The sequence below is a fragment of the Phycodurus eques genome, chromosome 7 (assembly GCF_024500275.1).
Source record: "Phycodurus eques isolate BA_2022a chromosome 7, UOR_Pequ_1.1, whole genome shotgun sequence".
NCBI lineage: Eukaryota > Metazoa > Chordata > Actinopteri > Syngnathiformes > Syngnathidae > Phycodurus > Phycodurus eques.
The window spans coordinates 19,679,223-19,823,401 of NC_084531.1; the positions used below are offsets into that span (position 1 = coordinate 19,679,223).

Sequence of the window (144,179 nt, forward strand, 5' to 3'; positions counted from 1 at the left end):
CGCCACACGCCACTCGGGCAAACTTTAATTAGTTTCTCGGTTCCATGTTACAATCTTCAGTGTGTCTATATTTGGATGACTGAGACACTTCTCATATTTGTTCCGGAGTTTAACTCGGTCATTAGTGTGGCTCTGGTGACTGACCACATCTTAGCACAGGGAGAAATCTTATGGGAATCATCACTTTTAAAGCGGCCCTCATTGGTGCATGCGTCGAGATGACTTGACCCCTTTTCCATTTCAAAGTTTGACACGGACACTTTTCAATATTCTGCTACTTTTCTTGGCCTTTCCAATATCCAATTAACCACTTGAATTGACTGGATTAGGACATGGGCACTGAGGGTTTTGATTCCATCTATGCGCAGTAATATACTGTATACTTTAGAATAAAAAAAACAAACATATTTATTCCTTTATTTAAAAATCTGCAGCTGCAACACACTACAATAGTGCTCAGTAGCAACCTCTTTTTAGGCCAAACTATTATTAGGATTCGTTATGTCAAAAATGGCCTTGTAGCAAAAAAATAACAAAATAAATAAAAAGTCACACACATCTGTAGCTTTATCCATACCAACACAATTTGGCCCTTACTCCACAACAAGTTCGATTTTTGGGAACATTCAAACAATAAAAACCACCTTGCCAGATGTGCATTTTTAAACCAATACAGTTGCCTTCCACTCTTATCATGCAGTAATAACACATTTGTGTAATTAATGAGCAAGAAGGCAAGATTTGTCATTACAATCTGGTTTTACGCAATCAGCAGACCAGACTACATGTTTGTTTATTTATTTAACTTAACATTGGTGACCGCTCTGCATGATCCAACAATGACATAAGAGGCCGAATTGAGTCATGCTAAAATTATTCCTAGCCACGCTCGAAAGGCAAGTAAAAAGTGCTGACCACTTGTAAACACCCCATTACACTGTGCATCCAAATCACAGCTTGAGAATGTTTCATTTTGAAATGGTGAAGCCTTTCCCATTGACGAGACAAACAGGAAATTAGAACCCATGTTGCTGGCTGTATTTGTTTTTGCATCGTATTTCGTATCTCATCCGTTGTGCTTGTGCTCCGTTTGCAAGCAGCTTATCGAAGCCCATTTGTATGAGCACCTCCATTCTCTGCGCTGGTGGGACTTCTCATCTTTTTCTTTTTCTTCCTGTCACATTTTGAGTAATTTGTTTTCTGAATCGCACAAAAGCCACTCTGCCTTCAGGGGGCATCACTCAGGCTGGTCCTGGAGAACATTGGCCCTTCAAGCACAACTCTCATGTTTATCATGTTCAGACTTATTGGCTAGGAAAAATAAAAGCCAACACATTACGTATTTATCACAAACAGCAAGTGACAGAGGATATTCCGCCACAGCGGCCAGATATGTAAAATGGGTTTCCACATGCACAATGCCAGTGATTTGCAAGTGTAATGACTCTGGCAAGCAAACGGCTTATCCTAAGTAAGGGAACTATGTAATGAATTTAAAAGGTCTATGTGCTATTGGATCATTGTAGCTACAATCATCCATCATTTAGTGGACTTTTCCCTCCCTGTCACCTTGAACATGGCTTTGCCGCAATAGTGATAATTTCATTGCAAGTAATTAGAGTACAGTAGAACTAAAGTGGCATCTTGTTAGACCGGCGTTCTATTTTGCGCCTGTACAAAGACGTGGTCCGAGCAGGCGTAAATTTAGATCGAGTTTCTGCCACCAAATTGTTACTCTGCCGTGCGCTTGTCAAAGGACGCTCCCTCTGCTGCACCGGAACGCCCATCTTGGCGCAGACTGGTCTGCCGCGAGCCTTGCGTTTGAACAACAATCAGAATATGCTGGCATTTGCGCCCCGCTACAGATCCACCCTTTAACTCCTATGCGAGAACAAACAGAGATCAACTTGTATTCCATAAATGAATTGTGTTTACTTGAGCGGTTCCACTGTAGCTGTACAGCACACCAATTAGGAGACCTAATTGCCAGATGCTTTGCTTAATGCCCCCTTTGGTGTTCCTCCTTTGACTTGGATCCTTACGCTGTTGAACACTGACAGTCTTTCTATATTGTTTTCTGGAAATTATTGTTGTTTTGAGTGGCCAAGCGGGCAATCTATCACCATGTCATCTTTTGCCTTGTGCCTCCTCTCCCTGTACTCAATTCCTGTCTGTTGGAGCTCATTAAACAGGACTAAGGGACTGTGTGAAGCGAGCGGTATGTCCTGAGGAGGAAGCTTGTCTTCCGAAAGAATTACCATAACCCAAGCGCCTACTGTCCTCCAGGCATGTTACTCTACCGCTCTTTCTCCCCACCATGTTTGCAGTGGCCCTCAGCCATGTGTGTGTATATTTGCTATTATTAGGAAGTGCACTGCTGGAAGGTATTGAACATGCCAGGACGGGCAGCTATTTTTAACAGCTGGTGCTGGACCTTGATCCTTCATTTTGCCTTCCTCACTTATATATTGTTACCTCCACCAATGAGGTTGTTTTTCACATCACTCATCAATTCGTACCATTTTTGTTTGTGTGGCATGTTCTGTTAGCACTATTTGATATATCAACGCATATTATTTTTCTTATAATGTGTTGGTACCGGTATATTTTCAGTAAGAATCCCAATAAGTGAGGCTGAGGATAATCCGCACATTAAAACCCAAATACATTGACACATTTTATGTTGTTGATAATGGACATACCTTAGACATATTTTATATGTAATCATGAAAGTAGAATGTATATGTATATATAAAACAGTCCACCACTGTTAATAGCGGGGAGTACGAAATTGGTATCCTTGCTACTGGTAATGTATCATCAGTGTGAGCTGTTACTTTTCCTTTTCATTACTTTAAATGCCATGAATCATTGTATGACCAGGTAAATAAGGTGACAGTGTTAAAAGCCTTTTGAGTACCTTGCAGGTAGAAAAGCGCTTCACAAATAAAGGCCAATTACCTTGACTTTGATAACAAGTGACAGAGCATATGACATTTTGCGGTATGGCGTTTTACTGCTTTCAACATAATATGAAGACATCTTTTTTTGCGTTATCCAGGACAGTTTTTCCTGACTTCAGATGCATATCCCCTTAACCGTTCCCCAACCTCAGGGGGTCTTACTGTATCAATCAGAGCAGAATTAGTACAGTCAGGATGGTATCAGTTTTTCGGTTAAATTTCCACAAGAAGAGCGAGCATCACTACGCTTGACTCAGCCGGAAGCATAAAAAAAAAAAGAAAAAAAAAGAAATGCATTGCCAGGCTGTAAAATACATTCTTGAATGAACAGTGAAGAGCTACTTTTATAAAGTCAGTGATGTAGTCCTCACTGACATTGCGGCGCTAATGCAGATGAGAAAAGTGCACCTCTTGCTCTGAGTAAGCACCACCAGCAGTACAGGCAGCTGCCTCCTTCCTCTCACGTGTGCCGACTTCCTACAGTCAAACCTCCGTCTTCACACGTTTTACTTTGCAAAAGAGAGTCCATTCATTTTTGCTCTTTCACCCATGACTCTTCCTTTACATCCTGCTAAAGGAGGAGAAACAGAGTGGCGTGTTTCACTCTCAATCCCTTTAAAAATAGCCTGATTTGAAATCTTGATTTGCTTGATGGAATTGTTCTTAGAACACTTGACAAAAGAGACACCCAAACGAACAAGACCTCCATGATTGTAGCCCATTATCCAATAACCACTTTGGAAGCTGTCACACTGGTAATAATGGAGTGAAACTGTTAGAAAAAAGTCATAGAATTGGAAGGTTGGCTTTGTCTTTCCTATTTATATCCTGTTGTCATGGCTACCTTCACGCCTGGTTGTGTGACTGGTGCCGAATGTATCTCGCTTAACTCCCTTTATTTATGAAATCAACATCATAGCTAGCATACCGCATCCATCCATTTTCTGTACCGCTTTATCCTCACAAGGGTTGCGGACGTGGTGGAGCCTATCCCAGCCATCTTCAGGCGAGAGGCGGGGTACACCCTGAACTGGTTGCCAGCCAATCGCAGGGCACATATAAACAAACAACCATTCACGCACACATTCACACTTAAGGGCAATTTAGAGTCTTCAATCATAGCATACCACAAAACTTTTTTTTTTTCGGTCATGGCAACGTAAACAGAAAAAAATGGAATGGAGTCAGAATGGAATGGAATCAGAGATCCTCCGTTCGGATTCAGGCCTTCCAAATGTGGACAGATGTGAATCCTATAATGTATCAGTCAGTGTGGCTGCAGCTTAAATGGGCAGTTTAGATATAGGCCTACCCTATCAGTGCAAGCCTGACATCATCGTAATACACTAATGAATGGCGTCTACAAATGTCTACCCAAATAACACACCCACAGTGAATGTACTCTGTAGCGAAAACATAGACCATTAAATATAGTCTAAATATTGTAGAGTACAATACGATTATATAAAAATATTTACAATTGTAAATGATGATGGTCACTCCTGGCCTACAAAACCGCATGTAATGTTTAAATATTTTAATTATTTACTGATTATTGCATTACTTAGGTCTTGTCCCTGTCCAATGTATAAACTCATGCAATTGTTTACCTGCATTTTGGGGGTATTCGGATCCAGGGGCTTTTCGGTTCAAGTTTGGCAAATCAAAGAAATATAATAATTTGCAATTGTATACAGTAGATCAGGGGTTACCAACTTGGTGCCCAGTGCCAGTGGGCACCAGGTAACATCCAAGGACCACGTGAGTAACCTGTGGGCCTGTTCTAAAAATAGTTCAACAGTGATGACACTTTGTTGTAGAAGTGGTTATTTGAAAATGTAGAGCTTTATAGAAAGTTGCAGAGATTTATGGCAATAAAGTGCTACATATATTTATTTGTTTCCTACCATGTTAAATCATTTTTGATAATTATTTGGGAACTCATTAAAATGTTCAGTGTCTTTGCATAGATGGATATAATTAATTAATTACATAATTAGAGGTAATCTGAGCACATTTATTGTTTCAGAAGTGTGTATTAAGTTGCATTACTCAGTACTCAAGAAGTAGCTCTCAGTTTTAAAAAGGTTGGTGACACATGCTATATAAATATGCATTATATCGATATATGTCTAATCTTATATCTTTCATAAATGCAAATTTAAGTAAAATATGCTCATATGATGCAGAAACGTAAAATGGATTAATTGCAAGTATCCAATTACTATTTAGTGCATACGTCAGATTATTTTTGTGCTATTTCATACACTTTACATATACTATACTTTTTTGGCCTCAACTGACTTACCCCAATTGGTTTAAATTCTGGTAAACTCAGCATGACACCCGTGACTACAATCAGCAATCCTTTCTTCTTATTTAGTGGTTTATGTGTAGTGTAGGTGTGTGTGTGTGTGTGTGTGTGTGTGTGTGTGCGCGCGCACTACATTATTTGTATTATATGGTTAGATGTGTGTCTAGAACGGGTGTAGGGCATCAGGCTCCCATTGAAAAGGTAGATCCTATCTCTTTACGGTGCAGCCGCACCAGCAGATACAGTATCTGATTCATATGCAATTTCTGTCCACATCTGAAAGAGAGCTGGTTCCGATATCTCCATTTGATCCACGTCCAATTTTTATTCACATTTTAAAACGACCTGATTCTGATATCAGGATATCCGCTTTCACTTTATTTCTGTTTACCCTGCCATGACTGATTGTTTTTAATCGGGAGCAAAAAATCTCAATTGTGTCTGTTCAACCATGAATTGTACTCTCAGCCTTAGACCTGCAGTGTAAAATGTAAACAAAGCATTGCCTTCCTGAAATTGGCATGTCTATAAAAATAGATGCTTCTGACCTTTGGAGTCACCTTCAGCTTTTACTGTCTACTAGTGGATATATTCACGCACATACAGTATATGGGAGAGTGAGTGAGAGAGGGCAGATAATTATAACTGTAGATGGAGAGCTAGAAAATGCGACAGTGTGCGAAGAGCGAGCGGACGCGCAGCTGGAATCAACCCAACAAATTCATTTAGCGAGACTAAAAAATCAAGCAGTCCAGAACTTAAAACTTGTGTTTGCAATAAAAAGGCAGCAAAGCACTCACAGACTTGGAAAAGGATCAAAGTAGATTGCAGCACAACGTAGGTGCGGGGAACCTTTTCTCCTTTTAATTCACTTGTTTAGCTTCTTGTGTGAGAATCATTAAATGGAGCCCAGTTATCCACCTACAGCACAGAAGCTGACTATGTTGAGCGGACCGGTTCAGTCATGCATAAATGACAACCACCCCCACCAGGCATGTCATGTATTAAAAAAAAAAAAAAAAAAAAGCGACAAAAAGAAAAGAAAAACACGTTTAACCTTATCTTATCAGACTACGTTCAGAAAACGGAATTTCAATATTTAATAGAGGAGGACCATAAAATAGGGCATCTACAATAACATCATGTTATTGTGAATGTTTGGTGAATCTTATAGCAGCATCTCCATTAGTCACACTGCCACATCAAAACCTTTACACATCCTTCAACACAACATAAATATCCAATAGAGACCAGAATTATTTGCGGTTCATTAAATCTATTTTTTTCATGTTCAGCAGTTATGGCTCTCGATGTTGTAATGAGCTGCTTGATATTTAGTGGGTGGCCGTCCTGACTAAAACAAAGTGACAGCTGCATGCTAGCTTGTAATTTGTTTCCTACGAAACCCCACTTCGGTGTCCAAGCTCATTAAATGTGAGAATGTGTCACAAGCTGTATTTCATTGCTAAGTATACATTGGTGTTGAGCACACAACATCTCAAGTCTAATGCACAATGCTATCACGTCTGCGCAAAGCAACAGTATCTAGTATGGTGCCAGGTGTTTTACAATACAACCGTGGACGTTTAAATTAAAGCCGTTATAATGTCTGACTCACACCGTCTATAGCAGGGGTGCCCAAACTTTTTGGCTCAAGGGCCACATTGCCGTAAAAAAATTGTCATGCGGGCCAGCATTAATTTTACATGCTACCGACGAGGGGAATGCTTTTTTGTATTTTTATTTAACTTTGTTTTACTATGCTGTCTGCTGCTAGGTAGATCTTATAACTGCCTGACCTGGATAAATGAAGGTTAAAATAAAAATTAATGAAAGGCAAAATAAAGTATTTTTATGAAATTTGACTCAAACTCAAACTTTATTCATCAGAATCAACAAACAACATGTTTGCATTAATGGGAAGGGTGATACTGAGATCTCGACTGCAGTAAATGGGGCAGGTCTGGCTCAAAAGCGATGGTTTTAATGCGCAAGATGTCACGCAGGTGGGAGTCACTTAGTCTTGTCCTCACGCGGTTCTTATTCATGTTCATGACTGAGAATGTCTTCTCACACAAGTATGTCGAGCCAAACAAGCTCAACATTTTCTTAGCAAATGTACGAATTTCTTGGAACCTATCTTTATCCAGCTGCTGGTAAAAGTTGACAAGAGGGAGTTGTTGGTACCGGCTGCGACACTCTGTGTCACACTGCAGCTCAATGAGCTCCAACTGCAGGTGGGCTGGAACGTCACTGAGATCCACGGAAATGGTTTGGCACATAGAACTTTTTGGTGAATAATACAATGGAGTTTTATAGCTTTACCTCCTTCTTCGCTTACTTTGTTACACACTAGGGTTGATAATCCACTGTGCTCGCCAACCATGGCAGGTGCGCCATCCGTAATAATCCCTGTGATTTTATTCCACTTTAATTTTACATCATGTAGGGCGGAACAAACAGAAGCAAATAAATCTTTCCCTCTTGTTTGGTCCTTAAGGCTCTGGAGGTCAAGTAGCTCTTCACGCACGTTCATTTCACTGTCCACTCCTCTAAAAAAAATCAGTAACTGAGCGCTGTCGGATGCATCCGTGCTTTCGTCACAGGCTCACAAAAAAAATATTCAAACTCCACTCCTTTTGCGTCCAACTGTCTCTTAATATCAGAAGAAACTTCTTCGATCCTTCATGACACAGTGCTACGTGCCAGGCAAACATTGGCGAGATGTTGCTTTTTTCTCAGGACAAATGTTCTCCACCATTTTCATCACACAGTCTTTAATAAATTCACCCTCAGTAAAAGGTTTGCAGTGCTTGGCAATCAGCGTTGCCAGCTCATAGCTTGCCTTTGTTGTATTTTCATTCGACTCACTGGCTCTTGTGAAAAAGTGTTGCTGTGCCGTTAAACCAGCATCCAGTTGCTTCAATTTTTTACTGCGTTCATTCCCAGTTAGCTTGTCGTAATTAGCATGTTCCGTCTGGTAGTGCCTCTTTATATTGAACTCCTTGAACACAGCCACAATCTCTTGGCAAATTAGGCAGACGCAGTTGTTTCTAAACTCAGTGAAAAAATATTCAGACTTCCATTTGTCCTGGAAACGTCGGCCCTCGCTATCAACTTTCCTTTTCTTACTTCCAGTTGCCATTTTAGAAATGGGCAAAAAAACAGATCACGCGCAAAACGGCCCCACGAGAGTTCAGCCAAAAGTTTACTGCCATCCTGTGGTGAAATATAAAATTGCGCGTGTATTTTGTACTGCCGGGCCACATATTATTGGTTTTATGACAGAGGCTTCAGGCCAGTGGAAATATGAACACGGGCCGGACTTTGGGCATGTCTGGTCTATAGGGTTCTCAACTTTAAATGCTCCACATTAATTGCATTCCATTTATTTTCCTTAGGTCAGATTTCATTGACACGTAATAAAATATAGAGTCACCCTTGGCCTGATCCCAGAAACCTGAAGTTTTTAAGTTTTGTTGCCTTTATGACTAAATCAGTATAATCATTTGTATAATCATACTGGATGTTCCAAAGAATCTCTAAAATTGATACTATCCCTGTTTGTATATAGTTGTATCAGAGACAACATTCTTCTCAGAAATATGGTTGCATGGGAAGTCAATTCTGCTAGATTTCTGTGGGGCTAGAGCATTTGAATAAATTGTCAATTGCAAACTATTTTTGTTGCAAGAGGTTGGAGACAATCTTCATTTCGAGTAGCTGCAAGGCATCCCAGAGGAGGCAGGCACTGGTAGCTGCATCTGATTGTGTTCATCAGTCCACCTCTCTGGAGTGTTTGCATCGACTCAGTCAGCTTGCTAACTTTCATAGTGTACATGTCACATTACGTGACCTAGACATGATTGACACTTGAGACCTACGTACGTCTATTATCATATTAATTACCTGTGTTATTGGACACTGCAGATGCAAGTTGGTCCATTTACCACCCATGCAGGGATGCCTTCCCAAGGAGACCTGCAGTAACACGTTCTTCTCTGCTCAAGCTAGTTAGTTTTATACAGAATGTCTCTTATCGTGACTCACTTGGAACCAAGCTGTGCCTGGTTGTGTACAAGGCAGGAATCCAACAGGACAAATTAAGACCACCATAAATTATGTTTTCAATGAGGAAGGAGGCAGAGAATTTCGACAGATATGAGAAAAACACCTCCAAGGCTTTGAGCTGAAGTTATTCTAATTTCCCTCAAATGGCACATGTAGGCTGAAACCTGTTGGCACTTTCATCAGAAAGGAGTGAACCACACAGAATTATTTCCCTCTCCAGTGACAAATGAAACCTGTTCTTTGTCCGAAAGCTAAGGACAGAGGTGGAGATGTGCTGAGCAAGAAATGAGTCATGTTTTTACCTTGTGCCTTTGCTTGCCCTTTTTATTCTAGTGAGCATCATGGGAACGCTTTGTAGCCACACTTCATACTTTATCCTCACCAACTTGTCATATACAGCAATTTAGGTAGCACATGCTTTTGTTCCAGAAGCATATCCATCCATCCATTTTCTGTATGTTTATCCTCACTAGGGTCGCAGCCGTGCTGGAACCTATCCTAGCTATCTTTGGGCGCGAGGTGGGGTACACCCTGAACTGGTCGCCAGCCAATCGCAGGGCACATATAAACAACCATTTCCACACACATTCACACCTACGGGCAATTTAGAGTCTTCAATCAACCTACCACACGTGTTTGTTGGGATGTGGGAGAAAACCGGAGTACCCGGAGAAAACCTGCGCAAGCACGGGGAGAATATGCAAACTCCACACAGGTGGGGCCGGGATTTGAACGCTGGTCCTCAGAACTGTGAGGCATGTGTGCTAACCAGTCGTTCACCGTGCTTCCCCGAAGTATATCATCCAGCTAAACAGATTAAGTAAATCAATAAGTGTGTCAGAGCTGGTGGTTTATGTATGGTTAGGGTTTGGTACGCAAAAGACTGCTAGGGATAAAAAAACATTAAGGGGATCTGTTTGGGTTCTTGTTAGTTCAGTACATGTGGTTAGTGTCAGAAGTGGAGTGTGTTAATGACTTCTAAAGCAGTATTTCCCAACATTTATTCAGCAAAGGCACATATTTTACTTGAGACAACTCTCACACCACCAAACGAAAATGTCACAAATGGTATAGTGTACATCCTGAAATAATGATGATCTCATTTCAATTTACTTTTTAATCTACCAATTAAATGAAATTGGATTGTGATTGTCTGGCGATCAGTTCAGGGTGTACTCCACATCTCGCCCAAAGTCAGCTGGGATAGGCTCCAACACCACCATCAGCAACCTTAATGAAGATAAGTGGTATAGACAACAGGAAATGGATGGATGGATGAATTGAAATTGGATCATTTCGCACTGCATACCTGATGATCTTTCAGAACACACTAATGTTCCCCTGACACAGTGATCGGGAATCACTGCTCTACAGCATTCTGAGCATTGTGAAAACCTTCCACTAAGAAAACATACTTCCTACAGCTTATTTGAATGACACAACACAGCTCAATTGTATTTGTGAAAGCTGTTGGCAGTGGTTCATATGCAGAATAGTAGTTGACTTTCGAGATGTGCTCTCACAGTTGCAATGTGATTGACTGCCAACCAGTCCACGGTGTGAGCCAGCTTTCTCCCTATAACAGCAGAGATAAGCTCCACCCCCCGAAAATAACATGACATCTAGAAAAAGGAAGGATGATATGTTATTTTCAGTGTGTTCAGGTTTTAATCTAAGGCTCCTGGCAATCTTGAGTAATGCCATTTTCTTCATTAAGTAATGTGGTCACTGCACTGAGACACTGAGGCATTTATGCATCACTGACATTTCATCCGGGTAACTCTCTGAAATCTTTATTTAAAAATTTTTTAAAAATGAAAGACCCATACACAGTCATATGTGTGTCACATGGTCCATAATATCCAGTAGGGACCACCTTCCTTTGTGTTGAATATTTTATTTCTTGTCATTCTTTCTTGCTAGGACTTGTCAAAGAAATGATCATGCTTCACTGGCGGCTGCATCGGTCACGCCTCAGCACATAGTCGCTCTGGAAAATTGGCTGGGCTTTAGAATAGTCCCCAGCTTTGAGTGTAAAAAAAAAATAAAGCTGTGACCAAGACAGGTTTTTTTCTTCCTTTTTAAAAAGGATTTTCTCATGAAATTTTTTTTTTTGAAAACCCTAATATCACATTCCCGCCCTAAAATATCTGCAGTATGGAAGGCAAGACAACATAGAGTAGATAAACATGTGGTGATGATGTTTCATCATTAGCTTAGAGACTATTTTGATATGTCTACCTTTTTACTGTCACCAGTGTGTAATTGTCTTTGTAATATATTAGGCCTTCTCCATAATAGATCATTTCATGCCTATAAATTGAAATAAAGTGATATGCTCACTGCGAATAATACATGCAATGACATATTTGACCTTGCAAGCTCTGTTGCCTGAGAGATCCTTAGGGGACTGATACGCATCCTTCAGTCTTTTAGCAGATAAATGAAACCGCTTTGTTGAAGGACAAAAGCACACATTAACACACAGTATCACTTTGGAATAAAAACCTTTGCGATGTACTAATTTAATGTCTGCATGTAACATTTGTGTGCATACTCCACTGTCAGTTTATGTCATTGGTTTCGAGAAGTATTACTGCGGTATTCCCTCAAATAGCGACTGTCCTTAGTAATGGCAAAATGATTAAACAACCATGTAATGTTTTTTTTCACTCTTCTAACCAGACAATTATTAATGGAAGCCTTTTATACATTTGGCCTTTGAAGCTAATAAGGGGACCTCTCCCTCCCTTGGAAGGGTGTAGGCAGACTCTAAACCTGTCTTTGAATTGCAGAATTTCAACATATGTGATTAGTGGGCGGCACGGTGGGTGACTGGTTAGCACATCTGCCTCACAGTTCTGAGGACTGGGGTTCAACTCCCGACCCCGCCTGTGTGGAGTTTGCATGTTCTCCCCGTGCCTGCGTGGGTTTTCTCCAGGTACTCCGGTTTCCTCCCACATCCCAAAACATGCATGGTAGGTTAATTCGAAACTCTAAAATTGCCCTTCGGTGTGAACGTGAGTGTGAATGGTTGGTTGTTTATATGTGCCCTGCGATTGGCTGCCGACCAGTTCCGGGTGTACCCCGCCTCTCGCCCGAAAATAGCTGGGATAGGCTCCAGCGCGCCTGCGACCCTAGTGAGGATAAGTGGTACAGAAAATGGATGGATGTGCTTCGTGAATGCATTGGTTGTTAGGGGTATATGCTTTGTGTTCTTTTTGTATCGTAGGGAGGGAAACACCACCAGCCTTAGTCAAACTCTGACAATACTGTCAAGATATTGGGTCAGAGAAGCAAGGAAACAGAAGATCCCTTGCTCAACGCACACTGTTTTCTCACTTGCTCTTCTCTCTTAGTACTACATTTCATAAAGAAACGTGTCTGGGTCAGAGACTTAATTTCTCCTAAAAAACACCCTTGGCCCAGTTAATCGGGTATATCATCAACATATGACAAATAAACACCTCTCTCAAATAGACGCTGTAATTTTTACAGTTTACAGATGCTAATGTACATTGTTTGTAGCCCAGTGTTAACTGTGTTGCTAACAAAAAACGGCAGCACCAAAGCACGTAAATGACATGGTTTACAGTTCAATCTTACTATATGTTGTGAATAGGTTTCTTGTTCAGCATTAAAAGATATCTTACGATGGCGACTCAGCGTTCCAATAGACTTCATAAATTGGCAATCTTTTGTGCGTAATGGTCCGGGTAACTATGCAACTTATGGGTTCCTTCCAGGCCATTTTGTTGCATTTCTACATAATTACAATTTTTATTTTGTATTATACTCCAATTTCACCTGACATAATTGTAAAATACCGTTCACATTTTTTTGTTATTGCAAAACTTTGTTGAATGAAGTTCTCACCTCCACGCACTTCTGGTTGAGAAAATAAACTCTCCTGGCCACCATTTGTGAAAATACGGTCTGCAATCTGTTGCTATTGATTATTACAAAATATGTCTACAATCAAAGTCTGTATCAATAAATTGTCAATTTTCTTGAGTGATGAATAGAAAAATGTTTGAGAAATGTGCGTTGCTCCAGCAGCCTCCACATGACATACAGTATAATATGGTGCAGAGTGCTGGCTGATTGACACTATTGCTCTACCAATATGCAGTATGCCTCACATCATTCACTCCAGATGACGAGGATAGAAGACCAGTTCATCAAGTAAAGACCAGAACTAGAAATATTGGATTGAATGGACTCCAAAACCAAACACCCTGAGAAACTTACCATCTGTCTACCGTGTCTTCTTCTTTGCCAAGCGACTTGCCTTTGTCTGTTTTTCTAACAAGTGGGAGCACAATCTCTTGCTGATGAACCTGAAAAGGCAAAGCAATCAATAACAAAGGAGGCATTCAATTTATGTTTTAAATCAGAGACAGATCAGCTACTTTGCTTGGTTCTGTGTGGTAGTGTACAATCCCCTTACCCTACTAGGCAGCTGGAGCCATGAGAATAATCACGCAGATCCATCTTGACAAGCTTCTAACTTGTTTGGCATACCAATCGGCACCTTGTGCTGTGAAAAAGCAGCACCTAGCATTAACACTACTGGCGCCAATTCTTATATCATTCCCTTTTTTAATTGACCCATATCTAAAATAACAGCTTACAAGTGGATACACGACTCACAAAAAAAATGAACTTAATTTGACCTTCTCAAAATTTTTGAATGCACATTTCCAACTGTTCAATGTTTCTGTAGTTTTTGAACAATTTATTTTTCTCTAACAAAGAACTGAATGGCAAAATTCACAGTAATTGGGCCATAATGAATGTTACAGGTAGAAGATCCATCCAAGCTTCCAAGGCTCAAGTACTAGCCTTTTTGAGTTTGAGTCTTACCAAAATCATGTTTGATGTTAGATTAAGCAAGATTTTATCATTGCTGAGTGCCACATAAACTACATGTTTAGCACATCTGTCTCACACTCAAAAGATTCTGGGTTTTTATCTCAGATCAGAAGAATAATAATAATCACCTTTTATTGTCGTGAACATGCATGCATGCACACGAAATTTGTTCTCTGCATTTTACCCATCACAGTGTACACATACACGTTAGCGGAGCACACTGGAGCAGGGGGCAGCTGAAGCGCCCGGGAAGCATTTCAGGGTATCAGTGTCTTGCTCAAGGACACCACAGCCGTGGGTCCGGGGGATGTTGGCGGATGGTCCAGTCAGGGTCTTGAACCTAGGTCCCCCACGGTGGCAGGCGATGATCTTAACCATTGGGCGAGTAGTTCGCATGGGCACCTTGTCCTTGCATGGGATTTCTTTGGGTACTCAGGTTTCCTGGCTCCCACATTCCAAAACATGCATGGCAGGGTCATTGAAGAGTCAAAGCCGTGCACAGGTGTGAATGTGATTGTGGGTAGTTTGTCTGTACATTATGTGCCCTGTGACTGACTGGTCACTAGTCTGAAGTTCCAATTCAGGGTCTACCCTGTCTCTGAGGAAACATCAGCAGAAGATAGGCTCCAGCTCATCTGTGACCCTGAAAAGAATGCATACATTTATGGATGGATGGATGCTATCAGTGTTGCTAGATTTTAGTTATTAGATGTCCTCATTTTAACCTGGAAATCACATTTCATTACAAATCCATTTGACTCTTTTTTTCAAACTTTTTGTTTAACTTGCTGGGCTTTGCAGTACAGAGTCAGTATGATACAGCATTTTCTGGTATTGAGGCAATGCATTCTAATGCAGCATGCAAGGTGTTGGAAATTGCATTCCAACATGATTGATCTGTTTATCCTGGACCGGGCTAGGTTACAAATTAACATCATCACCTTTCCCAAAGACAGTCATGCAATTTAAGATAAACAATCATTGGAGCATCACGTGTGTTTGGTTTACTTAACCATTTACTCCCACTTGGGTTGATGAATTCATTCATTTGCTGAACTGCTCAATCATTTCCTCTCAGCTCATCATTTGTCAACTCACCGCAGACGCACACCAACGGATGTACAGGAGAACTATACGCTGCTGGGTTCCTGAATGCAATTCAGTCAGGCTTCATCTCTAATTAGGGCAAGATAACTTGTTTCGAAAGTCTTCCTCCCCTGCCTCGTGTTCCCCGAGAAACACTCATAAATAAATTGAGGGGGAACATCCACTTTTGAACTTGCTAGGCTTTGCAGTACAAGAAGACGAGTGCTGCGCTCACTGGATCATGTGGAACACGACATGACAGTAAGTTGTCTAAAATGGGCAAAAGCTCCTTTTCTTCTGCAGGAACAGCAAAAAAATGATCATAAAGAAATGTTTTTAAGCTGAAATGCAATGTTGTCAGCGGGTCATTTAAAAGGAATGCTGTATGGTAATATTACATGTTGATAAGGCCTTAAATTGTACACTAAAGATTACAATAACATTAACACGCTGACCCCATATCGCCTATTTTAATTGTCGATAATTATGATAGACCAGCGATTTCCTCAGCGATAGCTTCAGCACAAACATTGTTAGGTTAACATGTAGTTACATACATAGAGTACATACAACCCCAATTCCAAATGAAGTTAGGACGTTGTGTTAAACATAAATAAAAACAGAATACAATGATTTGCAAATCATGTTCAACCTATATTTAATATCTAACCCTAACCCTATATTTAATGTTCAAACTGATAAACTTTATTGTTTTTAGCAAATAATCATTAACTTAGAATTTTATGGCTGCAACACGTTCCAAAAACCTGGGACAGGTGGCAAAAAAAGACTGAGAAAGTTGAGGAATGCTCATCAAACACCTGTTTGGAACATCCCACAGGTGAACAGGCTAATTGGGAACAGGTGGGTGCCATGATTGCGTATAAAACGAGCTTCCCTGAATTGCTCAGTCATTCACAAGCAAAGCTGGGGCGAGGTTCACCTCTTTGTGAACAAGTGCGTGAGAAAATAGTCGAACAGTTTAAGGACAATGTTCCTCAACGTACAATTGCAAGGAATTTAGGGATTTCATCATCCACGGTCCATAATATCATCAAAACGTTCAGAGAATCTGGAGAAATCACTACATGTAAGCGACAAGGCCTAAAACCAACATTGAATGCCTGTGACCTTCGATCCCTCAGGTGGCACTGCGTCAAAAACCGACATTAATGTCTAAAGGATATCACCACATGGGCTCAGGAACACTTCAGAAAACCAATATCAGTAAATACAGTTTGGCGCTACATCTGTAGGTGCAACTTGAAACTCTACTTTGCTAAGCAAAAGCCATTTATCAACCACACCCAGAAACGCCGCCAGCTTTTCTTGGCCCGAGGTCATCTAAGATGTACTGATGCAAAGTGGAAAAGTGTTCTGTGGTCCGGTCCACATTTCAAATTGTTTTGGGAAATTGTGGACGTTGTGTCCTCCTGGCCAAAGAGGAAAATAACCATCCGGACTGTTATGGACGCAAAGTTCAAAATCCAGCATCTGTGATGGTATGGGGCTGTGTTAGTGCCAATGGCATGGGTAACTTACACATCTGTGATGGCACCATTAATGCTGAAAGTTACATACAGGTTTTGGAGAAACATATGCTGCCATCCAAGCAATGTATTTTTCATGGACGTACGTCCCTGCTTATTTTAGCAAGACAATGCCAAACCACATATATATTTAAATATTTTCATCAGACTCAGCTGCATGTTGCCTGCTGCCAATATTTTTTTTCGTGTTCAGAACACAGGTCACAGGTTTGATTGGCTCATGTTCAAACTGTGTATCTTTTTCTTAGATGAAGTTAATACATGAAAATTTTTTTAAGCGGATCTTATTATCATACATATACATAATGTATGCAGTATCAACAATTGTAGGACGTCTAGTGAGGTCATCTACAGGAATGAATTTCCAGTTCAATGTGACAGACCGTGCTTGCTTCTTAAATAAAAACATTCTACTGTATGTAATATATTCCTAGCAAGATCATTGTGGTGTAACAGTCTGTCATCTTTAAAAAAAAATAAAAAAAAATAAATAAAAAAAATTAACCCTGACTAAAAGTTAATTTCTTTATTTGGCTTGATCTGCAACTGTCACGTTCGTGGTTTGGGCGAAGACGAGGAACGCAAGGCAAGAACATGGAGGACCCAAGTGCAGGGAAGCAGGGAGGCAAGGCAGGAGTGCGGGAGTCTCAAAAAAAGAATATTTAATCTTCAAAAAGGGCAAACAAGGATATTGGATAAAGCAAAACTAAACGAAGTCCCACAACAGATAACAACCAAACCAAAGTAACAAAGAAACACTTGAATATCAAAAACTGGAAACAAACTATGACCTGTGAGTAAGACGTGGAACAGAGGGACAATGACACCTGACAATGACATACCACAATGACAACGACAACTGGCGACTACGACATGGCAAAGACATGTGACAACGACAATGAACCGACAAGAAGTGAAAGAAACCAGGGAACTAAATACAAACAGATTGACGAGACAACGAGGAACACCTGGACAAGACACGAGTGGCTCGAGAGAGCTGATTGGTCGACACAAGGTAAACAAAAACAGGTGGACACACCAACCTAATGAGCACACGACGAAGATGGAACACAGAAAAACATTGAACAAAACTAAACAGAACCCAAACCAAAACACAGACCATGACAGTAACTGAATGTTCTTTTGTTGGCTTGGTGATACGAGAGGGAGAAGCTGCTTTACTAGACCATAAACAAACATCTCATTGGAATCTGTAAGCCAAGTGGTCAATGCTGCCTCAAGATGCTCACCGTAAATCTCTTGTGGGGGCCGCCCTCTCCCTCATCAAATTATGAAGAATCTGTGAGCCATGAAACACTAACGGTGACGCATCACACTGGTGCCTAAAAATAGTGAAGGCCTAAACAAAACAATTTTCTTCTACATCCATATTTTTACTCAAGAATCCTTTTAACTATCCCTTTCTCATTCCCTGAGGCCTCTGCAGAGAGGTGGCTGAGGTCAGACATCATAATGTGCTTTGCCTGTGTTTGTAGGGCGGATCAGTAAAACGCTAACACATCCCCATGATGTCATCATGAGGCAGAAACTGCGGCTCTGCACCATGAAAACAGTGGATGAAGTGCTTATCCTCTTCTCAGCACACAGGTCTGAGGTGTGTCTTGTTGCTGTGATACCAATTGCAAATCCACTGAAACAAATGAAAAGCAGGAATGCTCCAACAGCTAAAATGCAAGGCACATTGCGTTTGGAAGTTGTTTGTTTAAATCATGGAATTTCCACTAAAGGGCATATTTTAATGCACTGCACTTTTTTGACAGCTCATCACCTGATGAACCAGTGGCAGTGCTGGCCTTAATGGCGCCCTGGCACCCCCAGGGCCCTAGATGACCCGCCTCCCCCCCCCCACCCCCCAGTCAATAATCTACGGGTTGTGTGGGGTGGCGACAGAGGTTTTCACCCTTCAGTGCCGCTCCAAATACAACATGATCCCCAGAGTGCGACCCTGTGCAGTCATTTCCTCGTAAAGCAGCTCAATGGCTCCTCATACACAGAATTAACTGTTTGAAAAAAAAAAAAATCACTATCTAATGACAAACATGTAGCTCTGATTTTTTTAAATGCGATTTTTTGCAAATCACAAAGTTTCGAGGTACATATCTTTCATCTGACAGATTTTTAAACATTTATTTTAAACCTATTGAGACATTATTGGAAGAGAAAGAAGTCAGGCTAAGGGAACCATATGCAAAAAACTATTCAACATCTTCTAACACTATCCATCCATCCATTTTCTGAGCCGCTTATCCTCACAAGGGTCGCGGGAGTGCTGGAGCATATCCCAGCTATCTTCGGGCAGGAGGCAGGGTACACCCTGAACTGGTTGTCAGCCAATTGCAGGGCACACATAAACAAACAATCATTCACACTCACATTCACACCTATGGGCAATTTTAGAGTCTTCAATTAAGTGACCATGCATGTTTTTGGGATGTGGGAGGAAACCGGAGTGCCCGGAGAAAACCCACACAGGCACGGGGAGAACATGCAAACTCCACACAATTTGAACCCCAGTCCTCAGAACTGTGAGGCAGACTCTCTAACCAGTCGTCCACCGTGCCGCCCTTCTAACACTAATCTAAATAAAATTATACACTTTTTTAATGTCATCTTATTTTTTATTAATATGCATTTTGTACATTTTAATTTTAATTGTAATCTTAGCACTGAGGCTAGCAAAAGATCAGGTGATCAGTCATGACTCAACATGTCAATGACTCTTGTCAGCTTTGTCAGTTCGTTGTTTTTTTTTGTTTTTTTTTTATATACCTGTCCTGCTTGGCCATGCAAAATGGAGGATCTCCTTACCTTTTTATGTTGGAACAGTTTTTCTGTGCAAAAGGGGAGTTTCATAGACTGCCTTTGTAGTTATTTTTATTATGATGGGTAGTTACTGAAAATTGCACTTGGACAGAACAAGGCTTAAGAAGGGCAAGACAGAATAGAGATGACAGTGAGAAAAATAAGTAAAGACAGGGAACTAGCTGTCAGAAAAAAAAACTCACGAACAAAACAAAAAACATGACTTCGAAAAACAAACACACAAACAAAACAAAACAAAAAACATGACTACTAAAATTACATTGGAGTCAGGATTTATACGGGACACTAGTGCTACACCTTGTGAGAGAGGGACAGGACAGGATTGGGTAGGACAGGACAGGAAAGAGACAGGATGGGAACAGAACAAGACAGGAGTAGTGCAATTGGAGGGTGGCAGTAGACTACCAACAATACCTGAACACCTGTAGAAACTAAGGGTGAAGGAATACCATGGATGCGTGTCTACGGTCACATGCAAGTGAATGGACTCAACGCACAATAAACATCAGAAGAGTCCTGGAGTTGCTGGGCAGACACGATGAGGACGGAGCAGGTCGCCCCACCTGTTGAAGAGAGAAGGGTGGGCCAGGGGGCCCACCCGGTGGTGGCCCAACCGCCAGGACGCAACCCACGCCAAGGGGTCCAGCACCATCCGCCAATCCCACTGAAGCGCACCAACTGGCCACCAGGAGGAGATGCTGCTGCACGGGGTGCCTTGAATCTGTGCTCTGCAAAATGAAATGTCAAGACTGTCAAGGTATTCTAGAGAGAAATGTGCTTCCCAGTGTCAAAACGCTTGGTCTCAGTCACAGGTCATGGGTCTTAACAGGTTAATGACCCCAAAACATGCAGCTAAAAACACTATTCCAAAGTGTGCGTGTATGTATGTGTGTGTGTGTGTGTGTGTGTAACATACTACATAACATACTACATAGCTACAAAAGTATGCTTTAATGTAATGTCATAAATGGACATATGTTCCCAGTGCATGGTGACATGAGTGGGGTGAGTGTGTTGTGGTGGGAGAAAGAGCAGTTTCCACACTGGTGACTTTTCAAAGCCCTTTGGTATAAATATCAGCCATCTGTGATGCCATCTGCATTGGGGTGCTGTATCATACACTAAGGCCAAGCCACCAAACACAGACAGGTTTCCTCTCATGGCACCAACTGGACCGCAAGTGAGATATGTAACTCAAATACAATGAGCTACAATCAACAATGAACTGGCATCATATTTCATGTCCACCTGCTATCCATTTGAACTAAAGTGAGGTCATCTTTTAAAAGCGCAGTCATGATCTAACGTGTGTGTGATTCCACTAGACACTAGTCAAACCTTTGACTTGTTAAACCACAGAAAACCTGAAATTTTATTAATTTGTTCCAAACTCTTTAGTCATGAAATCTTGATTAACTGTACATACAGTTTTTTAGGTCATCTCACTTTGAATGTGTGAAAAGAAGTTAACCACTGTATAATATGACTATATAAAAATGCAACCACTTACCCTTTATTGATGAATGTCAGAGGCTTAGGCTCAGGTGACAGGCAGGACCCTGGACTGGTCACTAGTCAGTCACAGGCCACTTACAACAACAACAACCACACACAATCACATTTACACCAATGGACAATTTTACAGTAGTCAATTAACCTAACCTACATGTTTTTAAATGTAGGAGGAACCAGAGTACCAGGAGAAAATCTACGCAAGCAAGGGTACAAAATGCACACAGAAACGCACAAGCTGAGAACAAAAACTGAAACTTTAGACTGCGAGAGGACATGCATCTCTGTGCTGCCCCTAAGAAGATTACTGTATTTTTCAAATATGTATTGTTGCCACTTTCTGCGTTTCGAATCAGGAGTCGTCACAGCGAGGCACTAGCATAATTTATTCGACAATATTTTTTTACGCCGGATGCCCTACCCGCAACCCACACATCGTTTTCATCCAGGCTTGGAACTAGCAGTTCTGAGTATTGGGGCACTGTCCAGGAGTCAAACCTGCAATGTCTGAAGTGGGACGTTTATTATATCATCATATCATTTAGTGTTTACTCCTTTCTTCTTATTTTATTAATCATGTTAACTTGTCACTTTAGCCATGTTGTACTGAGCACCCAACATGTGTTGCAATTGGTTTAATTTTCTATTCTATTGTCATCTTCGCATATTTGCTCTTTGCCAACACTGGTACCCTTTCTGGGGTTATCAGAACACAAATAGCCCCCCCACCCCCAAAAAAATTAATCAAAACAAAATTTCACACAATGTCACATGTAACGCATGATGACAATTCAACCTTCAATTGTTAGTATGACCTTTGAGGCATTTTTCTTCCATAAATTGTGGTTGGTTTCTAAATTGTATGACCTAAGATATTTGGCTGTTTACTGCACTTTGCCATGACCCTGCTGCTATTATGGAAACATTGGGAAATCCTGTTTTCTTTTTCTTTTCTTTTTTTAAATCAGACCTTCCATAACCATTGTAATTGCAGGGCAAAGGTATTTTAAAACGAGCCATCCATCATCTTTTGACGTCGGTTGTGAAGTATTTCTGTTGCTTTACGACACTTCGATACAGATTTTCTGCTGTGACCTTTTTATATCCAGGTGAAATACAAAGAAAAATCAACAAAGGAGAAGAAAAAAAAAACACAGCGGAGTATTGTCAGTGGTACACAGGACCGAAGACACCACTTTTCTGCATCTTATTTTCCTCTTGCTACGACACCCTGAATTATGTTGCGTATTTGTCGCTCCGTCTCCCATCAAGTGATGTCTGTCTGCATGTTACTTTGTGCGCTTTGCGAGTGCTTGCGATACGTTGTTTCAAGCTATCTAGTTATTGGAACGGAAAGGAATGGAGGAAGGCTGGTGCTGCGGCTGAAGAGCAGGCCACTTGAGGGGGGAGAGAAACAGAGATAAAGAGAGAGTGAAACAGAAGAGAGGTCACTGGGGAGTGAGAAGCCTTTTGTTATTTATGTCGATTGTTGGGAAACTGTAAAGGGGGATTAATTTCTTTCAAGTTCTGAGAGCAGAGAACAGTTCTTTACCCAGATGAGACCATTTTCACCTGTTGTGAAAATCCCTAACCAAGAGTTGATGGGAGGGGAACAGATGTGTCATTTTTTGTCAGGGGAAGCATTGATCATATAATGATCAGATGTGACCATTTCTTTTTAAATAAATTAAAAAATGCAACCTGAGCCCAAAGAGATGCATTAAAATGCCTTTGATCACAAACATGCGTCATCTCAGACTGAAAACTATAAATAGCCCTGGAGACTATATGGAGCCTTTTGAAATTAGAACATGCGGCATTTCTTGTTTCATCTTCTCTGACTTAAATGACTAAAAATGTAAATACACAAATAAATAAATGAGTAATTTATTTTGCATCTGTAATGGATTTGAAAAACAAGACAAATGGCCATGTGAATATGTTCACATGCTTACATATGATATATATTGCAAATTTCGCCATTGTGGGACTAATACAGTTTATCTTTTATCGTATCTTATGTCTCATGTACTACATATAGGTATATGGACTAAACAGTCACAACATTAGAGTAGATACACCTGCATAATTTAATCACATCCAACACATGTGCTGTAAGGGAAATTATTTCAGACAAACAAGAATGCTGTTTTATCTAATACAGTTACTGTTTAATAGAAATGGTACCTTCTATAGAAATAGTCCAAATGACAAAGATGATTGGCATCAGATTGGTCCCAACCTTCCAAGGTACAGAGTGCTTCAACCATTTTAAATAACAACAAACAGAAAGAAATGAATTGTTGTCTATGACATCATTAATACATAGAAGCATATCAAAGCAATTCTAAGTTATCTTCCAAATATGCCCACAAGGGGTGTATAAGGATGATATGAGAACACTCTTATTGGTACGTAAGTGCAATGATCTGCGGGCATTGGCATGGATCTTCTTCTCATCTCCCCATTGTCTTTCGGCTCGGTCTCATTCACAACAAAGAACAACAACTACGCTAGTCGAGGCAGATGTCTTCCCCACACTGAATCGTGATTATGTTCTTTCACAGAACCGCCTCTGTTACCAAATTGACTGCTCATGTGGGAGATCTGTTGGGTCTCTTTCATGTGGTTATCCACTACATTTGATCCATGTTGTAAGTACCTTGAGATTTCTCCTGTTGGGATTTAACAATTTAAAAATACCATTAAATAAAACTGAGGTCGAATCCCATGCTATTTAAGCACTTTTGAAACAAGTAGAAGAATAAGACGGAAAACATTTATACGTAATGGCAATTTACACTCACTCGTTTAACAAATTGCTGACTGTCAAGCAAAATGAAGACGTATGATCAGGAATGATAAGGAAGCAAATATGTATTTTTGATGCACAATAATACTACTAGGGTTCACACTCATTTTGAACGAGTCACTCATTTCATGTAATACTTCACTGACAGTATCAATCAATACTGAGGCTAATGATCTTGGTATGCTATGTAATGCATGGATCAGACTGCAGGATTTTTAGCCCCGTTATTGGCCCGAGGTAGTGCTAGCACTAACGTTTGTAACGTTTGAGTTTCCCTCGTACTTCTTTTTACAAAGCGAAATGAGGACGCAACCATATTAGATGTTGTACTATACTCCCTCCCCGCAAGGGTTAGGACACTGTCGATAAAAAAAAAAAAACTGAGCGTTATTATTTTTGTAAGTGCATTTTGCATTGCAAGTCACTAATAACTAACAATAGTTCGACCATAAAAACAAGAAATCCATTGTTGTGCAGTGTAAGAGAAGTTCAGACTCTAGAGGTCTCCATCCTTCAGCATCATCATCCACCTATTCCTCCTCCTCCTCCTCCTCCTCCTCCTCCTCGCTGGTATTTTGTGCAGCGGAGGAGAAGGGGAGCCTCGTGTGAGGAGGAGACCGAGTGGAGCCCGCGCGCGACACGAACCCACGCCACCACGCAGCTTCTTTGATTGAGGGAAAGGCAGGAACTTTGATCCGAGGCCAAGTGCGTTTTTGTGCGTGTGCGCGTGTGTGTGTGTGTCCCCGCCACGAGAATGATGACATCGAAGGCTCGCGGAGACACATGATGTCCCTGTGTCAACATTTTTGTCCTCTTTTGCTGACATTCTCTCTCGTCTAGTCCGCCATTCGCGTGTGAATGTGACGGCGTCCTCAGCGCATTGTTTCCACCTCCTTCTTTTTTTTTTTGCATGTGGGATTTCCTGCCGCGATGTCTGCAACATTTCGCTATTTGTTTCTGGGTAAGTCTCATCACCTTCTCTGTGTTCTTTTATTTGGACTAATTAATGAGACAAAGGCAAAGGGGAACATTTATGTTATTTTTTTGTAGTAATCTTATTTAATTTATTACTCTCTGTATAATAAGAGTCCTTGACAACACATGATCTGGCACCATGCAGCCTTGACTCCAAATGATGTCACTGTGAATATAAATGATTATTCTTCTTCTTCTGTCGTGTGCCTTCTATTTCTAAAGCAAGAGCACATATTTATTTGAGCAATGAAAATGCACAATTTGTGGAGCCCCTTAAAAAGTTGACCTCTTCCTTGTAAATATGCTTTTGTTGTGATGACAATCGATATTTACAGGCAAAACAAATTTTAAATGCTCATTTTGGTTGCACATTTTGCATATACTTGTGCCATTTTGTGTTGCTTGAACCCCATTTTCAAACAAAGGCACATCTTGAGTGATGGTCAGGTTTTATGCCACAGTTTAGTTACCTACTTAATTATAATGATCACAAAAGCATTCAAAGAAATCTAATCTCTTTGGTCGTTCTCATTAACACTGTGGCTGCATTTTATTTTATTTTTTACATACCAACTCTGCTCTTTCATTGTACATGAACTACTTATTGTAGTAATGCGCTAAGAAGAAGCGTATCCAGCAGGCTCCGAACTCAATTAAGGACTCTTTAATTCCGCTATGAATCCTCTGGCTGCGAGTTAATGTAGCCCAGTGAGACAGTGTGTAAAAACTGACTTCCAGTAAGTTGTCTCCTACCTCCTCCCACTTCTGTTCCATCACCTGCAGTCAAATTGGACGAAAGTGCCAATTTGGGAATTGCTGTGTTTTAAACGTAGAACTATGCAACAAGAGTGCATGAACAAGCCAGGGTTTCTTTGTTCGTGCAAAAGTTTGTAATCCCCTGTGTGTTTTCCGTTAGACCACCGAAGTTCTGCAGGCTTGTTTTGTCTGGTCGGAGTCCAACAGTCGTGTTGGAGTGTGGGACACTTGCAGTTTGGAAAGGAGTCAATAGACTGCAGGCTTTGCGTTTAAAATTTCATACCTTTAGTTTAGGTGTACAGTCAATGCTTTGTTTATGCTCCATGGGGATTTTTCTTGCACCTGTAAATGAGTTACGTATGTAACTGTGCTGAGTTACTCACGATGTACTCAATCTGGGTTTGGTCCCAATCAGTTGTGAGAGTCGATGAAATAAGAGTAGCTGTAATTGAAGGTAACAGATTACATATGGTGGCTTGCCGAGGCATTTGTATGCTCCCGAATGTGTCCTGTGCAGATGGTTGCTCGGACTGCACTTTACTGCAGCAGCTGACTCTGCTGTAGACTTTGCATACAAGCAATTTGTTTTGGTTTACCTCATCAGGCCTGTTGTGTTTGGCTATGAAGTGATTTTAGCTCAACTTAACGATGATCAAAGTGACATAGTGACGGTAACGGGGATGGCACACAATCCTTTAAATCGTTTTATATAAAAACATATATTATTAAACCCTAAAGGCATTTTAAACAAAATAATATAAGGGGCCACTTGATGGTATTGCAGTGACGTAGTGTTAAGCAGGCCTGCCTTACAGTTGAGAGGTTCTTGGTTCGAATCACCGCTCAGAGCTTCCTTTGTGGGATTTGCATGTTCTCCTTGCGCTCGCTTGGGTTTTCTTAGGGTACTCCTGATTCCTCCAACTTTCCAAAACATGCATTTTAGTGGTCCATAGGTGTCAATGTGGGTGTGAATGGTTGTTTTATCTCTATGTGCCCTTGTGATTGACTGGCGTCCAGTCCAGGTTGTAGCCCGCCTCTTGCTAAAAGTCAGCTAGGATAGGTTCCAGCTCACCCGTGACCCCAATGCAGAAAAGCGCGATAGAAATTGGATAGATGAAATGAATAGAAAATAATACTGCAACTGTGACGTAGTTATATGAGAGAATTAAGGTTTTAAAAGCTGTCATTCAAAAGTTATTTATTACTAGTATATATTCATAGACTATTATGGTAATATTATGAGTATAAAGAAATGAATATTTTGTTTAATAATAAAGTTAATATAAAAATGCATCATTTAGCAGTGTAGTAATGTTTAAAAAAGACAAACTATTACAAAAATGAAGTCTTAAGAACTTAATTTTATGAAAATAATTTATGAGCATTAAGTCACAATTTTTACTACGATAAAATATTTTATGAACATACTCACAAATCTGAGGACTGTTGAGGATAATTTAAAAAAAAAAAATAATTTTATCAACACACCGCTTTATTCTAATAACTTTTTTCCTCCAATTTGTTCTTTCTTTTTTTCTCGGTGAGGCCCTTCTCCTTCGGAATTTTATGAGCTCAAAAGTACTGCAAAGTTTCATCTTACTCTTATGTTCAAGCATGTCAGCAAAAACATTTTTTCCTGACTAAAGTGATCTATGGAACTATTTAGGTTCGCTACTTTTGCTGTGACTTAAATGATTTATTTCCCGCCTGTAATGGCGGAAACCATTTAAAAATCAACTAAGAGGCCACGCAAAGAGAGGAAGTTTGATTATAAAAGCATCAATATTCATTAATCGAGTCTCTTCCCTTTTCTATTTGGTTACAGCCTTTCAAGTTGCAGAATTTCCTTAATTTAATATCTGTTGCTGATGTAATTTCCACTGGTGCCATTATAGATAAGCATTGCAATTATGCCACAGTAGGCTCCATAACTTTCGCTTGTATTTTGTCTAATACAAAATGAGAAACAAGGTCAAATCAAGTAACTCCGCCCGCTGCAGGGCTTGATTCGCACAGGTAAATCGGACCGACAATGGAGTGGCCATCTGTCCTCCAGAGACTGATTAGGAATGAAGGAATGACTTTCCAAGACGTAATAACATACTGTAAGACACTTGACAGAAATGTAATTTGGAAGAATGAGATGTATGTGTCAATCTCGAAAAGGAGAGCCAATGCGTCCAATCATGGGGTTGCAGTCTGCTGGTAGAATTAGTGGCCTGTGAAGCGCTTGTCTGCATGCAGAACTCTTAAGAGGACATGGCGCTGTTGTCAAGGCACACAGCTTGTGTTGGATGTAGATGAGCAGAGCAGTGGCTACAAACATCAAATTCTGTCCCCATTCTATATTTAGCGTGTCTGTAGGGCTTGGCTGACGATATCAGAAATGTGAAGATGACAGGAGCCTCCTGAGCCAGAGGTTATGAAGTGACATCTTGATGTGTTTGCGCCTGAATCACACTCCCACACACACACACATACAGACATACGTACGCAGACACAGTCGCCGACGTCTGACATTTCCACAAAACCACAGCTTGTTGACATCTACTTACCAAGCATTAAGGTTCTGTTTTGATATTGTGTTGATCATTTTTCAAGTCGGACACTGCGGCACACCTTATGTGCTGATTTGAAAAATTGTCGCTAAGTGTGGAATTTGGCAGATATGCTTCGTGGGACTCGTACTGTAAGATATTTAAAGCACTTGCCAGTCAGGTGGCGAACTAAGTAGAAATGGAATTAACCTTCATATCACGTTGCAGTAGCGTAAACCCTCAAATGGCTTCCACTCTCACTTTAATTGGCAGGCACAATTAATTTGCACTTGATGATGCAGAGGCATATACACACACACACACACACGCACACACAATGAACGGACAATGCAAATCATCTCAGGAATCAATATCCTGTGGATTTTCATCCCAGAGTGTACATTGCAGATGCAGAAGGAGAAAAGGGCAATAGCTGTGATTACATTGCAGCAACTAGTTAAAAGACTTTCTATTTCCACCTGCAAGTTGGATGTTATTACATGCAGGGCACTGTGTACAGCACATATCATTATGGGAGAAATGTTTTACTCGGTGTAAAAGTGTCACATCCGAAGGGCTCGGCAAGGGCACGGAAATGTGGACTAGGAAACGTTCTTCATCAAGGGTGACTAAAGCGGCGTACAGATGAATACAGAAGGTCTTCACAACAGTTGACCCATGTTATTTACAAACACTGATCTGTCTTCCAAGCGCTTCCCCGTCGACATGCGTGGCTTTTCCAACCACGGGGTGCTTCCCTGAAAACCCTTCCCTGGTTCCCTGTCCTTTTTCTGTACCTTAGGGCTTCTTCATGTTTCATTGATTGTGGTGCTGTTAGTCCGATCCTTTTTACTCTGTCGCTACCGGCCGGCTACCATTATTAGAATGCTTGTAAGTAGAAATGCACCTTTTGTTCAGTTTGTGTTTTTACTAGAGCAAGCTAAAGGTCACACCGTGTTTTTTTTTTTTTTTTTTTGTTTTGTTAATAGCAGCCGGAGATTAGGAAGGTAAGAATAAAGGTCACAACGTTGGAGTGAGTGTAGTGAATTTTTCGTCTTTGTTTTCAATTTTGTTTTTGGCCTTTTCTTGCAATTTTTTTTGCTGGCGTGTTCAATACTTTTCCTTCCAAGTTATCCCAGCCCCTCATCTGTATTGGCCTTTTGTCACTTGGAACATGTAAAACACAAGGAACATGCATTAACAGAGCTGGGTTGCTGTTAGGTTTCTGACTGATAAACCTGCCAGGCTTTTTCATCCTTCACCAGGAAAATGACTGCCAGATTATTCTGAAACATAAGAACAGGAACTGCCTATTTCACTTTACTGCTAATCTTTGACAGATGTTCTGGAGAGACTTGCATTCACATTAAATGAGCCGCATGTGTGCAGGCCACACATGACATCACCTCACATGAATGCTGTTATGCTGAAAACAAACAATTCAGGATAGCCTGTTTAAAATAGATGTACACAGAGATGTAGAAACTACCTGTTTGTCTTTATATAACAGCCTGATCTCGTCTGTCCTGAGAGAAGTTTGTAAATACAGGAGTGATGATGACGCCAGGTAGATGCTGTGGCTGTTATAACCACAGCAAATGATATCCAATGATATCATGCAGAGTCAAAAGTCCCTTTTTAATCAGTAAAGCAATAGATTACAAACCCTAACCAAAACAAGATACAGTGCATTTGCAGTGGTTTCTCTTATGTTGCGCATGATCTGTCCTGAGACGATTTATTACAATTCATAATTTGAGTGTAATTGTTACCATAGAAAATAAATGGAATACAATAAATACAATGAAAAACAACATTAATTCAGAATGCAGAATGTTAAAGGTGTACAGTGAGGTGTTGCATCCGAGATGTACTTCACACGACTCCCTAGTTTGAAGTCTCAAGTGATTTCACATTTGACTGTGATGGAAATTTTGTTGAAATCCCAAAAAATTATCTTTAGCGGTTAGACTCAGCTTGATATTAACCTACATAATTAAAATATTGCCTTTCGTCTCACATACTGGGCCCATAAACATACAGTGGATGCATCATTGAACATCAAAATCCAACCCTGACCAAGAATTTCCCGTGATGACAACATCAGTCAATCGAGAAGTCCCGTCTGGTAAAGACAATTATGTTGCTTTTTTAATGGGATGTGATAGCAACATTTGTCATGTTCAAAGTTCCTTTCCATCACACAATGTCTTACTAATTAAAGTTTTGATAGAATCCAACAGACAAACACAACAACATACGCATTATTTTAATCTGATATAAATCTTCGAGTCATTGACCACTTGGGATAGTAACTGCCAATGCAGGTTCAGAGGTTAATAACTTAAAATGAGTGCATATGACCCGTTAACAGCCCTATAGAAATATAGGGCCCCAGTTTCTTATAAGCTTTATAGACCCGGACAATCCCTGCAAAGGGAGGGATTTTGATTTATTTGCAGTAGGGAATAACCATGAAAGTCAATGGAGCAAATGCAAATATGGCTTGCTATTTCCTTGAAAAAATGTGAGGCCAACTGCTCGATGGCATAAATGGAAAGAGCCGCTTGAGATTTTTTTATCGTAGAGATACTGTACATGCTACCACAACGTGGTAATGCTTGTCAAATAATTACTGCAACACTAATAATCATAATCCTCCTCCTCCTCCTACTACTACTACTATTACTACTAGTACAACTACTGGTTAATAGTTAGTAGTAATTGTTGCACCAGTAACTAAACTACTAAAACTACTACTACTGCTACTACTACCAATAGTACTAATACTACTAGTATTACTACAATTAAGTAGATGTAGTAGTAATTGCTGAACCAAGAACTAAATTTAAGCATGCAGGTCTATTTCTGACATAGACATCGGCATCATTTGTTACAGCTAAAATGTTGGTAAAATTTAGCTGTCCAGTTAAGCAAGGAATGGTGTGGTGTAAAATGTTTATTTTCACAAATGAATTCACACACATTCTCTCATGACGCCATACACTAACACATTGCAATGTCTGTGTTATTCACGAAGGGGCATATTCCCCCGTATGCTTAAGCAGCTCTGCGCTTTTCTAACCGCGCCCATTCTGCCGTCCACTTAATTATATCATTTGGGCACCTTTACGCACTCCGGGTAGAGTAAATCTGAAAGGGTGGGCATTCCCTCTCATATCTGGCCGAGCACGTATTTTGACAAAGTGTTTATTGTAAAGTATTCTCTTAATAGAGAATACAAAAACACATGCTCCTTCAAAGTAGCCTGTTAGATGAGTGGTGCTCATGTCTCACCAGTGACGCCGAACTTCTGGATCTGCTACGAGGGCTAATTTCACATTTAAAGATGTATTTTCCAAATGGATTTCTATAGCAATCACATGTCTCAGGGAAACTCCACTTGCCAGGTATCTAACCTCAATGAGTCCCACCTCATGGGCGGTTGTGCGCATATTCGCCCGGTACTCACAGGTGCATGTCAAAAGTCATATACGGGAGAATCGGTGCACCTTGACAGTGCGCAGACCAAGTGTGTAAAAAGCAGACTTACGAACGAACGGGAGAATATTGCCCTAAATTAGTGAGTGAGCTCATGTTTCAACCTTTATAGTAAACATCATTCCGTTTCCTGTGCTCAGTCAATGGTAGTACTATCTATATGCATTAAGCAAACATCAATGAAAATAAAATAAAAGTTTCTTTCATTGGGTAAAGCAAGGTTTTAGAGCATTCCTTCTCATTCCTATACAACCATGAGGTTACGCTGCACACTAAACATGTACTTTGATTTAAACTAAAAATGTGTTTTTTATTGCCACTTTAATCAAGGACTAGTGATTGTTTTATGTAAGCAATACTAAGACCAAATCATGAATAAACGCTGGTTGAATGCTCATGGAGTCTGTGAAGCGGAGCATGGAATTGTCTTGTGCTGATTCACCTCGCTGTGGAGTTGCCCACAGTTATTGACATTGCAGTAAACAAGATTTAGTCTTGGACCAACACAACTAAAGCACTCTTTGCCTGAAGCAGCTAAGGTGATACCAGTTCTAAATGTCTCGCAAATATGTATTTTACAGAAATTTCTTTATCAATGTAAAGTAAAGATGGTGCCATTGCGGAGCTCTTAAGATCTTTCTCAGTAATAACTGTTAGTGCAAACGTAGCATTTTCATCTAATATACGTATATTCTCTGTTGCTGAAACCAGATACAGTAAATCTGTCTGAATCTATTTTCTGTGCAGTTAATTGTGCAATCCAACTGTGCTGGAGAATAAACAGCTTAAAAGGATAAATCTTTATTGCTCAGAGGGAGATTGGAGTCGGAGACGTTTCGTATTGTGGGGACATCATGGAGACAATGAGCTAATGAGGAAAAAATCTGAATATCACATCTACTGTATATGTCAGAAAGTAGCTTGTGCCAAGATATGTGCTTCTTTCTCCAAAACATACAACAGCTTGTATGATATGTCAGCGTTATCAGTAAAAGCCCCCGCAGTGTAAGCAACAAAACATTTTATGCAGAAAATCATTGTGAATGATTAGATGTAAATGTAATCTTGTTCTTCTTTCAATTGCAAACTAGTTGAATTGAATTAACAACAGCGCCTGTGCTGGTTGCATCCAGGTAGTGCAGTCTATTTTGCCTCAATTGTTTCAAGACACAATTACGAATCAATCAATTCCATGTTTACATCACCATAAAAGTCTGAACTCCATGTTTACTGGGCACCATTTCCCAGGGGCACTATCAGGGGGAGAAAAGTGATTAAGATTCTAAAGGCCCCTGACAGGGGTACAAGAAAATTGCAGGCTATTTTCAGTTTGTTGCATGAAGTGGTGGGACCCAAAGTGATACTTTATTTCACCGGCTCCAAGTCCCTGTCAGCTTTCTCAATGAGTGGCAGGATGTCCTAACACCAGTAACCTGTCTGCCAACAGTTGCTAATTTCTTACCAGCAGCTCAGCACTTTTAATTGGTTATGAGGCCCCCTTGTCAGACTCCAGCAGGTGGGGAGACTGGTCTCACACTGTGATTATTGATTATCATGTCCAAATATCCATGTGGATATTAAAGCAAGCTACTGGGATACAAATCAGCAAGCGATCACAGGTGTACATCCAGGCAGAGACCACAGGGGGTCTCCTACCATTATTCTTGAAGGATGTTAATGTAGACAGAATAATACTAAGTAATAATAATAAGTTATGTACAAATGTATTACATTTATTCAATTTTAGCACATTGGCTTGTATGTCTTCAGTATGACATTCGGATGTTACTCAGTGGGCAGGATTGATTGCAGAACAATCAAAGCAACCAGTACTGCACCAAAACAATAAACACCCTGGCGTGTCTTTTAACTGTCCTGTTGCTTTTCCATTTGGTTTTGTGGCTGAATGAAGTGGAGGAAATGTTCCACGGCGCTCTGCTTAGGTGCCTGCTGTTCCTTTCAATTTGAAGCAGTCTATTAGCCCAGCAAGCAGAACACTCCATTAGTTGTTTGGAACCCTGTTTGCGCTATTGTCTCACTCCATTTCCTCCTTTGCTTGCCACCCTTGCCTAAAGCATTTATGGCTTTAATCAGGAGAAACCTTTCTGCCCTTCAGACATTTGTCTTCGGCCACAGCAATAGCAGGACCATAAGATTGATGGTGTCTGATAGGCGATGGAGGGGGTCCAGTAGTCATTGATCAGTGTGGTGGAAGATAAACCAGTTACGTGTACAAGACTTAAATACCAAGGCAAAACATAGTCACTCATATATGAGTGAAGGATGAGTTAAGATTGTGTTTTCTGTCTGAAGAATATTACTTGGAGGAAAAAGCAATTTATGATGTTTTGTATAACTTGAGCAGGAATATGTACAGTGGCTTTGTAAAATCACTCTGCATTATCCAATTCATAATTCCGCTCACATTTTCAACCAAAAGCTTCGGAGTTGCTGTCATCAGCATACTTGTGAGTTTTCACGAGTTCTTCCAAAAGAACGACCAACCTCAATCAGGAGGTAAGCAAACTCTCATTCAAAGTAACAAGACTACAGCATCATATACTTTGTCAAAGTAACTAAATACAGTGGAACCTCGACAGAAAAGACTGTCAGGACTGAAGAATGTGTCAAAAATAGTTTCCAATTGTCACTAAAATGGCGTTGACAAAGTCAGTTACTTTGCAGAATTGGCCACTGCTGTTTACTGGTAAAGTGGCACAAAGCAGGCAGAGAATGGGACTTGTATTTCTTGATCACAGATATACAATATTACTAGATCCAATTGCAAAACATGTACCTCCCGTGCCTACGTGGCGGCCATGTTGAATCTGGGGCATTGACGTGGCGGCCATGTGACGATGGTTATACTGTATCTATTATCTATTATACATAGAGCAGAAAAAGACTGCCATGGCTACAGTGTTACCTCTGACAAACACAAAACACAAATCTCTGGAGTGTGGAACATGGTATTTTTGGTACAGTAACAGTTTTATTGTCAAGCCGTTTGCATTTGGCAACAAATTTGGAACTAGGAAGCACACTAATTCCTCCCGGCTCATGAAAGTGACGCGTCTATGATGAGTACTGTTACGTCAACAATGTCACCATGACCAAGCACACCGGCATGGTAAGTTTGGATAAAATGTGAAACTTTCAAACATTTTCAAGCTTTTTTTTATATTTAGTTGCAATAAGTTTGTCCTGCACTGGGCATTTTAGGCCACGAAAAAACCCCATAAAACAATAATTTTGTTCTGTACAGTAATATGGGAGCGGCACGGTGGACGACTGGTTTACACATCTGCCTCACAGTTCTGAGGACTGGGGTTCAAATCCTGGCCCCGCCTGTGTGGAGTTTGCATGTTCTCCCGTGCCTGTGTGGGTTTTCTTCGGGTACTCCGGTTTCCTCCTACATCCCAAAAACATGCGTGGTAGGTAGATTGAAGACTCTAAATTGCCCCTAGGTGTGAATGTGAGTGTGAATGGTTTGTTTTTATGTGCTCTGCGATTGGCTGGCGACCAGTTTAGGGTGTACCCTAAACTGGTGTACTCTCGCCCGAAGATAGCTGGGATATGCTCCGGCATGCCCACGACCCTAGTGAGGATAAGCGGAACAGAATATGGATGGCTGGATGAATGGATGGACAGTAATATGGGTGCATATGGCCTCAAAAAAAGTGCATATGGCCTCAAAAAAAGTGCTTCAATGTAATGAACAATCCGCTGTATTGGACAACCCCCCGTCCCTATTAGTCCGTTCTATCGAGGTTCCACTGTACATTGTTTAATCATGCATGTTATACTTAACCTCCTGCACTTGTATGATGATGCAGAATGCCGTGTTACTTTAAAATGTCTGTACAGTTAATAAAGTTTTTATGATAGCCACAGTTTGTCCCTGGAACAGATTATTTCTTTTTCTAAGATAACATTTGAATGATGTCTGCTCCACACTAAATCATTCTGTCAATGTTTATTCCAAAATATTATACCATTGCTTCTAAATGTTCTTCCAACCACTCTTTGTCAATTAACAAAGGCTTGTTATGGATGTCCATAATATTTACCATTTGTTGTACAGTTGTTATACTGTATGTTATACTGTTAAACTGTATGCAGTTTTAAAAGTATATATATTTTATTAATCATTGATTTGAAAGGTGTACCTCACACATTTGACATTAGGGAAGTGTGAAGTAGTCAATTTGCTGGTACAGTCCCACTCTTTTGCAGAGCAAGGTATTTGATAGATGGATGGTTTAATCATCTAACCACAATGCCAGCAATTTGGCCTTTCATACCACAGCATAAACCTTGTTAACTGGCTGTCATTGATTAATTACAAGACTCAATTATCCATCCATCCATTTTCTTTTACCGTTTATCCTCAGTAGGGTCGCGAGCATGCCGGAGCCTATCCCAGCTGTCTTCGAGCGAGAAGCGGGGTACACCCTGAACTGGTCGCCAGCCAATCGCAGGGCACATATAAACAAACAACCAGTCGCACTCACATTCACACCTAAGGGCAATTTAGAGTCTTCAATCAACCTACTATGCATGTTTTTGGGATGTGGGGGGAAACCGGAGTACCCGGAGAAAACCCACGTAGGCACGGGAAGAACATTCGAACTCTACACAGGCGGGGCCGGGACGTGAACCCCGGTCCTCAGAACTGTGAGGCAGACGTGCTAACCAGTCGTCCACTGTGCCGCCAAGACTCAATTATTAAGTATGTAATGCCAATAATTGCAGTACTCCCCTTGGTTTTACATACTCAGGAGTTCGGTGCTCTTCTGTCGGCCAAGGGGTCGAGAATGAGGAGTTTGTTTGTGTAGGAGATAAAAGTAATTTATTCGGCAGCTCAGAGACTGGTCATATGCTGTATCCGTTTTCCCTCTTTCCTGCAAAGTGCTTCAGAACAGATGGTGCCAACACATTTGGATTTTCCAACTCGTTAGACATGACGGGTTGATGAAATGGAGTCTTAACGCTATACTGCCCATGCAGATGTGTAGCTGTGCATTTTTTAAAATGTAGTCACACAGTAATGGCTTTATAGCCCCCAGCCTTTAAGTATACACCCTAGCGATGTTGCATATGATATCTTACGTGACCTTTTTACTGAGAGAAGTCTAATTTTCTCAAGTATGTGGGATGCATCTGTGCGTAGTCATGAAATGTAAATCTTTTAGATTAATTTGATCTTTGATTAAATGCTCCATTAAGTGCCTTTTTATACAAAATGTTTCTAATGGAAAGTTGATCAAATGTGTGTGTCACTTTGGCTGTTTGTTTTTATGACAAACTCATTCTGGAACAGGAAATCATGTCTCAAAGGAAGTTTTGGAAAACGATATAATTTTCCTGAAAACAGTCGTCTGGAAAAACAGGGACATACACGTGTGGTACATTTTCAGGTCATGAGTGAGTACCTTATAGCACAGGTAAGGAGTAAGTCTCAAGTCTTGAGTCAAGTCCCAAGTTGAGACACGCAAGTCCCGAGTCAAGTCGCAAGTCCTACACTTTGAGTTTCGAGTCCTTTTGAGTCATTTTACCAGCAAAATAAAAATATATTTCAATATATATAATAATGATAATATAATAGAATTTCCATCCAGCAGTTTTGGAATTAGTAATCGAGTATTAATTAATTAATAATAATTCATTAATAATTCTATTGGAATAATCAAGTATAAGGATAAAATATATATTTGTTCTGATAAAGAGCAATTATGATTGCACAAGAGAAAATTAGACATTTCACTTCTTAATGAATGACCAATGGGTTCCTCTTTAGATGATCAAGTATTTTTCTGAAATTCACATTATGCATATTGCATTGAAATTGCATTTTCTTGTTTACAAACATTTTTAATGAAGCAATTTCCAACACAAATATAAATACTGTTGATTTCAGTTTAAATTTGGGATTTCTTGTATCAAAAACATAAGGCATTAATAATAATAATAATTAAAAAAAAACAGGAACACAAAGTTTGTCATTTTGTTATAAAGGCACAATTTTATCCAACTCTGGTCTCTCAGTCAGAACACGAGGGGGCACTATGTAAAAATATTACATCAAAAAGAGGCGAAGAAGAAAATTACTTGAAAAATAAAACCAGTGGAATAAAATATTAATTATTGGATTTAAGATAACGAGACCATTTCCTCACCCTGCATTGGTCCACGCTCATCCTCTTTCATACCTGTAATGAATGTTTCAAATGTTATGTGGTGTGGAGAACATTACTATTTTTATGTGACATTTGTGGTGTGGGATGAAACATTTCATCTGGTTAAGTTAACAACATATTTGACGTTACACATTCAAGTTTGCAGCAATACAGTCACTAGTGGCGGTAACGTAAAGTTCTTAAAATATTAACTCCCAGTCGAGTCACAGACTCTCTTATGAACCCATGTCTGTTGTGTCGTTCAGTCGCCCGTGGGTGTCGCTGTTGCCTGTTCCAACTCCCAAGTGGCGGTAGTCAACAGGTTGGAGGCGCCTTTGTGGGTGCAATCCTTCGACTGGCGGGGAGTTAATTAATTTAGCATCCGGGGGCGAACTCGGCATCCTTGGGTCTCCGCTTTGAAGTGCCAGGCAGCCGTGATTCACTTAGCGTCGGCATGGCAAAGCAAATGTCTGTGTCTGTTTTTTTGATAGTTTATGGCGTTGATTCGTTTAGAGTCTGCGTGTGACTCTGCGTCTCGACGGGGAGCGGCGGTAGTGAGAGGCTGGGGTGCCGGGTGGCATCTTTTGCGTGGCATGTCCGCTACATCACTGAAAAAGAAGTGTAATGTTGTACTATTTTTGGAAACTGCTGTCCTTCTATGTTTTATCCATCCATCCATCCATTTTCTGAGCCGCTTCTCCTCACTAGGGTCGCGGGCGTGCTGGAGCCTATCCCAGCTGTCATCGGGCAGGAGGCGGGGTACACCCTGAACTGGTTGCCAGCCAATCGCAGGGCACATACAAACAAACAACCATTCGCACTCACATTCACACCTACGGGCTATTTAGAGTCTCCAATTAATGCATGTTTTTGGGATGTGGGAGGAAACTGGAGGGCCCGGAGAAAACCCACGCAGACACGGGGAGAACATGCAAACTCCACACAGGCGGGACCGGGGATTGAACCCGTGTCCTCAGAACTGTGAGGCTGACGCTCTAACCAGTCGTCCACCGTCCCACCCTGTTTTATCCCTCTCTCAAAAATGTTTATTTAACAAAAAGACATCACATTTCCTCTCAGCTACAGACATCATTTTTATTTTGTAGTCATTTTTAAGAGGGGAATCCAGGGTGTTAACGTTTGGCTTGATTTATTGTCCACATCCCAAATATGGTGTGTATGAGGAAGTACTGTAGCACTCTGCACAATCAAGCTCTTAAAATAATTTGTTGGCATGATGACACAACTTTCAAGATGGATTCAAGCTTAAAAATAAACTGTTTGGGTAGTTATCTCATAGCGGGAGCATGATGTGTTACCTTCTGAAATTAAGACAAATGAAAGATATATAATAAATCTCAATGAAATGAAATTGTCTGGTTACCCACCATCTGACGACATTTTTCCAGATGTGAGAAATACACAAGCTGGTTACACTTTTGACCTTATCCTCTCAGTTGCACGTTTGACATTGAACCGTGTCGAAGACGCCGACTCCTCGCTGGCCCCTTTTGCTAATGAGGCAATTAAGTCTATCCCGCTTTGGTTCAGTAAAAGGATGAAAGAGCAAGGCAAGTCATCTGCTGTATCAGCAAACAGCAAGCATCTTAACCATGCTGCAGCCGGAATACAGAAGAAGACCTCCCCACACACCCCACTCCGCCCCTTATGGTGCCCCTGTGGTTGTGCTTCTCCCTGGTCAGTCTGACCCTTGGCAGCTGGCGATCACAGGCAGCATTTGAGTATATTTACACCATGTGTACTCAGTCACTACCAAAAAGAATGGAAGACAAGCACGGAATAAGGCGATTTGTGGGCATCATGATGTTGCAGCAATGCAGTAGAAATAATGGAAATGGAAATAATCAGTTCTAGGATCAAACTGATTGCCCATGTAAAGTCTTAATTAACCCTTGAGGACATAAATTCATCCAAATAGAGAAATAATCCCTGGTAAAATATGTATGGTACAGTAAATAATGTAATGCAAAACGATATTTATGTAGTTTATCAGTATATAGTATATTTTATATAGTTTGTGGAGTATATCAGTTTAGTTCGTCATATTCCAACGACTTAAGGTGCCTTCAGCGTTTGAGGTTGTAATGTATTATCTTAAAATTTAGAGGAATTTGCCTTTGAGTCATTGATGTTGGAGTGGTACATGTGCCTGATATCCAAGCAGGTTGCATGGGTTCACCTCCTACTTAGTTAATGTGAGTGTGAATGTCTGTCTTTATGTATTCTGTGATTGACAAGTGACCAAACCCGGGTGTAGTTTGCCTTTTGGCCGAAGTTGGCCGAGATTGGATCCAGATCCCTTAACCCTTAATTCCTAGCACAGTAAATGTAATCATGAGTATGCAGAGGGTAGGAAGGAGTATCCATGCAAGCAGCCTAGACAGATATCCATCCATCCATCCCTCCATTTTCTGAGCCGCTTCTCCTCACTAGGGTCACGGGAGTGCTGGAGCCTATCCCATCTATCATCAGGCAGGAGGCGGGGTACACCCTGAACTGGTTGCCAGCCAATCGCAGGGCACATAGAAACAAACAACCATTCGCACTCACATTCACACCTAGGGCAATTTATAGTCTTCAATTAACCTCGCATGCATGTTTTTTGGGATGTGGGAGGAAACCGGAGTGCCCTGAGAAAACCCACGCAGGCACGGGGAGAACATCCAAACACCACACAGGCGGGGCCGGGGATTGAACCCCGGTCCTCAGAACAGTGAGGCAGATGCTCTAACCAGTCGTCCACCGTGCCGCCAACATGCAAACTCCACACAGGCGGGCCAGGACTTGAACCCCGGTCCCCAGAACTGAGGCAGAACAGGCAGATGTGCGAACCAGTCATCCACCGTGCCATCTTGTTTATTTTATGATATAAGTTATTCATGGTGCTAAAAGATCTTTTGCTGGTTGACACACTGAGAGGATGTGAGGCTGCTGAAGGCCAGCTATCAAGTCAGCGTACACTGCAGCTTGATGTGAGTGATGTGATCCTAGTCATACAAGAGGGAAAACACATTTTTTCTATATCGTTTCTTCGTAATCATCTTTGTTTCTGTCAGTTTGTGTTCATATTATATCAGCAGGGATTGAGAAGAATTACTGCAAAAAGTTACACAATAAAATTACATCATTATGCATGTTGTTTCCTTTTTAGCCAATAAACAGCGATCATGGTGCACAAAAGAAAGTAACATTAAGTCCTGCATTAATGTGTTTAAGGGATGCACAATTCTAACGAGCGATAACGGAAGGCTTATGGCTGCTCAGAAGGGATTAGGGGACATCGTTGTCTGTCTTAAAGCTCAGGCTTAGTCATCATACTTTCCTCCCCTTCACATCCTCATGCTTTCATCTGTCCTCCCTGGTAATGTATCAGCAGTGTTTCCTGACACGCGGCATGAAAAAGAACGTCTCACTCGACAGGCAATGAAGGCGGACGCTCATTAGCTGAGGAAAGGTGTACTGAACTGGAAAGAGGAAATGTCTGGACAGATTTGCCCGAAATCGATGCCCGTCTCCTGAAACCTGAGGCTACAGTATGTGGCTGCCATAATTAATGTCTCATACACTTTTGTAGATGTTTTTCCACAGCCCAGTTTAAAATATTTGACTTTGCCAGTTACCACATGAGCAGATCAATACGAGGGGATTATATTTGCTCTTTGTGTTGATGTTTCTGAAGAGGCAGAATGACAGAGCTGACGGTTTTCAGTTACAGGACACAAAAGATGCACAGTGAGGCAAGGACGCCGGAAAAAGTGCACATGTAGCAAAAAGCAGCAGCACTGACAGTTGAGCCTGTTTGTCCGCTACTTGCTGAAATGACCCCAGACACGAAATGTCAGGTTACAAGCTTTTGTTGTTTTTTTTTTGTAAAATCTACCTGAATGAGATGTAATCATCACACATATTAAGCTACCTTCTATTAATTCCTCCCTCAGTTGAGTCTTTTATATGTACAATGAAATATATTTTCCCATAGAATTTCTTTTACATAAATGTATTCAGGCAACAATTTAAGTAATACTCTTATCTGCCAAATAGATTAACCACTGTACAATAATAATTAGATGTATAAAAAAATACAAATGTGTACTCACACTTTGGTGAGGCACAGCAGCCTAGACAGATATCAATCCATCCATCTATTTACTGAGCCGCTTCTCCTCACTAGGGTTGCGGGCGTGCTGGAGCCTATCCCAGCTATTACCGGGCAGGAGGCGGGGTACACCCTGAATTGGTTGCCAGTCAATCGCAAACAACCAGTCAAACAAACAACCAGTCGCATTCACATTCACGCCTACGGGCAATTTAGAGTTGTCAATTAACCTACCCTGCATGTTTTTGGGATGTGGGAGGAAACCGGAGTGCCCGGAGAAAACCCACGCAGGCACGGGGAGAACATGCAAACTCCACACAGGCGGGGCCGGGGATTGAACCCCGGTCGTCACGACTGTTAGGCAGACCCTCTAACCAGTCGTCCACCGTGCCTAGACAGATACCACATGGTTAATAAGCCTATTCTGCACTGCTTTAACCACGAAAAAGCAATGCCAATGGGGCAAATGGCGAGCATCCAGTGTTTGGGGCTAGATGCATCAGTCGGCCACCATGCCGCCGGTGCTCTTTATATTTCTCATTTTTACCATCACAGCGACCCTTCTGTGGTGGCCCCACAAAAAAAATAATAATAATAATAAGAATAAAAACAGGTTCGCCCTTAGTTTGTCACAGCCACGCTTATGTCTAAAATTAGAGGTACTGACATCTCGGGAAATTTGATGATGTCTTATGTGATGTTTTCATTCATTTTTTATCTTTCTCCTGATTATTTTGGCCAAATTTTGCATTTTACAATCCTGAAGCCATTTTGAATTTGGAGGTTCACCTCTAACAAAAAAACTGTGTACATCAGCGGATGCTCTTTTTGTTACGCTGCAACCATATATTACAGTCTATACCATGTACAGATTACATGATTAATCTTTGTCTTCATGTGGAAAAAGTTGCTGACCTTTACTCCAATTGTAATGATAGATACCATAAAAACTAAAGTGACATCAGTAGTGCGTTCATTAAAAGTAATTTTGACTGCGCCCTTATCAATAACTCAGTCAATCAGGGTTTGGGCGTAATTCCCACTGAACATTATTAATTTTACCAAGAGATTGTGGACAATTACTTGTGAATGATGAATCTGTGGAAACAGGAGAATGGCCTTTTCTGATCCTAGTGTACAATGAAATATCCACAAAGACATGGTTGGACAAGTTCGGTATTATGAACGACTGAGGGCTCTATTTTCGTAGACAGCGCGTCTGCTGCGACACCCAAAAATTGGCACATCCTGATTTCCATGCAGGCGCATGTGTGTTTGCGCATCCACAATTTGGTGGCAGAAAGTCGGTCTAAATTTATGTCTGCTGGGACCTCCTCCGGCGCAGTAGGTAGACTGACACTGGTCTAACGCAATAAATTTTGGTGAATTTGTTTGGGGCGCAGGCAGACAGATACGCAAGCTCCGCGCATATGTGTGGTAAATTTCAGATGTATTCCATTCATAAATATGTGTACAGCGGGCATCAAACCCTCTGAATCATTGTAGAAATCAATTCATTGAACCCATTATTGTTGTTATTATCATCATCATCATCATCATTATTATATTTTTTAAATCATCCAACAGCTATGTGAGGGGGCACACGAACGATCGAGGATGGGGATAGATACATGATAATAATATGATATGATATATGAATATGATAATGATAATTAAATCATCAGCGTTTATCACCAGCTCATTCTGTATTACATTGTCAGTTTGCCACACTGTCTCAGAGAAGTGACAATGCAGATATCGCTGTTATTACACATTAAAGGGAAGGAGAGGAGCCCGTTTGATTGGGCATGACTGATATTGGTTGTGGTCATGCCCACAGCGGCGCAGACCTCTCTTTTTTAAATACACCGGCTTGCGTTCATCTCTGAACCCGGACTAAACTGCTTCCATGCAGATTTACGCCACCCACCGCACCAGATTTTTCGCTGGTCACGAAAATAGTGCCTTGACTCTCAAGTCATCCCACTTTTTCACTTGCTTCATTTGTTCTACACATCATATCTGGTCACTGTTTGGGGACATGTTGCTGAAACATAATAGAGGTATGAATAATGTTCCAGTGGCCCCACCTGCATGGTCATTCATCCTAATATTGTGACTCCCAGTCTTGGCTTGAGTACAAGTAATCATAGCAATATACAGCTGTGTATTGTGCTGCAGGAAAAACAACTACAAGTGCAAAAGCTGAGTTCATCAATCTCACTGGTCCAATATCACCCCCCCCCCCTCCCAATTCAACTTTTACATGAAACCCTTACTCTTTGTGTCCTCCACCTCCCAATCCCCTTGCTCTCTGATGAGACGTGAGGTCTGAGCAGGCAGGGTGTGTATACTGTAGCTCTGTGCCTCAGGGTCATGATGGATGGCCACTCAGCTGTATGTGCTTTACTCACCAGAGACCGGACGTATTTCTCCTTCACTGCCCACGTAGGCTTATATCTGCATGAGGAAAGTCAAGAGTGAACTTTTTGGTGTGCTCAGCAGGGCCAGTGGAGGAGCATTTGATTAGATGTAATGGAATTACAGTAATCTGATTTCACCCAAAAAGAGGACATCTGTAATCTTTTACAGATATTGTAAATATGCTGTAATCAGATCTCAGATGCTTAAGAGTTTCAGTTTGATTTATTACATTACTTTGCCAATTTAGTATTCAGATGATTGAAGTTGCAAAATCACTGATTAAAATTAAAATGAGCCATATTTTTGACAGAAGTGTGGAAATTAACTTTTCGAGAAGAACTACTGGGTACATGTTTTGCATATCATCAGCTGTTTATGTAATTGCCTATAATCCCACTAACCCTCACGCCTGGTGTTATGATCAATGGTGTGTTGGTTAGTGGGGAAAGTCATCGATGTATGGAGCGTTAGCAGTGGGATGACCAAAGGGGCTTTTTTTTTCAAAGTTTGCTGCTCTGTCATGGAAGGAATAAACGCTACAGGGTGCTCTGCATGGAAGCACTCTCGTGCTTTTGGGTCACAGAAATAAGTGGGGATAGAGGTTCTGTCATTGATCTTGTAGCATTAGCCGGGGCTGCAGTCATAATGAAGCCAGGACTGTATGCTTTTTGAGTGAGTGTGTGGGGAAATTAAAAAGAATAATAATAGGCATGCAGATATCTGCATCTGGAGTGCTTATGCCAGTGATTAATTAGAGCACACGAGGACAGCAATAAATCACTCAAACCCTGTGTGAGCATACCTGTGTTGGTTTATCCCCACACGGCCCCGTATGAGAACATCATTGTGTATGTGTGTAGTCCCAAACGCTAACAGGAGGATATTGAAGAACAGGCTTCGTCATTGTCATTGTGAATCTTTTTATGTATACGGAGGAACTCTGTTTTTTCCATCACCTTTATTAACTTTACTGCACTGGCAATGTAGAGTTACATGCTTCTTCTGCCTTTGGATCAGGAAGGGTATTAGGTGTAAAAACTGTGCCAAACAAAACATGCAAGTGACTCGCTGTGGCAAACCCTGACAGGCAGAAGAGGAAGTCTCTTCTTCTTCTTCTTTATTAAATCTACTGGCTTTGTCTAATTATTGTATGTCTTGAGAAGAATTCAATTGTACTGCAGTGTAAAAAAGAAAATCAAACCACCGCCATGTATGTCAACGTCCCTTCTCACAAGACTTGTATGTTCTTGTTATCAAATTTAAGGTAGTGTTTTATAGGTTTTACATTTTGAAAATTGGTTGACCAGCCTCCTGAAAAGGCTTGAACATTGGAGGTCCCACAGCATAAATCAGCGATAGTTTATGTGTGCATGTGTGTGTGTGTGTGTGTGTGTTTATACAATGATGAGGCAGGAGAGGCTGCTTAGCGACTCATCTATCATCCTCCCCAATGGCCCACAGCACCCTCCAAACAGCTCTGTCATGGGGACATTGGGATCATTTTGGGGGGGAGGGGGAAATGTGTATCCACACCCAAAAGCTTTTTCTGCTGCACGTCACCTGCCGCCTTCAGTCTCCAGTAACAATCCTAACCATCATCTTTACACGCCCTCTCCATGGGGACAGATTCTTAATCACATCCAGCGCTTTTCTCTAGGGTCCTTGTTTGTCCACAGTCATTTAGTGAAGCTGCTTCAGGTGGGCTTTCACCTTTTAGCAACCCAGCAACCCCCTGCCCCTTGCACTGAAAATAGAAGCTTGGGAGAGAAGCATGTTTAAGAGAAGGGTACAGATGGGAGCCCTTTAGAATCATCTTGTGGTCGCCAAATCTGTATCCTTATCTTGCTGGTAAACAACTGGGCGAGTCAGCATTGTGCAGTAGTGGACTAATTAATCTGTTTACATTGCTCTCCCAAGAAAGTTAACCCATTGCCACTGAGCCTCTGCTGCTGCTGAGGGTCAATGAGGCGTGTATGTGTGTGTGCTCGTGTCTTTGTGTGAGCCATGTTTTCAACACCCTTTTCAACTGTGACTATACAGGATTGCATCAAGCCAGAAGTGAAAGGTGGCATGGCCGAGTGGAAATGCAGAGTAATACATTTTCAATCATACAGGAGCAACGAAAATGAATGAGAGGAGGAAGTGCAGTCGACAGTAAGAAAATTGCGAATGTTGATTTGTTTGTGCTGCCATCGCAACTAACAGTGCAGCTTTCTCCCTCATTTTGAGTTTGAGAGGCAGCATTTGAGGTACATTTAACTTTTAGATGCATCAATGGGCACATACAGTGTCGTTGTGCTGTGCACTATATGGACATAAACCCTGGCACCAGCTCATTGCACCTCATTACAAAAGAAAATACTGGTCTCTACTTTGCAGCTAAAACAGCTTCCACTCAACTTTCAGTCTCCCCAAATTAAAGTGGGAACCCAAAATGGGTTGTAGGTCAATTTCTAAACATTTGTATATTGGCTAACCAATTGTCAGAGTAGTAACTAAGACATCTAGCCTAAACCTGATTGATTTACTAATTGATGAACAGGTGTGTCCCGAGACGGTTGCCCACCTGCTCTACTTGCCTTGTTTGGTGCAGTTGGTTTTCCACTTAAAAGTAGTATCACGGGAAACAGGATTTAAAAAAAAAAAAAAAAAACATCAGAAAAATTACACACAAACAACAAAAATGGATGAGGACAAGTGTTTCCTGTATTTATTTCTCAGAATGTGGCAACAGTATTCACCACAGTCAGGATACACATTTTATTCTGGGGACTACTGAGGGCCACAGCAGCAATTGGAGACTGTGAAGTGCAATTCTGCAGTGTCCAGCAATAAGACACAGCAGTAAGCTAACAACATTAGCTTGCATGTTATTTATGTAATTTCTTGACAGCCTCAAATGTTAAAATTTGGAGTTGATGATGAATCTTCTCGACCAATGAGCTGCCAGCAGCACTTGATCAGTCCATATAGAGTTGAGTCAAGCTGAGCAGAGTAGGTACAGTACAGTTGAAAAGGGTTAAGGTCACACTCATAGATACACCTATCACATAGGCACAGACTGTTGGAGCTGATGTGCACATAAACAGATGAAAATGATGCTCAAGTAACCATTCCTGTTATGTAACTGCAGTCACCATGTTTTAATGTCATTCCTCTGAAAGTGACACTTTAGTCTCCAGGGGTAAGGACAGAGGAAACGATACAACAACAAATATAGAAAAATCAGGTTGGATTAGACAGGCAGTGGAATATGTGAAGCAATGTGTGCATTTTAGCGCAGGGGTGTCAAACTCATTTTTGTCGCGGGCCACATTGTAGTTACGGTTTCCCTCAGAGAGCCTTTATGACTGTAAAACCATAAAAATCTTTAATCACCTCATAATTCTTTTCTCTTTTTTTTTGTCCTGTTCGGCTGTAACAGCCTAATAGCTGAATCACCTCATATTATTACACCCGAAATTTCTAAACTAGTTTTGGAATCAAAAATCAAGGGTAATGGGTTTTTCAACTATTGTTCATATTTGGTAACACAAAAATGCTTGCAATATCTCAATGTTATTTACGAAATATGACAATTTGAAATCTTGATACAGATTTGAACAAGAATCATGGAGGTTGACACACATGATTTGCCTTCGCAGGCCACATAAAATCATGTGGTGGGCCGGATCTGGCCCCCGGGCCTTGAGTTTGACACCCGTGTTTTAGAGATTGCAGCATATCTGCGCCTTACTGCTGCACCCCTATCTGCAGGTAGAACAGTTCCAAATCATTCCTGGCTTTAAATGCGCACAAATCTACTGATACATCGGCACACACAGATGCAACATTTTCCTTCTATAGCTAGCATAAATCCTGATTCCAGCAGTGATGGGCAGCTGTGTCGTACAGTGAACCCACATCAGCACATTGTCCACCTGTTCTCCCAGTGTATCTTTTTAATTAAAAAATAAAATAAAAATCTCACTCTTGGATGGTATGCTCGCTAGTTAAGTGTGTGACAAACTGATCGGGCTGCTCAGTTATGATGTTCAATTACCATCTTTTCCTATCCATTGGAAATGTGGTTTCCTCCATTTGCCTGCAGCAACCTCATATTCCCGCCTGACCTTACCTTTCCCAGAACTCAGGCCGAAGGTCACCGCTTGTTATCAATTTACCTAACTTTGTCCACGGTAATGCCCTATTGAACCACATGCTGTGCAGTGGCTTGCTAGTATTGTCTTTCATACAGTTCCGAGAATAACGTCCTTCCTGTGCAGCTGATCAATAAAGTAGCAAGGCCTATCAGAAATAGTATGCCATTTGCTTGCTGTAATGACAGAAACGGAGGATATACATCGGAAATGCTGGAATCAATAGTGCAAATGTAAATGGAAACTTCCTTCCCTGCCTCTTTTTGTGATGCTATTATGGTTTGTTTAGCCAAATTTCTGTACTGTGACAGTCGATTTCTTATCACAGGAGACACCGTTGACAGTATTTCATTGTCTCACTTCCAAATATCCCGTTTGGAGATCACACCCGTTCGCAACGATTATGATACATCTCTCACTGCCCTTTTATCACGGCCCCTCGCCATGGAGGAATGGTGAGTAGCACATTTCAATCATGCTGTCACGGGAGAACTCTAATCTTTTTCTTCTGCATGGCATATGTCCTTGCATTTCTAACTAATCCTTATTATGCCTCTGAAGCGAAGGTCATTGTCAAAGCCGAGGGGTGATTAAGTTAATCCACTTGTTTTCTGAATCCGATTTACCTCACTTTCCAAACTAGGGAATGATGTTATGGCACAAAGACATCATGATGATAGCGTGGCACGCGTTTAAAAGGCGGGACCTTACACTGTGGGGGCTCCTGTTCTCTGTCCGCCTAATGTGCATCGGATTTTACCTCCAAGTCCTGTCAACGGTCTTCTAATGACTGCTTTGGCTAGCTATCTCTGCTGCGTGGAGAGTGAAGCGTGAGGCAGAGGCGAGCACACAAGTTAAAAGCAGCAAGATCCGACTGATTCATGAACAGATCTACGCCGCTGCATTATAAGCCGAAGCGAAGCACCGGGCACCCTGCTGTGCAGCAGTCCTGCGCTGTTACGCAGTGCAGTGGCTTACAATTGACTTCGTTAGCCCCTCCCTCCCTTCGAGTGGATAAGTTATTTACGACCGCAGCAGACAAGGACAGGATTCTCCAAAGAATTTTAACAAAAGTGATTTGAACAAATCCGAGCAGTTGCGCATGTGCTTTGCATTGCGCATTGTCGTTTAGTGGAGATGATATCTAACGAGGTGGTCCACAATCTCCCAGGAATCCATCTAGGTTGAGTTTTGGTGTGCAAAGACCAAAGTTTATGTTCACATTTATTGACCCTTCTTTTCTTTAATTAAGAAAATGTAAAACAGGCTACATGATGTGTCTCTGTTAATGGGCAGACAGTTGTGCGATGCAATAAACGAATGTTGCCCTGAAAACATCATATTTTAAATTTTAATTATCCACAACCATGCTTTAGTAGTCCTGTGAAAAGGAAAATATTTTATCATCCAAATATTTTTTTTACCAAAACCTTAAGCAACTGCTTCAACAGTAAACAAAAATACATAATAAATGCTGAGTAAATGTCTGTATTTAACCTCATTATTAATGTTATTTATCTATTATATTTTTTTTTTATTTTTTTTTATTTTTATTTGACACGAATCACACACCCTAAAACTAAATGTAAATCTGTAATTAATCTAAACCTTTAAACTTGCACACACCCTTGAGGGTGCACCACAGTTCACATGGCCCTCCCACTGCCCTCAATGAAAGAATAAATGCAATCAAAAAAAACTTTTTATGTGTATATTCTCTTATGTATTGGACCACAATGCATAATAATATATATAATTATAATTATACATAGTAATAATGCATAAAATATATTATTAATATTATATTACAGAAGGGTGACTCGTGTGAGGCAAGTGAGAAACTTTAGCCTGGCCTTGTGTGTGTCCTTAAATGCAGACGCATAGAAATAATTGTCAGAGGAGAGGCAGAGAAGGGCTAATACAAGCTAAAAGAAAACACATTGACAAATTGACAGGAGATTCCAAAAAAATGAAGCTTTACACTCGCAGACATTTTGTGGTCTCCCAGTGAGTCATACTAAACGAGAATACTGCAAAATTCAAACACCTGGAGACCCTCGATCACATTAAGTAAAGCTTATAATCATCAGGGGAGGGGGTGTGGAATTGAACTGTTTGTGTGTGTGTGTCTGTGTGTGTGTGCGTGTCTGTGTGTGTGCGTGCATGTGTTTTGTGTGCGTGCGTGTGTATCTCTTTACACTTTAAAAATTAGGGCATGAAGCCGAATAAGAATACAAACTATTATTTTATTATGTGCTGCACTTTATGTAAGGGTATGTTTTTGTTTTCAATCAGTTCCCTTACAAGCAATAGTAATGATTAATTCTCTATTATCTGTGGTTGTTTTAGTGAGAGACAGCTGTTTTTTCCCCCCCCTACCTGTATTCCAGTCCATCTCATTTCCGTTGCTATGGGCAATGAATTTTTCACATATGGTATATACTAATGTTGTTTTCATATACGGATGTTAAACAATGCGCTCCTCAGCCCATTTGACAATAAGAGGAAAATTGAATGTCTGAGGGAGGCGTTTATCTATCTTATGTGGAGGACACACACGCCAATAAATAAGGACTTTGTGTCTATTAGAGGGACAGAGACTATTTAAGGAAATATGGATAATGTGGTAAAGCTCCATAAAGCTTAATGTACTGTATATCTGTTTTGTTGTTTTCGAGTAATCCAATCAAACAAATCAATCAAAACAATACTTCTGACTTTTGACCTTGCTGGAGGTAAAACCAGTTTCATGCAATGGGTATAGTGACAGCGCACATTGCTTTTTGTGCGGATTGTAGATGATTGCGATGATGATCCATTGTTCTCGTTGTCGATCCTTCCATCCATCACTCCACTATACTTAGCTCTCGCCCGAAGGAGCATAATCTTCGGCACGGTAAAGCAAGAAGCGGTGAACACTAATGACAGACGGCTTTAATGGTTTAAAGTGTTAATCCTCATCTCCCAGCGCATCCTTCTGGCCTATTAGAGTTTATTTTAATTAGCTTGTTTAACAGCTGCCTGACCTTTTTTGCTCTGTCATGTGCTTCTTTGGATCCTGCTGGCTACAAATAATCACAGGTGCTTAAAGACAGAGGTGACTGTTTGATGAATTTTCAGCAATGCTATTAGCTATTGTTTTTAATCATGTAAAGCACATTGACTTACCTTGTCCATGAAATGCGCTATATAAATAAATTTGCTTTGTTTTGCTTAGTGAAGTGAGCCCATGAGATGATGTCTTGTGGGCTTTCGTCTTTTTAGGAAGAAGTCGTGATGTTTCCCAACGAGTTAAATTTCATCTGTTTGGGTCGTCAGCCATCCAGTTGAATCATTGTCTTCTTTGAGACTCTGCCTGTCCCTGCAAATTATTTCTTGCCTCATCCGGGGAGCTGGAGCGCAATGATCCATTTTAGCAAGAGAGACACCTCCCCCCGTATTACTCTCAGATTGAGCCTGGCATCCTCACACTGTCATGCTGGTCAGAGACAGGTCAAAGCGGGGCTGGTTTGTGCACAGAAGGGCGTGTTAAACAACACAAATCTTTCATTGATGGCTAACTCTGTTTTTGTTTTAAGTGTCAGCCCCCCCCCCCCCCCCCCTAGTTAATTAGGACAAGCTAATGACAACAGCCCACTTTTCAGCATCTAATGCATTGCTAGAAAGTCTTGGAAAATGGCAAGGAATGCAAATAGGCAATGACAGCTCAGCCTTACGATCAGACATGACTGATAATAACATGATTTTTGTTATGTGTGTGCTTGACTCACAGAGAGAGCCATTGAAGACGAGCCTTGCAGCCTCTCAGGACTCTGCTTCATCCTTGCCTCTCTGTGAGGAGGAGGAAAGAGGCAGAGAGTCTGTAAACCTCAAGGCGTGTTCTGTTATTTATTGTGAAGCCAGCCAGAGATCAGAGGATTGTAGAACCTGAGAAATGGCGGTCAGCAATAACTCGATTGCCTTCCTATTTTGTTTTTCCAGCCGGTGTTGTATGGTAAGACAGCTACATGACGCCATGGCGTGGTTTTACATACAGTACATGCAGCCTTGGTTTTCATTCTGTGTGTGGTTCATTTCTGAGAGTGCAACAACATCTGCATAGCTTTTCATTTGTGAACCAAGTCAAAATGACTCTGATAGTGTAAGAAGTGCAGAAAAAGTCATGTTTTTGTTTGTATTTTGTTTTTTGCAGTGCCATTTTCTGTAATTGCTGTTTGTAATGACATACAGTGTGTGCCTATTTAGCAATGCAAATCATAAAAGAACAAAAATAAATACTATATAAAATTCAAAACTTTGATGTTAGGCCAATCATACATGTAATACCTCTGGGACGCTGGCTGACTTCGGCTTTGTTTAGAATTCAAAACAATTTGAACAAAGGAAATAATAAAAATATATAGTAATCCATTCAATAGTCAAACTTTTGCCATTGCAAATCCTTTATTAACAGTATTGGTAACATTAATCATTGGCATAGTAATCAATTCATCGATTACTAACGATTTGGTCAGTTGTGTGGGACTGACTGTGAGTCAATTGTGTCTTGAAGCAAAATGGAGTACATTACTTGGCTGAAACCAGTAGAGGTGCTATTGAATCAGTTAAACCTAAAGTCCACGAACAGCAGTGTAGGTCCCTGAGCCATCGAGGTGTTCTAGGATGAAGTGCAGTCCCATGTTGGCTGTGTCATCCACAGACCTGTTTCCTCGGTAGGCAAACTGCTGGGGATCCAGAAGGGGTTCTGTGACACTCTTTAGGTGGTCCAGCATGAGGCATACAAAGGACTTCATGTCTACAGATGTCAGGGTGACAGGCCTGTAGTCGTTCAGACCCATGATTCCAGGTTTCTTGGGGACTTGGATGATGGTGGAACATTTGAAGCGGGATGGTACGTCACACAGTTCCAAAGATCTATTGAACATCTGTGTGACAATTGGAGCGAGCTAGTCCATGCAGACTTTGAGGCAGGATGGGGACACAAGGACTGAACCCGCCGCTTGTTGATCTTTTGTTGTTTGAAGATACATCTCACATCCTGTTTGTGGATGGACAACGCAGAAGGGGGAGTCAGAGGTGGTGCGGCTGGGTGGGTGTGCAATGTGAAAGTGTCCTTTTCAAATATGCAGTAGAAGGTGTTAGCCAGTCCTTTATTGTTCTCTGCTTGGGGGGATGGTCGCTTGTAGTTGGTAAGCAATTGTAATCTACACCTGACTGACACAGAGTTGTTAGCAGTAAACTGTTTTTCCAGGTTTTCTACACAATTTCTCTTGGCAATATTAATTTCCTTTGTCAGCTGGTTTCTGACCCAATTGTACAGGGTTCTGTTCCCCCTCTGATAGGTGTCCTCTTTAGCCTGGCGAAGTTGCCTAAGTTTGGCAGTGAACTACAGCTTGTTGTTATTGAACGTGTGAAATGTCTTTCTTGGTACAACACACATCTTCACAGAAACTGATATAGGATGTGACTCTGTACGCATATTCATCCAGGCTGCCAAATGAAGTTTCAAAGACGCGTCAATCTGTGCAGTCTAAACAGTCATGAAGTTCCATCTTTGGTTCATAGGTCCACTTCTTCGCTGTTTTCACCACTGACTTTGCACATTTAAGTTTGTGCCTGTATGTACTAAGTATTAATATTATATATGTATTAAGTGAATTGAACAGTGATCAGACAAACCCAAAGCTGCACGGGGAATAGCACAATACGAGCTCTTCAGCGTGGTATAGCAGTAGTCAAGTTTTCTCGGGTGGGACAGTCAATGTGCTGCTTGTATTTAGGGAGTTCGTGGTTGAGTTTTGTTTTGTTAAAGTCACCAAAAATTATGACGGGTGAATGTGGGTGCTTTTTTTCAAGTTCATTTATTTGGTCATTCAGTGTTTGCAGTGTGGCATCCGTGTTAGCCTGTGTGTGTGTGTGTGTGTGTGGTGGGGGGGCAGCAAACTGAATGCAGCAAACGTTCACAAAGCCATGTCTCCGTGAAGCACAGGGCGGCAGAACTTCTTTACTGGTCTTAGTGAGAAGATGAAGCTCCTTCATTTTGTTGGGTAGAAGCGTAGAATTGCGAGGTGAATCGACGGGAGCGCCTTGGGAATCCTCACTTTCGATGCACTCCGGCACACTTCCCTCTGTGGCATTGTCGTCGCTTCCTCCATGCTCCATAGACTGCAGCCGCTCCACCGGTAAGTAACTCTGAGAAAAACTGGATTTGTGAAAGTTGGTGAAAGGAAGTAGACTCCCTAATGTTTAGGAACTCTTCCCTTGTGTAAGTCGCGTAACGTCTCCAAAGATTAACAAAAAGGAAAAAACCATAGACGGTACTAGATAGCGTGTTACCATGTCGACCACTCGGGTAGGCGCCATCTTGTTTCTTGTGTTTTGTTTGAAATGTAGTCCAATATGTATTTTCTTTTTTTTTCAGTCATGCCTCAGCCACAAGTGTAAGTATACATTACCACCTGAAAACATTTAAACAAAACACTTACACACACTTCCTAACTTTTGATGACAAATGAGGAAGTGTAAGTAAACCACTGTTAATGATAAAACAGTCCAACTCCCTACTTTAACATAAGTAATAATGCATATGTTAAGATGGAGTCTTACAGAATATGAGTGCACCAACAGTAGTCCATGTTTGTTTCTGGTGTTCTTCTCTTCACACGTTCCCTTCATTTGGGATAAGTATCAAAAAGTAGTATTTATGCTCACTGAAGCATTGATGTCTTGCAAGGTTTGCTGATGCCATATGACAGATTTTTTAAAATATGTTTTGTATTTAACTCATTCACTCCCAGTCCTCCATGTTAACATTGATATTTGAATTCAACAGCCATCAATGGCAGTGAATGTTAATCACTGCCATTAATTGCACAATAATTTTAATTATTAAATTGTGCATTGTACTGTAGTTCACAGAGTGTCCATAATGAGTTACATTTCATGAATACAATGTATGCATATTGAAGTTCAAGATAAAAGTTGTCCTAAAATAATTATAAGAGCTGTCCAATGAATGCGGTGCTGCTAAGAGTCAGATCTCAACTAGACGAGAGGGAGGCAATGGGCTGGAGGAATCGGGTTTCTCAGACGCTGATGAGCTTCGATGTATTTGGGCACCAGATGTTTGGTGACATGCGAGGAATTTGGCATGTCTGGCCCTTGCAGCGTGCAGCAAGACGCAAAACTGCTTGTCACAGCCAAGGCCCATCTCTCTTTGGCACAAACTGTATGTGTGCAACCTTAATCTCATTCCTACTACCCTAACCAAAGACATCAAATGTTCCCTTGATGTCATTATATTTAACCACACTTGCCATTTATCTCCCCCTCCTTTTTTCCATCCTTTCCCTTGTACCTTGTTGCATAAAAGCACATTGTCTTACTAAAATGAATCACAGCCAAACGCAAGAGAATGATGTAATGTTTGACATATTAAACACGTAGCCTTGTTCTAAGCAGGAAAGCTAATCAAAACAATTAGCAATCACCATCTTGTCTGCAGCTTCCTTCCTAATCTGGCATTTCATCTAAGCAGAGGTTGCTGTGAAGCCTTATTTTGCCATCCATCTTATTGTGCCGATTCAACTAAATTGCAGGTCGAGTGAGGTAAAAGGTAGTAGTTTGACTTCCAGCGATTGATCTGCTGAGGGTAGATTGTAAGTGTCCACCGCCCACATTCATCTTGCAAATATGTGCACTCCCAAGGTTGTTATTCCTCTCAGCCGCTCTTTATTTCATTCCCGGGGTTTATGGCATTTTACTAACTTGTCACATTCATACATTGAAGAGTCAACCGGAGGGTCTGATCACTGACCTTCTAGGTCTCGAGAGCCGCGTTCGACAGCACCCACCACATCGATGACGGATGGCCCGTGAGCATCATGAGGTGCAGCCATGCATCCCTGAGGCTGATTAAAACACAGGTTGATGGGCATTATTTACTGCATGGCCCATGAATGTGCGTTATGTGTGCATGCGTCTCAAGGACTCTGGCCACAACAGGTTCCTGGCCTCGGAAGCCCCTCCCTTTCATCTGTGTAAAAGGCCATGTGATCGAATAGGGCAGAAAGCAGGGTGGAGGCCAAGATGGCTTTCATTTCTTTTCTACTGGATGTGTCACCTCTAACCTTGGCCAATAGCTTGTTGAAGGCTGCTGAGACACACTATGAAGTTCCAGAATGCATGTGTGTGTGACGGCATTGTTAGTTCTATTAGTTCTTGCTTTGAGCGTGTATGTGTGCAGGCACCTTTGTCGACAATGCGGCTGATAGCTTGTCACTGATAATGGCGCCTCTGTGAAACGAAGGTCACCGTACTCATCTGGCCTCTCATAGGAGTCCTGTTGTAGCTGTCAGCTAATGAGACAGTGGACAGGCGCAAGTGGAACAGGAGATAGATAAAATGCTGAGAGTTGATAACAGAGGGGCGGGTGTACTAATTAGAGGGGGGAGGCAGTATAGGAGATGCAACAGTAAAGACAAATAGGAAGACCAAGTAGAAAATATGGAGTCAATACGGGGCAAAATCAAAACAAAGAGAACAAACAGAACCCCCTCCAAGGCTTAACTGTTAAGAAAAGTCAGAACAACTAGTAATTGTGGCAAGCAGAAATTTCTGCAATCAGTATGGTGCACTTTGAAAGTAACAAAGAGATTGATAAGGCCTGGTTTTCATTGGATGAAGAAATCTGGGATCTTCATCCTGCTTATAGCCAGTTAACTCCTGTTGCAACATACCAGAAGTCAACATCAACAATAAGTCTAACGCAATAACATAAACAATCATGTATGGTGCATGGGAAATTACATTAAATGACAGAACTGGACTTATAAGCAAAATATGCTTCCATCATAGCTCAAACAGCAAAAGGAGAAAATACTTTTCCTAAAAAATGAAAAGCATGTATCTCCAAATTGTGAGTTTTTTGTTTTTATAAGAAAAAGAACAAAATGTTGAAAACAATGATCTATTCCTCTAAGAAAAGTAAAAAAAAGCATGGGGCACCGCATTTTGATTGTAGGTCCGTATTGAGTTTTAGCGTGCACACAACTTTTGGTGGATGCTGACGTAAGACATTAGGAATGGATAGAACTCTGTCATTTGGACTAAAGGTAATGATTTCATTGTGACAGAAAAATACAACAGAAAGAAAATGAATCCCTTAGCAAAGGCAGAAGAATGGTGGCACAATTATCCTTGTTTGTTTGTTAGTTTCTCGGTATGTTACTTAGCAGGCTACTTCTTTCCGCTTCACGGAGACTGGGGTAAGACATCCTCTATGATTCGTCGGCAAACAGGATTCTACCGTTCAGGGAATTGGGTCTATCAGGACTCACAAACAGGGCAAAGGAGAACTCTAAAATGAGTCTGGGGTAGGCATATTTTATTAATCAATTCACAGATGGTTAAGAATTCTGTTGATTGTTTGGATTGATTGTTGATTAATCCTGTTTGACTTATCAGCAACCAGAGAAGGTGCTGTTGATTCAGTCTCGTCTGACTCTTTGCGCACACTTCTGAAGTAAAAAAGGATTATTGAAATAAAGAAATGGGGAAAACATCCATGCCTTGGTACTTCGGCTTCTATTATATCCACATTTTAACCAGATTTTTGATCAGCATGTACCTCTCTCAAAAAATTGTTTGTAAAGATTTTAAGTACATACTCCTTCTAACACACAAACAAACAATGATTAAAACAAAACTCATGTGCTTAGTGGAGGTACCAATAGGGAATGTCAGAGTGGTATAGACTCCAGCTGAAACAGTATGCACACATTTGAGGGAAAGCAGAACAGAAAGACATACAGAAAAACTGAAACGGAAAATGTGAAAGTCGTTTGTCAAGGCAGCAAAGAGCTGAGCACTAGTGGCCTGCCGTCACCCCATTGCACCACACCCTCCTGTCTCCTTCACAGTCCATCACCTTGTGGTTGAGTCCATGACTCACCTCCTCCTCTGCTTGGCACCCTATTTGACTTCTCCTCTTTTTGTATCTCCCACTCATTACATTTGGGTGAAGCAGAGAGGAAGGGGTTGAGCGAGCTCTCAGGCAATGCCTTAAGGCCAGCATACTCGGGAATGATGGATTGGGTCCTGGGCGCATTGAAGCAGTGGGGGGAGGAAGTGATGGTGCTGGTTGGCGCAGATCACTGCAGTGTAGCACTGCTGATGGGAACGTGCAGTATTTTCCTGGAGGGGTTGGCCGGTAAAGGGCTCAGCAAGAAGTATAACGTTGGTACGCTCTAAAGTGGCCCGCAGTACAAAGATGCACTTCATAGTGGTTGTTCTTCAGCTCCAGGTTATGACCTCACTATTTATTCGAGTCACTGTTATCATCTGGGCTCTTGACAGCAAATAGGGAGGATACTGGCAGCTGTTTGAGGCGGACAACTCGTGTCCTCCACAGCATTCAGAGCAGCTCCACCCCGTGACTCATTTGGGATGTCATCTCACACCCACTTGGCTGACTGTTATGCATCATACATATATGCAACACTGTGGTCGGCACCCACTGCACTTTTTCCCTCCACCTGGCTCAGTGAGCAATGCTTTAAAAAAATGCGTTATTATGTTTAAACTTAGAATAAATATTCAAGACTGTGAATTACTGCAACCTCCATAAATGTCCCTTGCTCCACTGTTCCATATGTCGTGTTGTGCATATGTACTCCAGCCTTAGCCCCATTCATTCATTTGTTATGAGGCAGAGATGACTCCCCTGAGTCATGCGGGAGGACTTGAGTCTTACTATTTATTCAACCAGAATCTCCTGTTGGAGCCGCAAAACAGAGATATGCCATCATAAAAACCTTTGTTGAACATGACACTGTCAGGATTGTGCTCTGAAGCTCCACAGTTACAGTTCTAATTATAAATGGGTGATTTTTTTAAATGGATGTACAGCATACTCATAGCCTTCCTATTAACACCCTTTCTATGCGTAGTCACGATTTAAATTCGAGTCTTTGAGTAATCATAATTAAGCTCAAATATAACTCATATTTCACTTTAATTCACAATTGAACAGCCTTTTTTAATGATGAATTTCTTTCTATGCTTATATAATTTAGTATTGCTTAGTGTGGTAAAGAATTAATTATTGAGAGTCAAGTAAAATGAATTTGTATTGTAATTGTCAGGAAAGTGTGTTCTTTTTTACTATAGTTTGCACGCTTTTTTTCTATAAAGAAGGTTTTTCTAAATGTGCATTTGTTTTGTTTTACTTTAACATCAATCAGCAAATGTCAGTCTCTGCCTTTTCTCCACTATATTTGAATTACCAACCCAAAAGCTGCTTAAATTATGAAATATAAATGTTTGATTTTGTAACAGGGTTTGATAACTCCAAATCACCATTCATCAGCTATTTCTGAGTGCATTTTTGTTGTTTGCCTAAGAGATTGATTACCTTCCAGTCTGCACCCACCTAAGGTGCGCCTCCTCAGGTCATATTCATTTGGACGATAAACATGCTAGAATATTCCAGTGAACCAAAATGCGTCACAAAAAAACACGTGACATCATTCTCTTCTCTCATTGGGAGCTGCTCAGTCTGGTTCGTCAATGTTTTAAACCTTTAAAGTACAGATCCATGGACAGATTTGCAGATTTTTACCAGCGTTTAAATTATTTTGAATGATCTTGCATTGGCATTCTTTGCAACTGTCATCAATTACCTCCATTACTTTAATCACTGTTGGCCTTTTTAAGCAGGCTGCATGGTTTTAACAAGTTGTTGATTAGCTCATGTTAGAGCATGCAAGTGTAAGGCCTAATTGCTGCCTCATGACTTATGTCTGTGTAAATCGTTTTTGTTCTTTTATCCTGCATTGCACTTTGACTGCTTACGTGCAAAAACAACCCATTCTATGTAATGTGTCAAACAGCATTCGGCTGAAAGGATGACAGCGTGTTTATAAAGACGGAGACAGGATTTAGTTGTGCATTAGGTTAAGCTTTTAGAAGCTGAGGTGTATATTCCTCTGCATTCATGCCGCTGTCGTCATTCAGCATGAGTTTCTCAGCTGAAGAGAGAACTTTGAGAAGAGAAGAGTCAAGTGCCGGACGTCCGCGACCTAAACAGTGTGAGAGTTCACTTCATCCCTTCCGCTTCCTCCTTGCTTTCATCACACATCAAATTCCCCATCGCGTCCTTTCTCTCTCTCTTTCGCTCTTTTATTCACTCTCCCTCCTCCAGCTTTGTATCTCCATCTTTCTTCTCCTCTCCAACTGTGAACTAGCTGGGCTGCAGAGAACACAGAGCCTGAGGAGTGGATGTCACAGAGTCAGCTCCCATGAAAGGCAATGGATCGCCACCATGCCTGTATAAGGCCTCATGACCAGCTCGTCCGAGTGTGAACGACTGTGTGTGTATATACATGGACTTCTGATGAAATGTACTTACCTCTGTGTGCTGTGGCGTGCACACAATGTTTGGAGTGAGTGTGTGTGTGTGTGTCCATGAGTGCGTGTGGGTATATGTTTAGCAGGCGGACGTGTGGCATGCGTCAGCCAGTGGGACTGAATGGGGGATCTGCTCCCTCTCAGCTAATCCAAACAAAGCTCAGACAGCCCAAGTCAGGAATGTCAGTGTTGGTCATAGATGCAAAGGGTCAAGCAGGATGACAGAGGGTAGGTTGTGTGTCTTTGGGTGTGTATGTGTTCGTCTGTCTGTATATGCAATAGAAAGAAAGCGAATTGCATTTTTTCCGTCTGTGTCTGGAATTGAAACACTTGAATGTTTCCGCTGAGACTCGGACGTCTGTTTACAAAAACAACCCATTTCATTTACTGAATTTACTGAAAGTGGAAACCTCATATGCAGTTTCTTTTCTTTTTTTTTAATCCCCTCCATTTGAACAACGCATTCCCGTTTGGCTCTTTCTTCAGATTCCTGTAGCATCTGTCTAACCGCTGACAGTGGAGCTGAAGTGTCCTCAGAGTGATTGTTAAAAGTTTTGCAGCACAGGTTTAGAAACTTGACTGTTGGCCTAAGCCAAAGGGATGCTTATATGTCATCTGTAACTAAGCTTCAGCGTATTGTGCATTTTCCAGTAAACACACATTTCACAGCCAACTAATTAAAATAAAACCCTATCAATTTTCATTGTATCCAAGTAGACACTTTTCAGCAGTTTTCTTCAAAGATTTTGTTGGCAAATAGACAAGGTCAACATGCTCTAAAAACTAGAATTGTATGGCGAGAGATTTGCCTAAAAATTGTTGACAAAAATATAACCCCGATTTTACATGTTTTTCAGATCCACAAATATATCCGTGATTTACACATGTTTTTTTAATGTTGTGTGTGCACTTATGATGACTTATCATTTGTAAATATTCAATTCTGCTTGTGAATTGTTGAAGGTGCGTTTGTGGATGAGCAGGCATGCGCATTCATTTTAAATAATCTTTTGGAAACAGGGTCAATGGCAGACTTATATGGAGGTTTAAAATTTGCTTTATTATAGAATGCAACTTCAGAACCTTCCTAGATGAGATCCTGGCACAGTGTCCTTTCTCTCAGTGGTGGACTCATTGTCATGTAACGGAGAGAGTATTTAGTGTCATTATTTTAAATCCAAAGCATTGATGTCTATGTATTATTTGTCAGGTTTTTATTTTGAAGGCGGCCCAAGCAGCTTGTTGGCAGCATGTTACCGTAATGCTTAGTATAAACAATCGTTGGGGCGGCTGGCTTTACTTCATCTTTCCGACTGGGGGCTGGCCTGACCGCAGTGGTTTACTGGGGATTTCAGCACAGTCGGACCATAGACTGTTGGGTTCCCGTGAAAAAATGACTTGCAGTCCAGTCATCAACAGAGACAGCAACACTGCTGCCCAGCGGATGGAGGGATGGGCCTTCCCACAACTTGTGTATGTGAATAGCATGAAAACATTTGTCTCAAAAATAAATACGCGTTCCCGCTGATCCACAAATGCACTTTCAACAATTCACAAGCAGAACTGAATATTCACAAACGATCAGTCATGATAAATGCGCACACAATGTTAAAAAGCATGTGTAAATCGTGGATATATTTGTATAAATAATTTTGAGCTAAATCTCTCCCCATAGAAAGGACTCGGTACAGCGTTGACTAGTGCCAAGGCCCAACAATTGTCTGTCTGACTTTTTTCGTTCTGTTCCTTGTTCCAATGGATGGTATTCACATGGGCTTTGATTCCTGTTGAGAGTCACATGGGAGCTGTACATCATACATACGGTAGGGAGAATGTGAATTCAATGAATTTGATGATGTGAGATAAGAAAGCTTGGTAGAATGTGTTGGCATTTGATATTCCGAATGTTGTTGTCCTTGTGTTGAAGTTAAATACCCACACAAGAGTCTGTAGCCACGGGGGACATTGTAACATAACACAATAGGATAACTATGTCTTTGTAGCCCACTTTGATTCATTCACTTTGTTGATAGGTTTACAACATGTGTGCTGCGAAAAACTGCCCCATTTTGGCTTTGTATGTGTTTGAGAGAAACAGAGTGAATGTGCGTGTCTGGTTAGTGTCCATGTGTCCCACTAGCCCATCGGCCATGGACTCGAGAGCAGCTGTGACTGGTTTGACCTCTAACCTCTGAATATTTTACTCTGGCTAAATCCCAGGGCGCCACCTTTTGCCTCCATAGACTGATGCTTTCTTGATTGTATTGCAAAGGAAATACAAATACATAATGCATCCTTTGTCAGCTAGGATTGCACCACTGGAGGGCTATAAAACTGAAGTGGACTGCAGAAAACCTTTTTATATGTGATAATAATGAAAACTACATTTTTGAGAGTTGAAAGATGCACTTTTACCCACTGTGCACTTTACCAATCTCTTCTTTAAGTCGAACTTGTGGCAGTAATGAAACACTGGATCAGTCCATTAACAGTAGTGGATGGTCCATTTACAATGGCACATGTTCAAGCCCTTAGCTCGTTCTTTTGCTACCGTACCATATCTGTGTCCCAAAATTGGCACAGTGAACCTTTCGACATCCAGGAGCCTGTTTTCACTAGAATTGAGTAACATTACGTATGAAAATTACACTACAATAAGTATAAAAACTTTATTCGTACTTTACCATCATTATCCCACCATTTTCTATGCTGGTTATCCTGTCCATGGGCAAAAGAGAACTCCAGCCTATTCCATTCAACTTGATGATCGTGAATGGGGCAGCTGTGTGGACTGTACACTACCAATTAAAAAAGTTTGTTTCCTCTTTTCATCTTTTAATCTTCGAGGTTTTTCAGGCATTCGCTGACTTCAGCCTTTCAAATGTCATTAAGATTTTCCCTTCATTTGTTTCTTCACCGTTGTGGTAATCGACATACTGTACAGAGGAGCTGGCGGATTAAAGGGTCATGCTCGGAATATAAATTAGCCGCATTACAGAGAACATTAACATGAGAGATGCATTCGCTTAATACTCAGTAGACCTGCAACATCACAGCCAGAGGAAACTTGGTATTTTCAGTATGGTAAGATAGGATTGGAGAACACCACCCCAGTCACCTCGCTCCACCCATTCTCTCGTTAAATCCTGACTATCATGTGGATTCTCTTTCCGCCCCCTCTTATTCTGCACCGGGAGTCATCAAGGACACCTCAGGGACGAAGAACATTGGGGCTTGAAGGTCGCGCCGTGGAGTAGGTAGCACAATGCTTAGGACAGCAGTACTCCCTCGTGCGAGCATAGGTGCACGTGTGTGTGTGTGTGTGTGTCAGGAATGTGCGAGACATGCATAATCTCAGCAGTGTCTACGTGAGCTCTTCCTGGTGTGTAATTAAGTAGATACATTCTCCAACCTTGGAGTATGGGGAAAGCGAAGAGGACATTGTGCAATGCTCCAAAAGACCTCGCTCCAGGCAAAACTCTTCTGCTCATTAAAGCACAAAGAAGGCTTTTCCCCGTCACACACACGTATAATCATCATACAATGCCTCCCTCATTGCATTACTTACTCAATTACATTAGTAGACAGCGTTCTTAATATATATATGCTCACAGGAAAGACACAACATACTGTACTGTTATTTTTAGTGTTTGTCCACAAATGCACTGAGAATAAGTGGCAGCTGTGGCTACTTCCAATTTAACCTTTCCTGTTATTCCCTTATTAGCCTGGCTTCTCATGCGGAGCCCTAAGTCTCACACTGCATCACTGACAAGCAGGCCTTCCTAATGAAAATATGACGGTAATATGGGCAAAATGACAAAGAAAACCTTTCTTTTGACCTCTTTACTAAGCATACTGGTTAGTGGCTAATCCAGCATGGATGACAGGAGAGAAATTCTACGTGACTGGCTAAACTGGGCAGAATAAACCGTTACAAATGAATGCATGACGCAGGGGACTATTTTTTTCTTTGACTGCCTTGTTTAGTCTGGAACATCTACTTGACAGTGGAAAACTGCAAAGAAGGGGTGTTACTTAACATTTGTTTTCATTTCTATGTATATTTTAAACAGATTTTTGAGCCAGACAAACATACAATGACAATTACTATGCAACATTTGCTTTTTATTGTCTTGATGCATTTACCCTTTTTGAGGTGTCGCTCAGCTGGTGTCGCTCAGCTAGTTGGTGCTGGTCGGCTGCCATGTTGTTTGAAATTAGACATATCAAATCAGCAATAAGTGGAATAGAAAGAATCTGAAAATCAGAGTTAAACTGTGACCATCCTAAAACCTTTAAAAGAGTTTATGACTATTACCGTATGTTCCTACAGTGGTAACCCAAATTTGTAAGTGGGAACACGCCTTAGCTCACTAACCTACGCTAAGGCAGTCTTAAAATCATAATTGCAGTAAATATTTGTGTGAAAAACACTTTTAGGCTATAAATATAAAATAATTTTATTAAAAAAACTAAGTACAACTGTAACTGAGCTTCTCTTTTTGTTCAGCTGGAAAATGTAATCTTACGTCGCTGTGCAACTCAGTTCACTGCACACTGATCGAAATCTCGAACCATCTTGGGTTGTTACATCATAAACTGAGCACCCCCCATTTTCATTGTACATTTGACCGTTATTCAAGTGCCCGAGTGAAAGAAGTTAATCACTGTTTAACAATGAATGACGGACGACGGCACATTGTGACAATGAGTGGTGTCACAGATGCGCATCATGGATCTCATGTTGCAACATTCTAAGCAAAAATCAATTTTGTTTCTAAATACATTACATATGGTTGAAGTGCTGAAAACATATACAAAGACATAACAATATAGTGCTGAATTGTTGCGATTTAGCTTAAGCATCTTTTTCACTGTTTGACTTGTCCTGATTTTGTGGGCGGGTGGGTTTCATGTGGCTGTACTGCTCAGTTGTGAGTTAGCTGTGCTTAGCGTCCATAACAAGGCCCATTTACCACTCCAGCGTGCAGTTAGCAAGCTAACGATGACGACACCCCGAAAATGTGTCTTCGCTGGATGCCTCAATTTTACAGAACATCTTGATGACTTTATTTAATCTTCCAAAAAAAAACGAGGAAATTAAAAAAGTGATGGATTGAATTTTTTGAAGACACGCAATTGGCGAGCTGAACGTCACACACCACCAGCCCACTCTGCAGTGCGCATTTTATGACGGATAGTTTTGTAAACTTTCACAAGAGACAACATGGCTTCGCGGGTGACTTGATACTAGTGAATGGGGCAGTGCAGACTGTCTAACTACCTGGGCGTCCTCCTACCGTCCCACTGTCGTCAGGCGCCACCTTCAGCTGTGACATTATGTCACCAACAACGAGGGTAAGTTGACTTGTGAGCTTATTTTCATGATTATAGTTCACAATAAATATTCAATTTTGAAGTTGAGCCTCCTAACGTGATTTTACATCGTATAAGATATCACCCCCTCAGTATGCTTAATTCCTTTTGGCGCCTCCATTCGACACGCCCACAGTGTCTGAGAGCTGAGAGGTGGCCCTTGTTATTCAAGTTTTTGAAGCCTGATTTTATATACTCAGTGATTTTTTTTATTCATTCAAATTTGCCAGGCTTGTGAAGATTACTCTTCTCTGTGGTGTGTCGAATTTACATGACATTTTTTGGGTCTGTTTAATGCCGCTTTAATTGTCCACTGTAAATGTAAAAACAGTGTGTCATAACTTCAATAACACGTGATGTATGGTGACCTTTTGAATCTAAGTTTGCTAACGTAACGTAACGTCACGTAACTCCTGGTCTATTAAAAATTTTGTGTGCATTTAGCACAGGTGTCAAAGTAGTGGCCCGGGGGCCAGATCCGGCCCGCCACATCATTTTATGTGGCCCGCGAAAACAAATCAAAATTGCTCATTATGTTCTGGTGTAATACCATTGAGATATTTGCAAGCATTTTTTGTTACCAATCCCATTTTGAAAAGAAATGTAATAGTTGAAAAACATGTTTTTATAGGCTTCTGATTTCAAAACTGGTTATTCATCAATGTGTTGTGTATACTGTATGTAAATACAGTATATGAGGTAATCTTTCATTTATATGGGTTCACAGTTGTAGCGGCCCTCCGAGGGAAGTCATAACTACGATGTGGCTCGTGACAAAAATTAGTTTGACACCCTTGATTAAGAGGCATTATTTCCCCCAAAATTCTCATCGTACAACACCAGGGCCATTCCACTTTTAAGGCTGCACTCCACAGGACATTTTTGAGTCAAGTTTTTGTGTGTGGGTTCAAATGATCTACTGTATACTGTATAGTATACTGTATCCAGGGAGAATAATGTCATCGTGTAGGGATGGTACAAGCATGCATGGCATCAGAGCCCTGTGGATTCTCAGACGAGCGGGCAGCGGACACTGTGTGTCGCTGGCATCACATCATCACGTGCAGTGGGAGACGTGTTTGCATGTCCTATTTTGATTAATCCCACAGCATTCTTTTATGCTATTGTTATGGAGTATTACGAAGACACACCTGTTTGATCTTATTGAGCCCCAGCAGTAGCCGCTACATCCGAGCACGGGGGTGGAGCTATCACGGACACTCATCATGACAATGCGTGCCGTTTGTTAGTCATAAGAAGCGTCTCTCTGCAAAAAAACAGGTCCATTTTTAATGCAAGCAGCACAGTGTCAATCAAGAGGGGCAGGAAGTCACAAAGGCAGATTTCAAAATAAAATGTGTTTCAGCTGTGAGCAATTTTATTTTTAAGTAACTATAGGTTTTGTTTTTAATGTGTCATTATACTGGCAACATTTTTAAAGTAATTGTAACTCCCATCCATCCATTTCCTATGCCACTTGGAGCATTAGGGTTGCATGATAATTGTATTCATAATTGCAACTGTAATAAGAAATGATAATAATACTTTAAAGAATAAAAAAAACAATTATAATTTAACAAAATATAATTTTATTGAATTAAAACATCCATCGTTTTTCTGAGCCGCTTCTCCTCACTAGGGTCGCGGGAGTGCTGTAGCCTATCCCAGCTATCCTAGGGCAGGAGGCGAGGTACACCCTGAACTGGTTGCCAGCCAGTCGCAGGACACATATAAACAAACAACCATTCGCACTCACATTCACACCTACGGGCAATTTAGAGTCTTCAAATAACCTACCATGCATGTTTTGGGGATGTGGGAGGAAACCGAAGTGCCCGGAGAAAACCCACGCGGGCACGGGGAGAACATGCAAACTGATTGAACCCCAGTCCTCGGAACTGTGAGGCAGACGCTCTAACCAGTCTTTCACCGTGCCGAATTAAAACATTATATATTTATATATATTTGTAAATATAACATTATGTAATGCCATTGTAAAACACTTTCTAGAAATAATGCTAATTGACATAACTACTATTCTCCTTACCACAAGCCAGTGTACCTTCCAGAGGAATTACAGCCCCATACCTGTTCCTGCTTCACTATAAGTGATGCATGTTGAAAATAAAACTTGCCATTTTAAAAAGCAATTATTGTTTTATAGCAAAGGGCATGGTACTTTCTTCAGGTACTCTGGCTTCCCCCCAAATTCCAAAAGGATGATTTTTATGTTAACTTAGGACTCGAAATTGCGAATGTGAGTGTGAATACTTGTTATTTTATATGTGCTCTGTGATTGGCTGACAACCAGTTCAGGGTGTACCCTGCCTCTCGCCCAAAGTAAGCTTGTATAGCCTCCAGGTCATCGACGACCTGACTGATAATAAACGTGACAGAAAATGGATGGCTGGATGTTTTATAGCTACTCAATATGCAGTGTAAAACAAACGAAACTTAACTTCCTGGAACAAAAAACTCACCTAACGAGCATACTAACAGATGGGGCCTATAAATTCCAATTGGCGTACTAGATCACTCATCAAACTAAAAATAGGAGGTTAAAATCAAAATACATGTAGATGAAATAGACCCATGGTAGACTGTGTTTGTGTCACAATTGGGTTTTCATGGTGTTGGTGTGGAGGCGAAAAGTGGAGGACCCAAGTGCAGGGAAGCTGTGAGGCAAGGCAGGAGTGCAGGAATCTTAAAAAAGTATTGAATTTCAAAAACAAAAAAGGCAAACAAGGATCATGGAGAAGCAAACACTAAATTAAAAAAGTCCATAAATACAAGGTTCAAAGCAACAAAGAAACAAGAGGAAACAAACACTCACCACTCACCAATACTAAACTAACTTGACAAGACTACTAACTTGACGTTACATATGACGACACAGCATGACATATATAATACACCCTGAACTGGTCGCCTGCCAATTACAGGGCACATATAGCCAAACAACCATATGCACTCATATTCACACCTACGGATAATATTATAATATTCAGGAGAAGCGGAACGGAAGATGAATGAATTAATGAATTAACCTACCATGCATGTTTTGGGAATGTGGGAGGAAACCGGAGTACCTGGAGAAAACCCACGCAGGCACGAGGAGAACATGCAAACTCCACACAGGTGAGGCCGGATTTGAATCCGGGACCTCAGAACTGTGAGGCAGATGTGCTAACCAGTCGTCCAGCATCAAACTCGTGTTAAATGGGAGTAAACGTACAACTGCCACCATTTAAACTGCCTCTGATTAAACCCAAAATACATTTCAGCTGTTCTCGTAGCCGTTTCCTGACATCTTATTTTGCTTTCTAGCAATAGCCTGAAGGTTTTGTGCTTGCACTCCATGCTTCATTGTCGGTATGAAGTTCTTTTGCTGATGAGCAGTGCTGTCTTTGCACCAAAAATACTTTTTGGAATCCTGGCCACAAAGCTCAACCTTGGTTTCATCGGACCAAAACACATTTTCCCAAATATGTTCGGGAGATTTTGTTATGGTCCTGTGAAACCAAAGTTGACCAGGCCATAATTCCAAATGGTAAATTTGGCATGTAGGAAAGTGAGAAAGTGTGTCTAAACATTTTGACCTGTCATGTGTGTATTTACACATAGGAATTAAGTTTTAACTATATTAGGATCACGTACAGTATAATGTTGGCTCAGTCCATTAACAAATGCAGTTGCATCAGAGCAGTAGGCATAAATACATACAGTATGAAAAAGAAAACATTTCATATTATTTAACACATGAATGCGCAAAAGCTTTGGAGCCACCTGCAGAAATAGTCAAATGCTTTATAATATTTACTGTAATACACTGTAATATTTCATCTGGTGGCTTTTATTGTACAGACTGAAATGAACCTTGTCTCCAGCAGAAATAGAGACAGATGCAACTGGGGGAAAAAAATCTGAACCTACAAAAAGAAAAAATCATAACCTGCAAAAGACAGAATTGTTTCTCGTAGAGAGCGGAACCTTGTCGGCGGCACGCCACATAAACCTTTTGCTGGTCAGGGGCTGTTTTTAACCTTTGCGTGGGATCTAAAATGCCAAAGAGCAAAACATCTTTCATTAATCTCAAACACAAAAGCTCCTTGTATCAGCACAAGTTGAAAAAGTGCCAGCAAATCATTTTAGAAACTTTCAGAGAACACAAATCCAGCACCTTGGCTTGGTTCAAGCAAACTGTCTACTCCTGCTCCTTGATATCCTTCTTTTTTTTTAAAGCTTAAGGAACTGTTGCCTGTGTGCTGAAGAAGCCTGAAGGGTAAAATATAGCATGTCTAACCAGAAGATTCCAGATTCTGCTTCCAAAAATAAATTAATTAGTTGCTTTCTTCAGGGTATGCTCTCCGTTGCGTTGAAGAAGCGTTATTTTGATGATGGCCTTAGCTGCCACCCTCTGTCTATTACACAAATTCAAGCTGTGTGGCCATATTTAAATGAAAGTGCCATTTACATAATGCACACATGAACAAAGACACGAGGCTGCTAGGTAGACCATGACATAAAGTGACTCCTGCTTTTTATTAGGGCCAAAATTAAACTACAAATATCTACCCCTGCAACGATACGCTATCATCTGTTAAATTACGACCTCACCTCCGTGACATATCCGCAGATACATACACATTCATTCTAATGTTTAATTCACTTGAAAGTTAGCATGGGCCTTGTTTCCTTTCTCTCATCTCTCGTTTTCACCGTTTCCCTGTGGCGATGTCACAGGGGATTAAGTCACAGAGGCCAAGGGAGTTGTTTATGATTCATCTGGAGGGAGGCCGCAGCCGCCAGTGGTGCCCACAGGGTAGGCAGCTAGCAGGCTACTTGCACAGCTACTTCGCCTCCTTGTATGCGCATGGAGCGTTGTACATTCGCATTACACGTTTCATGCCATAAGTCTTCTTGATGCAAATCCTACGTCATGCTGTGTACTGTATTTAATTCATTTTAGAACGGGTGGATGACGCTGAAATGTTTTGTCGTCGTTTGAATTAATCTCCAAATGTTTCCACCCCCTCAACTTTTCTGCCCTTCAACTTACTTTTGAGTCATATCGTTGGGTAACTTCTTTTACAACAAGATATGTTTGTCCTTTATGGTGGGCCACAATACATGTAGAACAGCAAGTAGAGTTAATGAAATAATAGTTATTTTTTTTGGATGATTATTACTTGGCTTAATACAACTCCTCCAAAAAGGACACTATATGAAAGCACTTTGCAAAAAGGGTAACTTTAGTGTAACTGTGTTTATAAAACTTTCATTATTTAGTTTAACAGCCTTAATAATCACAGTAGTAATAATGACAGTAGAAATTAACTATCCATCCATTTCCATACCGCTGTAGCGCTTATCTTCGCTAGGGATACGGGTGTCTCAGCTGACTTTGGGCTTGAGGTGGGATACACCCTGAACTGGTCACCAGCCCATCACAGGACAAGTAATTCACAAAAGCAACTGCAATAAAGACACTATAAAATCAGCTCAGTAACACTTTACAGTAACCTACTCTTGTGAAAATGTATATACATGGTTTATGAATTCTTACCAATTAGCATTTAACACTAAATCAGAAGTTACCAAGATGGTGCCCCCAAGAAACACGAGTAGCTCACGGGGCTGTTCTAAAAATAGCTCATCAGTGAGCTATATCTCACTTTTGTTGTTCCTGTTCTTTTTTTTTTAAATCAAACTTGCACTGTTTTTATTTGGAAATGACAGTATATATTTTTTGTTGATTCAGTCAATTCGTTTAAAGGTCAGCTTTGTAGCCCATGACCTAACCATAACATTTGTGAAGAGAAGCTAGGAGGTAAAATGACAATGAGGAGACGATTTACCCCAAATCATTTGAGCAAACGTGTTATTTCAGAAGTTTGTATCAAATTGGCAGCCCTTCGCATAAGTCAGTACCCAACATGTAGTGCTTGGTTTCAAAAAGGTTGGTGACCACTGTTTTAAATCCTTAATAGACATAAAAGAGTATGTTGCTAAAACAAATATAGCACACACTATGAAATCAGGTGTAAACCAGGTGAGTTACATGACAATACCTATAACCATTTATACAAGGGTTTATAATGTAATTAGTAATTTATAAGACGCTTTTAATCTTGTTTAAGGGTAGTGTGTTACACAAAAACAGAAAATGTTATGTTATATTGCACACTTTTGTGCTGACACATTCTTCTTTTCCTTTCGACTTGTCCCGTTTTGGATCGCCACAGCGCGTCATCCTTTTCCATGTAAACCTATCTCCTGCATCCTCCTCTCTAACACCAACTGCCCTCATGTCTTCCCTCACAACATCCATCAACCTTCTCTTTGGTCTTCCTCAAGCTCTCTTGCCTGGCAGCTCCCTCGTCATCATCCTTCTCCCAATATACTCACTCTCTCTCCTCTGGTCATGTCCAAACCATTGAGTCTGCTCTCTGTAACTTTGTCTACAGAACATCTAACCTTGGCCACCCCTCTGATGAGCTCATTTCTAATCCTATCCAACCTGGTCACTCCTAGAGAGAACCCTCAACATCTTCATTTCCATTGTCTCTTCAGTGCCACTGTCTCTAATCCGTACATCTTGGCTGATGACATGATGGCGTAAGAGGATTCTAGAGTTTCACTAGAAAAAGTCATGTTTACATGCTCAAATGTGATGTATGCTTTTATAATTTAGCTTTGTTTAAAAGTAATTCTTCTGTTTGTTGACAAACAGCCCTTGTGTGCTAAGGCTTGATTTAATAAGGCCTTTCATTGTTAGAAAACAACAACTGTTGCCGTAGGTTAGTTTGAAGCACTTGTGGTTTGTTATTAGTCACTTGCTTCAGCAGAACACCGCTCTCCACAACATCAATGTCTATTTTTAATTTCTTTTAATTAACTTGCCTACATCTTGTCAGATGATGCCCAAACATGCCGTTTAGCACACGTTTAATGAGATTAACCTCTCATTGACCAAGTAGATGCAGATTAAACATTACTGTAAATTGGAATGAACTGGCTCTTATTTACTTGTGTGCCTGTGCAGGCGTACCACAAGTCCTTGTGGTTGTAACATAGCTAAAATGTCAAAGGGATGGAGCTCGGGAGTGTGTTTGGCACAGAAGCGTGTGCGGGGCTGACCAGCTGCGAGCAGGCCAAACAGTATGGAGTTCTTGCGCGCGACAGACGCCACACAGACAGTCAATGAACACGCCACTAATCACTCAGTCACACTTGCACATGTGTTAGGCTTAACACACTCAAAGTAGCCAGACTCCCTCTAGGCTTGTCCCTAAATACATGTCCAAACCGTGCAAATGACACCCACACTAGTGCACACACTCGCACCACACATCTCGCCATGTGACACCATCCATGGCGAGATGCCACGCTTCTGATGAGCCCGCTAATAAGTTAAGGCAGAAGGGAGTCATTTAGTTTTCCTTTACCGTTAGGACATCTTTCCATCTGCCCATAGCCACACTGGACAAAATAATATAATTATCTTAACATGCAAATATAGTGTATATTCACAAGCGACTTTATTAGATACACCTGCACAGTTGAATGAGATCTGGTACAACAACTGCACACACATTCAGCTTTATTAATGCTTAGTTTTGACACTGTTTGAAATGTACTAATTTAACGGTATGGGCTCTTTTTTCGTAAACAGTGCATCTGTGACGAGGTGCAAATGCCAATGGATCCTGATTTTCGTGGCAGTGCAAACCTTGCTGCGTTTGTTAGCCAATTTGGCAGACCGGTCTACACCAAGTTGGGCGCAACGAGGGTGTGTCCTTAAAGATGAGGCGTGACAATTTGGTGGCAGAAAGTTGGTGTAAACTTAGGCCTGCTTTGAACACATCCAACTACTGGCACAGGCTCGACCAGTGGTTTAACGCAATTTTGGTGAATTTTATCAGGGCACAGGCAGCCGGGTATCTTGTCCACGGGTATATTTAAGTCACCGGCGGTTACCACCAGCTCATTCGCCGCGATTACACATCGTCCTCTTCCGCAAAGAGATGCAAATTACATAATACATAATGGTGTGCTCAATGAGTAGGCACACACACACACACAGGTGTGAAGTGTTACACAAAAATGTATACACGTGTTTCAAAATTAAATATAATCTTTGATGAACCTCAAATGAGGTTAATCTATGAATGAAACATGGAATAATAATTTTGAAAGTGACATGACTACCCAAAAAAAATCAATTAGACTTTATGTGTGTACTAAAAGTAAAAGTTTGGACTGCTATATGTGCAATGCAACTACGCTTGCTGTTCCTCACTTCTCGTGGTTTGCCCTCATTTTCTTTTGTTCTCCATTTAACAGTTTCCAGATCACTGTCCTAATTATATTTTCTAGCCCCAAAATGAATAGCTCCAATTCTTCCTTGAAATATCAAGTTGACTTTTAAAAGTGTTTCTGTTTGTTGATGCTATATGCGAGCTTTGCTTTACTGAGTAAACCTCTACTCGGAGAGTGTGAAAAAATTGCACAGACTTAAGGTGCGACCTTCGGCCTGTTTCCTCTTTACCGGTGGTGTCACTGCAAGCAATTGTCCTTCTCAGAGCCACAATAAGACACCTTGGCCCAGCTCGTGCCTCGCCTCATTTTAATCAGGCTTCAGGGAGTGAAATGTAGGCCTTGTGAGCAGGCTGTGCCAGAGCTCCGTTCATCTGGTTTCAATCTTCTCTCCACCCTTGCAATGAGGCCTTGTGGACATTCCTTTTCTAGACTCTGAAGGCATGTCTGTTTGTGCGTATGTGTGTGTGTGTGTTTGTGTGCAATGAGCTCGCAAAGACCAAGCATATATGTTTGGAGGAGTGTGTCACTCTCTGTGGAAGTGTGTGTTTGTAGTACTGAGTATAAGAAAAAAATACTTACACTAACTATATATACAGTGCTTAACAAATGTATTGGAGCACCACCACCTGTTTGTCTCAGTGTCTCAGCAGTCTATTTAATCTGTGGTTTTGGCATTGTTTTCGAATGATCATCAATGCTTTCAAAGTAAATGTCTTAAATTTAGAATTTCACGGTTGTTTTGGTGAAAGAAACGCTAAAGTAATACAGAAGTGCATTGCAATGCAAATATAGTAATGCGGCTTGGTCTTCAAATTCACTATACTGTACTTCCGTGACACCAATTATTACTTCTCCATGAGCAAGGACTTTAGCATCATCTTGTGGCATCTTAGTGCCTTAAGAGAGCACAAAAAACAAATAAGTGAGTTTTTCATTAAGTAAATAAGTTAATTTGTAAATAGCAATCAAATAATCTGTGAGCCATTTATTTTGAAGGGTAATGTTGTAAAATGAACTATAAATTATATGAAATTGTTTTGGGATCATACTTTTTACGCTTTTGAACATAAACATAAGTGGGGGCATCAATTACTCGCAATTTTTCCGTATTCATGATTCATTCATTCCCTATCCTCAGCAGATATACAGGGTTTAGTCGAACTCGTTATTTTCAAATGATAGTAACTAGTAATATGATCCATCCCTCCATTTTCCGTACTGCTTATCCTCAATAGGGTGGCGCGCTAGCTGGAGCCTATCCCAGCTATCTTCGGACGAGAGGCGGGCTACACCCTGAACTGGTTGCCAGCCAATCGCAGGGCACATAAAAACAAACAACCATTCCCACTCACATTCACACCTACGGGCAATTTATAGTCATCTATTAACCCACCATGCATGTTTTTGGAATGCGGTTGGAAACCGGAGTACCCAGAGAAAACCCACACAGGCACGGGGAGAACATGCAAACTCCACACAGGCGAGGCCAGATTTGAACCCGGGTCCTCAGAACTGTGCGGCAGATGTCCTAACCAGTCGCCCACCGTGCTTGGTCTTGTTCTGGAGAAATTAAAACAAATCTCATTCAGTCACCTGGAGTTCTCTGCAATTTACAAGATATATCGCACTCCCCTTGACTAAAGCAGTGATCTATATTTGTTCCCCATACATCTTGCAGGTGAATAAATGAGTGTCCGGCGTGAATGGGCTACACAAAAGGACAGATGGCAGTTGGTCCATTAGCCCTCCTAAATGAGTCAAGGTGATGCCTTTCCTGGAAGCTTTGCAGCCTAGTTTGACCTCCGCAGACGTCATGTAGCCCCTGCCACTCTATCAGCTGGCCCACCAGCCAACGCCTCTCAGTACACAGCTGCCAAAACACACATGGCATCCGCTCACCTCTGGGGAAATGGTACAGCCATCATTCTGTTCTTCCCAGATAGATTGGTTACCTCTTTGTCCTCCACAGCTGCAGTCTGACACAGTTGTAACAAAGAATGCTCTCATTCCTGTGGAAGGCTATGTCATTATTATCCCCCCTTGCTGATTTAGTGATACGAAACGTCATATGCATGCCATTAAATGGGTGACGTCGCTAATATGTCATTGATGCAGAGAGGATCAGAGCTGGGCGGATGGAGAGGGGGAGTCGGCGTCCCGTCTGTTTTCAATTAGCCCCTGAAATGTTCAACATGGGAGCTGCTCTGCCGTATTCAGTTCCTTCTCTCGCTTGGATGCAGGGAAGTGAATTAGAGACTCAGCTGAGATAGGCTTCACTGTCCAAGCCCAGGTGAACTCAGACTTTGGAGAGTGACGAATAATAACACTGACCTATGTAATGGAATAATATCCATGTGTTCAGAGAGGCGAGGAAGACATGAAGAAGAATGAATGTTGCTGTCAAATGTAACAGATGTACAGTATTATTTTTGGGGCACAGGGGAGGATTTTCAGTTAAAATGAAAAATCACAAAATTGATTGGAGATGCATGCTTTTCATTGGACAATGAAAAATAATCATGCTGACGTTAATAATGGAATTAAATCCATGTGTGCAGAGAGACAAGGCCTGGAAAAGAATGATTGTCTCTGTCAAATGTAACACATGCGTCTCCAATTGTTTTTCCTTTTTTTCCCCCTTTTTTTCCCCCAGAAATAGCAAATGTATTGTGTGTTGGTCGGTTTTGTAATTAGCATTAGACTGTATCAGCTTGACATACTGTAGTTCAGAATGATGACAGTATGTCATAAACAAAAATCTTTTGGGAAGCTGTGATTTGGTCCAGCCCAGGACAATTGGGCTACATTCCACAGATTCGGAGTCCATACAGTGGGGTCAGCTATCGACTACTTGACTAGCTGTGCTTCTTACTTGTTATTATAGTGGGGTGTTTTTTATGAGGATATCTGCAGCCGACTACAAACTGTAACGAGCCTCCTACCACATGAACCACCCTGCCTGCTATTGCACTTCATCATGTATTACCAAATGTAGTCTTCTGTAGTCTTTACACAAGCAGTTAAATGTTTATTTGACCCTCCCTCAAAAAGGAGTATTGTATTCCACTTAATAAATCAGGGATGTAAATGCCTTTACAACGCATGAGGTGGTGAGAATTCAAACTTTTCATTTATCTCGTAATTGTGAAACATCCATCACGAGCGAGAACGTGGGTGAAAACGCAGCCTTCCACTTTCTGTGGTCATACACCTAGTCAGCTCTATTTTCAACCTAATAGACAAAAAGAAAAAACAAAATTGCAGATTGCAGCAAAATGGACTTGGCAGGGAAAAAGCTTATTAAGTATTGATCCGCTGAGGTCAGTGCCCATGTCTCGGTGTGCCAACAATGTGAGAGGGCTTCACTCTCATGCTTGCCAGCCCCAAATTGTGATTAGAACACATAAATCATGTGTGTGTGTGTGGGGAGGGTATATATCAAGAAGCCGCCTCATTTCATGATCTGTACTTTACCTGAGGAGGAAGGTTGTTTGCATGAACTCTTGTGAGTATTACGGATGCTTATATCTGAGCTCAAGCCATCTGTCCGACATCTCACCAGCAGCGCTTTACTGATGTACAAAATATACAGTACAGTATATTGACACCCAACAGGAAGAGATTTAAAATGACAAGCAGCAGGCAAAGTTGTCTGAATGAATACTGTTCACATTCTTTTGCACTGTACCATCTGTCAGGTAAGCAGAGTTGAACAAAAAAAAATTAACTCGCCAAAAGAGCAACTTTTCTCAGAGTTTAAAAGTTGCACACTGCGGCTTTTGTTCCTGCACTCAACAGCTACATGACGAATATTTTCCCTTATTCTTAAACCCTTGCCAACAAAAATAACTTCATGCCACTCAGACCGAGAAATAAGCTCAGCTGTGGGATAAAGCCTTATTGAATACTTAGGAATACAGAAAACACACCGAGCAGGAACGTTCTGTTGGCAAGGGGAAACCAAATTTGATATATGTTGTAAAAATATTCCCTTCATGGGATATGGAGATGTTTTGATAAAAATAGCTGATTTGAAACCAAGCGAATGTTATTCCCTGCTCTTTAAGACATACCAGAGTCTCAGTTTCATTTGCAAAAATATTTTTTTAGCTTTAATAGGTAAAAATATTTTCATAGTTTCACATGTTTTCAATATGTGACCTACCGGAGCGTCCATGCTTTTCCATTGTCTCAGACTCATCCTGAAACACAGCAAATAACCAGAAGTGCTGTCGGGTTTAGGCCGCCCATTACTGCAGAAATGCAAAAAAAGGTCAGCATCAATACTTCATGAAAGTGAGGCACGTTATCTGCTGGAAAATGGACCATTTGAGAGCCTGCCAATCATGCAGACACATTTAAGGAAAGAAGAATAGTGTGACACAAAGACTTAAACTGATATGATTGTGGCCAGTATGACCACAATGATCAGTACAATCAAATGTTTAAATGTGTTTTAAGTAATTAGATGGAAAATTGTGGTTAAGGTCTTTAATTAAAGAATCCTAAAGAAACCACCAAACATATGAGGTGATGGCTATGATAAAGAAGAGATTAATTAAATGAAAAAAAGTAAAATTACAAGAAATTTGTTAAAAATAACTGAAGTTGTAACATGACAAAAATAAAGTTGGAACATTATGTAATTAAATTAATAAATTTAATGAGAATAGTGGTAATATTTTGAGAAAAAGTCACTCGTCTGTGAAAAAATCCAATCCATGTTTCAATGAAAAAATACTTCAGCTAATTGAATGTATACATTTATGCTTGTAATATTGTGACTTTTTTCTTTCTTCTTTTTTTTTTATCTGAACAAGACCAATTTATTCTATCAAAAAGGTTGGCTTTACTTCATATTTTTACATCAAGCTGTTCCGCCAAATTGTTAATTTACAATTAAGACAGTGTTGTTGTAATAAACTAGCAAAACACAAGTTTGTGGAACAGCTAGACATCACAGTATTGAGTGAAGTCAGCATTTTTTCTTTTTTTTTGCAAGTGGTTTTATTACTTGTTTCTTTCCAATGTGGCCTTCTTTCTCCCCTCCTACTTCATCATTTACCATGCAGTACTTGCAGTGGTTCAATATTATACATATACAAAAACAACAGATTGAAAAAAAATCACTAAAGTTAAATCCAACTCAATAACTTGAATTCAAATGATTAAATGTAGAATCAAACAAACATAAAGTGTGTTTTTGGTCACGATACGATGGTGTTTATTTTAACTGGACCCAGAATCAGGCGGAAGCTGAAGAAGTTTGTGGAGAATGGTTTACTGAGAAGAGATTCGGAGGTGGATCCTTGAGGCGCACTGGCGGGTCGTCGAGACAGAGAGCGTGCGGCAGGCAGTGGCGAGAGCAGGTGAATGACTTGGCAGCGTGGTGGAAGAGGTCACAAGGCGGGGAACACAGACGGAACACACGGTTAAAAGTTAATACTCTGGCAGTGGAGTCTTGTATCTGGCAGGCTTAAATGCAGGTGATGATGAAGGCTGATTGACAACAAGTGCGCGGCCAAGGTGGTGCTGATTACTGGGAAGAGAGAGAGGGCGAGAGGGGCGTAAAGCGCCACCCATGCTCCAACAAGGGAACTGCAGGGCACAGCTCATGACAATTTTCATGAAGTGGTTCCCAATTCTGTTTTTGGACCATTTAAATAAAAGCTTACACAAAAGAAAATAAAAACTAAACGCAAAAGATTTATGCAGCTGCTGTTGCATTATGGACAGGTACACCCAAGAGTGTGGAAGGCTCCAGCAGATACAATGTGTATAGCACTGTAAGCAACTTTTACTGCCCTTCCCTCCTATGGGCAATGGTGTAATTAACGTCCCCTCAACATCTTATTCCTTCTCTCCTAATTTGCGAAGAGAAAAAAGCTGAATACTTAGGGCGCAATAAAATGGCTGTCGTGGAACTAATTTTGTATCCGGTTTGGAAATGTGACGACGGGATAGTGTCCCTCTCACACAACATTTCAGCAGCGCTGCAGCCATGAAAGCGATGCTAATGAAGGTACAAGAGCAACACAAGATGAACATCTCACATTATTCAAGCCTCTGAGGTTTTTCATCGCCGCCTTCTTTTCCCATTCCCAGTGGTCTTTCGTGTCTTTTCCCTTTCACCTGCACCCCTTTCTTCCCATTTCAAGGGATTATCTTGAGAATGATTGCATTCCTTTTTTTCCACTCAAGTCACACTTCTCAGAAATGTGTGGGCTAAGGTTAATATGAGGAGTAAAGCCTGCACTTGGAAGATATTTTTTCACATCTTTCACATCACACACAGAGACACACACGCACGCATGCACACACACACACAAACACACATTGTCTAAAATCGTCTAAATTGTTACCTTACGTGGTGGAAGCCTTGATGGTACTTGGGAACATACTTCCATTTTGACACTGGAAAAGGGAGGAACTGTTACCTCAGACTCTGTTAGTCCAACGAGGTAAGTGTATCTATCGGCTGGGTCAAAAACTGAATCGTCCTAGTATACTCCTATATTTGACCGTATAGCTTTTACAGTACATACAGTGTTTAAAGAAAATAAATCAGTTATGTCATGAGATTCATGAGATTTTTTTTAATGAAAATAAAGTTGTGATATTAAAAGAGCCGGCACGGTGGACGACTGGTTAGCACATCTCCCTCACAGTTCTGGGGAACGGGGTTCAAATCCCGGCCCCGCCAGTGTAGAGTTTGCATGTTCTCCCCGTGCCTGCGTGGGTTTTCTCCGGGCACTCCGGTTTCCTCCCACATGCCAAAAACACGCGTGGTAGGTTGATTGAAGACTCTAAATTGCCCGTAGGTGTGAATGGTTGTTTGTTTCTATGTGCCCAGTGATTGGCTGGCCAACGGTTCAGGGTACCCCACATCCTGCCTGAAGACAGCTGGTATAGGCTCCAGCAGTCCGCGACCCTAGTGAGGATAAGCGGTAAAGAAAATGGATTGTTGGATATTAAAAGAAAGAAGTTGTGATGTTGCAAGAATAAAGTTGTAATTTTTGAAGAAAAAGTGTTGCTAAAGGAATAAAGTTGTGATTTTAATGAGCCAATCTCAAAATTCCAACCTACCGTATTTTCACGACCATAAGGATGCACCGTATTAAAAGGTGCAGTCTCAGTTACGGGGTCTATTTCTGTATTTAACACATACTTAAGGCGCACCGTATTATTGGGCGCAGGCATACGCTACCTTAAAACATACAGTAGCATTCATGCACGTGTATGTTTTTAAAAAGGCAGCGGGAGCAAAACTGAGTTCAGTTGTACTTTATTGAAGTATTTAACAATGTAAACAGTGAGTTTGTTGTGCTTTATTGACGTATTTAACAATGTACTCACGTTATTTTTTGATCAATCCTCATCCACAAATCCATCAAAGTCCTCATCTTCTGTATCCGAAATGAACAGCTAGGCAAGTTCTCCATCAAACATGCCGGGTTCCCTCTCATCATTGTCTCGTTACCGGGGGGCTGTTCAGCAATGATGCCAGCGTTTTCCTGCTTCCTCCACTTGCGAACCATGGCTTAGTTGATCTTGAATTCTCTCGCGGCTGCTCGATTCCCATGTGACTCTGCGTAACTGATAGCTTGCAGTTTGAACTGTGCTTCGGAAGCGTGTTTCTTCGTAGGTGCCATTTTTGGGGGTCTTTAGCCAAACCGATGTTGTTTTGCACAATGCACATGCCGGCACTATATACCTACTAGGGGCGTGCCTTTAGCGTCCTCTTTCACACGCACCCTTCCCCCTTTATTGTCCGCATGCTGTCCTCAGTCACGTCCGCCTTTCCTCTATATAAGCAGCGTGTCAGCAGGAAATGCTCCCAGTCAGTCAAGCGGAGCGCTCATCAAAGTCACACAACAACATTTACAGATTTTGGAACTCGGTGCACACATAAGGCGCGGTCCATTTTGGAGAAAATTTAAGACTTTTAAGTGCGCCTTATGGTCGTGAAAATACGGTCAATTCTAGGAATGTTAAAAACATTTTACGTTCAATTCTACTTCGACCTCAGAGGTTCCACTGTAGGACCAAGAACATGAAGATAACATCATTTGTGGGCCCTTAATGTTGTCTCCAAAACCTTGATGTCGACAGAGCGAAGCGACTATTGCTGGCCCAGGGCAAGGCAGATTTTGAGACCTCAACCCATCAAAGAGTCAGAGAAAGAGAAAATTAGCCATTTAGGAGCTATAATTTAAAAAAGCAGAGCTCGGATGTATAGGGAGAAGTCTTACGGAATGAGCATGCCTGTTGTTTTTGCACTGTGCACTAACAACTGGAGACAGCCTGCTGTCTGCTGAGACATCGAAAGAATTTTCTGCCTTTCCAGCAACGCTATCTGAAATCCCGTGAAGATAACAAGAGAGAGAGCGAGAGAGAATATCTGGATGTAAGATGTAACTTGCAGTCACAATGGCGGTATTTATAGGCCCTAATGTTTGCCCTTTGAATCTCTAATTTAGGTCACGCTTGACTTTTGTTGAAGGCAGCCTTTCCAAATATCTCCTCTTTACTAACAAGCTTAAAGGTGCTGTTGGAAGGAGAAGGGAAAAGTGAGTGAGTCGTGCAAGTGTGACAGTGACAGCTGCGGTCTAAATCACAGAGTACAATGGCGAAGGGGCTGATTTACCACGTTTCCACTTTCTGACATGTTCACCCCTGTAACTGTTGTCACGCATGACGCCCTTGCTCCATTCTCCTTTTTGTGTATCTGCTAACTTGTGTCCAAGTACTCCCTTTGTGATGGTGGAATTTTCCCTCCACACTTGTGACTTTCAAAAGGTCTGCAGGAAGTCAGGCATTGCACCATGCGTCCTCCTCCCCTCCTGTCCCGTCCTCCATAGCTCACCCTCTTTGATGTACGAGACGAGCGCACCAGAGGTCACGAGCTTTGGAGATGGTGAGGGCTGCATCCACTCTGTGCTGACTGAGGGGATATGAGGCTTGACTTTAGGCAGTGTGAAAGATCCAGGCCTGCCCTGTCATTCCGTCTGTCTGTCTGTCTCTCTGGTCACACTATAATAAGATTGCAGGGCTCTGTGAGGCAGATTTACTGGAGCACAACTCCCCCTAGGGCCTATTCATAGAAGTCGTTCTTCCCTTTTTTCACTCTTTGTGGCCATTCCACTATCTCGCTCTCTTTGCAAACCTTGTGTTTAGACCCCGTTTTTCTTTTGTTAATCATGATATGCTACAGTACGTTCCCATTTTACTGTGGAGAAGTCCTAATCTCAGGCTCAAATGGCCACGCAAAGCTGGAAAAGCAGACATAGCTCGGGACATGGAACGAACTAGGTCACAACTCTCCTCAACATTTAACTCCCTCCCTCAACATAACCGTGTCCATTTAGTTGACCTTTTACTTGTCCTTGTGGAATCTGATGAAGCCATGTGAATTTATAAACATGTCTCTGTCTACATTACATCTGGCTTCAAACTCTTTTGTCATGTTATGTATTATAGTTTTCACCCCTGTTGGTTGGTTTCTGCATTTGTTTAGTTGGTATGTTTGTAGATTAGATTAACAGGATTACACACAAACTACATCACTGGTTTTCATTCAAACCTTTCGTATGGGTGGCAGATTAACTGATCAAATGTTGGTTCCTATTGGAATACCGTGGACAGAGGGGAGAAACACTACCGAGCACCTAATAGCAATTGCGACCACATAATCTTGTAGGGTGAGACAACAGCACCTCACATATGCACCAGCTAATTTCAGTTCGTAGTACCTTATCTTTTAGTTAAAAAAACAAAAGCTTATTGCAGAAACCCCCTTGTGATTTTTCTGAATACAATTGCACTAGTGTAACATGTAACATGTTGGTGGAGAGCTACACTCTACTGAATGCTTTTCTATTTGCTACTGTATTTACTGTATGTTAACAGAGACTGCTGTTACAAAAGCTGTCATAGTTTGATACACTGTGAGTGCAAAGATGCCACAATGGGGAAATTCAGTATCAAGTGTTGTTGACACAAATGATGCAGTCCAGCAGTCCAACTGTCCCAGCTGCGTACACTATGAAAAAGCGAACAAACTCGCATCGAAGCGATCTTATTTTGGCAGTGTGGTGTCAGTCACTCCACAGCACAAAAGCATCCTTCCTCACCATAAATAACTGGCAAACTGGAGAGAGGTGATTACATGCCAACCAAACCCCCTCATTTCTCACTCTCTGACATATAGTGTGATTTCTTTCTGTCAAAAAGTATTTTCGGCATCAACACATATTTCACAACGTACACCGCCACAATCTAATGACAGTCAATACAAGAGCTGTATCAAAAATTCTGTCCCTCTCCAATTGCTGTCAGAGAGGTATGCATTGCCTCTATCATTGACATCAAGGAGGCTATGTTTTCATTATGTTTGTTTTCTTGATTGTTAGATTGTTTGTCAGCTTCTAATTATGCAACTAAGCTACTTGACCAGTTCTCCATAAACAATTTTGAAGACGTGGACAGAACTGGATAATGGTTACTTTTAATGTTGCATGATACTTTAGAGAATTCCCTTAATTTCTTATTGAATAGTGAACCTTAAAGTAGCAATGTGATAGGTGGCTGGGATCTTTGTGGAATTTTGTAAAAACGTTAAACACCTCTAAAACCCTCCATAGCAAATAAATTCAGGCACAATTTTTTTTTTTTTAAACTGTATTACTAAATATTGCCCACACAGTTCTTCTCACTAATACTATTCAATTTGATTATTTAAATTGAGTTTTTAGGGCAAGTGACAGTAATTTTGACACGCTGACTTGGAGAACCCTTCGGAATTTGTCAGCCAATCAGAGAAGGTGTTCCCTAAGTAGCAGACGAGTTGAAATGGTCAAAGACATACTGTATGTTGAGAATTAATCAATTGTACTGTTTTACTGTAATTTGAAGCTGTTTTTGGACCAGATTTTTTTAATAGGTGATACTACACAAAAATGTTCCCCAAAAAGGCAATTTTTTCAAACACAAAAAAAACTCAATTTTTTACGTTGAAGATGCCATTCCAAACAGACTTAGCATTTCGACAGAGTGTCATTTTTGGGAAACATTGTCACATTGCTACTTCAACAGAAAATTCACTGCAAATCCAAATTAGGCTTATTAATGATCAATTCAGTACAATATGAATCTTCCAAATGTCAAGCATTTGGAAGATGCGCAGTGGCATACATTGTGCTCATCTATAGTTGTAACTTTTTTTGTCGTGTCAAGTTAAACTAAGCAATTATTGACTTTGAAAAGCATACGGTTTTGATACAGATATTGGATTCTACTGAATTTTACAGGCCTGTCTTAATGTTATGGCGACCAATGTAATTTTTACATGATCATGAACGTGCTGCCTTGACTTTCCTTGTTTGTGGGTCTGTTGAGAAGTCGTTTCATGGAAATTGTTTTATAGTGTGTTGTGTTGGAAAAAAGATTACAGTGCCCCTCACTTTATCCGGTCAACCGTGCCATATCTATTGGGAGACTCCAGGATTTACAGAGCCGACAGTCGGAACAGTTGAGGAGGTGGGAGGTGAAAAGGGGGCACAGAGGGCTCTTATCAAGCCTTTGGCACACTGCAGGATTCCGCACTGAGTATCTGACGTGCTTGACTGATTACAGACACTGAGGAGTCAAGGGAAGACATTCGACATAGCATCAAGGCCCCCACCATCAACCATTAACCCCTACCGTGAAGTTCAGTCCACCGTACACACATGAACCCATATTCTTGAAACATTGGAACCCGAAACCCTAAAGAGGAATGCCACTGCATCAAAAAGTCGTAGACATCCCCTCCGGTAATCAATGTCCCATATTTTCTGCTGACCGGTGATTTAAAGCGCCAATAACAACAGGACATCAAAAACAGTTCCTGTCAAGAGAGACAAAAAGTCTCTGCTGTCAAGTATTTTTTCTCTTTTCACCCAGATTGACAGTGACTGTAATGGAAAGGAAAAAAAACAGATGCAACAAAAGTCAGAGAACTGCTGAAAGCAGGCAAATGATGGCACGCGCATGCTTGAAAAAGCTGTTTATGGACGGCTGCTCTTCTCCTTTGTGTCCTGCGTCAGCGCTGACAGTTTGGCTTCGCAGCACTGAGCTGACATTTTCATTGGCCCACAGCTCACTTGTGGGACTGCTCGAGTAAGGCTGGACCAGGAAACGAGTGGACAGGTGCCCACTGGGTGCTGACGCATTTTCAGACCACATTGGCTCTCTCCACAACATTTGACAATATAAACACATTTACACCGAGCACTTTGGTTTCCGCTAAGGCAGGCGTGTCAAACTCAAATTCACGGTGGGCCAAAATTAAAAATTGTGAAAAATTGTGAAAACGTGGGTTTACTGAATTTCTCTCACTTTTACAACTTTTGGTAACAAAAATGTGGACAAAACAAAAGCAAAAATAGGTCTGTAGTCTCCTGCTTTGTAAGGAATTCTGTCCACAGAGCAAAATTATCAAGACATAGCACAGTGTTTAAAGCTTTTTCTCTCTACCTTGGTTATTTATTCAAAGCCAACAGGAGGAACTATTAATCAGCATACTAATGAATAAAAGAGCCACGTATACACAACATATACAACCTGGGACCAAATGATCATGTGCTAGGGTGATAACTTTATTTTAAGCACTTACAAGCCCCACAAGCTGTTGAGTCACATTGCAATTAAATTAAAGGCAGGTAGTTAAGTTAAATGTTGAAGGGCCAAAAATATCCTGCCACGTTTTAGTGTGCAAGCCCGCTGGAGAGCTCTGCAGTATTTTAACCAGTTTGGACCAGGTGGTTGGAGTCCACTATCTCAGCAATGGGACACACCCGCTGGGTGCACACACACAACTTTCAACACACCTCTGTGACGCCCCTGGCAAATTCTACTCAAGCCCCCATGCGGTCCAACGTACTCTAGTGTATTAGAACTGCTGCTCTCCCACAGAGACTTTGGATGCGACAGTCTGGCCCGTGCCCAGAGTCACTCATTAAAAACACCCACACTAGTTATAGCTATGTTTTTTTACTGCCACATGAGCACTTAACAGAGTAGCCTGGGGTTTGTTTTGTTATTTATTTAGGACTTAGGGTTAAAGTAGTGCTAAGATTTAGTCGAATTAACAGGTAAAACGATTTTGCAGTTTTTGGTCATGTGTTATTCAGATATCAGGCTGATGTCAAATGAGCTCTGTAGCAGAAGAAAAGTCATAAATGTAGGGAGGAGCCATCGTACAGTATGATGTAATTTAGGTGTTTTTAGTTGTTGTTTCGAGGAAACCCAATAGAGCGACAATGATCAGTTATTAGGATCTATGGTTTAGTCATTAGAATGGGTGAATGCTAATCCAATTTGTTGTGATTTTGAATTCCCCCCCCCACAATATAACAAGAAATAATATGTTCCATAGTTAAACTGTAATCACCATAGCATATTTGCACAATTCTCAAGCAAAAGCAATATGTCAAACAAATTAACCACCATTGTAACATGAAAAGAAATAAAATGTGCAGTCGAAGGTGAGGGTGAGTCCTGTCGCAGTTGCCTTAATTCTTCGTCTTAATTGTCATCCAGTTACCCATGGTTAATAGTGAAACATAAAAACAACACTTTGGTAGCAAGCGACGGCACATATGTTTTAGTATCGCCAAAAAGCCAAAATAAAAGCAAATGATGTGCAGGGTTGCTCATTTTCCTCATTTTGACACATCCCAGTTTTATAGAAGTAAAGAACAATAAAGAAAATATTGTTCAAAGATATCATTTGAAATCATATATATACTATATTGTTAAAAATAACTATACGTGCTTACATGTTCAAAGTGCCTTTCAGAGCACCTTGTTAAGAAAGTGAAGATGGACGTGACGACTTAATGTACAAAAGTGAATAAAGTAAAATTACATATCGCAATTGCACAAAATACAGCAACTAAATTTCACTTATCTTGAAAAAAATTATCAAAAAGGTTAAATGCACATATGGCGAAGATGCTCCTAACTTTCAACAACAACCCGGGCTAAACTTAGCTCCTTTTAAACTATCAGTCGCGACGTCAGCATAATTTCTTAAAACCAATTTCTATTTAGACAGGGATTTAGCGCCATCTTGTGGAATCTTAGCGCATCCTAGATAGGGCATAAAAATGTATCCTCACAAAGGTCGTGGGCATAATGGAGCCTATACCAGCTATCTTCGGGCGAGAGGCGGAGTACACCCTGAACTGGTTGCCAGCCAATTGCAGGGCACATAGAATGCATGTTTTTGGGATGTGGGAGGAAACCGGAGTGCCCGGAGAAAACCCACGCAGGAACGGGGAGAACATGCAAACTCCACACATGCGGGGCCGGGATTTGAACCCCGGTCCTCAGAACTGTGAAGCAGATGTGCTAACCAGTCGCCCACCGTGCCGCCCCATGCCTGTCAAAATAATGTAATTTTCCCAGTAAAAAGCAAGTCTGACATGGCATGCATTTTAAATATTTCACAGTATACGGGGTCCTCGATTTATGACAGACTTTCAGCTCCTACACCTGCGATGTAACCTGAATCACTTAGTATGCCCGATGCTGCTGTAGTCAATCACTAACATATATTAACGCAGTAGTAAATTCATAATTGCAGCAAATATTTCTACCCCATAAATATTGTATACTAAAAGTATGCAATTAAAAACAGTCAGTGTGGTAACCGAGGGACCATGTGTCTATCTATATGCCACTGCGTAAACCAATTAATTCCACACCATTCATAACCTCAGAATGTTGCATGTTGGTGTAGTCATAAACAGAGGACCCCCTGGATTTTTTATTTTTTTTTAACTACCTGTCCGCGACACACCCACAATGGGTCCGTGACTCAAATTGGGTACTGACCCACAGTTGAAAATCCCTGTGCTACACCGATCTCTAGTAAGGTACACTATTCATAAGCCACAGTTATACAGAAAAAGTAACTTAGTTTACTGATTACTTGATCTTAAAAGTAACTTAGTTACTTTACTGATTACTTGATTTCAAAAGTAACTAAGTTAGAAAAAAATAACGTTTTAGTTTCTTTCAGCAGCTGCCAAGTGGCAGTAATATCACTTATCCACAGTGCAAAAAAAAAGCATAAGCTTAACCATACCCATTGTTGATAATGTACGCCACATCGGTTACAGAATCATGTCATTAACATCACTTAAATATTAGTGTAGTTGAAGCCACAATAAATCAGCAACTAAGTGCCAACACAATACAGTAAGTTGCTAAACAAGCACATCATTCTCACTGCCGATTGTGGTCCATGAAGGCAACTGTGTGTGTGCGTGTACGGAAACGTGAAAGTGAGTGACACACACACACGCACACGCCATTGCTCCCACAACAGTAATTTTGATGCAGAGCGAGAAAACCTTTTTTCTTACTACGTGACGTCAGCCGTGCAGCGCTTTCAACCAGCTCACATACAAAGTTGAGAGTTCTCACTTTTCATTGTAAATATTATTTAAGCTAACTATTGTAAGTCCTTCAGTGACTCAGTCCTTACCCTCCATGACCGATTGATGATCGCGCACTCAGTATGAATAATTAACCCACAATGCATTGCGAGTTTCACACGACAGCAAAACTCGATTCTTAATGTGGAAATAAAAACGTAACAACAATAAAATACACTTTTTAGTAAGGAAAATAACAAAAATAGTGTGGCGACAGTGAAATCGTGCATTTCTTTGCACTTTTATGGTACTCCACCATCACTGTGCATCAGGGCCGCACAGCCCCTAGGGGGCCATCTGCTGGAGGTGCGCACTGCCAGGGCCCTCCTCCTCTGGAAAAATATTTTAATAAAATCATAAAATAATTTGTGACGCCCACATTTCTGTCTTGAAAATAACAAATAAAATTACAAAATAAACTGAAGTAACTATGTTTTGTCACTTGGCAAGTCTTGTGACATGACTTCGGGGCGCATCTCAAGTCAGCGAACGAGCGATCAGTCAGAACAGGGAAGGTGATTTTATTTACAATTTGAAAAGGACAGTTAAGCCCTCGGGCGCACAATTCCGCATAAAGAAGAAAAGAAGTCAAAATATAAAGGTAACATTATGTCAACGTATTTTTAAAATATTGTTTTGTTTTAAAGAACATGTTTTAGCTAGCTAGCTTGAAATAAAGTAAGCATTAGCTTAACACCCTGTCGGGTGACCAGACGTCCTCTTTTTGCCGAACATGTCCTCTTTTTGGAGACCTAAAAATCACCCCCCCCCCGCCGCGGTTGTTACCGCTGCTTATAAAGTCCATTTTGGCCAAAATACACAGGCATGAAGACAGCTCACTTACCTTGAACTTGTCACAACGCCAAATATCTTCACTAAATAACAGTTTGTTACAGTGTTAAAGGGTAATAATAACATGTAAATACATTAATTATTTAACGTTAAACTAAAAAGTTGAAACAACAGTGACAGCCACATTTGTTGCAGAGATAATTGAAAAATTCATACATTTAAGGCTGGAGCTTAATTTTATAGAAATTACAAAGTTGTCTATTACGTTTCTCTCTTCCTACTTACAAGCATTTACAATAACACATTTTCTCTTGTTATTTTTGGAGATATTTTTCAACATCCTAAATAATTCAAATGCAGATGGAATACACTTAAAGCACCTCTTTGCTAGAGAAAAATGTAGGAAATGAAACTTCTTGATAAACTGTCAAACTACTGAATGCTAAAATAAAAGGAGATAAAAGGAAAATGTTGCTTGGTCAGTGAGTAAAATCCAGGAGAAATCTTTTATTGCTGAATCAATCTCTTTCAAATGGGGAAGCTGCACATATTTGCAATAACTTGACAACTTTTAACATGGAAAACATAGACAACATTGATTGAAATTTAAAGAAACGCCTTATTAGTGTTATTACAAATGACAATAGCAAATTGTCTGGCTGATTGCTATACTGTTCGCTCTCTGATGGGGTAGGGGTAAATTTATTGATGTGACCCCAGAGAACTTTGGAAACACTTCAAAATTGACAAAACTGTCAAGAACACAGGGAAGAAGAAAAAAGAGGGAAAATGGGAGAAAGAGATGTCATGTTGTTGTTACTTTAGGTTTGTCCCATTAGGTGTCGCAACACCACGTATGATATATTTGGCAGTAACGATACAGTAATGAAATAGAAATTTTCTATTTTAAATTGTGTGACATATTATCTTGTAAATTCAAGGCAGTGTTAAAAACTACTGGTATTTCACTTTTTTGTAAGCCTATGTAAATCGTTGCTGGGGGGTCGCCATATAAAATCTCACCTAGGGGGCCACATTGGCTCGGGCCAGCCCTGCTGTGCATTGTGTAATAAACAATCACTTTCTTCTATTTGTTGAGAACAGCAGTCGCAGTTAGATGCTTTTGCATAGCCTGACTGCTCTTTGATTGAATCACCAGCTACAAATTACTGTTTGGTGAGAGACATTGATGATTCAAAAGTAACTATTGTTGGAGAGAAAAAGTAACCGCAGTCTAATTACTTTCCTGGAAAAAGTAACGCGTTACTTCACTCGTTACTCAAAATGGCAGATTTTTGGGAAAAGGCGTTACTTTTTAATCGAGTACATTGTAACGCGTTACCGGCATCACTGTTCTTGTTAAATGTTTTTTTAATGCAAATTTGACACAATATTGTTCCTGAAAAAAAAAATTCAGAATTATACCTCGGAGGCATGTATTCCTGTAGTCTCTTACATTCACTGGCTTGATTTGTAGTTTCTGACCATCTCTTTGGAAAGTTAGAACTGTACGTTGAAGTTAATGACACTTCAGTGGACTGCTACAGAAAAATAAAATGAAATTATACCTTACTGTTGCTTTAATACTTACAACAGAATCTAAAAAAAATTCAATTTTGTCAGCTTATTCCACGTTTCATCTTCTTCCTGACGGTAATTGAGATTCGACGTCTCAGGTCCCTCTATGTCTTCTGTCACAGTTTCCTCTCACTGCAGGCTTTTTGATCCAATTTACAACATCCGTCTCGTGTCTTCCGTCTGGTTGGAGCTATCTGACATTTGTCTCTTCTGTTTCTTTTTCTGCCTCCAGTTCTCCTCAGTCCGCTGTCAGGAGGTGCCCAGACTGAGATGAAGAAGGTAGTCGGGGACAACGCCACCTTACCTTGCCACCACCAGTTCCAATCATCCGGCTCAATTGATATTGAGTGGCTCCTGCAGAAACCAAACTCCAAACAGAAAGTGGTGAGAAGAGAGGTTTATTTTCTCAATTGTTGTCTTAGAACTCTCATGAATTGTGGTCTTACTGCAATTCAGCCAATCAGATCATTGATCCCACCCACTACCTCTTTGATGAGAGACTTTAAAAGATTCATTTCTGGATTTGATACATTATTTTGCATTCATTCATCCATCCTTCTATTTTCTGAGCCGCTTCTCCTCACTAGGGTCGCGGGTGTGGTGGAGCCTATCCCAGCTATCATCGGGCAGGAGGGGGGGTACACCCTGACCTGGTTGCCAGCCAATCGCAGGGCATATGCAAACAAACAACCATTCGCACTCACATTCACACCTAAGGGCAATTTAGAGTTGTCAATTAACCTACCATGCACGTTTTTGGGATGTCGGAGGAAACCGGAGTGACCGGAGAAAACCCACGCAGGCACGGGGAGAACATGCAAACTCCACACAGGCAGGGCCGGGGATTATAACCGGGTCCTCAGAACTGTGAGGCAGACACTCTAACCAGTCGTACACCGTCCCGTTGCATTCATTCATATATTGTTTATATTTATTGGATTTTTATTTATTAAAAAATAAGAATTCTATCATTTCACACTCTAGAAATAGTACACTACACAACTCCTTTTCATTGTGTTTATACTTTATATCATTGAATATCTGTGTGCTGGGAGTAATCACATGGTTGCCAAATATGGTTTCTTGTTGTTTGCAAGATGAATGCAAACATGCATATAACAGTACTATTCTTGTATTCCTTCATGTTTTTTTGAATTTCATTTGCATTAGTAATGAAAGAACACTGTCAATGGAAGAAGTGACGACTGCAGTTTAAGATACAGTATATTGTGAGAGGCTGAAGCAAAATAATGTTAGTATTATTAAGGTACATTTCCGGTAAGGGACAGTTCAGAACTCTGAGCCCAGAGAGATAACTCTAACACTGCAATACTAATCATTGTATGCAGTATTATAGAGATATAGATTTAATATAAGACAGAAATGACATTAAGTAAAGAACATTGACCATAAACGGCTTCAAAGCAAGCTTGATTACATTTCTACTGGGATTTCAGAACACTTTTGTTTATGCTGCAGGCCAAACATCAACATGAGCTTCAACGTTCATGTTACTGAATTCTCAGGCAAGTGACATTTTGTCCCTTGTTAGTATGTACCAAAATATAATGGAATCATAATGGCTGTGCGGAGACCCAAACGCTGTCTCTGGGCAATAATTTCATTAACCTTGTTATTCGACATTTAGTCTTGCAGCACACGTACACAAGTTGGTCTGTTGCTGACATTATAAATAAAATGAAACATTTATTTCAAATCATACTCAGCATTGATGGCGTGTGATATCCTGAAATGTCCAAAATGTACCAGGAAATCTGTTGCCAGACCACTTCAGTCTTGAAGTCCGTGGAAAGGATTTAAATTGATCTTTTACCACAAATAATATCTGTTGACAACTCAAGCCACAGCTCACATTTGCATATTTGTATGCATTTTACACTCATGATAGGCTTCAGGCCACATTGCAACATGACCAAATAGGCCTACAGAGCGATATCCTCCTTCAGATGAGGAAGATTCAGTGCCGCATGTTGTGTTTTCAGGCACGAAATAAGTCGAAGTCTATGCATTACGTTAACACACGCCGCCATGATGCTACAAGAGCCAAATAAAAGCCTATCAAATAATTCATAGACATCAATGCTCAGGCTGTTATTTTGAAGTTGGCCCTTGCAGCGCGTTGACCGCCTTAACCGGCATTGTGACAGCTAGCTGGACTTCAACTTGAGGCTGAAGTTGCTAAGTTGAATAAATAAATAGTGTCCATGCAGTGTAATTCTGAATGTGGCCTTCCTGTGCCTATCTTGGTCTTCATTTTGGTCTCTTTTCTCTTGGAGCTTGAATTCATGATTGACAGCAATCACCAGCAATATAAAAGCTACTCTTATTCCTTTCTTGTACAGCACCAGTACACAAATGGGAGACAACGCCTTTGTGTATGCCGAGTGTTATTTTTTGTCCAAAACTGTACAAAATGTTGCTTTATACAGTATGGAATTATTTATTTTTTTTAAGTTGAATTTTTCAAATGAGCATCGTCTATGAGGAAACCGGCAAGTTGGCACACTTCTGTGATTAGCAGCCAACATGGATGCACCGATTCACTTGAAAATTTTGACGTAAAAGTGCAATAAATCAACATAGAAGTCTAATTATCCAGCTAATTCAATTCCTTCCTATCAATCAAGTCATACAATACACAATAATTTGGCCAGTGTCCTTTTGAACAATGACACAATAGTTTCTTTTATCTCAAATAACTTATGCCGTCATAGGTTTAGAAACTTTCTTCACACAAAATGAACATAACATCAGCGTGTCAAATCTCACTAGCTGCCTGGTAAAGAGAAGTGATATCTTATATATTGAATTTGGAAGTCATTTGTTTGTGTCCTGGTGCGTTAGCACATGGAAGTTCAACACAGCGACAGAGAAAAGAGCAGGAAGAGGACGGGAAGAAGGGTATGGAGTTTTCGAATGAAAGCGTCTGTCTGAAGCTTTCATGATTCAGAGGGGGGTGAACTGCCACAATGCGATGAATATTTAACGGGAAGATAACATTGAAGGCGCCATTAATTAAAATCAAACATCTGAAAATTTGATTAGGTTGAAGAGAGTGCGCCTGTAGCCGAATGAATAAATCATTCTTTTGTACTGTCAGAGAGAGAAAGTGCATCTTGCAACATTGCACCCCTCTTCGCTATTGTGTAGGCTACGTTTGTTCAGATCCATGAGAGGCCAGACCACAGGTACTAGGTCATGCTGTCATCACTAAAATACGCTCCCCGATTACAACATCAGGTACACCTTCAGAATTGAATAAGCTCTCTATCTTTTTTTTTCAATTTGTTGGGGTTGTAATTTGCACCGGTAAAGAAGTGTCCACCTACATAATATTAGAAAACACTCTTAGTATAATGCAATGCAGTTCTACTCCACTGAAAACAACAATGAGAGTAAAAAAAATATATATATATTTACATGACTGCTACTACTCCTGAAAGTGTAAATCACTGAACATATTGGTATTTTGTAAAGACAAAATTGTACATCTGTCACTAATGAACTGTCTGTTTGCTGATGGTCCCAGTAAGTGTTAGTTTTGACAGACTTTCTGACACCAAAATCTCACTCACCAAGCGCATGTCCAAGGGCACACCCACGTGTCGGTATGCCCATCTTGGCGCAGGCCAGTCTGCCAAATTGGCGAACATGCCAGCGAGCCTTGCACTTGCACAGACATCAAGATGCGCCGCCATTTGAGCTCCAGCGCATGTTGCGCAGTCTACGAAAATAGAGCCCATATGTCATTATGAATTCATCCATCCATCCGTTTTCCGTACCACTTATCCTCACTAGAGTCACGGACATGCTGGCGCCTATCTCTGGGGGAGAGATGGGGTACACCCTGAATTAGCCGCCAGGGCACATATAGACAAACAATCATTCACACTCACATCTTCAGGCAATTTAGTGTCTTCAATTAACCTACGGTGCATGTTTTTGGAACTTGGGAGGAACCCGGAGTACCCGGAGAAAACCCACGCATGCACGGGGAGAACATGCAAACTCCACACAGGCGAGGCCGGATTTGAATCCAGATCCTCCGAACTGTGTGTCATGGCCCTGTGTTTCCAATTGTTTTTCTTTGTGTTGCAGGGTCTGGGTAAGCGAAGGTGAGCGTTGGCATTGGTGACGCACCTGTCATGCATTGTAATCCTCAGCCTTTTTAAGGGGCACCGTGACAGTGTGTGGGCGTCGGAATATTCACTCGTTTTTGCCCCGTGGTTGCCGCCGTTCTGACCGCTGTCCAAATTTAGGTTCTCTACGATTATACCACACGGACGTTTTGTCGTGTCTCCCTGCATTATCTGTTTTTTGATTCTCTCAGGTTGTGAGTCCCTTTAGCTTCGTATGTCTCGCCATCACATGGTCTGTCATTGAATTAAAATTTTTCGGACCTCTTACCTAGAGTCTCTTTTTTCTGCCGTGCCATTGTGAGGCAGATGTGCTAACCAGTTGTGCACCCTGCCGCTCGTCATCATGAATTTTCTAATATGAAACATCAACATTAATTATTTTTTGTTTTCTTAAGTATTAGAGCCACGTTGAAAAAGGGGATTTTTTATTTTTTTTTTAAAGTACTATTTCCATAAAGTCCAAATATTACAAGAAAACAGCTGGAATATTATAAGAAAAAAAGAAGCATTCAAAGAATAGTTTTAAAATCAATTATTTAAATTAATCGTTAGATGTTTTTTTTTTTTTTTTTTTTTTTACTAATTTAATTTATAACAGCAAGAATAATGTTTGAATATTACGACGAAACCATTGAAGTATAATGCAGTACTGACAAATCCTAATCCTAATTTAGTAAAAAAAAAAAATTCATATTATGTTAATAAAATACAACATTCTTATAATATTGTGATTTTTTTATATTACAACTTCTTGTAAATTTATAACTTTGTCACATAAATTCTGACTTTACTATTTACTAGTTGTATTATTGTAACATTTCTATTCATTTTTATTATTTTTGTAATTGTACTTTTTTAGTGTGACTCAAAATTAAATTGAGGATTTTGTTTTTGCACAAGACCAAAACAAGGTTGAAACATAACACAATCTGATATTTTGTTTGGAAATATTTAATTTCTGGATAGAAATAAAAGTTTTCCCATTAAATAAAAAAAATAAAAAAATGTTGAAAAAGCCTTCAGAGGACATAAACATCCCATGTCAGCATTAAATCACTGCATCCTTTGAAACAACAGCCTTTAGCCATTTTGCAAAAAATCTTTTTCCTGGAACTTTGGCTCTATTACAGTCTGTATAATGTATCTTTACATCCATGCACAAGGACAGTAAATTATGTACAGATGCCTGTGAGCAGTAAATTTCCAGGGGCCATACAGTAAACAACAGACATATGCTTATTGGTAGATGTCTTTATCCATCCATCCATTTTCTGAGCCGCTTATCCTCACTAGGGTCGCGGGCGTGCTGGAGCCTATCCCAGCTGTCATCAGGCAGGAGGCAGGGTACACCCTGAACTGGTTGCCAGCCAATCGCAGGGCACATAGAAACAAACAACCATTCGCACTCACAGTCACACCTACGGGCAATTTAGAGTCTCCAATTTATGCATGTTTTTGGGATGAAACCGGAGTGCCCGGAGAAAACCCACGCAGGCACGGGGAGAACATGCAAACTCCACACAGTCGGGGCCGGGGATTGAACCCGGGTCTTCAGAACTGTGAGGCTGATGCTCTAACCAGTCGGCCACCGTGCCGCCTAGATGTCTTTATAGTATATTTTATTTTTGCGAAACTGCGGCACTGTAATGTAGAGTACGCCAATAAGCATTCATGCTCCAAGCCTGACTTTTAGTCTGTGTGGGTTTTTTGTGCATTTGGTGGATATAAGCGGCTGTTCGTCACCTGTGGTCACGGCAGGTGGCGCCTGTTTGGTCGCCAGTGATGCGGTGTGGCACCAGCACTTAGCGGGCCCCATCTGCAGGCTCTCACTCGCCCTGAGTAATAGGCCACTGTGACAGCTGTGTTTGTGTTTGTGGGCATGCATGCAGCCAGAGCGAGGCTCAGAGATATAGATAGAGATGGATATTGAGATGGAAATCGTCACTTTTCTTTGCAATACCCGCAACTTTGAACTGCACAACAGTTCAGTTCTAAAGGCATAAGAACAACAACACCTTTAGTCATATTAAAAAATTTTGATTATTATTATTGAACATGCAACACACACAGGCAAAGGCTTGTCATCAGATCCAGATTATAGCACCCAAAATGTTATTTACACTCTAACAAAAAACTGTCTCTTCTTGTTTTGTTTTTTTATTTCTATACAAATATCATGAGGAATTATTCATCTTAGGTTATAATAAGCCAGCATTAATAAACCCACTTTTCTATTTTTTACTAACTAAAGAAAGGGTTTTAGTCCAAATAAAAGTCAGGAGGAAAACACAAAGTGCGTGCATTAAATCGAAAGGTAATTTTAATTTTAAACTTAGTTGTAAAAAGATTGATGTCTGACTCATTAAGTCAGATACTTTATACAGACTGTTAACATCCCATCATCGCCACTATGGGTAAAACTCATCTCAGTGTCCGAATACTTTTTATTATTTAGTCAATTTGGCTGTTCTTTGAAAAGATAAAACAAATTAGATTAGGGAATTTGTACATAATCAGCTGGCCGTAATTGCTGGTTATATGTTTTTGCACTTACACAGAGTCACTGTGAATATGTCATACTTAGTGTACATTATCATCAGTGTGATACAATATTGAATACTAGCTAACTACAAGAAGGATACATTACATATTTCAGAGATGTAGTCAGTCATAGGCTGTTTAAAAGAGTGGAAGTATAGTCTCCAATCCCAGGAGCTTCACATTCGTGTTTTCTAATAAGATTCTGGACTTCACTGTTGCTGTCCATATTATTTTTGGCACTAGTAGTATTTATGCCTGTTACTTGTCCAGAGTTTGTTCAGCAAATAGCTAACAGTTTTCCAAATGAGAGGCAAAGTGTTCTTGCTTAAAGCTGTTTGTCACCATAAATATTTATTCAAATTACTTTCAACACAGTATCACTGCCATTATCATTATTTTAGCATGCTGTAAATCCACTAGCTTAATGCTTACATACAATGGAAAATGACAGAACTCATCGTTATTGCAGAAATGTAAACCATCATACAACTGTTATTTTAACATAAATAGGACAGTAACATACAATTTGAACATGCAACAGTAATAACAGGCATATATTTTCTCTGCACTGTGGAAACAATTAAAACTACTTGAGTTTAGCTTTACAGTAGTTTCAGATTAGTTTACTGATCTGTGTCACCCTACTACCACTGTCCCAAAAAATAAATAAATAAATATTTAATTTAAAAAAAAATCATTCTTGCCATTTGGGATCTTAGTAAAAAAATTGCAATCGCAGTAAATCGTGTTCAACACGCTCAACAACTCTTAGTTAATAACTGTTAGCTAAGAGCAAACAAAACTGGGCCCTAAGTGAGTAATTTATCCGGTATTAAAACAGTGACATATGAAAATGAGTCATGGTTATATAATCTCAATCCAAATAAAAGTCCCTGAAAACTCCCATCCACACAAAATGCAAAAATTAAAATGACGAAATTTCATCTCGAGGCTAAGGTTGGTGGCCCAGTGCTTGGGGACCACTTAGCTAAATTTGCTTTCGAAGGTTTGAGAGCAGTTCAGTAAGCAACATTAATGACAGTCTCTGACGAGTTCCTTTTCAATATTTCTAGATCATTACGTTCTTCGGTGGTCACGTGTACACTAATGAGGCCACGAGCACTGATGCCGGTCACTTCTCCTTTGCTGGGGAGTACCTGGGTGGAGACGCCTCCCTGCTGATCAGTGACCTGCTGCTGAATGACTCTGGGGAGTACTACTGCAAGGTCAAGACTGGGGGGAAGTACCACTGGAGCCAAGTCAACCTCATTGTGCTGGGTAAGGGTCCTAACTCACGTACACACACACACACACACAGGCGCTACACACACTCATGTTGCTGCATGTACACACACACACACATACACAAAAACCTCTTGAATGGGTTGTTGGCCGAGTACATTTCCTCTGGCATGCTGACTGCTCTAATGATTAAATTTTATTCAGACTGACTGATTGGATTCTTCTTTTAGTTTGTTGATGAGGTGAGACCAGAAACATGCAACTAATTTATGACTTTGATTATCAATAAATGTGACTTTGCAGTACATGCATTTGTGGCCTTTTGAGGAAAATGTGCCCTATGAGTAAGGTGAAATCTATAATTACAACTGCCTTCCCTGAAACCCCATATAAGCTTCTTAGGGAATTTATTTACACAAATTGTGTGTGTGTGGGGCGGGGGTAGCTTGTTTTGGCCTCCTAATCCTCAGCGAAGTCATTATTGTCTATTTCATCTTCCTATTTTTCATTATTTTTGTTTTCCCTCATTTGTCCAACAAGCTTTAGAGTTAGCTCAGTGGAAATGTGCATCATTGCCTGCTCAATGCCAAACATTTCAACATACAATTCTGAAGGACAAACAGCAAAAAACGGTGGCGAGCATACCACTCAAGCCAGGCACAAAGTCCGGCGGGAAGAGTGAGATCTTCTCAGTGACAGAAAAGCGGCGATTTATTAAAACATCATGGGAGATTAGTTCGGCCCGCGGTTATTGGTTTTCTAATAGAACAGTCTGTTAATCCTCTCACTCTCATCTCTCTTCCATAAAGACATTTCAGTGAGTTAATGCCTCCGTTTTTACAAATTGCCCTCAGCTTTCGCGGTGACACTTTCGATTTTGAGAGAGACGGACATTTGCATTTCGCTCCCCAGGATAATAGCTTGGTGCCAGGCAGGTTGTTTATGCGCCTGCCTCCCGTGAATTGTGAATGCGTGTTTTTATGAGCCAGTTTCCTGAAACACACCTGATTGTGGATTTAAAATTGTAGATTTACAACTGTGTGCATGCATGAACTGTATATTGTTGTGAGCGGCTGCATAGTAGTTGCATGTGTATGCACAGCTTTTATTCCTGCTTTAGTTAGTTCGAGCTGACCCTGACTAAGCAGCAAGATTGCGGTTTAAATCTGTGCTTTGGCCTTGAAGATATTCTCCCTGTGCTTGCATATTCCAAAAACATGCATGTTAGGTTTATTGAAGAGTTGAGAAGAATTGTCCATAGGTGTGAATGTGAGTGTGAATGATTGTGCCTATACAGTGGAATGTGAGTGTGAATGTTTCTATACAGTTTCTGCCCTAATATTAACGGGCAACCAGTCCTATGTTGTCGTTTGACTGTGAAACAACAACTTACTCCTGGTCTTTTGAACATCCTTCAACAGATTAGGTTAGAAATTATTTTGGGAATCGATAGTTTTGTCTCAAAATCAATTGAATAATTAGTTATTTATTTAGAAAATAGTTTTTAACCAGTTTTCAAATATATTTTAAGTCACATGTAAACAAATTCCCTATAAGATTCAAATAAGCTACCAGTGAATGTGTACAAGCTACCTAACGAGAATGCAGCTTTAGCGACATGCTGCATCGCTGCAGAAAATCAGCCCCAGCCAAACGCACAAAAGACGACACTGTGACTACGACAAAATAGAAAGGACGGTTTAAAAATAGCTCGCCACTGATCTAAAAATACGCTGTTGGGATAGAAGCCGAGCTATTTCTGCTTTTTTATAGCTCAGCAAAGCTGTCCGGTGTAAAGGCAGAGAGGCAGTGCACGTTTCAGCAGCATCCAGCACTTCTCTTTTGTGGTTCTCTGTGTTGAGCTGCTGGACTGAAACCTTTGAGCTGTGACGGGAAGAAACAAATAGAAAATAACAGTATTCACAGCCAGCTTAGCAGGCATATTGAACAGGTCTCCATCGACTGTTTAAACTCGCTGCAGTCTCGAACTGAGCCCGCCTATTCCTCATCTATGGATTTATATTACCTGAATCAAACTGTTTGTCTCATGTTTAAATCCCTTTATTTCCATCCATGTTTATTATTTATACATCGCAAACATTCAGATCAACTCACAAGGCAGCCTGGGAAATGGGTTGCTGCTGGGTCACTGCAATGAGCAAAATGTATACAACAAAAAGTGTTTCACTTTAAGGTCTGCAAGCTTTTATTTATACCACTTTTCTATACCACTGGATAGATTGGATTTATAGTCTTGATGCGCTCACAAAGAATACATTTCTGGCGCAGAACAATAAGTCACAGTTTTATCTGGTACATGTTCACATTTCACAGGTTTATAACAGTACAAGAGGAGTTAACATGAACCATAAATGGTGTTACATTTTTGAAGTAGTTTCTGTTTTCCAAATTTCAAATAAATCAACAAGAAGACCTGTCTGCTGGATGTAATGGTTGACAACCAAGCTTACTTTCTAAGTCTGGTTGACACACCGGCACGGTTCCTGACTGGTTAGCACATCTGCCTCACAGTTCTGGGGACCGGGGTTTGAATCCCGGCCCCGCCTGTGTGGAGTTTGCATGTTCTCCCCGTGCCTGAGTGGGTTTTCTCCGGGCACACCGGTTTCCTCCCACATCCGAAAAACATGTGTGGTAGGTTGATTGAAAACTCTAAATTGCCCAGAGGTGTGAATGTGAATGCGAATGATTGTTTGTTTCTATGTTTCACTGCTATTGGCTGGCGAGGGTATAGCCCGCCTCCCGCCCATAGATAGCTGGGATAGGCTCCAGCAGCCCGCGACCCTAGTGAGGATAAGCGGTAAAGAAAATGGATGGATGGATGGATGGCTGCTTGATACACACAGGTCAGTAATCAAACTTATACAGTATGTACTAAATATTGTGTGGGTGTTTTCAATGATCAATACTGTATAAGGAGAAATGCCATTTGTATTCTGTTGCATTTGATTGAACAGTGACACTATGAAATATTTGCAGTGTAAATTGTTGTGAACTGGTGCCATGCAAAAACATGGAGTCTTCCTATCAGAGGAAAATAATCAGGACGCTATTAGCTTCCTGTTTTTTGTTGGAAAAATTTACAAAAATTATTAATTTTCTGGTACTACAGTAAACTAGTAACACTATCAGCCTTCAGTATTTTCTGTTGTATCATTGTATTTGTTATTATTTAATTATTTTCTATGAAACAGCTAGATTGTATTGAAAAATATATTGGGCACTTTTTTTTACTAGATCTTTTATTTCATTACAATAAGTAGAAACTTAATTGGTCCCATAGGAAGTTATTTTATTTATTACAGTAATATTACCAGTTTAATATTGAAAAGTATTGTGTTATTGTGTGAAAGTTGCATGTTTTTCCCTTGCTTGTGTGAATTTTCTGCTCCAGCTTTCTCGCACAATCAAAAACTATATGTTAGGTTAATCTGGTTCACCCATGACCCGAATGACGCCAAACCCTACAGAAAAAGGATGAATGGAATTGGATGATGCACCCTAGGATATATTATTTCCATTGAAGACCATGAATTTCTAGTTTTAAATAGGAATGTATACACTAATCAAAAGTGCCACAAAAGTGCAAACAGAGGTTGTCTTCACATATTCAGATCCACACATATTGACAATTACAACTAGCTCCTACTCATACTCTCCTGAAAATATTGTGTTACTATCAAATATTTATGTTGGCTCCATCTTAAATACATCGTGTGTACTCGTCATACCACTGAGTGACACCAGTTTTTCCCGTGCTACCTTAACAGTGAAACCCTCAAAGCCCATATGTCGGATGGACGGTGACCACCTGGAAGGTAGCGACGTCAAGCTGAGCTGCAAGTCCAGTGACGGTTCCGACCCCATCAACTACAAGTGGGAGCGAGTGCTAGACAAAGGCAAGAGCCTTGGCAAACTGCCAAACCTGGCACTTATAGGTAAGGAAAAAAAATGACGCGTCTTGTGGCACACTGATTGGCCGTTTAACCCCACTAAAGATGTCTGCAGAGATTCATTCTTATAACATTCATTCTTATAACAGCACTTTTTACGGCCTCCATTTATCCAGTGAAGTATTTTTATTTATTTATTTATTTATTTTTAATCCTTGACATTATTATAAATGTTATATATTTTACATCTACATTTGCCATCAAGAGCTGTGTAATAATTAAAATGCAATACCTGGCTCAGGGCATTTCGATTTTCACAATTAGGCCACTGATTCTGCATCACTTACAAGCCCAATTCCAATGAAGTTGGGACGTTGTGTTAAACATAAATAAAAACAGAATACAATGATTTGCAAATCATGTTCAACCTATATTTATTAGAATACACTACAAAGACAAGATATTTAATGTTCAAACTGATAAACTTGATTGTTTTTAGCAAATAATCATTAACTTAGAATTTTATGGCTGCAACACGTTCCAAAAAAGCTGGCACAGGTGGCAAAAAAGGCTGAGAAAGTTGAGGAATGCTCATCAAACACCTGTTTTGGACATCCCACAGGTGAACAGGCTAATTGGGAACAGGTGGGTGCCATGATTGGGTATAAAAGGAGCTTCCCTGAATTGCTCAGACATTCACAAGCAAAGATGGGGCGAGGTTCACCTCTTTGTGAACAAGTGCGTGAGAAAATAGTCGAACAGTTTAAGGACAATGTTCCTCAACGTACAATTGCAAAGAATTTAGGGATTTCATCATCTACGGTCATAATATCATCAAAAGGTTCAGCGAATCTGGAGAAATCTCTGCATGTAAGCGGCAAGGCCAAAAACCAACAGTGAATGCCCATGACCTTCGATCCCTCAGGCGTCACTGCATCAAAAACTTACATCAATGTGTAAAGGATATCACCACATGGGCTCAGGAACACTTCAGAAAACCAATGTCAGTAAATACAGTTCGGCGCTACATCCTTAAGTGCAACTTGAAACTCTGCTCTGCAAAGCAAAAGCCATTTATCAATAACACCCAGAAATGCCGCCGGCTTCTCTGGGCCCGAGCTCATCTAAGACAGACTGATGCAAATTGGAAACGTGTTCTGTGGTCCGACGAGTCCATCCATCCATTTTCTGAGCCGCTTCTCCTCACTAGGGTCGCGGGTGTGCTGGAGCCTATCCCAGCTATCATCGGACAGGAGGCGGCGTACACCCTGAACTGGTTGCCAACCAATCGCAGGGCACATGCAAACAAGCAACCATTCACACTCACATTCACACCTATGGGCAATTTAGAGTCTCCAGTTTTTGGGATGTGGGAGGAAACCGGAGTGCCCGGAGAAAACCCACGCAGGCATGGGGAGAACATGCAAACTCCACACAGGCGGGGGCGGGGATTGAACTGTGAACTGTGTCCTCAGAACTGTGAGGCTGACACTCTAACCAGTCATCCACCATGCCGCCGTCCGACGAGTCCACATTTCAGGTCGCGGGTCAAATTGTTTTTGGAAATTGTGGACGTCGTCTCCTCCGGGCCAAAGAGGAAAAGAACCATCCAGACCGTTATAGACGCAAAGTTCAAAAGCCAGAACCTGTGACGGTATGGGGCTGTGTTAGTGCCAATGGCATGGGTAATTTATATATCTGTGAAGACACCATTAGGTTTTGGAGAAACATATGCTGCCTTCCAAGCAACGTCTTTTTCATGGACGTCTCTGCTTATTTCAGCAAGACAATGCCAAACCACATTCTCCACGCGTTACAACAGCGTGGCTTCGTAGTAAAAGAGTGCGGGTTATCGACTGACCTGCCTGCAGTCCAGACCTATCTCCAATGGAAAATGTGTGGCGCATTATGAAGCGTAAAATATGACAATGGAGACCGGACTGTAAATCAAGCAAAAATTCCACCTACAAAGCTTCAACAATTAGTGTCCTCAGTTCCCAAACGTTTATTGAATGTTGTTAAAAGAAAAGGTGATGTTACACAGTGGTAAACATGACCCCGTCCCAGCTTTTAGGGAATGTATGGCAGCCATACAATTCTAAATTAATGATTATTTGCTAAAAACAATAAAGTTTATCAGTTTGAACATTAAATATCTTGTCTTTGTAGTGTAACACAAAGTCCCAACTTCATTGGGAATTGGGGTTGTACATTGGTTTGTATGGCCCCCACTTGCATTTCAAGTTAATAATACAGTACTAAGGGTTTTTGCTTTTTTAAGGATGGTTTCCATTTGTAATCCACGGCGAGGAATTATATATACACGAGGATTTGTCGTGATCAGAAGAAGATATCTATGACACTGATATGATAGTTTATAGTCCAAGTAAATTATATGGTACATGAAAGCTTCCACACTCCATTAAAACAAGATAATGTGACATACATTGGATTCTGGCTGTTCCTCCTGGAACATAACTAGACAACATCCACGTCTCTCAATAGCGACACAAACCTTTTACAGCATAAACCCAAATGATAAGTCACTTCTTTCTACTTTCGCTGCTCATAATTAAGTCTACTTGACTTTTTTTTGGTCCATGAACCACAGCATCTGTCGATCAGCTCCTTTTTACTGAGCTATATGGAATCAAACACAGATCTTCTTCAAACTCCTAGTAGCATTCGTCTGTAATAGAGCAACGCAAAAGCCTTACTGATTGGTAATGAGATTCAATAATGCATAGCCTAGGAAACCAAGGTCAGAGGTCGGATCAAATTTCCCTTGTAACCTCTCCACTGGTCACAATTACAGACAGCAACAGTAAGAATCCTAATGATTTTGAAAGAGATCCCAAACAAAATGACCAAGGTAGATTCCTTCACTTCTCAACCTTTTACAAATTCTCTTCCACCACTTTCTATGCCGTTTATCCTCACTAGGGTCACGGGCATCCTGGAGCCTATCCCAGCTATCTTTGGGCAAGAGGCGGAGTAAACCCTAAACTGGTCGCCAGCCAATCGCAGGGCACATATAAACAAACAACCATTCACACTCACATTCACACCTACGGGCAATTCAGAGTCTTCAATCACCCTACCACGCATGTTTTCGGGATGTGGGAGGAAACCGGAGTACCCGGAGAAAACGCACCCAGGCACAGGGAGAACATGCAAACTCCACACAGGCGGGGCCGGGATTTGACCCCGGTCCTCAGAACTGTGAGGCAGATGTGCTAACCAGTTGTCCACCGTGCCTTCCTTTTCCAAATATTTAAAAAAATAATAATAATAAATGTCTTTCAAACTTTCAGGTGCTATTTTTCTATTATTTGCTCTATTACAGCAATAACCCTATTGGAACAAGATTTCCCCGATTAAGTTCTTGTGCTAACGTCAGCACAACAACCCTATTGATTTTGAATGAGATTGTATACAAGATGGGCAGGATTGAAGATGTCCTCTTTTTTATACAGTGGAACACTGAGTCATGAACTTAATTTGTTCCAAGTTTAAATGTTCACGAACCAAAGCAATTTTTCCTATTAAAATGTCGGGAAATATAATTAATTCCTTCCAGCTCCAGAACCAAGTTATGTTTACCTTGTTTTTATGGGTTTAGTTCAAAAGAAAAACAACACTTTATTTCCACTTTCCTTTTAAGAATAGTGCAGAGCCGAGTCGAGATGCCGAGCGGGATATATTGAGTTAAAATCTAATTTCTCTTATCAACTCTAAATCTTCGACTGTTAATTTCAAACTTTCAGGTATTATTTTTCTATGTCATTGTGCCATCTTCATTGATTTTGAAGTCAATAAAAATCAGGGTGTCCAGGGTTGAAGAGATGAAATCAAAGTTTCCTTGTCAACTTAAAGAGGCAAGATTTGAATGTACTCTCACTTCACTAATCCCCCGTCTCGAGTCACTGACCAAAGCCATGCCCCTCACAGACATGCAAGAGGTGCACTGTAAGTAGGGCGCACTGAAAACACACCAACATTAGACACAGCTGCTACGTTGGTAGCATAACCTTCTCATCTGAGTGTTACTATAACACTAAATGTGTTCGGTTTGATGTTTTATTTTTTTGGAATGCACAATCAATTAAAAAAATCAAAGCGAGGTAATAAACTTACCTGTCGAGCAGAAGTGTTGCTAATTCCGCATCACTTGTGAATTCTCGCAGTTGCCTGTGGCCCCTCCACCTCTGAAAGGCAGCTCCTGTGTTGCTCCTTGTTTTGACTCGGGATATGTCCAATTCTTTCTTTGTAACTGTTGTTGCTAACCGGAGGTGGATATTCCGACATTGCTTCAGCAAATTTCTGCAAGCCCACCGTAACCGGTATTAGCTTTTTTTTTTTTTAGGTTTAGGTTATTAATAAAAGTTTCAATGTCGTTTTTATTTGACTTATTGTGGGATGAATATAAGCTACTGTAGTAGTTGTAAAATATATCATTAATATCCTGTGGTGATTTAGTAAGTTTTCCATTTGAATCTTGTATGGTTGTAATTAATTAGTTGTAATTGTAATTAGTGTTTTTTCTTTGTTACGTTGAAGTTGGTTTGGAATATTGTGCTCAGAATTAGTGTATCTTAGCTGTTGTTGTAGGAACTATGTTCTTTTTTATAATAAGCAATCAAGTTGTTGTTTAGCATTATAAAGTTGGTTCCTAAGTAGGTCCGTCAGATTTATTGCAAATTCTTCTGTAAGGTGTTTTCATTGTCATCTCCAATTTGCTTTTTTTTCTTGTATGGATGAGTACGAAATGATTTTGGCTCTAATTACAGCTTTCCTTGTTTCCCAAAGTAAGGATGGAGCTATAGTTGTGGAATCATTCATATCTAGAAAATCTTTACATTCCTTCCTTACAAATATATTGAACTCTGGATCTTTCAGTAGAAAAGTATTATTCTTGTCAGAGAAGCTTCCTAAACCCCCTCAGTGTGATAGACCTCACACTTAGCTGGTGCTCCTGACCACAAGTAGGCTAATACTTTTAACCACATTGTAATGTGGATGTACTTTTCTCTGCTGTTCAGATCTGAAGAACCCTGAACTCATGACCCTGAGGAACCTCACCATGGAGAGCACAGGTGTCTACAGGTGCACAGCCAGCAATGATGTGGGCGAGGAGAACTGCACCATTGAGGTCCCAATGCAGCGTGAGTGTTTGGGGGTATGGAGAGGTGTTTGAATGGCAAATCGTTGCTGCATTCACCTCACCTCCACCTGTCACACTGACTGATGGCTATTGTTGCAAACTGCAGATGGAAATACATTCATTTCCCCCTCTCTGCTCCCACCCCCTTACACTTCCCCAATGCACCAACACAAGGGGCTGCACACAAGGGACTGCACTGAACGTACTGGTGGTTAGTGGTCGCCACCTGTGCTCCAACACTAAAGTTTCAGTGTCACACTAATACATTTCAAGAGAGGCCGAGCAGTTGGGGTCACATGTAAACAAATTGACATGTCAGCTCAGCACTACCTGCTTGATTTCCATAGTGGTAAATTGAATTCAGGAGTGTACATCAAAGCAAAATTGCCTGTTTATAATCAATTTGTTGAAGATTGGGCAGTTTGGGTAGGCTTTTTTTTTTTTTGCTTGGTTATCTGACTCAGTCAAAATGTTGGAAAAATGTGTCAGTATGATGCTGTACTCTTCTATACCACTTTATAATAATAATATGTTACACTTATATCACACTTTTCTAGGCACTCAAAGACAATTCCTTTCAAAGACTTTCCAATTTTCTGGTGGTGGTAAGGTACATATGTAGCCACATCTGCCCTGGGGGAGCCTGACAGAAGTGTGGCTGACATTCTGCGCATATGGCCCCTCCGACCATGTGCTCGGGCAGGGATCCGAAACGGCGATCCTCCGGTGGCAGAGCACATTCTTACCCTCTGCGCCACGCAAATACAACCACAATAATAAAGATATTGATAAATGAATACCTCTCTGACAGTGTATAATTAAACGGAGAATTATTTTTGTTACATCATCATTATTACAATAGATGTGCAGTTGTAGCTAATATTTCTAATGGGATCTGTTGTGTTTTCGCAGGTGTGAAGGATATGGGTAAGATGGCTGGAGCAGTAGTGGGAATTTCCGTGGGTGTGCTCATCGTCATATTAACCGTCTGGCTTGTCTTCAGAACAAAAGAGAAAAAGAAGTATGAGGAAGAGGAGACTCCAAATGAGATAAGGTTTGCTCTTCCTCCTTCTCGCTGCAACTATTTTACTTTGTGGCCATTGTCAAATTTTTAACAGTAGTGGGGACGTCCTGTATTTCCTCAAATAGTCGCCTCTTCTCTAAAAGATGTAGTACTCCAATTAATTCCCGGGTGTGTCATCCACTTGAAAAAGTGCAGCACCTCAAATAGATGCCTACTTTTTCCCTGGAGTCACTATGCTATGTGATACAGCACACCATGATTAACCGCATATGCCAGTACCACAACACAAACTGCCTTCATAACAGACGTGGCATCTGTAAAGCTGACTTATACCATTGTATTTTGAAGAGAAAGTGCTGCTGTATGCAGTGGAGAGAATTCCACTTTTCTGCCGGAGCGAAACCTGCCAAACATTTTAAGGTTGACCCGAAAAGATTTAGGCATTGTATGATACAAAATAATGGTGGTGTTCCTACATAGTATGCAAACATATATATATTATCATCATTATTGAATATTCTTCATGTGCCTACGTGTTTGTCCACCCAACAGGGAGGATGCAGAGGCTCCTAAGGCCAAGCTGGTGAAGCCCAACTCCCTGTCCTCGTCCCGCTCCGGCAGCTCACGCTCAGGAGCCTCCTCCACCCAGTCGATGGTGCACAACAGCGCCCAGCGTGGCCACCGCCCCCGCCCACCTGCAGTTGCAGCGCTCAAGGAAAATGGACAACCTCCGGGCTTTCCCCAGTCCCCTCCAGCCTACACCACAGTGGTGCCACCCAAGAACCCCGAACCCCCTACCACTCCCAAATTCAACTCCAGGAATATGTCTGGGCCCACACCCCCGACCCTCATGGTCCCTGCCCAGACCAAGGCCTTTCAGACTGTGTAGGACTGAAAGCTAACTCCTTCCTGCAGCCATGCCATGACTCCCATTCCTACCCCCCAACCCTGTACCCCTTCCCAAAGACTAAGACCCTTCCATAAACAAAGAAATGCAACTAGTTAAAGGGATGTAATTAAAAATTTAATACTATCAGTCCAAAAGTACTTCTAATGAATGCATACTTAAAAGGGAAAATATGAAATGCTTTCCCCTACTGAATTACATAAAAGAAAAAGATCAAAGACAAGGCTCTGTTTGTTCCTTGTGACTTAAGGAAGAAAGCACTGTATGCGGCGAGCTGAAAGGACCGCCTCGTCGAATATTTATCATATCAAAATTTTAGGCATGTAATGGAGCAAAGGGGTAAAAAGTGGATAAAACATTCAAAGCTGAATGATAGTAGATGTAGCCCCCTCCCACCATGATACGTACGAGATGGAGACTGCAGATCTTTTCTTCTCCAGTGGGATGATGATGTCACTTTCCAGCACTTGATCCAAAACCACAGACCCCATTTGCCACCCGTGGGTTGACCCAATTGTGCCCGTTCATGCGGCCAGACACAGTATTACAGTGTGTGTGGGTGGGTGTATGTGTGTATTTGTGTGTGCATCATTATCCTCTCTTTTGAGGAATCCACAAGGAACTTACTTAGACTCACTCATCTGACTGATCAGCCAATCTGCTTTACCACCAGCAGGGCAAACTTCAGGTATAAGGATGTAGCACTAACAGTGGAGTCATATTAATGGAGTCTTCACATCTTTTCTGGTACTGAATACCTTACTTCTATTAAACACATACCGGTATACTAGGCCTATAGACAGACCATGCTTTGATATTGGAAATAAGCAACTATTAGCTCATCAAGAGTATTTTTTTGCCTCCCTTGTTTTATGTGTTTCTTCTATCCAAGCTGGTCGAATGGTTGACAGACAGCTTAGTCATAATAAGAAGTGCCACCATTCCCTAAAATGGGTTATTATTTTTGCTTTTATTTTTTTTGTTTACCTGCTGCATTTCAGAAATGAAACCAAAATGTGTTACCATGAACGTGTGCTGAATGATGAGGAGGGATGGCATCATTTTCGTTGCAGTAAAGTACTGAATTAATAAGCGAATATAACTTATCTTCACTTCTGCTACCTGTTTTCACTCTTGTAATAAGACAGAATGAAATTAATAACGAAGAGGAAGTGGGCCTTATAATGTTTTATTATTTACGATTGTAATTGTGTGGTGTCAACTGTAATGATTTGATCAGAAGCAATAGACACAATTGATGAAAGCAGGAAAACACATCGCCTGAAGTTAGAAGATGCTACGGGAGGCAGAGGAGTTCCCGGCAGATCACAGCAACCGCGTGTGTTGCTTCGTATTGTTGCTGTAAACACCTATGGGTAAAACTCATTAAAATAAAGAAAACACACAGATATACAGAACTGTTGACGAAAGATTTTCTAGCTTGAGCACTCTGGACTACATAATCACCATCATCATCATCATCATAAATTTCCTCAGCAGTTTTTCATGTTGATGGATTTAGTTTTTGGAGCAGCATGAGATTCATAGTGTTTCCAGGACAAGAGATGCCACTCTGTTGTTAGCCTCGTTAGAAAAAACAGTCCGCTAGTACAGTAACTCTTCTGCCTCTGTTAGCTTCTTGCAGACTCTACTCTTGTCTGCTTTCCTCACTCTGTCTACCTTGCCCTTCTTATTACATTACATGAATAAGTGAAAATAACCCAAAGAAGACACGAGGCTGACATTTTCAGACATCATAGTGAAAAAAAGTCAATTAAGCCTGATAAAAGGAATGAGAAGTATGATGACTTCAGTTGTAAAGAGTGTATGGTATCATTGTCAGGACTCTCAATGGATTCATAATAATGGAGTGGCACTCAATGGCTCTCTGCCTGAATCAGCAAGTGCTGGTGTGTTATTGGTCCGTCCGTGTTATCAGCCAATGCCCCTTTTGTCACATAGTCTCAGATCCAGTGCAGTTTGATTGAACGTAGCTAAAATAAAGCAAGTAGCTTCTCTATCTAGTGTGCCTTTGCAATCCCTTATTCCTTTTCATTCTTTCTTTCTTTGTCCCTATCTTCAGCACACCTTCTCACTGGCTGAGAAGGTCAATGGTGACAAATATTGATGCACTTCAATAAGTCGCCCTGGATAAAAACTGAGGCATCCCAAAGGGGGGGGAGTACAGAGCAGTGCAAAGTATCCATTGTGAGAGAGCTATCCTATGCCACGGGACAATGTACTGTAGATTCTGTAACCAATATTGTTTTGCATTGTACATACAGATAGATATACAGTATGCACATGATGTCATTTGACTTAATAAATTAAGGTACATGAGGGGAGATTTGCGCCCTACAGCAGTAAAAGTCAAATGGAAAACGCAATGGTGAATTAAAAACATGTTGTTTTGTGTCCTAAATGACATTCTTGAATGGAAAAAGAAGCTAAAAAATAACCTTTTCCCCCCACTGAGAGCAACATTTCGACACAGATAGAGGTACAAGCATGGATTGCATCCACCCTGTGATGGAGGTTATTGCTTGTGCTTTTGCCAGATTAACCTGGAATGCTATTTTTCTATTAGGAAACCCTGTCCAATTTAAATGTTCATGGGTGCTCACAATATACACCATAACTATATGGAACCTTCAAAGTCAAACGCATCGATTGTGATTGAATTTATCTGGTCCAGACTCAAACTATCACCATCATGCCTCCATTTACTGCACAGGAAATTAAATAACATTTTAGCATAAGCATACAACTGTAAAATAAAAGAACTAAAAAGAAGACTGTGGGCAGCAAGAACACGCATCCATGCAACGAGGTGAAGACTCTGGAGCATAATGCTGCACCCTCCAGAGCTAAGACAAGCAAATATTAGAAAGTATTTTTATAAGGTACAGTACTGGAAATGCAGTGTAGTACCGGCTTATACTTGCTTTTGACAATGAAACATTTTTGAGGCGTTCAACTTTGTAGGTTCCACTTAATAACAATTGATTTGTTACTTGTTATAGGCTCCAGTGGTGCTCATGATACTTTTGAGTTGTTCGGCTTTTTCTTCTAAAACTGAAAGGGAACAGTTCACAGAAGATAAAGGAATTTAATATTCAAATTATTAAAATCTGTGGGTAAAAAAAAAAATTACTGACTTCATATGTGAGACTTCCCATTTGACATGCCTGTGAAGGGGAGGGGCCCTGTAAGATGCCTTTTATATTAAACTACAAACAGCAGTTCATAGGGAAACTAGAGTGCAAGTGCATGTGACTATGCGTGTGAGTGTGTACAGTGGGGGTGTGTGCATGTTAATTTAGTACAAGCCCTCGGGCCACACCCACACACTCTATTGTTAGCCATTCAGCGAACGAGAGGGGATCTAGCCAGGCAAAGTAGCTTGTATTTAACAATGACATGAATGCAGACTGGCAGTATTTATTTTCATTTGGACTCAGGAGTCAATTGAAGCTGGCCTCACAAGCAGCAGCCATGTTTTTGCTTGTGCGGGAGGGGCGTGTTGAGACAAGCGCGTACATAATTCATAACCGGCCTTCATGCGTTTACACTTGGCCCTGGGTGCACATGCAAGTACTACATTAAGTAGTTTGCATGTGGACAAAAGTCTTGGGACATACCTCTTGTTCAATTTGTTTACAGTCGGGTTGAGGTAGACATCTCGGATTCCTGTGAATCTGATGCTGCATTCCAGACTGCTGGGAAGTAGGAAATATCCCACTTGGAACTGCTGAAGTCCAATCTCAAAGCATTTCCCATCGAAAATCTGCAACAACAACAAAAAACGTGGCATACCACCTCAATGAGATAGAGGTACGTAACAGCCAAGTATTGTTGGAAAAATGGGGGGGGAAATGGAAAAGATTTTCTCCGACATTGCTGTGTGGCTTCAGATTACTTGAGAGGAATTTCCGACAGCGTCCAAATGCACTTGAGGTCGGAAAGTCCCACTGTTCTGAAACACGGAATAAATTCTTCACCGAACACAAGCAATTTTGGACAATTCTATACCTCCAACTTTGCTGGAACACTTTGACGAAAGCCCAGTACACAAAGAAAGGTCCAGAAAGAAATTGTAAGATGATTTTAGTGCAGGACGAATAAACACCTAAACAGAGAAATTCCTACAGAGATAGTTGAAAATCTTCCACAAACACACAGGTGCTCCCACACCTTTCTGCTCCTTCAGAGTCAGTTTGATGGATTAAATGTTGGGCAGCATTAGCGTTAACTAATGGAAGTAGTGATGCAGACAAACATGCCCACAGCAACAACACACAGGCACTCGCAGAGACAGGCGTTGCATTTTAACAATGGCGTAGCCACCAAGACTTTAGTTGTCATAAGAGTCTGTCGGAGCACTGAAGCGCTGTGAATCAGGCGGAGCTTCTTTTAACAGGAATGATATGGAGCCAAGGCTCTCGACATTGAAATTTCCTCTACCACCAATGAAAGCAACAATAGCAGCAGTGATGGTGGAGGAGGAAAGTCTTCCAACTGTTAAAATTCCACCAAGCGCTTAGATCCCTGACTTCATCCTCTCATGTGCATCGCTTTCTTTGAACAGATTTCCATTAACTCAGTAAGGGACTAAAGGACACACACACACTCCATTATCATCTTTTAGAACAGTATTCCGTTAACAGTGTATGTGTATTCACTCTCATCATCAACCCTCATGTGTTGGGTTAACCTGTCTTGTGTGATAGCCACAATGTTTTATTTTTATTTTTAAGGCGTTTTATTTCTGACGAGGGCAGAGCGAAATGATGCTCAGACTTTTGGGCCTCAGAATGTGATGCATTTTCCCGGAAAAGTGAGCGACGGTGCTGAAGTCACCCTGGAAAAGTAAATGGGATCTGCATGTCATAAGAAAATGAGCAAACGAATGAGAATGCTTTGCTTTGATGTATCATAGCTGTATTTGAATAATGAATTATTTAAAAAAAATCTACAATTGTAAATATATATTCACGGAAAAAAATCTGAAGCTTTATTTTTGTCTTTTTTTAATTTTCATCCATGTACTTTGCACTTTTGTGTGTGCTCTGCTCATCACGGGCCTGTGGGATGTGTGTGGCCGGCTGTTTCTCCTCGACAACATGGTTGAAGCGTCGGGAGCAGACACTCGGCCCAGCGTTACTTAAGGGGACATGCAAGACACTTTTGTTTCCTTTGGTGATCATCTATTTCTTTTCTGCAGTTGTTTGGTTTTGGGTAACCGTGCAGAATTCTTTGATTAAAGACAAAACAATCCATGTAAATATCACAATTTCAAAAATGTATATTTTTACGACTTATGAGTTATTACTCTTTCATTTGCAAATAAAATATTCAATGACAACCTACGTGGACCTATGGTGTATTTTTGGTGTGTGTGTTTGCTTCATGACCAGTGTTGCCACAGTTACATTGAAAACGTAACTTAGTTACTTTACTGATTACTTGATTTCAAAGGTAACTCGGTTGGAAAAAAAGTTATTTTTTCGTTACTTTCAGCTGCTGCCAAGTGGCAGGACTATCACTCATGCACAGTACAAAAAAAAGCATTAGCTTAACCGTACCCATTACTTGGTAATGTACGCCCACAAAAATGGGCTAGAAACGCCAATGTCGCACACGATATCTGCACCGACAAGCAATAATTTCCTCCACAAACGAGACGTCGATCTTGATACCAAGACTGACCTGTGAGGAGCAGCACAGTGCCACAGGGTATGCAGACTGTCGGAAAGTAGAAAAGAAGAAAAAATAGAAGCAGAAGAACCGCGGTGACCTGTTCGCTTGTGTAGTAATTACATTGCACTTGCAAACTCTTCTCCTTGCCAGTGGTTCCTCTTTTAGTGTCCGGCTTTCAGAGCAGATTGGGGAGGTAAAATCAAAGCTCGAGCGACTTTATTGCATGACGTTTTTGCCTCAGTTGACTTAGCTTTAGCCTTTAGCATTTTTGCATTTCCATTTCCTTCAGTTTTAGTTTAAGTGTATACAATAATGAGCTATTTGGTAGCCATTGTTTGAATATATAACTTCACATCGGTTTGCTTATACACAGAGACGCTTGTCTTTTTGGTGCTTTTGTATGCAGGTGTATTAGCCACATTTAACTAGTGTGTGCTTCACTTTGCCAGGTATCTCAAGAGGCATTGCACACCAGCAGCTATGACAAAACAAAGAGAAAGGTGAAACCTATAAGTCAGGGGTGTCAAACTATTTTTTTGTCACGGGCCAAATTGTAATTACAATTTCCCTCAGAGGGCCATTATGAAAGTGAAACCATATAAATGTTTAGTCGCCTAATCACATTATTACATAGACACAACAAATTGAAGGATACATTTTGAAGTCAGAAAACAAGGATAACAGTTCCTGTTCAAGTTACTGTAAAAAGGGGTTTGGTAATGAAAAAAAATACAATATCTCAACATTATTGTTTATTATTTATTATATATGAGAATTCAAAATTATTATTTTTTTTTACAGATTTGAGTTAGAACCATGGCATCTGACGATCATGATTTGCTTTCGCAGGCCACATAAAATGATGTGGTGGGCCCGATCTTGAGTTTGACACCTATGCTATAAGTAAAGACAAAGACACTCTTCTCTAAGTACATATTTTATACTATAACAGAGAGTTGAGGTTTTTTATCTGTGGTCCTTTCTATTTGAAAAAATGAGTGCAATCACATAACTTGACAGATTATTGGTAAATTTATGTAGATTTGATGCTCATCTTGTATTTAGTTTAGTTTCCTAACACCTTTACATTTTTATAGTTATCCAAGGACATAACTAAATGTATACTCTAAAATTCCTGCCTATTCTTTAGTTCTTCCCATTTTCAGACTTTAAAATGCCAAAAAAAAAAAAAAACAATGAGGCAAGGAAGAATAATCTCGGCAGCTGTAAACTTGTACCCCACAATCTATACCATACATATGTTTGTTCACAACATAATGATTGCGTATACCTCAGGTAAATTCTGACAGGTGCCAAAAAGTACCAAAAATAACAAAACGCCGAAGGCAAGAACAAATCACTGAGGTGTGTCTTTTTTGGGACTTGAATGAAAAATACTGCCACACAGCTGACATCACTTTTACACCTTGCTACTTTGTTACCACTTTAGCACACATTGTTTTTGTGATCTGGAAACTGCTGGATAGAGGTACTGGATCAGAGCCTGGAATGAACAGCTTGTATATTATATATCAGAGAAATATATATTTATATATACAGTGTTGCCACAGTTACCTTGAAAAAGAAACTTAGTAACTTTACTGATTACTTGAGGTTAAAAGTAACTTAGTTACTTTACTGATTACTTGATTTAAAATGTAACAGAGTTAGAAAAAAGTAACTTTTTAGTTCGTTTCAGCAGCTGTCAAGTGGCAGGTATATCACTTATCCACAGTAGAAAAAAAAAAAAGCGTGAGCTTAATCGTACCCATTACTTGGTAATATACGACACACAAGTTACAGAATGATGTCATCAACATGAAAAAAAGAAATTAAATACAAGTGTAGTTGAAGCCACATTAAATGAGCAACTTCGAGCAGACTTGACATGCCAAATAGCCACCTAAGTATAAACGAGCACACCATTCTCAGTGCACTTCTTTAATGACTCTTAACTGATAGATAGATAGATAGATAGATAGATAGATAGATAGATAGATAGATAGATAGATAGATAGATAGATAGATAGATAGATAGACAGACAGACAGACAGACAGACAGACAGACAGACTGACTGACTGAGTGACTGACTGTCTGTCTGTCTGTCTGTAGCAACCCTGCCAATTGTGCTGCCAATCCATGAAGGCAACTGTGCGTGTGTGTGTGTGTGTGTGTGTGTGTGTGTGTGTGTGTGTGTGTGTGTGTGCATACTGTACAACAAACCTTAGTATTGTCCTCTTTAGAGAAACTCAAAGTAGTGACTGTATTTCCAGTTTAAGTATGCCAATCCCTCATCACCATCCATTGTGTTTGGGCCTCTGGCTGCTTGGGTACACGTCATTTGACTGACTATGTGCGGAAAACGTGCAACACGTCAAGTGACGTCATTTCCACGGACGGCTCCGTTTATAAATATTTCGCCTTTTTTTTATATTGTAGTTAGTCGTGTGCATTTTAGTTATGGATAGTTAAGAATCTAGTGTGTTTCGTCTGTTTTATGAGACATTACTAAAACAAAGGCTGAAAGCTGGTCTACACTGAAGACATGCACCGTGACTGTGTCTTGGTTAGTGACTTGACTCATGTTCCCAAGCATAGGAGTTTGGTAATGATGAATGTCTGTTGCCTCAGCATAAGTAGCATATTTTAATATTAAACTCCTAACATACAATGGTTCTCGTGACCAAAAAAGTGCCTGTAATCTGACTATTCTAATATAGAAACTAATGTTAAATTGTTTATGATGTCATCGGTCCCATCCATCCATTTTCTGAGCCGCTTCTCCTCACTAGGGTCGCAGGCGCTGGAACCTATCCCAGCTATCATCGGGCAGGAGGCGGGGTACACCTTGAACTGGTTGCCAGCCAATCGCAGGGCACATGCAAACAAGCAACCATTCACACTCACATTCACACCTATGGGCAATTTAGAGTCTCCAATTAATGCATGTTTTTGGGATGTGGGAGGAAACCGGAGTGCCCGGAGAAAATCCACGCAGGCACGGGGAGAACATGCAAACTCCACACAGGCGGGGCCGGGGATTGAACTGTGAACTGTGTCCTCAGAACTGTGAGGCTGACACTCTAACCAGTCATCCACCGTGCCGCCGTCCGACGAGTCCACTTTTCAGGTCGCGGGTCAAATTGTTTTGGGAAATTGTGGACGTCGTCTCCTCTGGGCCAAAGAGGAAAAGAACCATCCAGACCGTTATAGACGCAAAGTTCAAAAGCCAGAATCTGTGACAGTATGGGGCTGTGTTAGTGCCAATGGCATGGGTAATTTACATATCTGTGAAGACACCATTAGGTTTTGGGGAAACATATGCTGCCTTCCAAGCAACGTCTTTTTCATGGACGTCTCTGCTTATTTCAGCAAGACAATGCCAAACCACATTCTCCACGCATTACAACAGCTCTAACCAGTCGGCCACCGTGCCGCTCGTCATCGGACCCGATTCTTTTTATTATGAAATAACTAATGTTTTACCGGCATCAGTGTGTGTGTGTATGTATAGAAATATAATATTTTTTTGTCCGATATTGCACTAATATTGGCTATTTAGCAGTTTTAGAGCAAGTCTATTTGTTTTAATTTAAAGCAGCAATTCTGTAAAACAATACTACTTTCTCGATGTGCAGTATTATTATTATTTTTTTTTTTTAATGTGGCATGTGTTTTAAACAAGGTCACATTCAAATCATATTCTTATACTCTGCCCCAGGCCTCCATTGTTCCTCATGATTGGCCATGTGTGACAACAGCATCATAAACACACACTTACACACACACATAAGTGAATGCATATGCTATCAGTGGCTGGCAGCTGCAGTATGACAATTTATTGCGCATAGCTTTTTATTTACACTTAAGCTAGCTTTGTGAATGTTAGACAATATAAAATACTGTTGCAGAGTCATCATTTCACCATTAACAAGAAATAATAGGTATGACGATATTTTTCATTTGTTGTATTGTAAACGAACCCAAAAGCATAAATGGCTGTACCTGTATCAACTATTAGCAGGTCTGTACTCTAATAAGTCCAGTGGAGTCCTTTGGAAACCAGCATCCAAGTATTGTGAAAAACAAATATCCCTTAAATGTTGCACCAGGGTTCGTAGGTCAAACCTCAGATATCGTGCAAGACTTGAGTGTCGGCCTAACATACTGGAGCTCAGTTCAGTGAACGTCAGAGGAATTTGAACCTTTTTCAGTGTGTCTTTTTTATGCTTTTTCTAGTTGTTGTTGTTTTTTGATATACTGTGCATCTGAAGTTAAGCAGTCAAAGAATTACTTTACAGTACTGTACATAGTTACGTATTTCAGCTAGGTAGCCGCCAACTGGCTAGATCTCTACATATTGTGACTCGGTCTCACATTTTACATACCAACATTTTTTCTTTTATCATTTTTACAGTTTGTGCACTTCTTTTTTATGGCAAAAGGCAAAGTATTTTTTCCAGGCATGCATGTCCGCAGAATGTTAAAATGATACTTATTATTATCATTGCTTGTACAGTTTTTCAAGTTTTATGATGGCAGCATTTTGACCTTGAATCGAACTATTTCTGTATGTCTCTTTATTGCTTCCATAAATTTGTAAATCTGAACAATTACTGAAAATATTGTAGATTTTTATTGTGGGACCTCATAATTAAATGCACACTATTTATGATGCATGAATGCACTGTGAATAGCTTTAATCATTCACAATAATGCTGTAGCTTTAGCTCTATTGGAGGTCAGACATATCAACATACTGTAAGTGGAGCCTGTAGTGAGTTGTTTTAATTATAAATAATTTATTATAATGAACACAGTAACTCAGTGATGTCCTCTGAGGTTCTATCAGAGCATTGTTCTTTGCTCCCATTGAGGTGAATGGAATGACCGGTGCATGAGTGGCTTTGCTTAAAGCTCCCTCTGGTGGAACGGGATGATTCAGAGGGACTGCACTACTTGACATTTACTTTCTACTTGTTTACATTTGAAACTGGACTGTCAACTTTTAAAATAATTATATTGTTCTAATCTGCTGTACAAAGAATTGCATTTTTAAGACGTAATGGTTTCAATAAACCGGTAAAAATGCCTTGCAAGAGTTTCCTGCATCCAGACTCATGTGAGTATGTTGATTGACACCTTCTTAGCTAAATGATTAAAATCTGTTTGTCTATAAATTACAATTCTATACAATTCATTTTCTAATCTGATGGTTTATTGTCCTCCTAGCATTGAAATGGAATAGCCGCCTTTGGTGGGTAATTTGCATTGCCCCGTGACCCGTGTCGTCAGTATATCTCTCTCTCTGACAACTTATCTAATTATGGTGTCGCCATAAATCCACAGAGAAGTTAATGGCATTCTATTTTTTTACATTCCTTGATTGCTGCACTTCCACTTTAAATCTTGAGTTTTCTTTGCGCTCGATGAGCAATAGTAGGTTTTTTTCTAAGGCTTGAATTGTACACCAGCTATCATTCTGACATGCGCCTAATTCAAGAAAACATATTCATCCATCCGGCAGCACGGTGTACAACTGGTTAGCACATCCGCCTCACGGTTCTGAGGACCGGGGTTCAAATCCGAGCCCCGCCTGTGTAGAGTTTGCGTGTTCTCCCCGTGCCTGCGTGGGTTTTCTCCGGGTACTCCGGTTTCATCCCAAAAACATGCATGGTAGGTTGATTGAAGACTTTAAATTGCCCGTAGGTGTTAATGTGAGTGTGAATGGTTGTTTGTTTATGTGTGCCATGCGATTGGCTGTCGACCAGTTCAGGGTGTACCCCGCTTCTTGCCCGAAGATAGCTGGGATAGGCTCCAGCACGCCCGTGACCCGCTTGAGGAGAAGCGGTACAGAAAATGGATGGTCCATATTCATCCATTCATTTTCCATAGCACTTGTTCTCCTCATGGTTGCTGATAATGACAGACTAACACAGCTGACTTTTGGCAAGAGGTGGGGTACTCCCTGGTTTGGGTGCCTGACCATTTGGATGGAGACAACCATTCACAGTAGAGATCGACCGATTATCGGCCGGCCCGATTATCGGCACCGATATTTGGAATTTTTACATATATCGGCATCTGTATTTATTTATTTTTTTATCTGACGTGCCGCTATCAAGAAATTAATTTAAAACTGGGTTATTTCGGCTCCAATGCAGCCAGGCCTCTCTCTCTCTCTCCTCTCACTCACAGTCACACCTACGGGCAATGTAGAGTCTCCAATTAATGCATGTTTTTGGGATGTGGGAGGAAACCGCAGTGCCCGGAGAAAACCCACGCAGGCACGGGGAGAACATGCAAACTCCACACAGGCGAGGCCGGATTTGAATCCAGATCCTCCGAACTGTGTGTCATGGCCCTGTATTTCCAATTGTTTTTCTTTGTGTTGCAGGGTCTGGGTAAGCGAAGGTGAGCGTTGGCATTGGTGACGCACCTGTCATGCATTGTAATCCTCAGCCTTTTTAGGGGGCACCGTGACAGTCTGTGGGCGTCGGAATATTCACTCGTTTTTGCCCCGTGGTTGCCGCCGTTCTGACCGCTGTCCAAATTTAGGTTCTCTACGATTATACCACACGGACGTTTTGTCGTGTCTCCCTGCATTATCTGTTTTTTGATTCTCTCTGGTTGTGAGTCCCTTTAGCTTCGTATGTCTCGCCATCACATGGTCTGTCATTGAATTAAAATTTTTCGGACCTCTTACCTAGAGTCTCTTTTTTCTGCCGTGCCATTGTGAGGCAGATGTGCTAACCAGTTGTGTACCCTGCCGCTCGTCATCATGAATTTTCTAATATGAAACATCAACATTAATTCTTTTTTGTTTTCTTAAGTATTACAGATTAGAAGTATTAGAACCCGGGTCCTCAGAACTGTGAGGCTGACGCTCTAACCAGTCGTCACCGTGTCGCCGCCTTTTCCTAAAAATAAGAAATACAAAAATGTAAAATGTACAAATTCAGGAACTTCCGCTTTTAGCAGTTCCAGTTTCACTTTTCCTCATGGATTGAAGTCATCTTGAGAAACTTTAACTCAGTCATGCAAGTGCAGCAGAAAAGTATTCTAAAGTAATGCTTAAACATCCCCACAGATTTAAAAAAAAAAAAAAAAAAGTGAGGACATGTTGGAAGCTCCCTTTGGAGGTTTATCACAGTAGGAAACAGTGTGGGTTGTCGACAGTAACTGTGCATACAAAGCAGCTCCGCATCTCTGCGGGAACATTCACCTGTGGATGATTGTTGTCAGGTGAGCACGACTTTGTTACTGATGCAGATATATTGCTGAGGACAAGACTTTTCTCATCTCTCACCTGAAGGTGGATGAGTCTCCAGGAGTATTGACTTTACTGTGGATTGCCTTCAAAGTCTGCTTTGAGAGAAGTAAGGGTTCTCCCAGTATAAGATGTTAAATGTTACGCAAGACAGGTCATGTCGAGATTTACGTTCTACCTCAAGTGAAGTGAGTTGTGAGCGCTCAAGGCAATTACTGTGATTGATGTAGAAATAGATTTGTGGGTCAAACATACCTTGTGCTGTAATTAAAAACTAGCTGTTAGAGAGCTGTACAATAATCAGTGAATTATTATTGAGAATTTGGTCGATGTGTGGACGTGTTGATGCTATTGAGACTCAATGGAGTGCAGTACTCGGCTGTAACCAGCAGAGGCGCCATTGAATCAGTCTAAAAAAGCTAGGCCACAATGAGGTCAACATTTTCCTCTCATTTCAGGTTTTATTTCAAAGTGAAAGTGCCTCAATGATGAAAGATACTATTACAAGTTCATGGCATGCCATTTTGCAGCGGCATTGTGGGGCTGTTGACTTGACACAAGCCAAACCGTATAAAGCCTAATAGGAACTATGTGATGTGCTGATTTGGTTTCTATATCTCTTTCCCTTCTGAACTCCTCCAGTATCAGACAATGTTGGAGAGGCCTTTTTGTGATCCTGGCCAACTGTGTCAGTGCCGGATTACACAGTTTAATGATGGTGTTCTATATCTTTATGGGGCTAACAATCTGTCTAATCATGTGCTTTCTAAAGAAAGCATCTGGTCTGAGGACACTTTATTCTGCTCGGGGATCATTTTTTAATGTGTGAAAGTGTGAAATGAGCAAATTCCTTATGACACACGAGATATTATTTTTAAATTGCAGAGGATGGAAATAAGGAAAGACATTCAATATACAGTATGTGTGTCAGTGAATCCATTTGGCAATATCTGGAAGCCATGTTCATCATCAGTGGAAAAGCATAATCTTGCTAATTGACTGTTTATACGGGACATTGTTTATAAACTGGCACCTTTTATAGAATCATGACAAATTTGATTTAGCAATTTACAGGGATTTCTAGATTGTCTTTATAATTTTAACAATTAAATTTATGTTGTTACATCTGCACAGGGGCCTAGCACCAAATTCTGGGCCTCCATACGAAAGCCTGCTGAAGGGCTCCCACCGCACCCTGAACTAATCCATGCTGCCCCCCTTTTATTGGTCAACAACAGCCAGCCTCAGAGAATGACAAAGGGGCTTATTTCTATTATTTCTATTTCTTATTTCTATAATATTCTGCATCTTGTTTCTTGGATTGTGACTGACAGTCACAATACATAATACAGCTCTTGCATTAGGTAGCGTTAGAATAGTTTTTGCAGCTATACCAAATAAAATACTCGGTAAATGTATAATTTCAATGTCAGGCGCAATATACTATTGTTAATCTGTCTTGTCTCAGCTTTGATAACCAGCAGTGGCCTACACTCTACTACCACATATCGTTTTGAATTACATTAAAGCATGTCATTTTGCTTGTTTTATTTTATATGGGGGGTTCTAATTTGACTCTTGCAGTCAGTTGTGTATACTGTACCTGACGGAGCGTTCTGCATGGGACAAGGTCAGGTTAGCCTATTACGCTGTCAGCTGCTGATTGCCTCCACAAATGGATGGTCGTCTCAGCGGAAACAGCAGTACTTCAGTGAGAGGAAAATGCTTACCCACTAGCTATCATCCCACCTCACGAGCCGACAACAAAGTGTGTTTAGGGGTTTTAAAGCACCGTTGTGTTAGCTTTGTGTTATCAGAAAGTCGAATCCATCCATCCATTTGCTACAAACCTCTTGTCCTGTCAGTGTCGAGGGGAGCTGGAGCCTATCCCGGCTGCCTTCAGGCGAAAGGCGGACTACACCCTGGACTGGTCGTCAGTCAGTCACAGGAAGGACATGGATAGAAGCAGGCAACACTGACATTTACATTCACACTTTCACTGAGTGGGAACTGAGCCCACTCTGCTTACACCTACAGTAAGTTAAACGAACGTACAGTGCCGTGAAAAAGTATTCCCTAAGTATCCCCTTCTCAAATTCTTATATTTTTTGCATAGTTTCCCCACTTTGTTTAAAATCATCAAACAAATGTAAATATCAGACAAATATAACCCAAGTGAACTTAAAATGCTGTTTTTAAAAGGTGATTTCATTTATTAAGGGAAAAAACCGGCGGCACGGTGGCGACTGGTTAGAGCGTCAGCGAATGGTTGTCTGTTCCTATGTGCCCTGCGATTGGCTGGCAACCAGTTCAGGGTGTACCCCGCCTCCTGCCCGATGACAGCTGGGATAGGCTCCAGCACGCCCGCGGCCCTAGTGAGGAGAAGCGGCTCAGAAAATGGATGGATGGATGGAAGGGAAAAAACCACCATGTTTGACTGTTGGTAGAATATTCTTTTTCTGGAATGCTCTGCTACATTCACACCAGATGTAACGAGACACACACCTTCCAAAAAGCTAAACTTTCATCTTGTCAGTCCATATATTATTCTCCCGAAAGTCTTGGGAGTCATTCATATGTCTTTTTTTTTTGGCAAAAGTAAGAGGTATGTTCTTTTTGGTCAGCAGTGGTTTTGGCCTTGGGACTCTGCTATGGATGCCATTTTTACCCAGTCTCTTCCTTATAGTTGTGTCATGAACACTGACCTTAACTGAGGCAAGGGGGGCCTGCAGTTCTTTAGAAGTTGTCCTGAGTTCCTTTGTGGCCTCCTGGGTGGGTCATTGCTGTTCTCTTGCGATAATCTTTGTAGGCCAGCCACTCTTGGGAAGGTTCACGACTGTTCCATGTTTTCTCCATGTGAGCATAATGGCTCTCCCTGTGGTTCGCTGGAATTCTAAAGCTTTAGTAATGGCGTTTGTAATCCTTTCCAGACTGATGGATGTCAATTACTTTATTTCTCGACTGTTCTGGAATTTGTTTTTTTTGTTTTTGTTTTGGATCGTGTCATTTTGTTGTAGCCTTTTTTCCGACTTGATTTCATCGGGACAGATTCTGTTCAAGTGATTTCTTCATTGAACAGGTCTGGAGGTAATCAGACTTGGGTGTGATCGGTGAAAGTTGTCAAAAATTGTTAATTCATGATTGAAGTTGGGTAATTACTTTTTCACACAGGGCCAGGTAACGTTGAATATTTTTTTCCCGTTAATATATGAAATAACCATTTTAAAACAACATTTTGAGTTCACTTGGGTTATATTTTTCAGATATTTACATTTGTCTGATGATATTAAACATTAAAGTGGAGAATCTATGCATAAATATAAGAATTTGAGAAGGGGGCCAATACTTTTTTAACGGCACTGTACCAGTACATCATCAGTGACCATCAGAAAGTCTCATAATCTTGAATCTATTTGGAATTGCAATGGAAATCAGAGCACACAGCAATGTAAAATCCCGATGTCATTTCCTTTACATGGAGACACACCGAGATTTAGGAATCTGGTGTGTTTGTTACTTGGGCTTTACGGTAATGATGAAACTCCATACAACTGCTAATTAAACACACATGGAGCAGCAGAACATACAAGAGCATACAACATTACCAACATGCATTGAGTATCTTTTCTCTGGTCTGTGGAAACAATGACAAGTACTGCAGCTTAGTAAGGTGCCTTCTCTGCCTCTCTTTCTTGCTCTTAATTGCGCTGCATTTCTTCCAGTAGACCTCAATACTGCCCAGCATGTTGCTGCACAACGAGGTACTACACTGACGACACGCAACTCTGACTTAATCCAAAGTGCAGGGGTGTGAACAATTAACTGTGATATAGCGGGGAAACACTTCAGTATCAAAAACAAACAAATTAGGTTGAAAAAAAATACTCCCTTTGCTGGAAACATATTTTACTAGAAGACATTCAGTGGAACGCCATTTAAAATCGTTTTCATGTTTTCTTTCGAAATACATCAAATATGTTTGAAGTGCTGAAAACACCATCTCGGTTGTACAGTTCTTTTGGGTTGAAGCTAAAACAGGGCCCAGCGACAACGCACTTAGGCTTCTGGCATGAGTCAGCCCTCCCCCACGCTATAAGTACCAAGCGCCATCAGTGGCTATTTGGCCCAATTGCCATTTCCTTATTGAGCATAACATTTCTACCACTATAGGGTGTAGTCGGTTATGCTTACAATCGCAAAAAAATGCATCTTACCTAAAGCGTTTTGCGTTTTGTGCTATTTGGGCTACAGAGTCTCTGCCACGTGCCACCACACACGACAAATCCAATGGCTCTGCTGCCCCTCGCCAGACCACCACTGGCTAATTACTAGGGGTTTTGGCTGGTCCAACTCACCACCGACTGGAGACACTCCAGGGAAAGATAACTGTTTATTATGTGCACTAGTTCGTGAGCTAACGAGTTAACAGGCGAGCAAGCTGCCGTCCGCCTCACTTGGTTTGGTGTCGTGTGTGCATCCACATAACAGCGACACATCAGGGAAAGTTAATGGTTTAATAGGCACAGTGACAGTCAGCTTGTGGCTGTGTGAGCCACAGAGCCACAGACATGTACGGTATTTGATTATTAACACCTTAAGGGGAGCATTCAGTGGACACGCCCACACATTCCTACAGCTCAAGGGCAGGCTTTATTTTTCATGATTTGGGAGCCTTATTTTATACAATTGCCATTTTTTTTAATTCAAATTTGGCAGGCATTCTAACAACACTCTTCTCGGTGGTGTATCAAATTTACAAGAACTTTTCTGGATCCCTTTATAGGGTTGTTCAAAGCGGGAGTCACATAACTGCCTGAGAAAGTTTCCAACTTACTGAGTCAATGTTCTTGTTCGTTCTTATGAAATGTTAGTAACTACACAATGCCCCTCTTAGCGCCACAAAAACAGGTAGTGAATGTCTCTAATTAGGCCACATTTGATATGGCAAGCGAATGAGTGGTTCAAATAATTTGTACCTGTTTGCAACAGCTGCTGATTCCAAGATGCTTTTATGTGTGTGTGTGTTTGCGTGACAGCGCGAAAACTGCGTGTGCAGAGCACACTAATGATGACTCAAGTCAAAGCTCTGACTACAAAATGAGGAAGCTCCATATCTCAGTCGAGGAACTGATCTTTTCTTTTCATCCCAGCAAAAGCTCTGATCGCCAACATGTTGAGAACGAAAGCCTGATGGTGCATTTCCAATCTTCCCTTGTCCTGGATTGTTTAACAAACTTTTAAAAAGCTTATTTGTGACAATAGAGCAATGTTTAACAGAAAATCTGATGACAAATGCATTGTTTTAACTTTTTGGTACTTGAGATAGATAAAATCAGAACAACAATAAATGTTACATTATTTAAATGAGTGGGTGCTTGTTTAATTACAATAGGTAGTAGTACAGTGATTTATCATATTGATATACCTGTACAAACTGTATATACCGTTGATCTCAAAATCACCACCCACCGTTATGAATCATGAAATAGTATTCGTCTCAGTTATTTGTGATGCAATTGTAATGTCCATTTGGTAAAGATGTTATGTCACTTATATAAGGAATTACTATCCTGGTTAGTATTGTTTTTATTGTACTTTTATGTTGTAGAAGAATTGTATTGGATTTTCTTTTTTTAAATAAGAAAAATAATTAAACGTGATAACATTAGCTTGAGTAAGGTACAGTACATGGTGACGAAAGTTTACATTTTTTGTGGTCTTAAGCTTTTTCATTTGCATTCCATTTCTTACAATAGGTAAAATATTTGTAATACAAATTATTACTCTCCCACACATCAGGTATGCGGTTATTAATGTTATTGTTATTATTATCGATCATAAGTGGACCTACACACTTGTGTACTTCCGTATTGCTTTTATAATGGAACAAATTCATTTCACATTTTCATCTTGATGCGCTGTTTGCTCCAGAAACTAGCAATTGGTTTGGTGTTCGTTGACAGTGTAGAAAATCAAGCTGATAAGTCAGAGAGGCAGTTAAACTCTCTGCAAGGTAATTTGATTCATATAATCCAAACAACAAAAGCCATAATCTGCTTGAATTTACTGCATTTTGTTGGCATTTAACTAGCAGACCAATAAACAAAATGCAGCCAGAGAGATTATACAACTGAGCCCCTTATTGGATCACAAACCACTAGTTATTCAGCATTATGTCATGCCATATGTCGTAGTAAAAGCCAAAAGCTGGATATGTGTGTGTGTGTGTGTGTGTTTGCATGTGTGCGTTCGTGTGTCAGAGGAATTATGAGCTGTTATGTTTTCATTATTTTCATCCATCCATCCTTCCATCCATTATCTGAGCCGCTTATTCTCACAAGGGTCGCAGGAGCGCTGGAGCCTGTCCCAGTTATCTTCGGGCAGGAGGCGGGGTACACCCTGAACTGGTTGCCAGCCAATCGCAGGGCACATATAAACAAACAACCATTCACGCTCATATTCACACCTACGGGCAATTTAGAGTCTTCAAATAACCTACCATGCATGTTTTGGGGATGTGGGAGGAAACCGAAGTGCCCGGAGAAAACCCACGCGGGCATGGGGAGAACATGCAAACTGATTGAACCCCGGTCCTCGGAACTGTGAGGCAGACGCTCTAACCAGTCGTCCACCGTGCCGCCTCATTATTTTCACTTGACTGTAAATAATCAGGCAGCATAGTTTGCACATCTGCCTCACAGTTCTGAGGTTTATACTCCAGGTTGCTCCCACATTCCAAAACCATGCATGTCAGTTTAATTGAACATTCCAAATGTTTTTAGGCATAAATATGACTGCCCTTGTGTGGCTGTTAACCAGCCAGGGTCTACCCCGTAACTCATAAGCCTGCTGAGATAGGCCTTAATGAGGACAAGTAGTATAGAAAATGGATGGAAGGATTTATGTCATTTCTGTCTATTTATATGTCCCAGTGGCGTTGGAAAGTTCATAGAAATAGTTTATCTTTTAAACAAGATAAATTAATGTGCTGCCTGTAAACAGAGAAAACAGTGGAGCTGCATGCAGCAACACAGAGGTTTCTATGAGTCATATTAAAATTAATTAAAACGACCGAGTTGAATCATGTGATGTTTTCCTAGGCTGTGACCGTTTGAGGTGTGGCATCTACTGTATCTATTTAAATGCACAATGCACCCGCTGATTAACTGAAGCACAATGTCGATGGGAGCAGAGGCCACTGTATATTTTCAGACAGAATATTCCACTATTCACATCATTAAAAAATGCTGATTGAAAGCAGTATGTAAGTATTTCATTAAGGATAATTGTTTTATTTTATGTACAAATATAAAAAATATATAGTATATAGTAAATATATAGCCCATGGTGGACAGTATATGGGCATCTCCATCCTCACTGCACAACTCAGACTCCCCCAAGGGCATCTCCTCAGAGGCTGACCCTGCCAAGCTCCTTGGTTAATGAGCAAATGCAGAGACATTGATTTAGTCACCGTCTCCTTTCCTGTCTCCTTCCCATGCAGGCTCAAGATAAACCACAGAGTCTTCTCGAGTCGTGGCTCAGCAAATCCCCGCCAGAGTTATTTCTTTCGCTCACATTCAAGTGCCACATTAATTATCCACCAATGAAAAGTAGACTCTGGTCCAATTAGTTAGCATATTGAGTAGATGCAGTGTTGTGCTGTAAAGATCTGCTTGTGTGTTGCACGGTAAGGCAAGCATTAATTATTTTAGCCCAGGAAAATCCCGCCATTTCAATCGCAGTTTACCAGTGATAGTACACTACGGAATGTACTTTGCCAGAGTGCCTGATGTTTTTTAACTCTGCTAGAGTGACCACAGTGGTCTCTTGCAAAGTCATTACAATTATATTAAGGTTTGTGCTCAGCTTCTCTGTTCCAATCCCACTTGACCCGTGTCTGCCAAATGTTAGTTTTGTTTTGTTTCTCTTATTATATTCATTATAATCCTTCAAGCGGATATTCAACCAACTCAACTGTACTGTATATTGTGTTGCACACCACACAGAGATCCAGATCACAGACACGCAGGCATGCAAGGAGAAATGTCAGCGTAGGGGGCGGGACGTTTGCCTTGCTTTAGGGAACCCCAACAACTGTTTGCCATTTGTCCACAGCGGCACTCGAACCATGAGACTCTGCTTTCAAAGTCCTTAAAGATGAGCTACTGCTGCCCGCTACCTTACTGAAATGTAAATAACATGAATGTATGGACAAATCATGGAATTTACTATTTATCCAACAATTTATAGATTATACAATGACAGAAGAGTCTCTGCTAGGATGAGTGGCAAGGTTTATAAGACAGTGGTGAGGCCAGCGATGGTGTACGGATTAGATACAGTGGCACTGAAGAGACAACAAGAAGCAGAGCTGGAGGTGGCGGAAATGAAGATGTTGAGGTTCGCTCTCGGAGTGACCAGGTTGGGTAAAATTAGAAATGAGCTCATCAGAGGGACAGCCAGGGTTCGATGTTTTGGAGACAAAGTTATGAGAGAGCAGACTTGGATGGTTTGGTATAGTGAGTAGTGAGTATATTGGTAGAAGGATGATGAGGATGGAGCTGCCAGGCAAGAGAGCTAGAGGAAGACCAAAGAAAAAGTTGATGGACGTCGTGAGGGAAGACATGAGGGCAGTTGGTGTTCGAGAGGAGGATGCAGGAGATAGGCTTACATGGAAAAGGATGACGCGCTGTGGCGACCCCTAAAGGGACAAGCCGAAAGGACTGCAGATTGATTATACAATGTCACATCCCTATTGTCTAATTTCCCCTGACACTATTCCTTCAATTTCCTGCTAAATAAAAGTCAGGGTTATTATGTTGTAAGTGAAACTGTATATACACAAAAGATAACAATCGGTAAAGAGCACTCATTTTCCTGATCAGACGCTCAAAGGTAAAAATCCTGTCATGTGATGGAGAATTCTGTCCACATGGTGGCACAACAGCATTACTCTTCCTTTCCTTCAAGTCTTGTTTTATTGTAGTACTGATTTAAATCCTCTATTGATTCAAAGGTTGTTATCCTTCAACTTCATTTCCTATTTCAAAAGAACTTGTAGGATATACAGTACACGGAGTTCCATACAATGTTCAGGTTCAGCTTTGTTACAATAGACTAAAACATTGTCCTCTTAGTTACACAAGTCACAATTCTACAGTTTGCACATACACACATTATGAATAAAGGATTGTGCATGTTAAATGGCAATGGTATCCCTTTAGTCATGTTAAAAAACAAAAAAATGGTATACAACTTGTTTCCCCAAGTATATGGACAGTGAAAGTTTTTTTTAATGATTTTCGCCTTTACACCCCACGACAATGGATTTGAACTGAAACAATAAGTGATTGACGTGTCTACTCTAATATTTAATTTGAGAGTAAATAGTAAATAGACTTTCACTTGTATAGCACTTTTCTACCTAAGGTACTCAAAGCCCTTTAAGAGTGTCTCTTCATTCACCTACACACTGATGACGCAACATCAGGTACAACTGGGGGTTCGGTATCTTGCTCAAGGATACTTGGACATGGTCACAGACGCTCAGGATCTAACCCACAACCTTTTGTTTAAGAGACGACCACTCTACAACCTGAGCCTTGCCGGCTCATGCCGAGAGGTTTCCCCAAAATATGGAATTTATCATTTAGTGATTACACACCTTTATTTTAGTGGAGGATGGCAGAATGATATCCTTGGAGAGAGGAAAAAAAGAGTTGCTACAACATCAACAGAAGTCAAAAGTATTTCTGGAAAAGATTGCATTTTCAATATGTCCAGTCAATGCATGGATCTAAGAGTGAAATTACAAAGAACATGAAGGGCAGATTAAGCATCTAAAAAAAAAAAAAAAGTTCGCTGAAAAGGATTTGCAAATCATTGTAATCCGGTTTTATTTAGGTTTTACTCAACATCCCAACTTCATAGGAATTGAGGTTTGGAGAACTGAGGGCCCATCTTTGCTCAGCCATATCTCTGTTAAAAATAAACAGTCAAGACTGTAATCTAAAATCAATCAAATCATTGATATTGAAGGGAATATAGAATACTTTATATTCTAATATGTAATTCTAACTAGTTTGGAAGAGAATGTGTATTGGAGTATAGGAGTATATTGCAGGAAGGCCCCCATCGGGGGGTATGAGGCCCCCATCAGGGGGTATTTGGAGACAGATGGCAAAGAAGAAAGGAACTGCGGGGAGCCACTATAAACATTGAATGCAGGAGACATCGCCAGGCGACGTCTGGACCCAGATCAAATAGTCATCATTTGGCCGAACAACGATGACGTCAGATTACGGACCAATCAGACGACAGCGATTCCACACCGGCCTGTTTGAAACATTGTATAAGTCTGGGGGAGAGTCAGATAGTTTTGTTCGACTACTGTATCTGCTAAGGATAAGATAGGGTAGTTACGAACCCAGAGCTCTGCAAAATGTATAGACTCCTCTGTCAGGAATAAATTGGTTGTTTTTTATACATTGTTGTGAACGAAGTTCTTTCACGAAAACGGGCACGCTTGGAACCACGGAAGTTAGGAGATTTTAAAACACAGGTTCCTTCAATAAGAAACGACTCATTTAGTGATCTGACATTAAAATGTTTTCCAGATGTGTGTTATCTACACAAACGTTCTTCTACCAGCCGCACACACTCACATTTGCCCTCCTATAATATCACTAAGGTCCAATTCTCCCCTTCCTTAGGCTTGTTTGTGTCTAATTATACACATACAGTATAATTAAATCACTCAATGAGATAGCATGAGGGACAGCTGTTCTATTCGCAAACAAATGTCCGTCCTATAAAACGCTTCAGCAACGACACACAGCCGTCGTCTCATCTCAATCGAGTGATGAGGTAAACGTATCTTCATAGTAAGAAAATCAAGCCATTGCTGTTGCTGGACGCAGGGAAGGAATTGTGGGTCATCGTGCACACGGAGCATGTAAATTGGCTGAATTCACTTTTACTGGTTATGAAAGAGCAATTTAAAGCATATACGAAATGCAAACACTGCTGTCATATGACATATGGCCATTTTGTTGGAAATTTGGAGGCAAACATAATTGTGCGGCTGCACGGTGGCCGACTGGTTAGAGCGTCAGCCTCACAGTTCTGAGGACCCGGGTTCAATCCCCAGCCCCACCTGTGTGGAGTTTGCATGTTCTCCCCGTGCCTGCGTGGGTTTTCTCCGGGCACTCCGGTTTCCTCCCACATCCCAAAAACATGCATTAATTGGAGACTCTAAATTGCCCATAGGCATGACTGTGAGTGCGAATGGTTGTTTGTTTCTATGTGGCCTGCGATTGGCTGGCAACCAGTTCAGGGTGTAGCCCGCCTCCTGCCCGATGACAGCTGGGATAGGCTCCAGCACACCCACGACCCTAGTGAGGAGAAGCGGCTCAGAAAATGGATGGATGGATGGAACATAATTGTGCTTTCAGTCTAGCAACAAGTGATTGAGCAAACCAAAATAATTCAGTTATCTGTTGCCATGCTTGCTTCATATTGTATAAAATATGGATGAAGTTTGGTCCTAGTTTCTTGGATTTTGAGTTGTTCCTGTCAAGAAGCTGCTTGCTTGTAAGCGGAGTGTATGGCCTGCTGCATAATGCTGCTATTTACAACCACAGCTATTTGAGGCTTTTACTCTACCAAATTTGACTATCCGAGAACAAAGCGACATTGACAAACAGGAAGTGCACAGCGATCTGCAGTCTAAGCGCTTGTTTCACAGTTCATCCATCCATTTAAGTTGTTATGCCTCTGAGGTTTTGTGACTAAAAAAGGAAGTCATGCCATTTTTCTTTTCTAGAGGCATTCACATGGATTCATGCAAGTATAAATTGCTGTGTTTTAACCTTTTAAAAAACAGCTATGCACAATCTATCAGTGCAAACATCAGCATGTGCTCAATTTCCAAATGCCAAATGTGTGACGAGCAATCCTGTCAGATTCCAACTCAAAAAACAAATTGCATACAAAAAGGACAGAAGCAAGCAATGCTTTACAAATTGTCCCTTGGACATATTGTATATTATCAATTTAATATGGTTGAAATTTTTCACATCTGGTGGGCTTAAAAAGATAATCATTGCTTATTATACTGTGTCTTGACTTAAAGCTGGCAGTTGTGGAAATATATTTAGCTAAAACTAACAAAACCATCCTCAAAGTACCTCACTTTAACGCTGTATGGTTATTACATTATGAGCGAAATTATGAACTATGAGGAGCCACTCCTGTACCACAAAAGCAAAATAAAAAATGTGTTTTAATTTGTCTGCAGGGGATCCGAAATGAATGACTATTGAACATTCACTCTGTGGCAGAACTACTTTGAATACTTGTGTGTATACAGTCTTGTTATTTGGACCAACCTCTCCTTCACTTGATATAAAGACAGATGACGATGGGTGATAGTGGGCGTTGTAAAGCCCACCATATATTAATCTTCATGGCTCTCTACCTAAAGCTGAACGGGAGCTGAATTATTGGCTCGACTGTATATTTTATGCAATGCACATCTGAGCTCAGCCCATAGGTCATTTTGTAAAAAAAAATACATTAAAAATCTTTTTTTTTTTTTAAATTATGGATGGTGTATTACAGCAGCAGAGCCTTTGTGTTCAAATGTGGTCAGCAGGAGGGAATTGCCCACCTGCCAGTCTGAGCTCAAAGCTTGGAATCCTGAATCCTAAATTTCCACTGGAGTACAGTTTTACACTCACACGTTGTTAAACCCATCCAGACAAAATATAGGCATGCTACAGTTTTTATGAACCTGGATGCATTACTCTCATATACTGTACACCATGTCCTTGTAACGAGGAATATTGAAACACACTTATTATTTATTGTATTTATTTGCTCTCAATCTAATGGTCATATTCCAAAATATAAATCTTGAAAAATAATAAACTGACCTTATGTATGCTTTCGCATGAAAGTGAGGCACATGATCGTCACCACATTAAAGGTTAAATACACATAGTACATTATAATGAAGCATGCGGCATGACAAGTAGACAGCGGTGACCTTTTCCCTCACAATCTGAGCAGCAAGATATTAAACTGATTATTTGTCCGTTATGAGGAACATCGGAGACAGACGAATACATTTAGATTTACAGTGGAACCACTACATTTGAACACAGTCTGCTTTGTGATGTGGTCTGATTTGTTTGGATTTCAAAACTAACTATCCATCCATCCATCCATTTTCTGAGCCATTTCTCCTCACTTGGGTCACGGGCATGCTGGAGCCTATCCCAGCTGTCATCGGGTAGGAGGCGAGGTACACCCTTAACTGGTTGCCAGCCAATCGCAGGGCACATAGGAACAAACAACCATTCGCACTCACAGTCATGCCTATGGGCAATTTAGAGTCTCCAATTCATGCATGTTTTTGGGATGTGGGAGGAAACTGGAGAAAACCCACGCAGGCACGGGGAGAACACGCAAACTCCACACAGGCGGGACCCGGGTCCTCAGAACTGTGAGGCTGACGCTCTAACCAGTCGGCCACCGTGCCACCTCAAAACTAACTATCACATCAAAATTAGATTCATTATATTTATAATAATTAGTTGCAAATTTACTGTATAAGCATTGGCAATATTTATAAAACAATAAAACACTCTTTAAAAACTCTCAGCTATTATTTGCTTTTTTATCTTTTTTATTGTATTAACTGTAAAATGTGATTAACACTCTCAGTGGTCAGGCTCCTCCATACTTGTTGGGTTTTGTGTCATTTTATTGTCTTGTTAAGTCACTGCGGTCTGCTCACTGCCTTTTACTTAATTTCCCGCACACTAATAAAACATGAAAAGTGATAAGAGCCCAGTGGCAGTTTCTGGCATGTGGCAAGCCCCCTCCAAAAAATAATAACATGTTGTTCTTTTGGGGAATTTATGCCCCTGTGAAGTTGTCCTGTGTAAAGGAGAAGAGACAAGAGATGGTGGGAGTGGGGCGTAATTCTTGAGAAATGTAGTTACAGTATTTATCATAGACATGGAGAGGAAACGGTCATCAGGTACACAGTTCCTATTAAAGAAGGAAATTAAAGGGAGAAACAAGCAAAGGATGAAGGTATACAGTATATGTATACAGTTTATTAGCATATAGTGCCTTGTAATGTCTCTTTCATTAGGCTCTTGCCGAGATGCTTTAATGATAGCTTTACATACTTATTTTTCTTCTTTTACATTTTTTGTTTCAAATTGTTTCTGTTGACTTCATATTTTGTCAGCCGGATTTAAGTATGTTGAATCCTTGCTGTGTTACAAGGTGCAGCACCTCCTCACAGGATCGCAACACAAAGGGAAAACCCATTGACAATGGACTAGGTTTTCACTGATTTCCTGCTTGGTGGAACAAAAAGGGGAGTGAGAGTATGATTTATTTATTTTTTTAAAGAAAAAACCTATTGCAATCCCTATTGTAAGAATTTAGGCCACCTCTAATATATATTTTTTAAAATAATAGTCTTACTGTTATGATCGGTATTAAGAATATTGAACCCCAAAGCAGAGCCACACACATTTGAACAAACAAACAATGATTTGATTGAAACAAGGGAGCACGACAACATGAGCAAGCGTAATAAACACTTAAAAAATAATAATAATAATCTACGACAACTAAAGGCTGATGTGGAAAACACTCTACAGTGAAAACCAAAGTACTAAAGTAGATGAACGAAGCTATGAAGGGAGCTAGACGCTGAAAAGGACTAATACAGGAAAAAGAAATACGAAACAATAAATATGGGAGTGCAACGAGTAAACAATATTCCGGCGCTCAGAAAGCTCACTAATGATCATGCAGAATCGCGTACTCCGCCCATCCACTCAAACGGGTGACTGGGGGGGGGTACAAGAACAGAGTAGCCAACAGAAATACAGGATCATGATACTTACTCTTCTACCTGTATATAATGTCAGTTCATCCATCCATCCAGGCATCCATCCATTCTCTGTACAGCTTATCCCATGTCAGTTCATTTCTACCGAAAAAAGGCTTTTTATGATATATACTTTTTTTGGTTTCTAGCAGAATCCTGAAGGTTGTGCTAACACTGACTGCTATTTCGAACTGTTCAATCATGTTCACAATTGGTTCCACATTGTCAAAGGCCCCAGTTCCAGATGAAGAAAAACAGACCCAAAGTATGATGCTCCACCTCACCAACAAATTGAATTAATAAAGCAAAAAAAGCTTCAGAGAGTTGAGCTTCGACTGTGTATGCCCACTGTAAAACTGAAACCTGTTGAAAAATATTACCGTATAGAGCATTGATAATAATTATTATTATTATTTTGTACAATCCTGCTAAAATCTCATAAACTGAGGAATATATTTAGGGGCTGAAAAGTCACACAAAAGAATGACATTCTCTTTTGTTGAATCAAGCCTGCACGCAAGATTTTGAATGTCCCATGTCAGTTTCATTCATTCAACCAGAAGCTTGCAAACTGTATGAGGATTTATCAGGACAAAGACGCAATGAGTATTTGAAGAGAATGTTAACGTGCTCTGGGACTCTTATCAGTAAAAGTGCCAACATGTGACCTTGAGATAATCCTCAGATTAAAGGGCAGCTGCTTTTCTTTTTTAATCACAGATCATTTCTTATTCATTCTTCTGACGTGTGGTTTTATGTTCCAGAGCAACTCGCTGATGGTTGAATTTCATTTTAATTATCAACGGTATGTTTTATCTAAGTGTGTTGCTAAATGTTTATCACTGTACTTTAACACCCTGGTTAGGTTTCTTATTGATGTGTGTTTTTGCAACATGTTCAGATGCAGTTGAATACAATTCATTCTGTGAAACTAGTTGATTTCTACTTTGTCCCCATTCCCAGTAATTAATTCATTTTTGGGCTCTTATCAGTCATGCATGTGCAAAGAGAAGTTAATCTTTGTACAAGTATTTTCCCTCTTCCAGCAAAGGTCCCCTGCCTTGGAAAAAGCAACTTCAATTGTTATGATAGTCGATGTGAGTTCTCTCAGCAGATAAAAGGGTCTACACCAGGGGTGCCCAAACTTTTTGGCTCAGGGGCCACATTCCCGTAAAAAAATTGTCATGCGGGCCAGCATTAATTTTACATGCTACCGACGAGGGGAATGCTTTTTTGTATTTTTATTTTACTTTGTTTTACTATGCTGTCTGCTGCTAGGTAGATCTTATAACTGCCTGACCTGGATAAATGAAGGTTAAAATAAAAATGTATGAAATGCAAAATAAAGTATTTTTATGAAATTTGAATCAAACTCAAACTTTATTCATCAAAATCAACAAACAACATGTTTGCATTAATGGGAAGGGTGATACTGAGATCTTGACTGCAGTAAATGGGGCAGGTCTGGCTCAAAAGCGGTGGTTTTAATGCGCAAGATGTCACGCAGGTGGGAGTCACTTCGTCTTGTCCTCACGCGGTTCTTATTCATGTTCATGACTGAGAATGTCTTCTCACACAAGTATGTCGAGCCAAACAAGCTCAACATTTTCTTAGCAAATGTACGAATCTCTTGGAACCTGTCTTTATCCAGCTGCTGGTAAAAGTTGACAAGAGGGAGTTGTTGGTACCGGCTGCGACACTCTGTGTCACACTGCAGCTCAATGAGCTCCAGCTGCAGGTGGGCTGGAATGTCACTGAGATCCACGGAAACGGTTTGGCACATAGAACTTTTTGGTGAATAATACAATAGAGTTTTGTAGCTTTACCTCCTTCTTCGCTTACTTTGTGACACACTAGGGTTGATAATCCACTGTGCTCGCGAACCATGGGAGGTGCGCCATCCGTAATAATCCCCGTGATTTTATTCCACTTTAATTTTATGTCATGTACGGCGGAACAAACAGAAGCAAATAAATCTTTCCCTCTTGTTTGGTCCTTAAGGCTCTGGAGGTCAAGTAGCTCTTCACGCATGTTCATTTCACTGTCCACTCCTCTAAAAAAAATCAGTAACTGAGCGCTGTCGGATGCATCCGTGCTTTCGTCACAGGCTCACGAAAAAAATTCAATCTCCACTCCTTTTGCGTCCAACTGTCTCTTAATATCAGAAGAAACTTCTTCGATCCTTCGTGACGCAGTGCTACGAGCCAGAAAAACATTGGCGAACTGTTGCTTTTTCTCAGTACAAATGTTCTCCACCATTTTCATCACACAGTCTTTAATAAATTCACCCTCAGTAAAAGGTTTGCAGTCCTCGGCAATCAGCGTTGCCACCTCATAGCTTGCCTTTGTTGTATTTTCATTCGACTCACTGGCTCTTGTGTAAAAGTGTTGCTGTGCCCTTAAACCAGCTTCCAGTTGCTTCCATTTTTCACTGCGTTCGTTCCCAGTTAACTTGTCGTAATTAGCATGTTCCGTCTGGTCGTGCCTCTTTATATTGAACTCCTTGAACACAGCCACAGTCTCTTGGCAAATTAGACCGACGCAGTTGTTTCTAAACTCAGTGAAAAAATATTCAGACTTCCATTTGTCCTGGAAACGTCGGCCCTGGCTATCAACTTTCCTTTTCTTACTTCCAGTTGCCATTTTAGAATTGGCAAAACACAGATCATGCGCAAAACGGCCCCGCGAGAGTTCAGCCACAAGTTTACTGCCATCCTGTGGTGAAATATAGAATTGCGCGTGTATTTTGTACTGCCGGGCCACATATTATTGGTTTTATGACAGAGGCTTCGGCCCAGTGGAAATATGAACACGGGCCGGATTTGGGCATGTCTGGTCTACACTGTCACATAAGATACTCGATGTCCGGACAGTATCAAATTTCGTTGATTGTATCATTCGTGCACCAGCTGTTGTTCACATACACACATAGCCCTACACCACATTTCATAACGAACTCTTTGGTCTTGCTAGCTCAATGGGGGAGTCTGTGATGAAATAGTTCAGCCAAGTCCCAGTTATTACCATCACACATTAATTCAGCCAATGCGTCATAGCACATCCATTTCAGAATCAGAATCATCTTTATTTGCCAAGTATGTCCAAAAAACACACAAGGAATTTGTCTCCGGTAGTTGGAGCCGCTCTAGTACGACAACAGACAGTCAATTGACAGAGAACACTTTTGAGACATAAAGACATTGAGAAAAACAGTCACTGAGCAATAAATGTTTGATAGTTATCTGGTAATGCCGGTACAATATTATTATTATTATAAAGAAATTTGGGGGACAATTGTGCAAAAAGATGCAGAGTCCTCTAGCACTTAGAGCAGTTTGAATGACTAATATAGCAATAGTACGGTGCAATGACCATCGTACAAAGGGTGCCGAGACTTCAAGGAGTGTATGCAGTTTAAAGTGACTAGTAGCGCGATAATCTGGGACAATTATTTGTTGTTGAGTGACCCGAAGTTAGCGAGAAAGAGACTTGACTGCGTGGGTACGTGTACACCCTGCAACCGGAGGGTCGCTGGTTCGTATCCCAGGCCGGGCGCATGTTGTCATTGTGTGCCTGGGCAAGACACTTAAACCAAATTGCCCATAAATTAATGTGGTTGGATGTGTGGTGGTGGCGGTGGTCGAAGGCGCCGTAGGTACAGAATGGCAGTCATGTTTCTGTCAGACTGCCCCAAGTATCTTACAACCACTAGGATGTGACTGTGGAGTGAATGAATAATCTGTGCAATTGTAAATCCTCTTTGGTTGCCTTGAGAAGCACTATATAAGTCATATGCATTACGATTATCATTTGGAACAGCCGGTTTGAAAGGGTTATCTTTTAGCCCAGCCCTAAGTCCCGCTCGCTTTCCCCTCTTTTTGTTTTCTGTTGTAAACCGCAAGCAGTTCAGTCCTGCTGTACAGCAAATGCGCTACGGCTGTTCCACTCAGGATAATGGAGGTGAAAACACACAAAAAAATTACTGAAACTACTTTTAAATCTGCTGCAACCTAAAGCGCGCCGGCTCGCTGCATTCACTCGCGCTGCCATGTTGGCTCATATTCTTACGAGATGTGATTTTTCATTTGACGTCATGCATGATGAGGATTTTGAGTTTTTGTTTAACTTATGTGGCATATTTTTACTTACTTGCTAGAATTCCACTCAGTATTTCACTGCTAACGTCTGTTAGCGTCATATTTGGGTATGTTTGTTAGTCAGCAGACTACTTTGTGGTTCATGGATGATAAGCAAGTCCTGAGGAAAGGAAATGTGTCATTGGTATTAACAGCTGTGGTGGCTTTTGTCACAGAAATGTCTTCTGTGTGTTGAAAGTGTTGAACTTCGTCAGGTTGTAAAAAAAGAAAAAGAAAACTGTGCTCTCTGTTAACCTGTTATTATGCTGCCAGGTGGACCCACGCCTGCCATCTGGTAATGGCTCATGGCACTGCATGCTATTTTTATCCACAAGACGACTCCATCGCTCGCTCCTTGCCTCCCTCCTGCTCCTTAAAGCGTGGAGATTTTCTGCTCGGAAAGAAAAGTAGAACCAGTGGAGATGTGGAGGAGTGAAGGGGAGGGAGGGATGGTGTACTTTTAGGGGAGATTCTCCTAACAAAGCATCTTCTTTCTACTGTTGTTCATCTCAACTGAGGGGCTCAAAATAGCACATACAGAGCATCCAATCCGATCCTGCACACACACCAGCTCAGAGCGGCTG

General features: G+C 40.8%; 1 protein-coding gene across 1 annotated transcript; it reads left to right on the forward strand.

Moving 5' to 3' along the window:
* Positions 1 to 24,927: 24,927 nt before the first annotated feature.
* clmpb (CXADR like membrane protein b) lies at positions 24,928 to 116,925 on the forward strand. Its single transcript, XM_061682557.1, has 7 exons — positions 24,928 to 24,988; positions 92,852 to 93,003; positions 100,394 to 100,598; positions 104,351 to 104,518; positions 109,516 to 109,638; positions 110,550 to 110,691; positions 111,214 to 116,925. The coding sequence occupies exons 1-7, from the start codon at positions 24,958 to 24,960 to the stop codon at positions 111,548 to 111,550; spliced, it is 1,158 nt and encodes a 385-aa protein (XP_061538541.1). The 5' UTR covers positions 24,928 to 24,957; the 3' UTR covers positions 111,551 to 116,925.
* Positions 116,926 to 144,179: the final 27,254 nt, after the last annotated feature.

Bases quoted from the DNA above. Each gene is read 5' to 3' on its own strand.
- clmpb (XM_061682557.1), top strand. From the start codon at position 24,958: ATGTCTGCAACATTTCGCTATTTGTTTCTGG. The intron at 24,989-92,851 runs GTAAGTCTCATC...TTCTGCCTCCAG, and splicing joins ATTTCGCTATTTGTTTCTGG to TTCTCCTCAGTCCGCTGTCA. The intron at 100,599-104,350 runs GTAAGGGTCCTA...CTACCTTAACAG, and splicing joins AGTCAACCTCATTGTGCTGG to TGAAACCCTCAAAGCCCATA.